Source organism: Sus scrofa, chromosome 12 (assembly GCF_054392235.1).
Source record: "Sus scrofa isolate SSC_HxYL_T2T_F1_AM1 chromosome 12, Sscrofa_HxYL_maternal_Yorkshire_Landrace_v2.0, whole genome shotgun sequence".
Taxonomy (NCBI): domain Eukaryota; kingdom Metazoa; phylum Chordata; class Mammalia; order Artiodactyla; family Suidae; genus Sus; species Sus scrofa.
In genome coordinates this window covers 38478445-38603319 of record NC_139394.1, presented here as the reverse complement: position 1 = coordinate 38603319, position 124875 = coordinate 38478445, and the positions used below count along the sequence as shown (strand labels likewise).

The 124875-nt window shown below is 52.4% G+C and overlaps 2 protein-coding genes across 4 annotated transcripts; both read left to right on the top strand.

Moving 5' to 3' along the window:
• Positions 1–14317: 14317 nt before the first annotated feature.
• On the top strand, positions 14318–103359 carry CUEDC1 (CUE domain containing 1). 2 transcript variants are annotated; one of them, XM_084982669.1, is made up of 11 exons: positions 14318–14410; positions 77051–77608; positions 82893–83020; positions 89287–89413; positions 90372–90564; positions 91721–91804; positions 94615–94686; positions 95813–95906; positions 97624–97682; positions 98772–98842; positions 101778–103346. In XM_084982669.1, exons 2-10 carry the CDS (start codon positions 77279–77281, stop codon positions 98837–98839), a joined length of 1155 nt encoding a protein of 384 aa, XP_084838795.1. In that variant the 5' UTR covers positions 14318–14410; positions 77051–77278; the 3' UTR covers positions 98840–98842; positions 101778–103346.
• A 12173-nt stretch (positions 103360–115532) lies between these two features.
• MRPS23 (mitochondrial ribosomal protein S23) lies at positions 115533–121339 on the top strand. 2 transcript variants are annotated; one of them, XM_005668966.4, is made up of 5 exons: positions 115533–115612; positions 116082–116252; positions 119629–119706; positions 119883–120009; positions 120947–121339. In XM_005668966.4, exons 1-5 carry the CDS (start codon positions 115569–115571, stop codon positions 121097–121099), a joined length of 573 nt encoding a protein of 190 aa, XP_005669023.1. In that variant the 5' UTR covers positions 115533–115568; the 3' UTR covers positions 121100–121339.
• The last annotated feature ends 3536 nt before the right edge of the window (positions 121340–124875 follow it).

The window sequence follows — 124875 nt, the reverse complement described above, 5'->3', positions numbered from 1 at the left end:
CAGATCAGTGTGTTACCCACGGGGTGCATTTGCCTTTTATTTTGTATCCATTTCCTTCCTAAGCTGTGCTCCTAAACGAAGGTTTCTACCCAAGCAGATGATTTTTCCTGTCAATACCAGCACTGTGCTACTAGCATGCAAAAACTGCAGATTTATTTTGACAAAGTTAATTTTAGGGCTGAATACTGACTGAGTTTGCACACTGTTCTGGACTCCAGCTTCTCACTAGCTGCTCACTTTTGAGCAACGGAAGGCCCATTTAGTTCCCAAGAAAGGAACGGAGGGAGGGTCAAGGGCTCCGGTCTGGATCTTTGTGTGATCTAGCCGTCCCCTTAGACCAACCCATCAGGGGCTGGCTAGTTAGTGCTCCCCTTCCCAAGACAGGCACTTGACCCGAGATCTTGGCCTTGACCATGAGGGTCAAGTATACGTCCCTCTACAAAAACTGCCCTATCATGGTAAGGGAATGGATTTGCACGCTTCAGATTCTGTGTCCCTACTAATTTCAGAAATGTTCTTCATCCCTGCTGATCTTTAAGTAAATACCCCACCTTCCTCCCAACCCCTAAATATCTCTGAAGAGTGCATAGAAAAAGAACATCATGGAGTTCCCATCGTGGCGCAGTGGTTAACGAATCCGACTAGGAACCAGGAGGTTGTGGGCTCGATCCCTGGCCTTGCTCAGTGGGTTAAGGATCCGGCGTTGCCATGAGCTGTGGTGTAGGTTGCAGACGAGGCTCGGATCCTGCGTTGCTGTGGCTCTGGCGTAGGCCGGTGGCTACAGCTCCGATTAGACCCCTAGCCTGGGAACCTCCATATGCCACGGGAGTGACCCAAGAAATGGCAAAAAGACAAAAACAAACAAACAAAAAAATGAACTACTAGGTTGAAGATGGCCATTTGGGGACAACGTTCTATTCGGCCAGTGAGCTATTCCACTGGCACAGCAGCAAAAGAGGATGAGGAGACTAAAGGGATTGGAGGGGACGTGCCCTTCCAGTGACTAGGCAGCAGATCTGTCTCGCAGTCAGTGCCCAGGTCCAAGGCTGGGAGCAGATGTGCCAATTTTAGAGGCTGCTCATGGAGAGGGAGAGCCAGCCTCAGAGACTGGGATGGGAAGCTAAGTCTTTGTCAACCTTAGGGGCAACTGGGAGCCACGAAAGCTACAGTTCTTACAGAGTCAGCCTAAATCCCACCCAGAGATCTGGCTTGAAGGAGCCTGGATCTCCAAGGCCCTCATTCATGAGCCAAGAAATTCTAGCTTTGTTAATGGAGGGAAAAGAGCCAGAGAGAAATCAGCTTTGCTTATGAGGGAAGCGAGAGAAGGCAAGGGGGGAACTTGCAGTTTAGAAAGAAGCCCAGGGAAGGAGGGAGTGGGAAAGATTTTGGAGCAGATGTCCTTGTGCTTCCTGTGGCATCATTCCCACCCTAACCCCCCTGCCCCTTCATGCCTGTGTCCTGGCCTGGACATGATTAGTCAGAGGATGCTGAGACAGGCTGCCGGTGCCAGCCAGCTGGGATGATTTCAGCTTCAGTCCATGGGCAGAAAAGAAGACAGGCCCTTCTTAGCCAGAAAAAGGAAAAAAAAAAAAAAGCAGTCGCTGAAGAAACAGGCAAGATTCAAGGGATTCGTAGGGAATCCCTTCTATGGTGGGGACCCATGAGCCACTTCCGCTGAGGAGGTGGGGGGGTCCCCCTTCCCGGAATCCCAGAGCTCCACCCCAAGGGAGTAGGCCTTGACTCTTGACTCCAGGGGGGGCCTGTCTCACAGAAGCGAAGTTCTGCCCCTTCATCCACACCAGAAGCTCTAGCTGGCAAGGATGTCTGAGGGAAAAGAATGGGGCGAGGGTAGAGGTGTGGAAAGAGGAGATAGAACTTCTGTATATTCTGTCCCTGAGCCCTAGAATGGCCTCCCAAAGCAACCCTTGGCTACATTTTATCTGTTGAGAACCCCCAAAATATCCTGCAAAGGCTAATTTAAATGTTGCTCCCTCTAAAGCCTTCTCTGTAACTTTTAGGCAGTGGCTTCACTCCTCCTTGTTATAACAAGAGTTGGGATATATTCAAATAAAGGGGAAGTTGTCCAGGGCCCCCCAGAAGGGAGACTAGTTCCTAAATTTGACTGGAGAGGCCAGAGGGTTTGCACATCTCCTAAACTGCTGGTTCCAAATCAGTGGGACCATGGCACACTGTTGTGCCAGTGAGGCCCAGTGTTCAGGAAGCCTGAAACTCAAGGCACTGAGCACCAAGCACGGGAACAGCAGCAACAGGTAAGCAAGGCCCCAAAAGATCCAGAGAAGGGCAAGGCCCGGCATAAGAGAGGGCCTAGAGGTGCTGTAATACAGGGTTGCAGTTAAGGGAAGGGGCTTGGAATCTGACAGGCGTGGGGTGTAAATCTAGGCTGTGTCACTTGGAACTGTGTGACCCTGAGCAAGCTCCATCACCTCTCTGGCCTCTGTTGCCTCAGCTGTACAATAAGGATGATGAGAGTTCCAACTTAGTAAAGTTTTTGAAAATCTAATTCACATAAAGTGCTTAGTACAGAGCCTGGTACAGAAGAGGGGGCGCCTGGGATTCAGTGTACCCCACCTGCCCATGATCCTCCTATAGCCTATCTGGGGATGAAACATCAGTTCGATCAGAGGCACCAACTACTTTCTCCAAAAGAGCAAAGGAGCTGATTGCCTTCCTGCATGGCTTCCCCATCTCAGATGCTGAGGTTTTGAGGACTAGCCTCCAGTCTGGGAATCAGAGCCTCATCCCAGGAATGAGAAGTTTACATGGGAGACACATCTGAACAGCAGCTAGTTGAAGGCTGTGGAATATGTGGCAGGGAGGGCTCAGGTTACCTCGAGGGACTGACACCAGGCTAAGAGACCTGGAAAATGCCAGGATGTGTGTGCCTCCCTGGAGATGGTACATAGGGCTTCAGAGAAGTCATTTGTCTCCTGCTGAACCCCCCTATGAACTATATCCAGAGAAGGTGCCTGTACAGTTTCCCTCTGCAATCTCCCCATCCTGACAAAGAGTTAGTTCTTGCTGCTAGCCTGGCACAGGCCTGACCTCCTTCCTTCCCTAGAGGAAAGGGAGCGCCACCACCTACGCAGGCAGGATGGGGGAGAGAAGACTGACAGCCTTCTACACCTGCTCTCCCCAAGGGCGTCCTGGACTCAGCGCTCTGAGAGAGGAGCCCCGCAGAGCGCGTGGCAAATGTGGGTTTTGCCAAGGCTGGATCAGTCAACCTACTGTGGTGCCCTAAGTGCCAGGCCTAGCATCCGATGCCCTCCACCATTGGACCTAATCTGCTTTGCAGGCCTCCTCTCCGCGATTTCCCCCTGGGTAGACTTAGAGTTGGAGCTGGGCTGGTGTGCGGACGCTGGGCAAATAAACAACTCTGGGCGTGTCAGCCCCCGCCCGGACAAGAGCATTGCCGAGCCCGGATTGGTTGATCCTCCGGCGTTCTGATTGGTCGGGTGAGGGGGCTCATTCACAGGCGTTGCTCCACTCCAGCTGAAGTTCACGCTAACCCAGCTTCACTCTCTAAACTCTGCACGGTTGTTGTATGCATTCTACGTATATATAGATAAAATTAAGTTTTATGATGTGCCTCCCAGTACAGTGTTGGCCCCCTAAAGAACGGCTGAATCTGTTGGTTTGTTGCATCTCACTTCCAAACCACACATGTGCGGGTGAGCCGCTTTGTGGGAAGTTGTTGCGGAGCTGCCTTTTGCCTCTGCGAGGCCACTGTTTATCCTGGGATGCCCTTTTTCTGGGTTAGGTTTTATTTTTTATTTTTTGTCTTTTTGCCTTTTCTAGGGCCGCACCCGCGGCATATGGAGATTCCCAGGCTAGGGGTCTAATCGGAGCTGTAGCCGCCGGCCTACGCCAGAGCCATAGCAACTCGGGATCCCAGCCACGTCTGCAACCCACACCACAGCTCACGGCAACAATGGATCCTGAACCCACTGAGCGAGGCCGGGGATCAAGCCCGCAACCTCCTGGTTCCTAGTCGGATTCGTTCACCACTGCGCCACGATGGGAACTGCTGGGTTAGCTTTCAAAAAGACCCACTTTTCTGGCACCCGTCCTTTCTATCATCTACACTTATATTTCACGTTTCCTTGCCTTCTGTCACACTCTTCCATATGGTAGAAATGCTTTTCCTTCTCACCATTTTTGTTTTGTTTTGTTTTGAACGTGGTTCAATATGCCTGATCACTAGGCTCCTCTAATGAGAAAAAGCTGATTGTAGGGCTTGGGCAGAGAAAACACAAAGTGTGCTTGGAACGGTTTTGAAAAACTCTATTTGGAAATAATTTCAAACTTACAAAAAGTTGCAAAAACAAAAAGAGTACAAGAAACACCTATATAGTCTTTACTCAGGTTTGCCTATTGCTAACATTTTATCCTTTACTTAATCCAATAAGGTCTCTTTAATTTTTTTTCTCTGAACCTCTTCAGGGTTTTATACATTATAGACCTTACTCCTTAATTCTGTGTGTATTTCCTAAAGATTGAGATAAGCCCTTACACCACAGTCCAGGTATTAATTTTACCCATTTACACTTATATGATACTTTTATTTAATCTACTATCCATATTCCAGTTTTGTCTGCGGATCTGATTGTGTCCTTGACAGCATCTCCCTCTCCAGTTCAAGTTCTAGTCGAGGGTCAGGTGTTGTGTTTGGTTGCCCTGTCTCTTTAGTCTTTATATTTTCTTAAATTATTTAATTTATTTTTTTAGGGCCACACCCGCAGCATATGGAAGCTCCCAGGCTAGGGGTCAAATTGGAGCTGCAACTGCCAGCCTTCACAGCGAGGCCGATCCTTAACCCACTGAGTGGTGCCAGGTATTGAGTCCTCATGGATATTAGATGGGTTCTTAACTCACTGAGCCACAACAGGAACTTCCTCTTTAGTCTTTTAAAATCTGGACCATTTACATAACTGGCTTTTGGAAGTTCCCTTACACAGCAGGTTAAGGGTCTTGCATTGTCACTGCGGTGGCTTAGGTTGCTACTGTGGTGTGGTTAGATCCCTGGCCCCAGAACTTCCACATGCCATGGGCATAGCCAAAACAAAAAACCAAGAATATATAGTTGGCTTAAAAAAAAAAAAATTACAGACCTCTGTCTTAAAAAAGAAAGAAAGAAAGAAACAAAGTTCTTCATTTTGAGTTTGTCTGATGTTTCCCTATTTTGGTGGGGGGCCGGGGGCTGCCTGGTGGCATGTGGCGTTCCCAGGGCCAGGGATCAGACAGGAGCTGCACTTGTGACTTACACTAGACCAGATCCTTAACCCAGTGTGCCAGGCTGAGGATCGAACCTGCCTCCCAGGACTCCAGACATGCCACTGACCCTGTTTCGCTACAGTGGGTACCCCTGCTGTTCCCCTATGATTAAACTGAGATTATACATTTTCAGCTGGAATACTGCTAAGGCAATGTGTCCTCAGGATGTCATATCTAGAGGCACGTGATGACCCTCTGGCCCTCCTAGGTGACATTACTTTAAGTCACCGAGTCAAGGCATTGCCTTGTTTCTCCATCATATATAATCACTGTTTTTCCCCTTGCAACTAATAAGTCTGTGGGGAAACACTTTAAGACCCTTTTTTGTTTGTTTGTTTGTTTTGCTTCTTAGGGCCACACCCTTGGCATTATGGAGGTTCCCAGGTTAGGGGTTGAATTGGAGCTGCAGCTGTTGGCCTACACCACAGCCACAGCAACAGAGGATCTGAGCCGAATCTGGAAACCACACCACAGCTCATGGCAATGCTGGATCCCCCACTCCCTGAGCAAGGCTAGGGATCGAACCTGAGTCCTCATGGATACTAGTCAGATTGGTATCCCTGTGCCACAAGGGGAACTCCCAAATATCCCACTCTTAGTCATAATTTCTCTAGATTAAGCATCCATCGATGGCTGATGCAATCTTGACTGTGATGGTGGAAACATCTCTTTGCACAAGAAAGTCAGGATGGGAATGTATCAAAGAAGCTGGGAATGTATCTAAAGAACACAGGAGCCAGGAAATGGCCAAATCTGGAACAATCTAAGCATCAAAATAAGTAAGGATAACAATAAACTATAAGCAATTGAAGGAAAGGAATAATTGATGACTATATAAGTAAATGAGTTAGTGTATCCTCCTGCTTATTCTTATTTATTTATTTCTTTGCTATTTATTTATTATGGCTGCATCCACAGCATATGGAAGTTCTTGGGCCAGTGAGGGCATCTAAGCCGCAGCTGTGGCAACGCTGGATCCTTTAACCCACCGTGCTGCAGCGGGAATTCCATCCTCCTCCTGTTCCTTTATTTATTTATTTATTTTTTTTGTCTTTTTGCTATTTCTTGGGCCGCTCCTGCGGCATATGGAGATTCCCAGGCTAGGGCTCTAATCGAAGCTGTAGCCACCGGCCTACACCAGAGCCACAGCAACACGGGATCTGAGCCGCGTCTGCAACCTACACCACAGCTCACAGCAACACCGGATCGTTCACCCACTGAGCAAGGGCAGGGACCGAACCCGCAACCTTATGGTTCCTAGTCGGATTCGTTAACCACTGCGCCACGACGGGAACTCCTCCTGTTCCTTTAAATCTCAGTTCAGCCTTCTCTGGAACCAGCCCTCCAGCAGTAGCTGTGCCCTCTACGCTGTTATACCAGCTGCACTGCTCCTCTGACCAACCGCCCTCCTGAGACAGTTCCCTGACTAGGTAAACAGAGCTGAACTGAGCCCTGGGCTCGGCCTCCCCCTGCCCACAGGGAGCAGACCCTGGAGGCTTAAGTGTGGGACTTGGGCAGAGGGTCTGGACCCTAGGAACCCAGTCCTGTCATAGCCTTAGGGTCTTCTTGCCCTGAGGGGCTCAGCCCTGCCTCAGAGAGAGGTTTCTGTTTTCCCTCTTACTTTTTTATTTTTATTTTTATTTTTTGTCTTTTGTCCTTTTAGGGCCACACCAGTGGCATATGGAGGTTTCCAGGCTAGGGATCTCATCGGAGCTGTAGCTGCCAGCCTACGCTACAGCCACAGCAACGCCAGATCCGAGCCGAGTCTGTGACCTACACCACAGCTCACAGCAACGCCAGATTCTTAACCCACTGAGCGAGGCCAGGGATCGAACCCACAACCTCGTGGTTCCTAGTCAGATTCGTTTCTGCTGTGCCACGACAGGAATGCCACGTTTTCCCTCTTACTTCTAGAATTTCTTTTATTTAATTTTTGGCTGCACCTGTGGGATATGGAAGTTCCTGGGCCAGGGATTGAACCTGAGCCACAGCAGTGACCCAAGCCGATGCAGTGACCGTGCTGGATCCATAACATGATGAGCCACAAGAAAACTCCTCCGTATCCCTTTTAAAGAGATACCTGGTAAGTGAAATCTCCCTTCACTCAGCCCCTCAGTGTCCTCCAGTCACCATCCAGGAACTAGGCTTTGTGTAACCCCAGGGAGGGAGGCTCTTCTACCAAAGAATAAGACTTTTTTTTTTTTTTTTTTTTTTTGGTCATTTCCACTGGGGCCCAGAGCCTTGCTCCAGGCCTGCGGAGGTAGGGCCAGCTATCTCTCCTTCCTTTCCTGGTAATTTTACTGGTGCAACAAAAGGCCCCTCCCTACAAGCACGAAGGAGCCCTCCCCAGGACATGGGGACCCAAAGGCTCCTCCACCTGTGGCCTGGCTCCCCAAGTCCTCCTCATATGCATCCTGCCCCACCAGGATCCAGCCTCCTCCATGGATCTTCATCACTGGAGAAAAATCAGATCTGAACATTTAGATGAAATTGATCACAGGCAGGCCTCTTTGGGACTAAAAGAATGACAATAAGTAAAAGAGGCATCATTCCTTAAGTGCATTAGAGTGACATGGAGCAGACTTTGCAACCAGACCACCTGAATTCCTATCCTGGCTCTGTGAAGAAACTTGGGGAGTTCCACTGTGGCTCAGCGGTAATGAACCCAACTAATATCCATGAGGATGTGGGTTCGATCCCTGGCCTCGCTCAGTGGGTTAAGGATCTGATGTTACCGTGAGTGTGGTGTAGGTTGCGAATGCAGCTCGGATCCTGCATTGTAGCTGTGGCTGTGGTGTAGGCCAGCAGCAGCAGCTTCAATTCAACCCCCTAGCCTGGGAACTTCCATATCTCAAAAGCTCAGCCCTAAAAAGACAAAGAAAGAAAGAAACTTGGGCAAGTGACTTACTCTCCCTGTGCCTCAGTTTCCTAATCTATAAACCAAACCTAAAGGCAAGACCCACCACAGGGCCATTTCTAGGAGTAAATGAGTTAACAATGAAATGTTGGAGTTCCCTGGTGGCCTAGTGGGTTAAGGATCTGGTGTGGTCACTGCTGTGGTTCGGGTTTGATCCCTGGCCTGGAAACTTCTGCATGGCCAAAAAAAAACCCAAATACCCGCAAAACAATGTAAGTGTTAATTAGCATATGGTAAGCATTATAGGTTTGATTTATAATAATTTTAATTATTTCTGGGAGTATAGTGAAGTGCCTGGGCTCTGGGGTCACAGGCTGGGTCTGTGTTGGTTCTATCACTTATTTTATTTTATTTTTTTGTCTTTTAGGGCCACACTTATGGTATATGGAGGGTCCCAGGCTAGGGGTCAAATCGGAGCTGTAGCCCCAGGCCTACACCACAGCCACAGCAACTCGGGATCTGAGTTGCATCTGTGATCTACACCACAGCTCCCGGCAACGCCAGACCCCGAACCCACTGAGCGAGGCCAGGGATCGAACCCAAGTCCTCATGGATGCTGGTCGGGTTCGTTAACCTCTGAGCCACAACAGGAACTCCTATCACTTATTGTTGGACGTTAGGAATGCTTTTGATCTCCCTCTGTTTCAGCGTCCACATCAGTCAAATAGAAATGGTAATAACGCCTGTCCCTCGGGGGTTTTCTGAAGACTAAATGAGCTAAAATGTGCCCAAGTGCTTAAAATAAGGCCAGACATGTTGTAAATGTTCCAAAAACTGTATTAGTTACTATTTATAATCCAGTGAGGAGAAAGGTGATATTCTTATCATCATTTTAGAGGAAACAGAGACTCAGAGAGGTTAAGTAATTCACCCAAGGTCACCCAGCTTGTTAAGAGGCACAGCAGGGATTTATTTGCACTCAGGTCTGACTGGCACGAAGGCCTGGGCTTTTAGCCACTACACTCTAATTAGGGGGTTTAGAGGAAGTTTAGGAGGAAGACGAAATCTGCTGCTCCAAGCTGGGATTGAACCTCTAGCCTCTGTGAACTTCTTGTAGAAAATGCTTAACTCCAGGCTAGCTCTCTCTCCAGGTGCGGGTAGGGGGTGGGGGTACCTCACTGCCTCAACTCTTGATATTGTTGGGAAAATAAAAGTAATTGTTAATATTTTATTCTTATCTTTTAGGGTCACACCTGTGGCATATGGAGGTTCCCAGGCTAGGGATCTAATGGGAGCTGTAGCTGCTGGCCTACACCACAGCCACAGCAAAGCATGATCCGAGCCAAGTCTGTGACCTACACCACAGCTCATGGCAAACACCGGATCCTTAACCCCCTGAGCGAGGCCAGGGATCGAACCCGCAACCTCGTGGTTCCTGGTCGGATTCGTTTCTGCTGCTCCACAACGGGACCTCCCATATTCTATTTTAAAATCCAAGCTTGTGCCTGTGACACACTCCTTCTCTGGAGATTCTTTAGTGTGGCGTTCTGGGCCACTCACTGTCACACCCTCCTCCCCTTTCCAGCTTCATCTTGCTCCCACCTTCCACCCACCCTGCACTGTGGCCATGGTGGATACACCCCCACATCCGAAAATGCCTCAACAGTCCCACCTCCCTGCCTTTACTTACTCCGTGCCCCCAGATGGGCATTGCGCTTATCTCCAGCTAAAATCTTTTTTTTTCTTTTTTTTCCCAGCTAAAATCTGGTTCCTCTCTCAAGGCACAGCTCAAAAGGCAATTCTTCAAAGTGCCCTTTCTGACCCCGCCTCCAAGGGAATTAATCACTGCCTTGCCAGGAAGCCCCAGAGCCCTCTGCTCACACCTTGATTTTATTTATTTATTTTTCCATGATAGCTGGTTTACAGTGTTCTGTCAAGTCTCTACGTACAGCAAAGTGACCCAGTCACACATACACACACACCTTCTTTTTCCCACATTATTCTCCATCATCAGGGAGTAGATATACTTTCCAGGGCTGTGCAGCGGGATCTCATCGCTTATGCATTCCAAAGGCAAAAGTTTGCATCTCTTAACCCCGGATGCTCAGTCCCTCCCCCTCTCTCCCCCTCCCCCTTGGCAACCGCAACTGTCTGATCTCCAAATCCATGAGTTTCTGTTCTGTCACACCTTGATTTTAGTGTCACCCTCTGCCTTGTATTATTTATCGAACTGTTCTTCATCCACCTTCCCTTTGGGGGGCAGTGAGGAGGGGCTCCCTATTGTTCATCTTTGGGGTCTCTGTATGGCTACACAGAAGGTCAACAAACATGGTCATGGAACTGGATGGAAATAGCCTAGTTAGGCAAAATTATGGAGGAAAGTCACTTATGTTTAACTTTCCTTCTTCCAATCATGCATAATGACCTTGAAGTCTACATATGGGTGCATGTATACATACATCTATGACGTTATAAAGGAATGTACGTATGTCCTTCAGAATGGATATGCAATGAGGTCCTGCTGTGCAGCACAGGGAACTATGTCCAATCTCTTGGGGTAGAACATGATGGAAGATAGTATGAAAAAAGAATGTAGGAGTTCCCATCATGGTTCAGTGGTTAACGAATCCGACTAGGAGCCGTGAGGCTGCAGGTTCAATCCCCAGCCTCTCTCAGTGGGTTAAGGATCCGGTGGTGCCAGTGCCGGATCCCGCGTTGCTGTGGCTCTGGCGTAGGCCGGCGGCTACAGTTCCGATTAGACCCCTAGCCTGGGAACCTCCATATGCCGGGATGCGGCCCTAGAAAGGCAAAAAGACCAAAAAAAAAGAATGTATATATATGTATGACTGGGTCACTGTAGAAACTGACTCTGTAAATCACTTACACGCTAATTAAAAAATGTCTATTCAATGTAGGAAGTTTGGAAAATCTGGGAATATTAATAACACAGTAAAAGTTATCTACAAAACCCTCATCCAGCAATTGCTCACATACTGGCATATTTTCTTCTATGTTTATAACTAAATAGGCTCACATTTTATATACTGTTTTGTCACCTCGCTTTCCCATAACATGTTTTGAATATTTTTATAGACAATATTCTTTGAAAGTAATTTTAGAGAGTTCTCCTCGTGGCTCAGCAGGTTAAGAACCCAACTAGTATCCATGAAGATGTGGGTTTGATCCCTGGCCTTGCTCATAGGGTTAAAGATCTGGCGTTGTCATGAGCTGTGGTGTAGGTCACAGATGCAGTTCGGATTCCTCGTTTGCTGTGGCTGTGGTATAGGCTGACAGCAGCAGCTCTGCAGCTTTGACTCGACCCCTAGCCTGGGAACTTTCATATGCCACAAGTGTGGCCCTGAAAAAGACAAAAGAAAAAAGAAAAAGGAAATTTTAATGGTTGCATGGAATTCCATTTATCTACACCTTCGCTCCACCCCACTACCTCGCAGAGGACAAGCTGCCAACCTCAGTACAGGAAGGCAGGGCCTCTGGAGCCTTACAAAAGTTACCAATGAAGGGAAGACACATGTTTTTTGTTTGTTTTTGTTTTTTGCTTTTTAGGGCCACACTGTGGCTTATGGAGGCTCCCAGAGCTGCAGCTGCTGGCCTACTACGCCACAGCCATAGTAACGCAGGATCCGAGCCACTTCTGTGACTGCTCATGGCAGCCCTGGATCCCCAACCCACTGAGCAAGACCAGGGATTGAACCCTCATCCTCAGGGATCCTAGTCGGGTTCATTAACCACTGGGCCACAAAGGGAACTCCAGACACATGGTTTTTGTAAGGGCAAAGCAGGCACGTCTCACCACCTGTCAGAAGTCAGTCCTTTCGAAAGTATTTACTCCCTCGTGGGGGCTGCTGGGCCTGGAGCTGGGAGGTGCAGGCGCTGAGTCAGAAGATACCCCCTACCTCCCAGGAGCTCATGCAGAGAGCAATTGCAATACCATGCACTCCCTAGAGGCTGGCAGGATGGACAAAAGGATAACTCGGAAGTATTTTCTCTGGGTTTCGTGGTCCAATCAGTGACGATGGAGAAAGGGAGAGGATTATGCAAATTACCTGGATATTTACACCACTTCGTTTCCCACCTCAGGCCTCATTAAGCTGCCTTTGGTGGCTTGAGGAGGAAGTGAGGGTCTCCTGATGGCTGGGACCGTGTGGTCGGTTCCAAAGCCGCAGCCACACGCTCTTGTCCACAATTCTTGCCTGGCATTCGTCCAGGGCTGTGCAACTCTCTGACGGGAAATGTCCAGGAGGACCCCGTGGAAAAAAAAAAAGAGTATGTTGGGAGTTCCCGTGTGGCTTAGCAGGTTAAGGATCCGGCGTTGTCACTGCTCCAGGGCTCTGGTCACAGCTGCGGTGTGGGTTTGATTCCTGGCTGGGGAAACTTCTGCATGGTGCGGGTGTGGCCAAAAAAAAAAAAAAAAAAAAAAAAAAATTATGTTGCCAGCACCTACAAAGTGTTTTTCAAGGACAAGCATCTCTTCCAGTGACTGGTTTTATTTGATGACTGTATTAATAACACATGAAAAGATTTCGTGAACACTCTGCCTCCCAGTGTAAACAGGGGAATCTCCAAGTTTGCAGACGCATTTTCCTCGCTCCCAAATGCCACGGCAACAGACAGGGGAGGAACTGCAGAGGGATCTTGCAAGTAAGCAGAAAAGTGGCAAATGAACGGCACCGTGGGCAAGTGTCACATAATTGCAAGGAGGGTAAATTCTGAACTCTCGGTTACAACCTTGGCAAAGGAGACAGGAGTCAGGATGCAGGCATGGGTCAGTCCCTCTAGATTAGGCATCTTTAGCTGCCCTATGGACTACCTCCTGGGGTTTCAAGGGACTCCAAAACCCAACGAACCACCAAGTGAAGGGGCCCTGGGAGAGGTGGGTGGGAGAGACCCCTCAGAGGCATCTGGGCACCCAGCCCTGGAGCTCAACTCCTCCCACTAGTTAAGGCTGGGCCTCCCTGAGACAAAGCGGTTGAGGTTTCTCTCTCTCCAAGGTTCCTAACTTGCTTGACATGCAAATGATGGAAACACACGGGTGTGTGGGGCACTCTGGTTTGTGGTTTTTACCTTCAGTCTCTGTGGCTGAGCATGTGGATTTGTCTCAGCAGACCAGGAGACTGCAAGTCCTCAGGGGAGGAGGGGAGAGGTGCCCGTTCCCTGGGGTGTGTGCCCAGATGAGCAGGTGGGTCTCTTCGGCAGGCTTGTCCAGGAGGAGGGTGCAAGGCCCTTTGCAGACTGTCTGGGGGCAGAGCTGGAACTGTATTCTGGCCTTCATCCAGTTCCTGTCCCTTCCTTGTGTAGTCTCTTCAAAGCCGGGTGCTTGGCAGGTCACCACCTGACCCACCCTACTCGCCCCCCAATGGGAGTCTGAAACTAAACCACGTGGGACAAGAAGAGCCAAGGTGAATTTCCCATGCAAGGAACAAGTTTTTCTGTGGGAGGAAGGCTCAGATGCCCCCGAGGTGACCTGGTACGTTAGGGAGATGGGGACATGGCAGGTGGTATCGGTAATAACCTGCCTTTGATTTCCTGACCTCCTCCCCACCACCTTCTCTAACCTCAACATTTTATTTTGTTTCCTTTCCTGAACCCAAACTCCCTGGGGCTGCCCCTCCCGCCGCTTCAGCTGTCCCAGGCCGCAGATGCGCGCCCACATTCTGCACCCTCTCGAGCTGCTGTCTCGGGTGTCCCGCCCCACCCTTTCCACGGTGCGCCCTTTTGGCGCCGCTCCCGGAGCTGGGAGGGATAGGATGCCCCACACCCGCTCTGCCTGGGGATCGAGGCTCCCGTTTCCCGCCCTCCGGGCCCCCTAGCCCGTAGTCCCCGCGGCTGCCGCGGGGGTCCACCTCGTCTTCACCCGGCACCCCGCCCCGATCCCCGCGACTGTGTTGCCGGCAGACCCCGATCCCGCTTCCCTCCTCTCTCCAAGGGGTCGGCATCCAAAAGGGTCTGGGGGCTGCCGCCCGGCCCACACCCCCCTCCCCACCCCGCAGCCCCGCTCCTCCCCGCGCGCGGCCCCACTTGTGGCCCCGCGGCGGCCGCGCAGGGACAGCTGCATTTCGCGCCGCCCGCCGCTAGGAAGCCGGCCGCGCCTCGCTTTCCCCGCCTCCCGCGCCCCAGCAGCGCCGCCGCGCCGGGCCCGCCGCCACCGCCGCCGCCGCCGCCGCCGCCGCCGCGGGATCGCGCCCCTCCCCCAGCCCGCGGCCCCTCCGGTCCGCGGGGAGCGGACGCGCGCGCGGCTGCTCGGTAAGACCTCCCTTCGCTCCCGGCCGGCGCCGCCCGGCCCCACCTTCCCGGGCCCGGTCGCCGAGGCGCGGCCGGGAGGGCCGGGCGAGCGCGAGTTTGATTCCCGGGGAGGCCGCCGCGGCTGCCGGGAGCCCGCGCCGCCCCAGCCTCGTGCGTCGTGTCCAGCCCCGCGTCCTTCCCCAGCCGCCACCTCCTCCCGGGGCACGGGCGCGCGGGGCGTTCGAGCACCTGGGGGCTGCGACCCGGACGCGCGGGAAGGCGGGTGGTCGCGGGCAGGCAGCGCCGGGAAGGCGAGCGAGGCCTCAGCGAGCCGACGACGCCGGGAGCCCCTTCCCCGGACGCTCCCCCTTTTGTGTGCGCGCCCCTCCCCGCTTGGCTCGGGCAGGGAAAGCGAGGTGGCGGGGCGGGGGTGGGGGCGCTGGCTGGTTGGCGACGGCTGGCAGGGGGCGGGGGGCGTCTGCCGGGACCAGAGCTCTTTTTAGGAAAAGGGGAGACTCGCTTCCTGTTGTCCCCGCCGATGTCTCAGGTCGGCTCAGCCTTTTCTGGTCCCACCCGGTCCCCTGGGAGCTGCATCTCCCGCGGCTCGGCCAGGGAAAGTTCACCAGGCGCTGTCCCCGCCCCTCAGGCTCCAAGCGCCCAGGGTTCTCAACTCCTGGGGATTGGCGTTGGCGCTAATTCATTCTTACCCCTTCATTTTCTCGTTGCATTGTTGCCTTACACCTAGCATGGGCGTGCCCATTTCTTTTCTCCTTAAAAGAAGTTTTAGTTCCAAGAAATTTATACTGAAGAGAAATTCCTGCAGAGGCATGCATTTAAGGGGAGGGAGGTTTTAGACTTTTCTTTGTGTGTGTGAGAGTGGAGGGTGCGGGAAATGACTGGGAGTTAGTTTATAAAGTGTTCTAGAAGTGATATAGGAGACAAGACACCTCGCTCTCCACCTGAGCCTCGCTGCTGGGCCTTCCTGTTGGTTATCCTGCAGTGCCCTGAGCCACCTGACCCAGGAGAAGAAAAGGACTCAAGGAAATGCTCTGGGCCTCTCCTTCCTTTTTCTGTGCCACGCATGCTCATCTGTACAGCCAGGGTGGAATGGCTGGGTGTGTCCGAAGGAGGTGAGGGACACCAGGAATTCTGTCCTGGGAGAAGTCATCTCACACCATGCGATTTGGCCCCTGCAGGATCAAGTGTGACAGGGGGCCCTCACTGTTGTTGGGGGGTTGAGGGCTTTGGGACCTCAGTTTGAGTGGAGGATGGCATCTCTCGGATGGAGAGAGAAGCCTGGCTCAGGTCACCAGGAAGCTGGAGGGAGTGTGCAGGTGGGTTGGGTTTGACCCGTCCCCATCCCCCACCCCAGTCCACTTTCTGCAGCTGGAAGGAGCAGGAGACAGGGGATCAGGAGTGGTGCCTCAGGCTTGGCACATCCTACTTAAGGTCAAGAGACTCCTTGGACAGCTAGGGTGGCCTAGGGATGATAATATGACTGGCAGTGGAGGGGGGGAAATAGGGGTGGATAGGGCTTGGGCCCAGAGGTTGGGGTCTTGGGCCCCTTTGAGAATCTGGGAAAAGCTCTGACTCCTCCCTCTTTCCCTCGTAAATATGCATGTGTGCGGGGACACATTTTGAATGCGATATCAGATAACCGTGACCCTTGGAAGACCCTATTAAGACCCCTTATCTAGGGAGTTCCCACTGTGGCCCAGTGGGTTAAGAACCCCACCAGTATCCATGAGGATGTGGGTTTGATCTCTGGCCTCACTTAGTGGGTAAAGGATCTGGCCTTGGTGCAGCATGGGTGGCAGATGCAGCTGGGATCCTGATGCAGCTCCAATTCGACCCTTAGCCTGGCAACCTCCATACGCCGCAGGTGCGGTCCTGAAAAGAAAAAGAAGGAAAGACCCCTGATCTAGAATCTGTGGTCCAGCCTAGGCGGGTTAGAACCGTTCCCTCCTTTGTGTTGGGTCAGGCAATTGTCTCAGGTTCGAAAAGCAGACCTCTCAAGAGGGCTTTTCTCATGACCTCCCGATGCAACTTTGGGCTTGTGGCCTTGGGCACCTGGAAACTCTGAACCACATCCCAGTTCCCTATAGATAGCTGGAGGATGGGGCTGATGGCGGGGCCCTTCTCCTGGGGTTGATTTTGCTGTCTATATGGTGAGAAGACTCTGGACGCTAACTGGGCCCAGGCCGCAGTTAGCTGAATGAGAGGGAAATACAGAGATGAGGACGCGGGTTGGATATTCTGGTATTTCAGCGGAATGGGAGCCAGGTGCTTTCAGAGCCCCAGCTCCTTCTTGGGGCAGCGGCACTGAGGTGGGAGAGGGTGCTTCAGTGGAGAGTGGACGTGTGAAAGACACTCTACTTTTTGAGGAGGTCTTTGGGCAACGTTGTTCAAGGTCAGGACTCAGGGACTGTCAGATCCTTAGATCCCTCTGGACTAGGCAAGTGGGGACCAGAGAGAATGGCCTTCACTATCCCTAGTGCATCCCCGAGAAGGCCTGGCCTACCTTTTCTGTCTTAGCGAGAGCTCCCTGGGCCTTGGATTGTTGCTCAGGTGTTGGTGACATCTACACTTGTTGGGGATCTGGAAGAGCTTTTATTATTTTTATTTATTTATTTATTTATTTTCTGTCTCTTCTCTTTTTAGGGCCGCACCCACAGCATATGGAGGTTCCCAGGCTAGGGGTCCCATCAGAGCTGTAGCCTCCGACCTACACCACAGCCACAGCAACGCCAGATCCAAGGCGTGTCTGCGACCTACACCACAGCTCACGGCAACGCCGGATCCTTAACCCACTGAGTGAGGCCAGGGATTGAACCCGAAACCCCATGGTTCCTAGTCGGATTCCTTTCCGCCGCGCCACGACAGGAACTCCTGGAAGAGCTTTTAGTAGGATCTGCCGTCTGTAACATCTCTGCCTTGGTATTGAGAAGCCCTTGCTTCTTAGGTTCAAGTGCACCCCCCCCCGAGCAATGAGAGTTCGTGGAGGTTTTTCTTTGATGAAGCGACACAGTGGTGGGCATGTAGTAGCCCTCACACTTGCTCCTTCCTTCCGGGTTTCCTACATTTACTCTGCCTCGATGGATTTCCCCGATCCTGGCAACAAGCAGCATTGGCTGCTCTTATGTTCTAGGGTCTCCCAGAAGAAGCTGGGAGTCAGACAGGGATCACCTCTGACCAGACAAGGTGCCCTGGAGGAGGCGATACCTCCACCGGCGTTGGCTCTTACGCTTACAGGAAATGAGAACTATGAAGGGCGTCGGAGATGCTGTGGTCCAGTGGTCCTTGACTTGGGACTTAGAAGTTGTTTTCGTAGGATGTCAGGGTCCTGTGGCAGTGACTAGAGATGCACATTCCTCACTGGCCAGGACTTGGCTGTCAGCCGCTACCCTGGTTGCCACAGGTTCGTGGGTTGAGGATGCTGGTTGTATCGGCTCACTCAGTTCTTCTCTGATGCCCTCTGCCTTCAGCCTCCCCGTAAGTGTCTCTGATGCATCAGAGCAAATGATGGACTCCTCACACGGTAGCTATCGCTCTTATCTTTAAAACAGGTCACAGGACTTCCCTGGTGGCTCAGTGGGTTAATCATCAGCATTGTCACTGCTCTGTGGCTCTCATTACTGCTGTGGCACGGGTTTGATCCCCGGCTGAGGAAGGTCCACATGTCGTGGGTGTGGCCAATAGATAAATAAATAAAACAGGTCAAAAGATAAGTACGATAATAATGCCCATCCATCAACATAAACTCCCCTTTCATAAGACGTGACATGCACCAAGTGTATCTGAGGAATGATTGGTGGAATAAAACATTTCCAGGAGCTTCTGCTGTGGTGTGATGGGATCAGCCGTGTCTCTGGAGCCCTGGGATGCAGGTTCAATCCCTGACCCAGCACAGCGGGTTAAAGATCGGGGGTGTTGGGCTGCAGCTGTGGTGTAAGTCGCAGCTATAGCTCGGATCTGATCCCTCGCCCTGGGAACTCCATATGCTGTGCGACAGCCAAAAAAAAAAAAAAAAAAAAAAAATCCAAATCCCCTAACTTCCACCCCCAGGAAGCAGTCTGGCTACTCTGCCCATTTCCATAATAGCCTAGTGGTTTAGAGTACGATCTGAAGTTATAGACATATCCCCAGTTGGAATCCCACCTCTCCATCTCACTCTTTGACTTTGTAGATCCTTCAGTTTTTCAGTTTTAGAAAGAATGAGAGATCTATACCAGACAAAGATCAAGCCTTCTTTAGAGATACTGTTATTAGCATTATTATTTCTGCATATGGATGCTAATGTTTTGAGGCTTCTCATTGGCCTTTTTAATTTTTATTTTTTGGCCTCTCCTGGGCCAAGGATTGAATCCAGGTCGCAGCTGTGACCTATCCCATAGCTGGATTCTTACTGTGCCAGAATAGAACTATCTTCTCATTGCCTTTTTTTTTTTTTTTGCTTTTTAGGGCCATACTTGTGGCACATGGAAGTTCCTAGGCTAGGGGTCGAATCGGAGCTACAGCTGCCCGCCACAGCCACAGCCACAGCAACTCAGGATCTGAGCTGCCTCTTCAACCTATACCACAGCACATGGCAATGCCAGATCCTGAACCCACTGAGCGAGGCCAGGCATCGAACCTGCATCCTCATGGATACTAGTCAGGTTCGTTACCACTGAGCCACAACAGGAACTCCTTCTTATTGTTTTTTTTTTTTTCAGGAAGATTTTTAGTAAAATGTAGAGGCTGAGGCTGGCTTTTGGAGGAGTGCGTGAGCCTTACATTTTGAGCAGAGGGGACCCTGCCGTGGGGAGATGGGGAGATGGGGAGCCTGAGATGTCAAGGGGGATGACAGAGAAGCATAGCTGGGGGGCAGAATGACTCAGCTTTTGCAGGCCTGCTGTGGAACCAACTCCTCTCCCTTCTCTTTGGCCAATTTGCCCTTCTCAGCTGGTGGGGGTGGCGGGGGGGTGGGGGGAGATTATAACCATAAAGAGGGTGAAACGGCTTCTTATTTACATTAATGCTGATATTGGTCCTGAGGGGCAGTGCAGGGGGCCTGGAGGAAGAGAATCTAGAGAGGGGAGGGCCGGTCCAGTGTTAGTCAAGAGTGGAAACTGGGAGTTCCCGTCGTGGCACAGTGGAAACGGATCCGACTAGGAACCATGAAGTTGCAGGTTCGATGCCTGGCCTCGCTCAGCGGGTTAAGGTTCCAGCGTTGCCATGAGCGGTGGTGTGGGTCTCACATGCGGCTCGAATCCCTTGTGGCTGTGGCTGTGGTGTAGGCTGCCAGCTGTAGCTCCGATTCAACCCCTAGCCCGGGAACCTCCATATGCCACAGATGCAGCCCTAAAAAGGCAAAAAGACAAAAAAAAAAAAAAGGCGGAATCTGCAGAGGGCAGGTGGCGGGCGGGTTCTGTGAAGGAATAGACTTGGGAAGTAGTTCCAGCACTCACTGAAAATTTGCTGTGGCTCAGACGCTGTTCCAAATGCTTCTCATATTTTTATTCATTTTTTAAGATTTTTTTATTTTTTCCGTTATAGTTGATTTACCATGTTCTGTCAATTTCCGCTGCACAGCAGGGACCCCGTCATACATACATGTATATACATGCATTCTTTTTCTCACATTATCCTCCATCTTGTTCCATCACAAGTGACTGGATATAGTTCCTTGTGCCACACAGCAGGAACTCATTGCTTATCTACTCCAGACCAAGGGCTTCAGCTCATTGGATCCTCACAAGATCTTATATCTGTCTTTCAGTGAAGAAAGAGAGACACAAAGAGATTAAATAAATTGCCCAAGTTCACGTAGCTAGAAAGTGGCAGAGCTAGGATTTGAACCCAGGAGGCCTGGCGACAGAACTTGCATCCTTAGAGAAAGTCTCAGGAAGCCGTCTGCTGAGCTGAGGGCTGAGCAACGGGGGGATGCTGGGGTAGGGGGATTGGAGGGGTTCCGTGCTCTGCGTGAAGAGCCGACTGTGCAATGTTCAGACATCGCTGGGACGCGCCTGGACGGTTCAGCCCAGCACGGTCTGCTGAGAACCGCTGGCTTAGTGCCAGACACTCTCCTGGGGCCTGACCCTGAGTCCGGAGGTCACTAAGTCATGACCCCTGCCTGGGAGGCAAACATTCAGCCTACAACTCCAGTTGAGATGCGGTGCCGAAGAAGGAGAGGCTTTGCTAGCCAGAATGGGAGCTGGGCAAGGAAGGCTTCCTGTAGGAGGGGGTGCTTGATTTGAGGGAGGTAACGGTGGCCGCTGTCCCCTGGCTTTTTGATCTGGTCACAGGTGTGCCAGTCTCCTGCACTGTGAACTCCGAGTAGAACCCCAGGGTTGAATTTTCTGGGTCCTGCAGCACCCTTGCCTTAGTTGGCTTCCTCGATGTCTTTGTGGTTTTTCATAGTCACCTCCCGTAAAGGCCTGCAGTGAACATGCTGAAAGAGGAATAAAAATCTTGTAAGAGTGATTGCTCAGAACACAGTGATTCACTTAGAAGCAGAACCAGAGGCGAATGAATGGAAACTGTAGAGGAAGGACTCAACTAAGGAAAACATTCCAGATGGGATGCGAGATGCGAGGACGAGTGACTCACAGGAGCCAAGGGAAACGGCCATCCCCGAAGGTCTTTAGAAATGGGAACAAGTTCCATTTGCCTTGGTGGTTTAAGTGGTTTCATCTGGAGACAGGAAGAAGTAGAGGCCCCTCAAGATCTGTGTCAGCTCAGCGATGGGAGGGGAAAAGGAGCTGGAATTTTTGAGCTGGGACATTGCTCAAATCTGCCTAACCCCTTATTTTACTGTTGAAGTGACTGAAGAATGCCCATCACTGTAAGTTGCTCATCCATTGAATAATGAGCCAAACATTTAGAATGGATGAGCAATGCGGTCCTACTGTATAGCACAGGGAACTATATCCAGTCTCTCGGGGTAGACCGTGATGGAAGATTTTTTTATTTTTATTTTTTGCTTGTTAGGGCTGCACCTGCGGCACATGGAGGTTCCCAGTCTACGGGTCAAATCAGAGCTACAGCTGCTGGCCTACACCACAGCCACAGAAACTTGGATTCCGAGCCGTGTCTGCAACCTACACCACAGCTCACGGCAACGCCAGATCCTGAACCCAGTGATCGAGGCCAGGGATCGAACCCGCAACCTCATGGTTCCTAGTCGGATTCGCCTCTGCTGTGCCACGATGGGAACTCCTGTGGCTGCATTTTTCAAATTTAGGAAAAGCATGTGTCCTAGAAATAGAAGGGAACAAGGCTTGCTTTTCGGAGGAGAATCTGATTAAGAATGAGCTGGAGTTCCTGGTGTGGCCCAGGGGAAACGAATCCTACTAGTAACCATGAGGTTTCAGGTTTGATCTCTGGCCTCGATCAGTGGGTTAAGGATCCGGCATTGCCGTGAGCTGTGGTGTAGGGGGCAGGCGTGGCTCGGATCTGGCATTCCTGTGGCTGTGGTGTAGGCCAGTGGCTACAGCTCCAATTCAACCCCTAAGCTGGGACCCTCCATATGATGTGGTTTTGGACCTAAAAAGACAAAAGGCAAAAAATACTGGGTTAAGGATCTGGCATTGTCACTGCCGTGGCTTGGGTTGCTGCTGTGGCATGGGTTCGGTTCCCAGCCCTGGAACTTCCACATGCCCTGGGTGCAGCCAAAAAAAAAAAAAAAAAAAAAATCCAAATAAATAAAATACTAGTGGTGAACTCTGCTTCCTGGGGTGAATTTAAATTGCCTGGTGCAAATTAAAGAAAAGCAGCAGCAGAAAACACTGTGGAGGATCTCTTGCTTCCTCCTCCCCTGTTCACTAGGGAAGCGTGGGGTTCCAGGAGGGCATCTGCAGAACTCTGTTGCTCTCCGGTGACCAGCCGGCTGGATCCGGAGCTCTCGTGAGGTCCATGAGGTCTCCTGATTGTCTGTGGTCTTGTCAGGTGATCAGGCGGAGGAAATGATTTCACTTTGTTCAGGTCTGAGGTTAGTTTCGGTTTCAGGCTGTACCAGGAGCAGAGAGGCGGGGAGGGAGGGAGAGGGAGAGGGAGAGGGAGCGAGAGCCCGAGAGAGGAGGGGTGAGCTGGGAGAGTCTCACCATTGGCTGCGTCGGCCAGTGGCAAGGTGGATGGGTAGGGAACTCCTGTGCTGAGCGGGAAGAGAAGGAAGATGAGTCAGAGATGGAGTCGGGGAAAGGCAGCCATTGAGCCGCTGAGTGTTTGCAGACTGGGACGCAGGGTAGGAAGGTATCAGCAGGTATTCCTACGGGCAAAACCCCAGCCCGTCACAGGACCACCACCGAGCTATGGGCGGGGAGGTCCCAGGGAAGCTGTCAAACACATTACCTGGATGAGGGGCGTTTCCCATGAGCAGATGCAGAGCCGTGAGGAAAGGCAGGTGTAAGTGTGCCACGAAGCCTACACACATCATACACTGGTGTCCTTAAAACTCATGTCTTCTGGCATTTGCGTTTCCTTAAGGGAAAAAAAAAAAAAAAGACAAATGAAGGTTTGAGAGCTGATAGTTGAAAACTTGCAGACCTTTGCAAGTTGGCGCATCCTCTAAGATGCTGTCTTCAGGCTGTCGTTTTCCCTGAGACAGTTTGGGGCCGGTCTGGTGGTTGCACAGGGCATCATTATCCAGGAAAATCAGCACTTTTCCTCCCCTGCATGGATCTGGGTGCGGCAGACACAGATGTTTCGTCCCACCTCCGCAGTGCTAAAGCATCGTTGCATTTTATTTCTTGAAGGCATACATTCATTTTATTTTGGAAAGAGAATTTCTGAATTTTAAAGCTGAAAAGGGTTTTGAAGATCATCCAGCCTGCTCCTAGAGGAATTTCTGGTCCTGGGTCATTAAGCACCTTGCCAAGACCTGTGGTATGTAGTTAAGATCTCCGAGTAGGATTGCCTGTGTTTGAATCCACCCTTGCTGGTTGCTGCTTTGTTCTTGGGACAGGTTACTCACTCTCTCTGAGTCTTAGTTTCCTGATGGGAAATAATAATATTCCCTCAAGATTGCTAATGAGAGTCAAATACTTATTCAGCCCCAAGCACAGTGCTTGGCAAATTGCGAGTTCTCAATAAATGTTAGCTGCTGCTACTGTTGTTGTCATTGTTGTTATTGTCATCTTTTTATAAAATCATGTGGCTAGTTAGTGGATGATTTCATCACAGTCTTACAGTACACAGAGAGCACTGATGAAAGTTCTTGGGTGGAAATCTTTTTTTTTTTTTTTTTGCTTTTTAGGGCTGCACCTGCGACATATGGAGGTTCCCAGGCGAGGGGTCCCGTCGGAGCTACAGCTGCCAGCCTACACCACAGCCATAGCAACATCAGATCTGAGCCGTGTCTGTGACCTACACCACAGCTCACGGCAATGCCAGATCCTGAACCCACTGAACGAGGCCAGGGATCGAACCCGCAACCTCATGGCTCCTAGTCGGCTTCGTTTCTGCTGCGCCATGAATGGGAACTCCATGGTGTGGAAATCTTTTCATGAATGAATGTTCATAACAGAGCTGGAAGAAATGGGCTCAGTCCATTTATTAGATATAGTTAGACGTTGGGCATGAGGGCATAGGTTTACCAAATAATTTGTATCCGCAAATATCCCTGACTAGTGTTTAGAGGTTTCCTAAGTGCCAGACTGGTTACCTCTGCTGGGAAGGTTGGGGTGTTTTTCGATGTTTTTGTTGAGTTTTCCTCAAATTGGAAACATCCTTTTCAATGAGTTGTGGTGGCAAGCAGGCTTTGGGGTGTAATGGAAATATTTCTGTAGGCTGGCTGCTATTTATCAAGGGTGAAGACAGTGTGTGTTTTTAAAAACTACAGGCTTGGCGGAAGTCCACATGTCTTAGGCCAGGCCTGCACAAATGCCTTCCCAAATGATCTGCACTGACCTTTTTTGCAAATTGCTGACAGCCTAGGAGCCTCCCCAGGGAGCCTGAAACATTGTTGAGGAGGGTACGATCCTTGGCCTCAAGGGGTCTTTTGACCCCCTTGATGAGGTGGGACCCTCTCCCGTAAGGCCACTTCGGTATATTTTCTTGGCACATGAAAACAAATGGAAATTAATTTTGTTTGGCAAATCCTGCAACACACTCTAAAGATACTGCCACTCTTCGGGGCTTACAGAATTGAGATCTGTTTTTGATGCTGCTCCACGCGGGACTTCTCAAATTTCCACGCCCGAGGGAGGGAGCGTGTGAAAGTGTGATACTTGTGAGTGTGCAGTTTGGAGGCCAAGACTAGAGAGCCCAGGCTGAGCTCTGCCACGTGTCGACTGCGTCATTCTGAGCAGATCCCTTCATTTGTTGACATGTGTTTTTCTCGACGTTCATCTATTATTGTACCCACAACAACAAATGGCTTTTGGACACATCTGTTACATAGAGCTGGTAAGGATCCCCAATGCACTGGACAGCTGTATGGTCTAATAATAATAGCCAACATTTATGATATGCTTATGGCATGTCAGGCATCTTTCTGGGCATTTTAAGCGTACGCATGTGTTTACTCAGCTCTGGATGAGTATGGTATCATTTGCCACGTTCCGTATGAGGTGACAGAGGTACAGAGGGTTATGTCAACATGCCCAAGGTCACAGAGTTAGGTCACTGAGGAGCCGGGATCCAGCCTCAGATGACCAGGCTGCCGAGTCTGTAGGTGGTGTTTACACCAGGGCTTTGTAACGCTGTCACGGTGTGCTTCTTACTCTCTGACTGCTCCTCTTATTTGATGGGCCGAGGGAGGGATAAGCCGAGCCTGGAGGCAGATTAAGTGTACAGATCACAGTGTTGGAAAGAATGAGGAGACGGAGCATATGAGAGCTTTTTTTGGAGTTATAGGGAAACAGCTGTTTCTAAGTTTGGGACAGAGCTGCAGAGAGCCGGCAGGGACAGAGAAGGACATTTTCTGGGTGGATTTTTCACTCTCTGCCATGAGGGGCTGTGCTGTCTGTGGATTTTCACAGCCACGTGTCTCTTTGCTCTCACGTTTTGTTTGGAAGCCTGTCTTTACTTCCCAACTCAGCCCTCAGCTCCAACAGCTTCAGAAACTTAGAAAACTACAGATACAGATCTGAATTTTTTTTTGCTTTTTAGGGCTGCACCCACGGCATATGAAAGTTCCCAGGCTAAGGGTTGAATAGGAACTGCAACTGCCTGCCTACACCACAGCCACAGCAACATGAGATCCTTAAGCCTCTGATCGAGGCCAGGGAGCAAACCCACATCCTCATGGATACTAGCTGGGTTACCACTGAGCCACAATGGGAACTTCAGATAGCTGATTCTCGGGACATGAAAGGAAGGGTGGGAGTTCCCTGGTGGCTCAGTGGGTTAAGGACCTGGCATTGTTATTTCTGTGGCTCTGGTTACAGCTGTGGCACAAGTTGGATCCCTGGCCCAGGGAGCTTCTGCATGTTGTGGGTGTGGTCAAAAAAAAAAAAAAAAAGAAAGAAAAGAAAGCAAAGGTGAAGGATGGGCTTTTTAGTGGAATTTCTTCTTTGTTACTGATTTTCTGTGAAGTGCACAGGGGATGTGCCATGGGTGGTTTGTGTTCAAAGGAGAGAGAATTGGGAACTTGGGTGACTTCCTTGTTTCTCATGAGTTGACTTAAGAGGAGAATGATTCATTCTCTTAGCTTTCATCTTGGAAAAGAAGAAAGGCTAGAACAAATGAATGAGATGGCATTTGGCTGAAGCCAGAGGCCCTCTGTGTGGGTCTCCCAGGGCAAAGGCTGGGCCAACACACAGGGCCTTGGTGGCTGGAGCCAAGGGTGGTGTCCCCCCAGGGGCTTTGGGAAGGGCTTCTGTTTTCATGCCACTGTCACCTCCAGCCTGCTCCATCCCTGTGAGGCTTTGGCCTTAAGGGAAAATGAATTGAAGGGTATGTCATTTTAAAATGACAAACCATTGGGAAAATTCGTGCACAGCAGGGATAATTTTGCAGTTACTAATGTCAAAATTCATTACATAAGGAGTTCCCATCATGGCTCAGTGGTTAACGAACCCAACTAGTGTCCATGAGGACACAGGTTCGATCCCTGGCCTCGCTCACTGGGTTAAGGATCCGGCATTGCCATGAGCTGTGGTGTAGGTTGCAGATGTGGCTTGGATCCGGCGTTGCTGTGGCTGTGGTATAGGCCGGCAGCTACAGCTCCGATTGGACCTCTAGCCTGGGAACCTCCGTATGCTGCTAGTGTGGCCCTAAAAAGACCAAAAAAAGAAAAATTCATTACATAAAATTCAACAGTACAAAAACACTTTTTGGCCTTTAGGGATGTAAATGGCCTCTCATATTCTACCCCAGTGAAGGGTCCTTCTCCATGAAGATCCTGGAGGGACCTCCTGTTCTTTTCAAGGACTCAGCGAGGAGGCTTCCAGGTGTGCACACGCCCTGCCTGCCCAGCTGCACCCACAAGCCACCCTTCTTTCTTTTTTTTTTTTTTTTTTTTTTTGGTCTTTTCTAGGGCCACACCTGCGGCATATGGAGGTTCCCAGGCTAGGAGTCAAATTGAAGCTGTAGCCACTGGCCTACACCAGAGCCACAGCAACACAGGATCTGAGCCGTGTCTGCGACCTACACCACAGCTCACGGCAACGCTGGATCCTTAACCCACTGAGCAAGACCAGGGACCCGAACCCGCAACCTCATGGTTCCTAGTCGGATTCGTTAACCACTGCGCCACGATGGAACTCCATAAGCCACCCTTTTCTTCTCTGAATTTTCGAGGAAGCTGGCGGGGTAGGGGAACACATCCTTTTCAGAGCCACTTTTGTGACCTTTCTGTGGGCCTTAATTTGGATGGTGAGCTGGGCCGGGGGTCCCCAGAGGAATTTGAATCTGCTTCGGAGGGAGGGGTTGCAAGAACACTCCCTCAGACCAGCCCCTTTGGAAGCCCGACTTAGGAAAGGGATAGGGTGGTTGTGTTTTCAGACTCCCTATGGCTTCATGGCACACATCTCCCAGAGCCAAGGCTCTTCTCAAGGCCCTGTTGTCTCCATTTTGCCCTGTTTTCCTTCCCACCCCAGCCATCAACAGAAACTACTGTTAATAGCTCTCATTTGTTTTTGCTGTTGTTGTTTGTTTTCTTTTTAGGGCCACATCTTTAGCATATAGAATTTCCCAGGCTAGGAATCCAAGCTGCATCTGCCGGCCACAGCCACAGCCACGGCCACAGCCACGCCAGATCCAAACTGCGACTGCAACCTACACTGCAGCTTGGGGCAATGCCAGATCCTTAACCCCCTGAGTGAGGCCAGGGATCGAACTCGCATCCTCATGGATACTAGTTGGGTTCTTAACCTGGCTGAGCCACAACGGGAACTCCAATAGCTCCCATTTGTAAGAGGACTTCCTTGCGTCAGGCATTTCACTTATGGTGTTTAACTGAGGTCTGTACCAACCCTGTGAGCTAGGGATTATTGTCTTTTCAGATGTGGAGGCTAAGGGCTAAGGGGTAAAGTAACTTGTCCAAGTAATACAGCCACTCACTGAATGGGATGTGTTGTTTTGTTTTAAACTTTAATGTAAAATTTTTCAAATAAATCTTTGTTAAACAAATGAGTGCTAGACAAGGAAATGCAGTATTCTGCAGACCAGAAAAAAGGGCTGCAGAGTCCAGGTTCAATGATTTGAGACTAGATTCTGCTGCAGTAATAACCAAACCCTGACATCCCAGTGGCTTGACTCAATCTGGGTTTCATTTACGCTCACAGAAAGTCCAGCGTGGGTTAGGCAGTCCTCTCCCTTCTCTAGCCATGCTGTGTGGAACATGGGGCCATCACAGATCTCCAGTCCCTGGCTTTTAACTGCCTCAGCAAGGAAGTGACACCTGTTACTTCTACGCACATTTCATTGGCCAGAACCAGTCACATGGCTACAACCACCTGCAAAGGAGGCTGGGAAATGTAGAGGGGCAAAGGGTTGTCGTCATGGTTTCAAAGGAGAGGATTTTGTATTTCTTGTCTCTGGTTTTAATCCATTGGAGTGCCACCAGCCTAATCATTTATCCTCAGTTATTCTTTTTTTACTGACAAGAAGAGAACACCTGTCACTTCCTTTAATCCAGGGAAGGAGGCAAGAAATGGCACTGAAGGAGAGTCACATAGTAGGAATTTTAACCTCTTCTTTATTACATGTTGGTCATGTGACATTCATGTACTCACTCCGTATTTGTGAGCCTCTTTCCTTATCTGCAAAAGGAGGATAATTATTCAACCCATTGCTTAGTTCAGACTCTACTGATTGCAAACGACAGAAGCCAGCTTGAGCTATATGAAGCCACCAGGGAATGGAAGAATCCAGGACAGGAAATACGGCTGGCCTCCCAAATGCCTGGAACGGCAGGATGTCACTGGTTCTGTGGATGTGTGCCAGATGTCACGGGCCCTCAGCCCCCAGATATACCCATCCTCCTTCCAGCACCATCAGTCTGAATTGTATCTCAGAACCCGGATTCAAATTCCTGAGGAAGGAATCTGATTGGACCATTCATGTCAGCTGTATCCTGCTGGTCCAATCAATGATGGCCAGGAGGACATTGTCATATAGGGAAAGTATTTACACATTACCACCTGGCTTTGGAGCCTTCCACTGTGAATGAGGTGGGGGCAGTTCTCAAAAAGATGCCTCCGCCTGGTTCAAGAGGTGTCGAGGGATAATGTCTGAGAGACCTTTGAGAACTATAAAATGCTGCATAAATATCAGCTGGCTGGGTAATGTGGGATTTTTAGTTAGGACTCTTGGACATTGCACTGCCTCGAAGGGGGATAGGAGCGATTATAAATTTGAGAGAGGATTTAAGTCTCGGTGGAGGCAGGGGAGCTGTCTGGTGAAAGGTCTTGGTCATGGAGCAGAGACTGGAGGGAGTGGACAGGACTAGGCTGGGGCATTGCCAGGGGTCAAGCTAGGTGTTTAGGCCATTCGACCATAATATTGTAGAAGAGAGAATACTTTCACCTGCGTAAAGACGGATGCGTCTGTAGTTGAAACTGTGTGATTATGGAAAGGATGTTGGTCCACATTATGGCACTTCAGTCCTTGTCTGACACTGTCCCAGTGGGCTGTGTGATTGTGAGCAAGTCACTCCACTTCTCTGGGCTGAGTTTAGTTCTGCTTTTTGAATATTCTGTATGTGCACATATGCATAATCCAGGTACCATGGGGATGGAGGCGTGGTGTCTAGAAGGACAAGTCTGAAGCCTCATTCTTCTCTTGCTAGCCTTATGACCTGGGGACATTTCCTAACCTCCTTGGGTCTCTGTTTCCTCCTTTGTGAAATAATGATAGTTATAGTTCCTACCTCATAAGGTTGTTGTGAGGATTATATGCCATGAGTGCCCAGTAAAATATCAGCTAAGGTTATTAGCAGAAGCCAAAAGCTAGCCCACTCCAGGGCCCTGTGGCCAGGAGCAATGCTTTGTGCCCAGGCCCCTTGAGTCAGAGTGAACTTGAGGGCCGGTGAGAGGCGGGTAGGGTGCAGGGAGCCAGAATAGGAAGCTGGAGGGGGCGTGGAGACACCGCCCACTGAGAGGCCGTCTAGGGGTCTGGTGCTCAGAACTTTCCAATAATTCAGTTCCCTGGCGCTGCGAGGAGCAGCAGGTACAGGCCGCCCTGCAGGCCTGTGCCCTCCACCCCCGCCGCCGCTTCCCAGCGGAGAGGCTGTACCCGCGGTTGGCTGGATTCAGGAAGTTCAAGGACCTCCCCACTCCCTGCAGCCCTGGGCTGGGGGCCTGGGAGGCCCTGGGTCTCAAAGCGGACCCAGATTTGACATTAAAGTGCTGCCCGTGGTGAAACTGCGGATCCTGGGAATTTAAAAAATAAATGAAGAAACCCTTCTGACCACAGACAGAGCAATTTGAGGGCTGAGTTTTTCAGAGGCCCCGCTCCCTCTGGCTTCTCCAGGGGGAAGGCACCAGGGAGGAAGAGGGGTCCGGCCAGGGCTGGAGCTGCACCGGCCCGCGGCCCCTCTCGTCCCCTCCCCCTCCCCCACCCCCGGCCGGGCTCAGGGCACAGCAAGCATAAATGACAGAATAAGTTGTCCCTGTCTCGGTCCACATCCCCTCCCCTGGAGCTGGAGCGGGAGCGGGGCGCAGGGCGCCGGGGCCGGGCGGCCAGAGCGAGATGCCAGCGGTCAGCTCTGGGGGCGGGGGGAGCCTTCATCCTCGTTCGTCCGCTTCTGGAAGATGTTTTCAGACTTGAAAATCGGCGCTTCCAGCAGCTGCAGGGGGCCGCCGGCGAAGGGTGTCGGTGACCGGCGGGGGTCCTCTGGAAGGGGGTCAAGGACGGGTGGCCGGGCGCTGCTTCCCCCCCCCCCGCCCCCAGTACCGTGGCCATGGCAACCCCGGCTGAGCTGCGGTCAAAACTCGGGCTTTCAAAAGAGGCCTTGTTCCCTGTGGGAGCCCTTCGGTTCCAGCCAGCGGGGCTTTTCAGGCCTGGGGAGGAAGGGGTGGGGGCACTGGGGAGGGGGCGGCCTGTTTGTGAGGAAGTGTCACCCCGGGTCCCCCCTCTCCCGCCCCAGGCTTGTTTCCTGGAGGCCCCAGTTTCCACAGCTCCTGCTCCTGGAGAATGAAAAGAAACGTAAGCCTGAGGAATGTGTTCAGTTTCCAGGCAACAGGGTGTTTGTGTGTGTGTGTGTGTGTGTGTGTGTGTGTGTAATGGAGGGGAGGGAAGGAAGCTTGAAAGGGGAGGAAAAAAATTGCTATCCTGCTGGCCTCCTAGAATGGGAGGCCTCAGTGCCCTAGAAAGATTTCCACAAGCTAGCCAGGGCCACCTGAAGCAGATCTTTAAGACTCACTCATCCTTGGGGCAGTGAATATCAAATGAGAAAATATCAGAGAAAATACTAAATCAGTCATTCAGTGGAATGTAACCACGTGGCAATTGGCCTTCTTATGTATTAGCTAATGAATTTTAGTGAGAAAGCTGATCTCAGGAGCTTGAACAGCCTTTGCTGCCTTTGGAGAAGCTTGGCCCCTGGATTTCCCTTCTTTGATTTTTGTCTTTAAGCTACCCTGGTATAAACCCCAGTATAGGAGTTCCCGTCGTGGCTCAGTGGTTAACGAATCCGACTAGGAACCATGGGGTTGTGGGTTCGATCCCTGGCCTCGCTCAGTGGGTTGAGGATCCGGCATTGCCAAGAGCTGTGGCATAGGTTGCAGATGCGGCTCAGATCCCGTGTTGCTGTGGCCCCGGTGTAGGGCTGCGGCTACAGCTCCGATTGGACCCCTAGCCTGGGAACCTCCATATGCCGCGGGAGTGGCCCTAGAAATGGCAAAAAGACAAACATAAAATAAAATAAAATAATAATAAAAAAATAAACCCCAGTACAAAAATGGGGAAGGATGACCTGTCTGCTCTCTGAGCACCTACATCACTTGGAAGGTATTCTCTATATGTTTGTTACTGCGAATAATGTGAATGATGAATTCCACTTAGGGCAGATAGGGGTTAATATAGCCAGATCTTTCCCCTTGATACTTCATCCCTCTTGTCCTTGTCTGAAGAGGTGGCCAGCAGGGCAGCTGCAGGTGTGGGGGAGTTGAGAGGTTCATCTGTTAACTATGAACACTTGGCCAGGCCTCTCTCCATCGGCTCCCCAGATCCTTCTGGGGGTCCTTGAGGAAGGTGTGGGGGAAGATCCTAGCCTTTCAGTCTCAGAAAGGAGTTGATTCTGGGCCTGCATTTAGTTTCAAGTTACCTGAGGTCTGCCTGAGGAAAATAGCATTCAGCCTGGGGAGTTCCCATTGTGGCTCAGCAGAAACGAATCTGACTAGCATCCACGAGGATGCAGGTTCAATTCCTGGCCTTGCTCAGTGGGTTAAGGATCCGGCATTGCCATGAGCTGTGGTGTAGGTTGCAGACACGGCTCAGATCTGATGTGGCTGTGGCTGTGGCATTGGCTGGCAGCGGCAGCTCGGATTCAACCCCTGGCCTGGGAACCTCCATGTGTTGCAGGTGTGGCCCTCTAAAAAAAAAGATTAAAAAAAAAAAATTTAGTGTTCAGGCTGGTAGACTGGAGTTTGCTGCTTCTTTGGAACCCCACACCTTCCATTCGTCAAGAAAGGTGGGGATCAGTAAACTTGAGGGTACATAGGTGGGCAACCTGGCCATTCAGCAAAGGTTCCTCACACCCCTGTGGAGAGCATGAGAGGGGAGACTCATCCAGAAGTTGGACACGGAGACCAAAATCAGGTGGCTGGGTTCTCACGGGCCCCATCTCTCCTGTCCCCTCCTCCTTTTGAGGTTGGGAATTCGCCTTGTCTTATACTGTTGAGTTTGGGGGAGATGGTGCTGTTTGAAGTGGCTTCTTCATCTGAAGTGGGGGTGGAGAGGGCTCAGGAACTTTCCAAACTCTTCTGATTAGCGTGAAATAGGAGGCATGGCATGGAGCATCGTCTGGAGCTTTGTGAGAGGGAAGAAAAGATAGAGTTCATGGTCCTGGAGACATTCCGTCTAATGGATGAACCAACCAGCACATTAAAGGAACATCAAGCCTTGGAAAGTGATGGACGTTCTTTGTTTCCTTGTAGAATCTTAGGCCAGCGTCGGAATGTATGTGGGCTGGGACCCCTGCGTGGGTGATTTTAGAAGCTCCCCGGGTGTTTTTTAAGCACAACCAGGATTGAAGGCTAGCTCTCCAGTGCAGTGTTCACCAATGGGGACATTTTTGTCCCCCAGGAGCCTTTGGCAGCGTCTGGTGACATTTTGGGTTATCACAGCTCGGGGTGGTGGTACTACTGCCATTTGTGAGAGCATCCTGTAGGAAAAATAGCACATGGCAGAATGGGGAGGTAGGAGACTGGGGTTTGGTTTTTGCCAAGAAGCAAGAGGTTCATGGTTTCATGAGAGTCAGCTGAGATCCAGAGTTGGATCTGTGTCTTGTCCAGACACTTTTGGTTCCAACATCAAGCCGCTCTGGCTGTGTTTGCTGCGCGTGTCAGTAACCGCCAGGCTTTCTGCGTCCCACCCCCACCCCCACCCTTGTGAGTCAAGGGAAGGAAGGAGCCCCTGTCAGGCAACATCAGCCTCAAGTGCCCAGCCCCACCCACCCTCGGAATGACACTCCCGAAGCCCTTCAGTGTATGAAAGTTACTGCCCCAGAGCTCGCTTTCCCTCTGGCTCCAGGAACGAGCAGCACCCTTTGCCTTAGTTAATGGCTTTGTGGCCGCTTCAGTCATTTATTCCCTACTTCTCAGAGAAGAGTGAGTCAGCGGCCCTGTCTGTTGAGTCTCTTATGGTACCTGGCACGTGGCAGTTGCTCCATAAATGTTTTTGAATGAAAAAGTGAGTCGTAGCGTTCCCGTTGTGGCTCAGTGGTTAACGAACCCAACTAGTATCCTTGAGGATGCAGGTTCGATCCCTGGCCTCGCTCAGTGGGTTAAGGATCCGGCGTTACCGTGAGCTGTGGTGTAGGTTGCAGACAAGGCTCAGATCCTGCGTTGCTATGGCTATGGCTTAGGTGGGCAGCTACAGCTCCGATTAGATCCCCTAGCCTGGGAATCTCCATATGCCTCAGGTGCTGCCCTGAAAAGACAAGAAACAATAAACAAACAAACAAATTAATTAATTAAATAAAAGTGAGTCCCTGAATGAATGGGATATCAGAGCTTTTTACTGTGAATTGCCTCTTTGATAAAAACATAGTCCTGGAGTTCCCATTGTGGCGCAGCAGAAACTGGCGCAGCAGAAAGTCTGACTGTTTCAATTCCTGGCCTCACTCAGTGGGTTAAGGATCCTGTGTTGCCGTGAGCTATGGTGTAGGTCTCACACTTGGCTCAGATCTGGTGTTTCTGTGGCTGTGGCATAGGCCAGCAGCTGTAGCTCCAATTTGACCCCTAGCCTGGGAATCTCCATATGCCTCGGGTGCGGCCCTAAAAAGACACACACACACACACACACACACACACACACACACACACACACACACACACACACACACACACACACAGAATTTCCAGGGGGTGATCCATGTTACATTCCTTCCTCCAAGGCTTCTGGCTCTTAATTAGATTTCTTAGCTCTCACAATGATGCGAATATCCTTTTTTTTCCTTCTTCTCCTTTTTTAATTTGGCGGCACCTGCAGCATGCAGAAGTTCCTCGGCTAGGGATCGAACTCTCACCACAGCTGTGACCCAAGCCATTGCAGTAACAATGCTGGATCCTTAAGCTGCTACATCACAAGAGAACTCTAATGAATATCGTTTTTTAAGAAGTAAAAAGTATTGGGAGTTCCCTTGTGGCGTAGCAGGTTAAGGATCTGACATTGTCACTGCAGGGGCCTGAGTCGCTGCTGTAGTGCAGGTTCTATCCCTGGAACTTCCACATGCCATGGGCGAGGCCAAAAAAAAAAAAGCTGTTCAAGATCGCATGTGTGGTCACCCTCCCAGGGCATCACTGTCTGAGATCCAGCTGCAGGGGGCATGAGCAGAGCTGAGGCAGGAAGCACAGTTTTATCAGAATCCCTCCTCTTCTCCGTATGGTTATAGGAAGAGAAGGGCTGCTCTTCTCTGCCTTTAAGGCCTTGTTTCTGCAACTTAGGAAGAAAGGGCCTTTGGTGTCCCTGGCTCAGGCTGGGGTGGGAAGGTATGCTGCCTGGGCTGCCTGTGAGCGGAGCCCTGTTCCATGCAGGGCCTTCTGCCCTGTCCCCACCCGTCCTAGGTGGTGACTGCTCTTGGGCCCTTTGCTGAGCTCTGGCTGGTTTTGTCAGGTGGAGTTTCTGGCATCAAACTTACCTGCCCCTGTGTGATGTGCAGTTAGAAACTTGCTCCTCGGAGTGCCTGTCGTGGCCCATTGGTTAACAAAACCGACTGGCATTCACGAGGTCTCGGATTTGATTCCCTGGCCTCGCTCAGCGGGTTAAGGATCCGGCATTGCCTGGAGCTGTGGTGTAGGTCACAGATACGGCTCGGATCCAGCGTTGCTATTGCTATGGCTGTGGGTAGGCCGGCAGCAACAGCTCCAATTGGACCTCTAGTCTGGGAACCTCCACGTGCCATGAGTGCAGTCCTAAAAAAAAAAAAAAAGACAGAAACTTGCTCCCCAGACCTGTAGCACCCACATCGCCTGATTAGAAATGGAGCCTCTCAGACCCCACTGTGAGCTGCCCAAGTCAGTCTTCATTTTAACAAGATGCCTGGAGGGTGGTGGTTGTAGGCACATCAAAGGCTGAGGAGCACCTTGCTGGAAGACTGCTCACGGAGGGGGCAACTGAGGGCATGCCCTCGTTTGAGCTGCTTAGATGCCTATCTTTGAAGAATGCTTTAGGACAGGGCTTCTCAAACTCTGAAGTGAAGGGCAGGTTGATTATTTCATTTGTTTGGGGACGGTTATGTGGTCCCTGGAGTTTCCTGGTGGTCTTGTGGTTAGGACTTGGCGCTTTCACCACTGCAGCCTGGGTTCAGTCCCTGGTCTGGGAACTGAGATCCCACATCAAGCCACTGCAGGCTGCAGCCCAAAATAAATAAATATGTAATAACAGATATGTAGTTCCAATGAGCATGGCCGGCTGCACAAGCCTGACAATGTCTCAACTGGTCTCTATGCTTTCTATGCAGAGGCACGTCTGCTCTCATGCTTGGACGCGGTAGCAATATCAAATTGCTAGAAACGTCTCTCAGTCCTTGCCTACTTTCTCTTCATGTATTTATCTTGCCAAGAACCCATGACTAACAGTTTTTTGAATAGTCTACACACCTGCTTTTAGTGGTGCTGGTCTAGGGCCCCATCTTTAGGGTCAGAGAGACTCGGGTTTGCATCCTGTTTCTGGCACTTATCTGCTGTGTGTTCTTTGGCAACTGTTTAACCTCTCTGTGCCTTGATTTTGTCACCTGTAAGGATTGGGGTGAGGATGAAATGAGGCAAGTGTGGGTGAAGCACAGAATGTGTGCTCAACAATGTTGTCTGTCACACGTGGGCAGTAGCCCCATTGTTACTGTTTGCTCTTTTGGAGTATCTGAAAGTGAGGACAATGGCTCCAGTTAAGGGATATCATTGTTTTTAGGTAGACAGTGGTCTTTCGAAGTGAAGCAGATTAGTCTGAAACAGAAACTTTTTTCCCCTTGCAAATTTCTGATCGTCTGGAGCTGCTTGTAATGAATTTTCCTCTATGTGAATCCAAGCAAAACCAAGGATCAGAATTGGGACAGTGTTGGAACTTGTTTTTCAGCGATGGAAAGAAGTAATAAACACTAGGTAGGAAATCCCTTTCGTCCGCAGGCCGGGCTGTTAACCTTTCCTTCTCCTCCCCTCCTGTGTATCTCTTGGATCCTTTCTCCCAAGCAGGCTGGGTGGATTTGCAATACCAGGTTGCCCAAGTCTAAGCTGCATCCTCTTTGTTTGGGGGGAGGAATTCAGGCTTCCCTCTTGGCTGTTTCATCAGAACTAGGAGGCGAAGTGAAAAAGTCGAGGACTCAAGTCAGAAGATCTGTGTTCTAGAGTCAGCTTAACAAAGGCATCGATTGGGGTGTCACCTTATTGGCCCCTGTTTGTTCCCCTCTTTTTGATTCCAGACCCCTTTGATAACCTAAAGAGAACTTTGACACCCCCCCCTTCACCCTGAACAGTCAGGCACGCACAAGCACATTCAATTGTGCATTTGATGCCACGGCATGGGGTGGGGAGGGGGAGGCAGTGGTGGTTCATGGACCTCATTAAAACCTCAGGGGCCTTTGGCTCAGAAGCTCCACGAGGCTTGTTTTTGGTGTACTAGGATATTCGAGTGGCCTTGAGCATGGAATAGGGGTTAAACGCACAGGGTTTGGAGTCAGAGTGCAGGGGTCTGAATCATTCCTGTGCTGCTTGCTGGCTTGTTGAATTTGGGTAAGTTAATTGTCTCCTCTAAGCCTCAGTTTCCCCATCTATAAAGTGGGGACAAGAATACCTACTTCCTAGGGTAGTTGTGAGATTAGAGGAGGCAAATTTTCGTTTTTTTTTTTTTTTTTTTGGCCACTCCATGGCCTATGGAGTTCCCAGGCCAGGGATCAGATCCAAGCCGCGTTTGCAACCTTTGCTGCAGCAACGCTGGATCCTTTAACCCACTGGACCAGTCCGAGGATCCAGCCCGAGTCCTGGTGCTGCAGCGGGAGCTCCTCGCTGAGGTGATGTTTGTCCAATGCCTGTGTTGCATTAATACTGTTTAGCCTACAGAGTGCCCCATTGGCCTTTGGAGAAATCCCATGCTGGTAGCAAGAATTTTGTGCTGCCCTTACTTGAGAGCCGACAGTATCTGGACTGAGAACATGTGGTTTTCCTTTGAATGGGTGGAGAGTGGCCCCCTCAACTACCTCGGGGAAATTTGGAGAGTTGGATAGCTTTGGAGCAAGGCTCCTAGAAGCCCTCTAGACTCGGCCGCTCCTGTTCAATAATTTCCGCGCGCTGTTGTTGGTTTTGGCTCCCGGCTGTAGGTCCTTGCCTCAGGAGCGTCTCTGAAACTAGACGCCCAACCCAGAGGAGCAGGGAGGAGGGGAAGGAAGACGGGAGAAGACCTTTTTTTTCTCTCTCCTTAATTAACTCTGGCTCTTTTGCTCCCTGGGCTTGCGGGCTCTCTGCAGCCCCAGCAATTAGTGGGAGTGTTAACTGGGGTCAGGGCAGAGGCCAGGCTTCAGGGAGTTCCTGGGGATAGTGCCGGGGGAGGAAGAAGTGCCTCTCTGCCTGGATGAGGGCCTGGCCTCCTGCCGCCCTGCCTGCTGCCCCCTTTTAGCCGAGCCGCCCCCAGTCCCAGCCCCAGGCTCAGCTGCCCTGGGAGAGGAGTTAAAGGATTCCAAACCTCGGCCCCCACCCAGCCTTAATTACATTAAGGCACAAAGCAGTGGTGGCTGCTCGGCGGCCGAGCCGGCCTGTCTCAGCAAACAATCGCTTTCTGTTCTCACGGCCTGTTTTCCCCCAGCTGTGCCTCCCTTTCATCTCGGCCTCTTTCCCAGGGACAAGGGGCTCATTCCCAGGAGGCTGGAATCTGGGTTTTCACCTTCATCCTTCTTCCCTGGTTTTGTTGGCTTTTGTTTGTTTGTTTACTTCTTCCTCTTTTTCCTTTCCTCTCTGGTTCAGGAGGCTCTGAGCCCATCCAACCCTGTTCTAGAGCATGTGTGTGCAAGGTCTGAAAAAAAAAAGTGTGCTCGTCTGGTTTCTGCTTCTACTTTGCATGTTGTCATGAGAGGGAAGCAAAATGCTCCCTCTTTATAGTGACACCCCACTAGTCATAAATTGAAAGTTTTAGAAGTACCATCGCTTATGCTTGGATATCACATATTGCATGGATCCATAAATGTTTTTATGCAGTAGCGAGGATGGATGCTGCTTACACCTAATTTAGGGGAGTGAAGGGGCTTGGCATCAGCCCATGGCTAGGAAGCTACAGAATAGGGACAAAGCCTGAGTCTGACTCTCAGGTCCTTCCTACCTCCTTGGCTTCATTAGTGTGAGTCTTTTTCAGTCCACCTCCCTCCCCAAGTCTCAGCAGAAAGGCCAGCAGCAGGAGGATGTCTAGGAGGAGCTCTGGCATTGATGGCGAACTTGAGCTCCAGGCCATGAGCTGCCAGTGAGGGGCCCCAGAAAACTGGCATTTCTTTTCCCTTTTTTTTTTTTTTTTTTTTTTTTTGCTTTTTAGGGCTGCGCCTGCGCAGCACATGGAAATCCCCAGGCTAGGGGTCAAATTAGAGCTATAGCGGCTGGCCTACACCACAGCCACAGCAACACCAGATACAAGCTGCGTCTGTGACCTACAACACAGCACACAGCCACTTGGGATCCCCGACCCACTAAAGCGGAGGCCAGGGATCAAACCCGAATCCTCATGGATACTAGCTGGGTTTGTTTCCACTGAGCCACGACAGGAACTCTCAGAACTGGCATTTCTAATCTCTTCACTTGACTCTGCCCCAGCCTCCAGGGACAAGGACGTCACTTTTTTCCTATTTTGGTGTTGGGCTGTTCCAGATGCTTAGGTCTTTAAAATCTCCAGAAGAGCCTCTCATTCTGTCTCCACATTCCAGTGTCTCCCAGGCCCGGCCTGCAGCTCAGGCACCTAAGTTCTCCTAAGCAGGACCCTTGGAGGCTGCTTTCTGGCCCTGGGCCTCCCTGCCCAGCTGGGTGACAGGCCTGCAGCCCCAGCCACAAGACAGCAAGGCACAGGCAGCTGGGTGATGGCTGGGCACCTGGGAGGATCTTTGCCTGCAGAGCCAGGTCTGGTGTGGCGGCACGGCCCCTGTAATTAGTGCTGTTTTGGAGCCAGCTGGAGCGTTCCTTCCCTCTGAACACCCTTTCTCCTTTACATTTGCACAGGGCTTCGGGACCCGCCATTCTCCCTCCCACCCACATTCCCAGGAGGCTCCTGAGCCCCATATGGTGAAGCTTGTCTCTTTTATTTTTATTTATGTATTTATTTTGGGTCTCTCTTATATCCTTATGTTGGTGGGTGTTTGTGGCACAGGCAGAAATCCTGTCTGCTGCCAGGGAGGGGTCTCTGAGGGGCGCTGGACCCCCAGTGGCAGCTGTCTGCTGCCTCCCTGCCTGGGGCAGAACACCTGCCTGGACAATTTCATGCAGGCGTCTTTCACCAGAATCCTTTAGCACACTTTAAGGGCTAATGGACTTTTTGTCATGTTCCCTGGAGAATTTTTCAGCCCCTGGGGAAGGGTGCTTCATTGGCTGGGTTGCCCAGGTGTGGCCACCGCAGTCCTGTAGCCCTGGATTTCAAGGGTGCCTGTTAGCCTCCTAACTATGGGCTTCCTGGGCTGGGGTGGGCAGGAGTAGGGTTATCCCCTCCCAGCAAGTCCTCATCCTGACTCCTCAGACACGCAGACTTTAGTCAGAATGTGGTTTACATTCTCATTAAACTGGGAGCTGCTTACTTTCCAATGAAGTAAGCATCCTGATCATTTCCATATTACCACCCTTAACATTTGATTATATTTCCCTCTGATCTTTTTTCTTTTAATGTGCATAGGTTCTTAAAAAAAATAGTTGTAATCTGACCGATTACATACTTCTGTATGCAGCTTTTTCATGTAACACTGCAGAATGAGCATTTTTAATGACATGGTGTGGTTTTAAGACATTTTCAAGGGCCCTACTGTTGCTTCCTTGTGCAGTCCCTATTGTTGACACACACCTCCCCCCCTTGCCCCCTCCCCAGCTGGTCTTTATTTTAAGCCTTAGAACTTTATGGAGCGTGACAGTCAGGAGCCATTGTTGGGGTTGTATTGGTGTAATATTAATCCAGAGTTGCCAGGGTGCTGGGAGGAGGGGCCTGGCTGTGGTTCAGGTCAGCGGCCAATGGGACAGCGGCTCCCAGCATGGCCTCATCAGGCCTTAGCACCATAGTCCTTGAAGTGGGGCATTCATTCGAGAGGCCCTTGGCTGTTTCAAGAAGCTTCTGTGGCTTATGCAGGGGTGAGGGAATGGGGCACAGGTTCACCTTGGCTCTCAAGGCCCATCGGCGTACCAGCTGAGTTTCATTTCCAGCCTTGGGCCTGGCATGATGGCCCAGGTGCCAGGAGCGTGCACCTGTGACCCAGCTCCGTCTCCTCCCTTGAGCTGTTGGGTTTTTGGACTCTTGCTCTATCCCACAGACAGGGCCTTCGCCCAAAGGCCCCTGGTACACACCTGGAGTCCTCAGGGGTAGTTCACCCTTCCCCAGAGGGCCAGGGGACTGCAGGGGCCTTGGCTTAGCCACCCTAAATGTCAGGACAGACACCAGCCTTTTCTCCCACACTCTCTCTCTCTTTTTTTTTTTTTTTTTTTTTTTTTTTGCTGCGCCCATGGCCTGGGGAAGTTCCCTGGCCAGGGACTGAACCTGCACTATAGCAGGGACAACACTGGATCCTTAACCACTAGGTCACGAGAGAACCCCCTCCCAGTATTTCTTAATTACACTTCTGGTGATGATAACGATTAATAATAATTAATAATAATTATAACGCTAATAAGCATTATCCCTTGTTCTTGGAGACCCAATGCCACTTTCAGTTCTGTTGATTTACACCCTTTCCTCTTTCTTGTGGAAGGTAAGTTGAGGCAGCAAGAGATTTAAGAGGAGTTCCCGTTGTGGCGCGGTGGCTAACAAATCCGACTAGGATCCATGAGGATGTGGGTTCGATCCCTGGCCGCGTTCAATGGGTTAAGGATCCGGCGTTGCCATGAGCTGTGGTGTAGGTCGCAGATGCAGCTCAGATCCCGAGTTGCTGGGGCTGTGGTGTAGGCCGGCGGCTACAGCTCCTATTTGAACCCCTAGCCTGGGAACCTCCATATGCTGCGGGTGCTGCCCTAGGGGAAAAAAAAAAAAAAAGAGAAAAAAAAAAGATTTAGGAGTTTTGAGCAGCAATGTGAGGAAGGAGAAAGGATTAGCCAGGCTTGGGTTCCAGTCCTGGCTCTGTGCTCTGTAAATTCCATTATCACTTATCCCCTGAGCCTCCGTTTCCTCGTCTATACAAGGAAAGCAGTGAGGCCTGACTTGCAAAGTTGATGGGTGGAGCAAATCAGTGTTTCTGTAAAATTCTCTGGCACATAGTAGGTGCCCAGTCAGTATTGTCTGGCTGATGTTGTTCCGGGTCACCAAATGCACCGACCTTCAAAGCCAGAGGGACTTGCCTGCCCAGCCCCTTCCCTGCTCACATGTCCCTTCCACTAAGCGCTCACCTAGCCAGCTCCGGGCAGGAAGCTTCCCTGCTTGGCTGATCAGAGGCGTCTGGCTGATCAGAGCTGCAGTTGGTTGCAGCTCATTCTGGATGGGACATCCTGCCAAGTCAGGCCATGTTCTCCTACACTTTGCTAATCCGAGTGAAAGTAACTAGGGCCCTTTCCTTCTGGCCTTTCCCCTGGACATCGTCGAGAGGGCCACTGCACGGGAACGCAGGGTGCGGTGTCATGAGTCATTTGCTGGTGTGTCTTTGTGGCCACACTTGTCTGCAGGCTTTTGCTAGAACAGCCCCCACCCCCACCCCTGGGCCCCGTCGCCAAAATAACCCAACAACATCAAGCCAAAGAGAGAGTCATCTGGGGACAGGCTCTTGTTCTGAGTCCTTGGGCCCCAGTCTGAGGTCACAGAGTAGGCTGTCTGCTTCCAGGAGGCAGTGGGCTCTAGCCTGGCGAAACAGAGCTGGCCTTTGAGACTTCCCGAGAAGAATCTTAGAAACTTTCCAGCCATCTGCCCAATACCTTGAGTTTTGGGTACCATTCCTCTTGAGGCCATGAACCAATAGCGTTGGTGTCAGCTGGGGGCTGGTTGAAAATGTAGACTCTGAGACCTCATAACAAAACTACTGAGTCAGAACTTACATTTTAGGAGTTCCTGTTGTGGCTCAGAGGGTTAAGAACCCGACTAGTATCCTGAGGATGTGGGTTCTATCCCTGGCCTCCCTCACTCAGTGGGTTAAGATCTGGTGGCACCGAAAGCTTCAGCATAGATTGCAGATGCGGCTCAAGATCCTACATTGCTGTGGCTGTGCTGGAGGCCGGCAGCTGCTGCTCCAATTTGACTCCTGGCCTCGGAACCTCCCTATGCTGCAAGTGCAACCCTAAAAAAAAAGAACTTACATTTCAGCAAGACGGCTAAGAGTTTTGGGTGCTCGTTAAAGGTTGAGAAGCACAGATTGGGGTTTAGATCACGGTTCTCAACCACAGACACACATTAGAATCACCTTGAAAAACTGTAAAAACTGTGCTGGTTCCCTAGGTCCTAATCCAGACCACTGAGTCAGAATCACTGGGGATAAGATATGATCATATGGAAGTTCCCAGGCTAGGGGTTGACTCAGAGCTGCTGCTGCTGGCCTGTGCCACAGCCACCACCATGTAGGATCTAAGCTATGTCTGCAACCTTCATAGCAGCTCACAGCAACGCCAGATCCTTAACCCACTGAACGGGGCCAGGGATGGAACCTGTATCCTCTTGGATGCTAGTTGGGTTTGTTACGGCTGAGGCATAATGGGAACTCCCAGACCCTTGGCTTTGGGCTGGATGGCCCTGAATGAGATGATCAGATGGTAATAGTTGCTGTGTATTGAGCTCCTACTTACATGAAAGGCTTTTATCTAGAATCTTCTTTCCAAACCTGAAAGGTGCCAGGCCTCTCACTGTCTTACATGAGAAAACTGAGGCTCGGAGAGGTGAAGCTAGGCGCCTAAGGCTGTATACGTATTGGAACTGGAACTGTCTGCCTGGAAGCTTCTTTTGCCATTACCTCATAGTGACTGGAGCTTGTAATGGTTTGGAAGGTCCTGGTTCTCGTTGGAAAATCTGGCAGGGGATTCTTTTCTGGCTCGGTGTCCATGGTACCTTCAGACTGTGTGGTTTTAGGACCGTTCAGTTGGAGGAGAAGGACAGCAGCTTTCCATCTTCAGCTTCATGTATCTCTTAGACTGAGGGGCTGGGGTGTGTGTATGGGGGTGAGGTCAGTGACAGACAAGTGGCACATGAATAATGGAAAAGTCTTCAGGAGAAGGAGGAATTTCCAAAGGTCACAGAGACTCCGACTCAGCTGTATTCATTTCAAGCTGGCTTTGCCCGAGTCGCTTTATCCCTGTGGCCCCAGGCTCCCTTCTTCCCCTGGAAGAACTCGGGGGTGGGGGTGGGGGGAGCACTCTTGCTGCTCTTTCTGGTTCTGCAAATCTGGGTTCTAAGATCAAAGTGGGGAAACTAAGGCATCAGCCAGAATGAGCCAAACATAGACCCCTGGAGCAGCTGGGCGGCAGCGTGGGGCCAGGTGGTGGGTGAGTGGGAGGCACAAAAAGCCTGGCAGAGCGGAGCATCTGTGCCCGAACAGAAAGCACACAGAGCCCTGAGACCCAGAAAAACCCGGCCAGGAGCACAGCGAATGGGAGAGACACCGAGAAACAGCCCTTTCTTTGCGTGTCTTGAACCACGTCCAAACCTAACTTTTAAGTTCGAATAAGGATTTGAAAATCAGCCCGGGGCTCCCACAGACTCTAAATCCAGGTTGCTGTGTGTGTGTCTTCCTTATAAAGTCATGGGCTGTCTGTGTTTGCAGAATGGAATGAGTGAGGGGGAATGTTTGGCTGCTCTCTTTCCTCACTTTTCCTTTCAAGACTCATAGCACCCCACCCTTCACATGGGGCCTCTGGTGCATTTCGGTTGGCCTCTGAGCCCCTGCAGTGTGGCTGGAAGGGTGTGCGGGGCAACCCCCATTTATAGTGGGGGAAACACAGGCTCACAGGTGCCAAGCGAGAGCGCTGGAGGCCCAAAGCCAGTTAGGGGCAGAACCTGGCCTTGAATCTGGGTCTTTTCTTTTCGGCTGTGCCTGAGGCATACAAAAATTCGTGGGCCAGGGCTCAAACCTGTGCCACAACCATGACAATGCCGGGTCCTTAACCTGCTGGGCCACCAGGGAACTCTCCCCCCTGCTTTTATTTTGTTCTTTTTGGGAATCCAGGTCTTTTGATTCTAAGCCCAGCCCTTCTTTCCTCCAATGGGACTTCCCCAGGGATCCCCTTTCTGGCCTTCTGGGGAACTGTCAGTAGCCTCTGATAGATGTAGCTCATGAAGTACCATCCATTTCCAGTGATCTGGATTGTGTTCTAAAATATGCTTTTCGGACTTCCCGTCATGGCGCAGTGGTTAACGAACCCGACTAGGAACCATGAGGTCGCGGGTTCGATCCTTGGCCTTGCTCAGTGGGTTGAGGATCTGGCGTTGCCGTGAGCTGTGGTGTAGGTTGCAGACGCGGCTCGGATCCTGTGTTGCTGTAGGCCGGTGGCTACAGCTCCGATTAGACCCCTAGCCTGGGAACCTCTCTCTGTATGCCACAGAAGCGGCCCTAGAAAAGACAAAAAAAAAAAAAAAAAAAAAAAAAAAAAAGCTTTTCTTTTAACTTATATCACTGATACACAATTTTAATATTTGTATTAAAATCATACCAGTGGCCCTCTTTCAACCACCCGTTTTCTCCCCGTCCCATCTCACTCCTCGGAGGTAACCACCGAGGACAGCTTGTAGTGCGTCCTCCGAGCCCTGTTTAAAACAGGCATTTTGCATGTGTTGCTGATGGATTTTGATAATCCCTAACCATCTTGCTCGCTTTGACTGCCAGCTGCATGTGCGTGCGGAGAAAGCAAACATTCTGCCATTACCTTCAGCAAGCTAAAACCAGGATGGCAAATCAGCCGGGACTGATGGTTTAGAGCAGCGATTCTCCAACCTGGATGTGCCATAGGAATCAGCCCTAGATTTTTCTGGAAGGCAGATCCTGATTCAGTGGGTATGGCATGGGGCCTGGGAGCCTGCATTTCTTTTTTTCTTTCTTTCATTTTTTTTTTTGGCCTCTCGGGACCACATTCGTGGCATATGGAGGTTCCCAGGCTAGGGGTCTAATCAGAGCTGTAGCTGCTGACCTATACCAGTGCCACAGCAATACCAGACCCAAGCCTCGCGTGTGTGACCTACACCACAGCTCACAGCAATGCCAGATCCTTAACCCACTGAGCAAGGCCAGGGGTCGAACCCGCAAGCTCATGGTGCCTAGTCGGATTCGTTTCCGCTGCGCCACGGCGGGAACTCCTGCATTTCTAATAAGGTCGCAGTTGGTGCAGATGTTAGCCTGTTGGAAGCCTCACTTTTTGAGAGTAGGGAGGGTTTAAGAGTACAGGCTCTGGAACTGAACAGACCCACTGGGCCTTTCATTGCTAGTTGACTGGGCTGGGCCAGTGTGTAAGCTTTCTGGGCTTATAAATCAGGGATGAGAGTGATTCTTTACCCATAGGATTGATGTGAAAACAGAAGGAGCTGGGAAAAATAGATAAGCAACAAGGACCAAGTGGATAGCACAGGGAACTGTACTCAATATTCTGTAATAACCTATAGAGGAGAGAAACTGAAAAAGAACGGATGTATATGTATAACTGATTTACTTTGCTATACGCCTGAAACTACCACAACATTGAATATCAAGTATACACCAATAAAATAAAGCAAAAAAAAAAAATCGATAAAACCCCAAGAAGAACCGGGGCCTGGGAACCACCTAGTCCAGTGCCTAGCACATAGGGTGTGCTCAGTAAAATCAGTTATTAGTGGAGTTCCCTGGTGGCTCATCCAGTTAGGGATCCAGTGCTGTCCCTGCAGTGGCTTGGGTTGCTGTTGTGGTGCAAGTTCACTCCCTGGCCTGGGAACATCTGCATAGTGTGATGCAGCCAAAAAAAAAAAAAAAAAGAAAAAAATTGGTTACCAGTGTCATCTGGAGAAAGACTATAAAATTGTCCAAGCCAAACCAGAAAATACTTGCTGGTTGGCTGCTCTTTGGGGTGGTTCGTACTGTGCACATCTCCATTCATTTTTTAATGTTGTCATCACACCATTGTCAGGATTTGAGGAATGTCTCATGTAGTATTGTTCCCATTTGCTTCGAAGGAAACTGGGGCTCAGGGAGTTTGGGTGACTCAGGCAGATCCACATAGCTACCAAGTAGCAGAAATAAACTTACACCTGGGTTCCAGGTCTCCTGTATACGCTGCAGCTGTCTTCTCTTGAGAACCTACCACTCGTATGGCCCAGAGGGTCTGCTTTCTGCTTTGTGGTATGGTTCCTCTCTGTGTGGTTCCTAGGAAATAAAGACGCAGGTTTCAAACATTTTTGCTCCCAGTCCTATCAAAAGAATTTTGGAAAACTGTATCCCCTTAATATTTCTTTCTTTCTTTTTTTTTTTCCCGGCCGCCCCGCAGTATATGGAATCCCCAGGCCAGGGATCAAATCTGAGCCGCATTTGCATCCTATACCACAGCTGTGGCAACGCTAAATCCATAACCCACTCTGCTGGGCTGGGGATCGAACCTGTGTCCTGGCACTGCAGAGACACTGCTCATCTCGTTTCACCACAGCGGGTACTCCCCCTTGCACATTTAAAAATTCACACATAATGGAGTTCCCTGGTGGCCTAGTGGTTAAGGATCCAGTGTTGTCACTGCTGTGGCTCGGGTTCAATCCCTGGCCTGGGAATTTCCACATGCTGCGGGCTTGGCCAAAAAAAAAAATTTTTTTTTTCACATATAACATTTTTTAATCATAATTTTAAGTAAGGTGCATTTCCAGACTTACTGGATGTCAGAGATATTTTTGTTAAAGCCTTGGGACAGCAAGCACTGCCCACAAGTTATGGAAACTGTCTGCCGTAATTCCTAACTGGCAAAGCTGGACCTCGTTGTTAGACCCGCCAGCCACATCACACTTGATGTTAGAAAAAGTCCAGCTCTGTTGTTTGGTTCAAATGAGCGTGGTAAACAGGCATCCCTCTGTCGGCTTCCTTGTTTCCTAACTCTAATCCTGAAAGAAACAGATGGGAGCATAAGAGGCAAGCTTGGCAAAATAAGGCCAGCTCCCTTCTCGGTGTCCCTCCTCGGGGCTCCCCTCCCAGGAGTCAGCATTCCTGAGTTGTCCCTTTGACTGGTGGCTTTTACCAGGGCAAAGTCGGGAGGGTGGCCCTTTCCTTGGGGAGGTGTTAGGAGGACCACCAGGAGGAGAACTGGTCGGCTCAGAGGGTTCCCAGTGGCAGGAAAGACTTCGCGTGGAAGGGGAGGTTTTGGAACTCGATTCCCTGAAAGCCGACCAGGCCAGGACATCCCTGAGTTTCCCAAATGGATCTTGGTGGGAAGACCGTGGAACCAGATGCCTGCTGGAGATGCTGCCCAGAGTTTTGCGCTGAGAACATTACATTGCTCGCCCTCAAGCCTGCGGATCTTTGGGAATATTTGGTGGAGCTGGGACAGAGCCTCTTCTTCCTGTGGGTTTCCTGGTGACAACCCTGGACCTTGTCCTGTGTTTCTTCCCGGTCCCTCACTCTCGGTGAGATGGCAGGGGGCTCGCCCTGCGGCGAAGCCTCTCAGGGGCAGAGAGGAAAACTGAGGCCCGGATCCAGCCCATGTCCCCACCAAGAAAACTGGCTGGCTTTCCACTGGGGAGATATCCCAAGGCAAAAAAGCCTTGGGGACTCATGAGAGTTGGTCTTCAGAGGCCATCTCCTGTCTCAATGCAACTCGCTCATCCTCAGCATCTCTGTCTGTGAAATGGGTTGATGTGGCAGGCATCTAGCGCCAGGGTTCACAGGCTTTGAGGTTGGGCAGACCTGGGTTTGAATCCTGGCGCTGCCGCTCAAGAGCTACATGACCTTGAGCGAGGGCCTTTCTTCTCTATACCTGTCTCCACGTCGGTGAGTGGGAACCTCACAGGTGCTTGAGGGGATACAGGAGACAATGGCTGTGTAGTGTCGGACCCAACGCAGCATGAGCAGGAAATACTCTTGCTCTTGTTACACTTGTTTCTTTCTTTTTTTTGGTCTTTTTGCCATTTCTTGGGCCGCTCCCGCGGCATACGGAGGTTTCCAGGCTAGAGGTCCAATCGGAGCTGTAGCCACTAGCCTACACCAGAGCCACAGCAACATGGGATCCGAGCCGCATCTGCAACCTACACCACAGCTCACGGCAATGCCGGATCCTCAACCCACTGAGCAAGGCCAGGGATGGAACCTGCAACCTCATGGTTCCTAGTCGGATTCGTTAACCACCGAGCTACAATGGGAACTCCCGTTACACTTGTTTCTTATTTCCCAGAGAAATGATGGAAAAGACCAAGTGAAGTGAAGGCCTAGCTGAGACCCTCCAAGGGCAGGGCTCTGCTGGCTCACGGCCTTGCCCCTTCCCAGGATGACAACACATGCAAAGAGGCACTTTCTTAGGTGTCAAGTGATGAAGAGCAGAGCAGGCCAGGAGGCTCTCACCACTGTCCCCCGAGCCCCTGCCACCCTCTGGGCCCACTGTTGGCCTCTTGCCTTCTTGCTGCCCCCTCCTGCTTCCCACATTCCCTTGCAGCCTGGTGGCTGGGGTCCGTCTCGTGGGGACCTGTTGGGACCCTTGCCGCCCAGCCTCCTCTCTTGGAAAGCTGCTCTGGCTCAGTTTGTCCAGGGCCTCTCCCAGCAGGTGTTTTAGAAACAGAGTCTATGCCTTCCCCTTACGAATTCTGCCATCTTCTCTTACAAACTTTCAACTGGAAGTTACTCCCTCCTACTCCCTCTCCTCTGCCTCTGAGAAGTAACTACTGAAACAAAGCAACCTCCAGTCTACCTTGGGATGCAGCCGTTTCAAGGAAGCCCTTTGTCGAGCAACGAATCCTTTTGTCAAGGGAATAATGACTTCCTCTGGATTTCCATGTGGGGTTTTGGGGGTTGTTGGCTCAGGGTCTTTCTCAAGAGTGGGGCCCAGGCTAATTTGTAGGCTCAGGGGGGTGGTGAGGCTGCCGCCTCCCTCTCTACCAACTGAAAGGGCTCCTGGTTTGGCTGCAAGATCTTCTGATTACCTTTAATCCTGCCAATGTCTTCCTGTCAGGGCGCTGGCCCGCCAGCATCCATCACGCTGGCCCGGAAGGTGGTGATGGTTTGTGTTTCTTGCTCTGTTTTGTTCCTTTGCTTCGCCGATCGCATCTCCATGGAAACAGCCTCAGCCTTTGTGTTGCCTTTGCTTTGGGCAAATCGATGCCGACTGGGGATTTTTCTTTTCTCTCCATCTCTTTGGGATCAAAGGGGAAGGTGGGGACAGTGCAGGAGGACTTGCAGTGGCCTGGAGCTCCTGGGGTGGGGGAGCCACGGTCCGTCCTCCAGCTGCGGACCCACCTGCCTGGCTTGGCCTGCGTGGTGGCCCCTCCTGAGTCACGAGGCCCCAGAGTAGGGTAGAATGGGGTGAGCCTGCAGTGGAGTGGCCCCCTCCACCCACTGTTCCTGCAAAGGCAGCCGCTCGCCGCTTGGGGCGGGAGGCGGGTTGGGAAAGCTGGCACCTGCTAATTCTCTGGAGGGACTTTGGGCGAGGTCTTTAAGCTTTCCAGGCCTGGGTTTTCCTGGGTTTTGAACCTCTGTGACCCCTTTGACTTAAGGAAGCCCCACATCTGGGTAAACTGCAACGTTATTGTGATATGATTGTTCTGCGGTGAATAGTAAATCCTGCGTTTGACTCATTGCCTGGTTTGAAATGCAACTTAAGAATGAGGAGCTTGGAATTCCCTCTGTGGCTCAGTGGAAAGGAATCCGACTAGTATCCATGTGATGTGGGTTCAATCCCTGGCCTCGCTCAGTGGGTTAAGGATCTGGCTTTGCTGTGAGCCCTGGTATAGGTCACAGATGCAGCTCGGATCTGGCATGGCTGTGGCTGTGGTGTAGGCCAGCAGCTGCAGCTCCAATCTGACCCCTACCCTGGGAACCTCCATATGCTGCGGGTGTAGCCCTAAAAAAAAAAAAAAAAAAAATAGTAATAATAAGAAAAGAACTGGGAGCTTTACTTTAGACCAGACTGAGCATCTTGTGTATGATCTGGGACCCCAGGCACCCCCTTCTCCTGACAGGGTGGCCTGCATTCCCTGGCTGATCATAGCCCTGTTCGTGGAGTCTTCTGTTCTAGGACCAGACACATGCGTTGGCCCAGGCAGCTCAGGGCAACAGCAGATCATCTGTGTCTTTCCAGACCTCCAAGAGCGAGGAGGCGAGGGTGGCCCACGCAGGACGGGGCTTCCTGAGTAGTTTTCTGCCCAAGTGGGTTGCCTGCCACACTTCCCATAGCCATCTCGGTCCCTGCTGGTTTGACGAACCACGTCATCCAACAGGTGAAATAGTTGGCGTTTATCAATCAGTACCACGCTTGGGCTAAATTTGCTCATTGACTAAATCCGCAAAGCCCACACTTCATCTTCGTATCAGGACTCTCCACCCATCTGCTGGTCACATTTAGCAAAGGATGGGTTTAACCTCAGATTTGCCTTGTCCAAAAGCCTCCCTCAAGACTGGAGCTGGAGCCAGGTAGTCTGAGTGAGTTAGGTGATGCTCTCGTGGTGACAGAGGTCAGATGGTCCAGCCTCCTGCCTGGAAACCAGGCACGTGATGGAGTGATGCAGTGTTCAGGGATCTATCCCAGCAAGTGTACTCTCTAACCTCTCTTTACCGTTGGGAAGGTTTCTTCTGGAGTCTAACCTGCATCCCATTTTATTTGGCCTGTCTTTAAGAAAAAGAACAAAAAACAGTATCCCTAATGCTTTGCTCAAAGACCGTTACAGCTCTGCTCAGCCCTGGCCAAACACACCCAGTTTGGGAGGGTTGCCTCCTGGCCCTCTCTTGTTCCAGCAGAACAATACCCGAGTTTCCTGTTGATAAGACAAGGAGAATAGTAGCCGCCTTGTTGGGTTGGTGTGAAAATTAAATCCTGTGCGGACGCACCTCATCAAGTGCCTGGCATGTGGTTCATTTTCAGTTACTCCAGTGGACTCTGAATGTATTTAATGTATTTTCTTTCCTGCCTACCTTTTAAAAAATTTATTTATTTTTATTATTATTTTTTTAAAGTTTTTAGGGCTGCACCTGTGGCATATGGAAGTTCCCAGGCCAGGGGTTGAACTGGAGCTACAGCTGCCGGCCAAGCCGCAGCCACAGCAACGTACTATCAGAGCTGTGTCTTCGACCTACACCACATCTCACAGCAACACCAGATCCTTAACCCACTGAGCAAGGCCAGGGATCGAACCCTCATCCTCTTGGATCCTAGTTGGGTTTGTTACCACTGAGCCACAGTGGGAACTCTTTTCCTGCCTGCCTTGATGCCGCCCAGATTTCGTGCTTTTCTTCACAGCCACTCCTGAATGCAGCCCCTTCGGCTGGTGGGGCATCTTCCTCACTGGCCTGCTCCTGGATCCCAAGAGGCCAGGCGGGGCTGCTTCCAAGCCAGTGGGCCAGGGAACTGGGGCGTCCCGGAGAGAAAAGCCTTTTCACAGTAAACCCTGGGGGGCACTGTCCTCATACCTGTTTACAACTGAACTCTGGGAGCTCCCATTTGGCACCCTGACCTCCCCGCTCTCCCCAGTGACGGCAGCAGGGTCCCTGGTACCTGGTACCTGGTCCAGAGAGGCCTTCAGCACACATCACCCCTGCTCCCGTGGACAGCAGCCTGGGTCCATGCTTTGTCCAAAGGGTGACATGTGGCGTTGCTCTGACCCCCAAGCCACAGGAACAGAGGTAGCTATTTTTTGCAGGGTTTACCCTTTTTTTTCCCTTCGAACCACAAATGGCAGAGAGGTTGAGAGCAGGGACGCTGAGGCCAAACCGCCTGGGTTCTCACGCAGCTCTGCCACTGTGGGCACCCTCCCGTCCCCGGGTTTCGGTCTGTCTGTGGTGCAGAGGCTGTGCTAAAGAAAGTGTTTGCTAGGAGTTCCCGTCGTGGCACAGTGGTTAACGAATCTGACTAGGAACCATGAGGTTGCGGGTTCAATCCCCGGCCTTGCTCAGTGGGTTAAGGATCCAGCGTTGCTGTGGCTGTGGTGTAGGCTGGCGGCTACAGCTCCGATTAGACCCCTAGCCTAGGAACCTGCATATGCCGCAGGTGCAGCCCTAGAAATGGCAAAAAGACAAAAAAAAAAAAAAGGAAAAAGAAAACGTTTGCTAGAATTTCCCTAGAGTTTTGAAAATTGTACCCGGTGGCGTTGTTTGATAGGACGTTTCCTCCCCTCCCTTTCTTCTGGTCATCATGACTATACCAGCAGACCTCAGAGACAGTGCAGGTTCAGTCCCGGTCCACTACAATGCAGTGAGTATAGCAGTAAAGCAAGTCATAGACTTTTTTTTTTTGGTTTCCCAGTGCATATTCAAATTGATTCCAGGAGTCGTGGCTTAGCGGAAATGAATCTGACTAGCATCCATGAGGACAGAGCTCTATCCCTGGCCTCGCTCAGTGGGTTAAGGATTCGGCTTTGCTATGAGCTGTGGTGTAGCTCGCAGATGTGGCTCAGATCTGGCGTGGCTGTGGCTGTGGCGTAGGCTGGTAGCTACAGCTCCAATTCGACCCCTAGCCTGGGTACCTCCATATGCCATGGGTGTGGCCCCAGAAAGACAAAAAAATAAGAAAAAAAATTGTTTCCAGAGTTCCCCCTGATGGCCTAGCAGGTTCAGGATCCAGTGCTGTCACTGCTGTGGTTCGGGTCACTGCCATGGCACAGGTTTGATCCCAACTTCCACATGCCACAGGTAAGGCCAAAAAATAAAGAATAACAATAAAGGATGAGCTTATATATTTAAAAAAAAAAATGTTTTCACTATACTGCCGTCTATTAAGTGTGTAATTATAGCATTATGTCTTAAAACATGTACAGGATGCATTAATTAAAACTATATTATTGCTGGAGTTCCCATTGTGGCACAGCAGAAATGAATCTGACTAGGAACCGTGAGGTTTCGGGTTCGATCCCTGGCCTCGCTCAGTGGGTTAAGGATCTGGTGTTGCGGAGAGCTGTGGTATAGACTGCAGAAGCGGCTTGGCTCCAGTTGGACCCCTAGCCTGGGAACCGATTACTACACAAGCAGCTTATGGCACATGGAGAAAGTTTTGGAGTGGCTGGCAGAGAATTGTTTTTTGACATGAATGAGTTCAAGGTGTTTGCCTTATGATAATTCATTACCTGTATTTTATGCAGTTTTCCATAGCTGTTTTATTTAAAACAAACAAACAAACGACAAAAGGCTTAAAGGAGAAAGGAACTTGCTTAAGGATCCATGTGACAGAGCCAGGACCAGAACCCCTGCTCACAGGCTCTCCCTTGGGCTTCATTTCCTGCTGTTCTCCCCACCCTTTGCGGGTTGTCTGCTCCTCGACCCCCAGCCCCCAGTCTGCGGCTTGCAGGAAAAACTGCAAATTTATAGTTCATGTTGGTCGGCTTTCAAAGCCAAGCTGAGACAGCCTAGGGGGAGACAGTGATACCCCTTTGACTCAAATGGGGCAATTCTTACAGAGATTGATTAAGTCAGGAGTGAAGGTGTCTTAGTCATTTTCTGACTTCCTGGGAGGTATGTGCGTTGCAGGGACAGAAGGTGCCTTGACCAGTTTCTCTCTTCCTCTGGTTAGTTCGGAGATACAGCCTCAAGTTTGCAGGCTTCTTTGTGTTTTCAAAACCCATTTCAGTTAATTTCCTTAGCTTGACCCATTGGTTCCTTGAAATGATGTCTTTTTTTTTTTTTTTTTTTGTCTTTTTTGGGCCACCCCCTCGGCACATGGAAGTTCCCAGGCTAGGGGTCCAATTGGAGCTGCAGTGGCTGGCCCATGCCAGAGCCACAGCAACATGCGATCCCAGCCGTGTCTGTGATCTACACCACTGTTCGTGGCAATGCCGGATCCTTAACCTGGTGAGCGAGATCAGGGATTGAACCCCATGCCCTCATGGATGCTAGTCAGGTTCATTAACTGCTAAGCCATGACAGGAACTCCCGAAATGATGTCTTTTCTTTAATAAGTACTGTCCCTCTCACCCCCATTATGGGGGGTGCACTCACAGCCTCCCCTGCCCTTTTCCTCTGACTCCCATTGCTCTGGGGCAGCGCAAGTGGGCACTGCCAGGGCCACCACGGGGCACACCCAGGAGAGGGGACAGTAGATGAGCCCTGCCAATACTGAGCACCCCCTTCGTCCTGGCAGGGCAAATGGGAAGGCCTTTTCCTTTTTTCTTTTCCTTTTTATGGCCACACCTGCAGCTTATGGAAGTTTCCTGACTAGGGATCGAATCGAAGCTGCAGCTGAGGCCTACACCATAGCCACAGCAGACAGCAGATCCCAGCATCCTCGGCGACACTATGCAGGGTTGTTAACCTGCTGAGCCACAATGGGAACTCCCTGGAGGCCCTTTTCTGAATCTGGTCCTTGAGACCAGGGCCCTGCAGATGTGGAAACCAGACTTGGGCTCCTAGTTGATTTCTGCTTCTCCCGGCCTGAAGTGTTGCGTTTCACCTTGGGAACCAGGACAAAGCTTTGGTCGTGGCTGAGGCCGAGGACACCAGTGGGGAGAAGGCCTTCAGCTTACCCTGGCTCTGCCTGCCCAGGAGAAGAGGGTCTTTGCACTTACCTGTCCTGCCCAGAAGTATGTGGAAGGACTTTTCTGTTGGAGGTCAGGTCCCCCCAAGTAACCGTAACAAAGCTCTCCGTCACCAGGGCTTCATGATGCTGAGGAGGAGGGCTCCCCTTAGCTTCTAGAACAATGCCGTCTGGAGTTCCCTTCGTGGTGCAGTGGTTAACGAATCCGACTAGGAACCATGAGGTTGTGGGTTCGATCCCTGGCCTCACTCAGTGGGCTAAGGATCTGGTGTTGCCATGAGCTGTGGTGTAGGTTGCACACGCGGCTCAGATCCTGCGTTGCTGTAGCTCTGGCGTAGGCCGGTGGCTACGGCTCCGATTCGACCCCTAACCTAGGAAAACTCCATATGCCGCGGGAGCGGCCCAAGAAATGGCAAAAAAGACCAAAAAAAAAAAAAAAGAAATAAAAAAATAGAACAACACCATCTGATAGAACGTCCTGCGATGTTGGAAATATTCTAACATATGTGCTGTTCACCATGATGGCCATTGGCCTAGAGGGCGACTGAACCCTTGAAATGTGGTGGTGCGACCAAGGAACTGAATTGTAGATTTAATTTCATTTTTTAATTTATTTTTTTATGAACAAGAATTTTTTATTTTTTAATTATAGGTGATTTACAGTGTTCAGTCGATTTCTGCTGTACCACAAAGGGACCCAGTTTATATATATATATACACATTCTTTTTCTCATATTATCCTCCATCATGTTCCATCACAAGCGGATCTAGGTTCCTGTGCTCTAGGGCAGGATCTCATTGCCTATCCCCTCCAAATGCAAGAGTTTGCAGCTACTAACTCCAGACTCTCCGTCCATCCCACTCCCTCCCCCTCCCCCATTATTTATTTATTTATTTGTTTGTTTCTTGGCTGTGCCTGTGGCATGCAGAAGTTCCCAGGCCAGGGATCAAACCCAAGGCACTGCAGTGCCAATGCCAGATCCTTAACCCACTGTGCCACAAGGGAACTCCCAAATTTTATTTAATTTTAAATAATTAAAATTTAGATTGGCATTCCCGTCGTGGCTCAGTGGTTAATGAATCCGGCTAGGAACCATGAGGTTATGGGTTCAGTTCCTGGCCTTGCTCGGTGGGTTCAGGATCTGGCGTTGCCATGAGCTGTGGTGTGGGTTGCAGATGAGGCTCAGATTCCGCGTTGCTGTAGCTCTGGTGTAGGCCGGCGGCTACAGCTCCAATTGGACCCCTGGCCTGGGAACCTCCATATACCGCCGGTGTGGCCCTAGAAAAGGCAAAAAGACAAAAAAAAAAAAAAAGAAAGAAAAGAAAAATAAAAAATTTAGATTGATCTTACCACCCGTGACTAGTGGCTACCCTCTGGACGGAGTGGGTCTCTGAGAAGCTGCACGTGGCCAGGCTGAGATGTTTCAGAACTGCCCGCTCCGCTTTCGTACACACACATGTACGCACATTTCCCGTTTCCGGGAGGCCCTGTGTACAGTGTCCTCTTACCACAAAGTCTGCTGTTTAAATATTCTTATCACAAGTGAGGCAGAGCTGCCACTGACCGTGACTGTGCCCCATGCCTGGCTTGTCTGTGTCCTTGCACACCTGGAGACGAGTGGGCTGAGCCCCCGGGAAGCTCTGCGCCTGAGTCCGGATTCCGAGGTCACAGACCGCCAGCCCTGGGGTCCCACCCCAGGGTTCCCATGCTCCTCTCTGCTCCTCCCCCTTTAGGCAGAAGGCATCTGCTCTCCGTCCATGCCTGGTGACTGTTGCACGGGCACACTCATGTGCCTAAGCCCCAGCCACCAGGGTCGCCAGCCCACACTGGCAGCTGTGATCTTATTTCCCGTTCCGGATGGAATAGCTCAAGTTAGAAGGCTCTTTGCCTCCTGCGAGAAGGTGGGGACAAGGAACAGCTTCATATTTTTTTGAGCAAGCTGGGCGGCGGGGTATTTCCCACTTAAGGTATTTACCACCTAAGCGGGTCCTCTTATTCCCTCTCTCTCTCCTTTCCCAGCACCTAGCACCTGGGGGTGCGCTGTGAGGTTTGCTGAATGAATGAATGAAGGAGCGGTCTCTGCCTGCCAGAGCACCATCTGGGACAGACCTCGGCTCATCCTCTCTCCTCCTCTTCCTCTCCCCTGTGGTATAGACAGACCCTCACTCCCCTCCATGGCCCTTCTTTCTATGGCTCTCAGGTGTACACTGCATTTCCTGGCTCTCTCCTGCTCTATTCCAAATGCCCCAGAAAGTTTTCCTGCACGGCCATCTCCCCCCAGCCCTATGGCATGTGTGACTCTCAGAGCATGTGAGCAGTCCTCATCAACAGGGCTGTCATTGTCTCCTGGCCCACTCCGTGCAGATGGGGACAGAGCCCCTCTGTGCAGGCAGGATTTCCTGTGTGCTGGTGGCCCTCGCTCTGAATAGCCCAAGCAGTGCCCCTTTCTGCCCGGTGATTCGCTGTCTCTTTTACAACCCGCGGCCTCATCCTGCCTGATTTGTGCTTTTATTTATTTATTTTCATTGTGGCAAAATATACATAACATAAAAGTTACCATTGTAGGAGCTCCCGTTGTGGCTCAGAGAGTTAAGAGCCTGACATGATATCTGTGAGGATGTGGGTTCAATCCCTGGCCTTGATCAGTGGGTTAAGGATCCAGCGTTGTCACAGACTGTGTTGTAGGCCACAGCTGTGTCTGTAGTTTCGACCCCTAGCCTGGGAACTTCCATATGCTGCAGATACAGCCATAGCAGTAAATTAAAAAAAATTTTTTTTAACCATTTTATTTTATTTTATTATTTTTTGTCTTTTTTTCTTTTCTAGGGCCACACCTGCGGCATATGGAGGTTCCCAGGCTAGGGGTTTAATCGGAGCTGTAGCCACCGGCCTACACCACAGCCACAGCAACGCAGGATCCGGGCCACCTCGGTGGGATCCGGGCCACCTCAGTGATCTACACCACAGCTCACGGCAACACCGGATCCTTAACCCACTGAGCAAGGCCAGGGATCGAACCTGCAACCTCCTGGTTCCTAGTCAGATTCGTTAACCCCTGAGCCATGATGGGAACTCCTTTTAACCACTTTAACTATTTTTAAGTGGCAATTCAGTGGCATTAAGTTTGCTACAATCATCACCACTATCCATTTTCAGAACTTATTCATCATCCAAACAGAAACTCTCTGCTCGTTACATAGTGACTCTCCACTCCCCAATCCCCTCAGCCCCTGGGGAAACTCTGTGCTAATTCAAACTCTAGGAATTTGCCTCTTCTAGGTGCCTTATCAAAGTGGAATCATAGAGTCTTTGCCTGTTTGTATCTGGCTTATATCACTGAGCATGTTTTCAGGGTTCATCCATGTGGTAGCATGGATTAGAATTTCATTCCTTTTTTGGAGTTCCTGTCATGGCTCAGTGGTTAACGAATCCAGCTAGGAACCATGAGGTTGCAGGTTCGATCCCTGGCTCTGCCCAGTGGGTTAAGGATCCGGTGTTGCCGTGAGCTGTGGTGTAGGTCGCAGACGCGGCCGGGATCCCTCGTGGCTGTGGCTGTGGTGTAGGCCGGCAGCTATAGCTCCGATTCGACCCCTAGCCTGGGAACCTCCATATGCTGCGGGAGCGGCCCAAGAAATGGCAAAAAGACAAAAAAAAAAAAAAAAAAAAGAATTTCATTCCTTTTTATGGCTGAGTAATATTCTGTGGTTCCATAGGTATAGACTACATTTTGTTCATCCATTCATTTGGTGATGGACCCCTTCAGGCTATCATGAATAATGTTCTATGAACATTGATGTGCAGATATCTGAAGTTCTGCTGTCAACCTCATGGTTCCTAGTGGGATTCCTTAACCCCTGAGCCACACCGGGAACTCCTCTGTGCATGTTCAAATACACGACCATGCACGCCGATACTTTAAGATACTTTGTAGGAGCCACCTGGCCCCGCCGCTTGGTTTTTTTCATGTCATTCCATGTTGTACCTGAAAGTCTCTGCTGTGTGCCTCGCTTCTCCATCCCCTGGACACACCTTGGGTTGGGTGTCAGTCCCAAACCCTCTGCACGGACAGCTTTGCAAACGGGGGCCACCGGCTCACCAGAGCGGAGCCATGGTGGGGGACATGCAAACTGGCCTTGGCACTGGGCAGGCCATGCTGCCCAGAACCATCTTCTCCATTAGTCTGGGCTTTTCCCAAGTTGCTCTGCACACTGGGGCAGCTGAGCCGTGAGCTGCTCTGGGAAGGAGGGCCACCCACCTGGCCTTATCCAGCTGCAGCCTGGCCGGGCACACCCTCCCCTCCGGGAATTCCTGGGAGTCAGCTTCCTCTGAAGTGGAGAAGTCACTGAGAGCTGGGCAGAGCCATGAGCAGCATGCGTGTGCGTGTGTGTGTGTGTGTGTGTGTGTGTGTGTGTGTGTGTGTCCCGGGCTCTAGCAGCACAGGGCAGGCGGGTTTCTCTTTGGGGCTCTGAGAAGAAGCCTGGGGGGGCATCAAGGCGTGCCGAACCCTCACACACTTGGAAAGACCCAGCTTAGCCCTGGCAAAAGGCCACCTTTCAAGCCAAGGACCAGCCTGCCTTTTGCCAGCACCTTTTTCTGCAGAGCCCCAGGCAGCTGGTGGGAGAGTACAAAGAGGCCTGGAAAATCCATAAACTGCATAATCGGCCCCTGCATCTTGGCCGCTTGACTCTGTTTATTGCTTCCTGTCCCCGCAAGCCCTTTGCAAACAGAGAGGCTTTGAGGGGGGTGAGCTGGACGGGGTGGGTGGCCCATCCCTGCCCCACGGGTGGCAGCGCACAGCTCAGGGAGCAGGCAGCTCCCCAAAACAGGTCCCTTCCTTCCCTTCTTTTCCACTGCTCACTGCCACCCCCAGAAGGCACAGGGGCTTGCCCGAGAGTGTGACAGGGGCCCTGGAGGAGGGCCGTCTCCCCAGAGGGCTGTTCACTTTCTAATTGACAAAGGACAAGGGTCTCCTTTCTATCAACTTCCTTAAAGGCCTGGAGGTTAAGCTCTAACGAGGGGCAGGAGGGGAGCCAGGTGAGACCTTAGCCTCTGACTACCCCTGCGAGGTGGGGAGGGGAGCTGGGGGTCCGGTCCCTGGGGTCTAGACTGTTCCAAGGACTCTGGGTCTCGCACGGAGCCGACTTATTCTTGTTTGTGTTCCATGTTTAAGAACAGATTTCTTCTGTCGACCGACTTGTCTTCCTTCGTGTCCTCTCGCCTCGGCAGCCTTCCTCCTCTAGGTTCCAGAATGAACAAATTCACTTCGCACTGCTGGGAAAGGGACAGGGAGGCAGGGACTCTTTCAGGGAAGAGCTGCAGCCCCAGAGTTTACCTAGACCCTCACTGCTGGAGGGGGGCCTCAGTGGGGCGGGGTGGGGGTGGGGCTTTGCTGTGCTTTCCTGGCACCTGGGAGACTCGTGACACCTGCCTGGTTGGAGGAGGGATGCTGTTTGGAGGGGCGGGCAAGGGAGGCGGTCTCTGGGGGCTGGGGCAGCCCCTCCCATCCAGATTAAGGGGGGGAACTGTCCCTCTGCTCACCCTTCCATCTGCAGCCTCTCTGTCGCCTCCCTTTGCCTGGCTTCCCTGTGGGCCACAGAGCCCCCGATTTACCCCCCGCTGGAAGGCCTTGCTGATTTAAAAAGCAGAGGGCATGAGTTGGCCTGTGCTCTCTATGTGGACCTGGCCGTGGGTCTGCTCATCCTTTTCTGCAGGGGGCCGTCCAAGCTGACTTCCACGTGGGCCCTCTGTGTGTCTGAGCCTGTGCTTGGGGTTGTGCAAGGCTGAGCCTGCCCCACCCTCCCAGCTCCTTCCTGAAAGTGAAATGCTACAGTCCTTGCTCAAGAACAAAGGCCCTGCATGTTAATGATTTTCAAGTGTGGCCACTTCCTCTTGCCTGGCCTAACTCACTCAGCTGCTGCCCTGTGGGCGGCGGCGGCTGCAGCGGTGTGGTTGGGATGCAAACACCACCTGAAGAGCCCAGACGGTGGACTTGGAGGCCCTGCTGGGGGCCTGCAGCCCGCTGGCCCTGGGACCCTGGTGGCAGAGAAGGCAGGTGGCTCAGCTGTCACCTGGGGCATGCCCCCTTCTTTTCTCTCTCCCTGCTCCACGAAGCCACTTCTGCTCCAGGGTGGCCCCACGTTCCCAACCCTTCTGGAGCCTCAGCTTCCCACTTTGCCCAAGGCAAAGGTCAGAGGCTCCCCATTGTAAGTGGGGTGACAGTGCGGTGAGTGGTTGGGAGTGTGGGCTTTGGGGTACGATCCTGACTCCACCACTTCCTGGCTGAGACACCGCAGGTGGGTTATTTAACTCCTCTGTGCCTCAGTTGCCTCACCTGCAAGGTAACCCCTCCTGCCTCTTGCCAGGATTCCACGGAGGTAAAATGCCCAGCACGGGGCCAGGTGAGCCCCTGCTTTCGGGCACCTGCCCATCCTAGAGCCTGGCTGAATGGAAGGGGCTTGTGGGACTTGCCCCCAGCCCTGGAAACAGTCAAGTGCCGGCACATGTAAAACACAGTCATTTGGGGCAGTCAGCATGTTCCGAGTGAGAGAATGATCTATTTTGGGGTTTTTAAATGACTGGGATCAGCAGACCTTGGCTACAATTCACAGATGTTTCCCACTGTGGAAGCTGGGTTTTCACTCCTGCCTTTCCTGTCCCTCTTGCCTCTGTTTATTTTACACACGCACACCTCTGGATATTTTGCACATGCACGCAGGTTCCCTCGCCCAAAGGTTGCAGGAATCCAGATTCGCTCCGTGTCTCTGGGCGGTGGGTCTGATCACCCCCACGGCGCCTCTGTCAAGGGTTCATAAGCCTTGAAGGATCAGTCAGTCACAGGTTTGCCACCTCAAGCATTGCTTGAGCACTAGCTGAATGCTCGTGTGGCCTTCGAGGAGTCGTGGGACAGAGGAATGTCTAGCTGCTTTTGAAAGGTCCCAGTGATTGCCACATCGTCTCCATCGTCACCTTACACCCCCTTAAGCCTGGGGGACTTGCAACCCACGTGTAGGCTGCGGCCATTCCGGCTACAAGCGGGCTCCCACGCAGCCCTCGTGCCCATCCCTCCTGTGCTGGGAGGGCGTGCAGGGTCCACACATACACGGCCAGAGGCTTCCCTGGGAGGGACAGAGCAGCTGCAAGTTTGGGCTTGTGGGGTGATTTGACACCGCCTTTGTTTGATGACTGTTGATGAAGCCCAGGTGGGCAGACCCAGTGTGTAGAGACTCCTGGTTGGCTCCGGCTGGAATGAGGAAAACGGATACTCAGGGGAGCAGGGAGTGGCGTGGCTAATCCAAAAGCCATTTGTTTAGGGCTTGAAGCCAGAGATAAGTTTTGTTTTTTGGTTTTTTTTTTTTTTTTTTTTTTTTTGCTTTTTAGGGCGGAACCCACAGTATATGGAGGTTCCCAGGCTAGGGTGGAATTGGAGCTGTAACCACTGGCCATAGCAACCTCAGATCCGAGTCTCGTCTGCTACCTATGTCATAGCTCATGGCAACGCTGGATCATTAAACCCACTGAGCGAGGCCGGGGATCAAACCTGCATCCTCGTGGATGCTAGACAGATTCATGTCCACTGAGCCACAAAGCAAACTCCCAAAGAGAAGGTATTTTTGCAGCGCTCTCTCAATCAGCCAGACAAGAATTCTTTTTACCATGTTCCTGCAGTGAACCTTGGCTGCTATAAGGAGTGAACAGCCCATGGAACTCAGCTCAAATAGCGGTGAACCCTCTGGGGACTCAGGGCAGACACAGAGGAGGTCGAGAGTGAAAGGGATCTTGGAGATCATTTTGTCTTTCTGCCCATTTTTCAGATGGGAACCTGAAGGCCCAGGCGGCACAGTGACTTTTGCCCAGGGTCCCTAGGCTGGTTAGCGATGGAGCTAAAACCAGCGTCCAGGGCTCCAGACTGCACCATCCTGTAACGTAGTGGTCCTTACACTTTCCTGGGCATTGGAATGATCTGGGGAGCTTCTGAACATGCTGATTCCCAGGCTGCATCCCCGAGATTCCGATTTTATAGTGGGGTGAAGAATGGGGGTTTTAAAAAAATTACGATTTATTTGTATGGCTGTACCTGCAACATCTGGACGATCCTGAGCCAGGGATTGAATCCGAGCCACAGCTGTGACCTGTGCCACAGCCGTGGCAACGATGGATCCCTTAACCCACTGTGCTGGGCCAGGGATCGAACTTGAGCCTCTGCAGTGACCCAAGCTGCTGCAGTCAGATCCTTTAACCCACTGTGCCACGGTGTAGGACTCTGAATATGCGTCCTTAGCAACCTGCTCAGAGGAGTCTAGGGAAAGGGGTCTCCACTATCTTCTGAGATGCGTCGCTATAATGCAAAGAGCATTTGCTTCTTAGACTGATACAGAAAAGGACATGGGCGCTTCCCGAAGCCATGCGAGCAGATCAAGTCGGTAGCAGGGTGGGGGACAGGCAGTGATGCAAACAGCTCTGGAAATGAGAGCGTGAGGGCTGCAACCTGGGCTTTAAAACAAGTTGCAAGTAAGGACATGTCAGAAGCCTGGACAGGCCAGCACACTGGGCTCTCTCCTGTAAGGCCATGCAAGTTGGATGCGGCACGGCCCCGGACACCCTCTAGGTCACACCCGACTCTGTGTCCCTATCTGCCAAATGTCTCTGACAATGGCAGAAGGTTATAATCTGCAGCATTAGATTATCGTGAGGATTAACACAAGGCCCAGGGAAACACAGCCCAGCCCTCAGTAAGTGGCAGGTTCTCTGATTACACATAATTGCCGGGGGAGGGAGGGGAGGGCAGGCCTCTGCCGAATGTCTTTAGAGAATGGACTTCTGCTGAGGACGTCATTTGAGGAAAGGGGCTCTGGTTCTATAGCTAAAGAAAGGGCAGCCCTGGGGGACTGGGATGCAGCCCCCTTCTGCCGAGGGGTCCTCGTGCTTTGCACCTAGCACGGTGGTGCCTTTCCCGGGCCCTGACCCATCCTTGCATCTCTGAGAGATTTCAGCCATGGAAAAGCTCTGACTCAATAGGGGGCTGTTTCTCTCCATTTTCTAGGGATGGAGATTGGGGCCCTTGGAGGCAAACTAGGCTGGTTACGGTGCCCTTAGGAACTCCTGTCCCCTTCCCCTGACTGTCAGAGGGCCAGGGCTACCAGCCCTTGTAGGAGTTGGTCCTGCAGGGAACCAGGAGGCCAGTGCCTTGGCCGGGATGTGCCACTTCCCGGTTCTGATTCTGGCCAGACTTGCGGCAAGTCAGGTCAGCCCGACCTCACCCCTCACCATCCGTGCACCTGACACTGCGGAAACCATTCTGGGCATGTTTGGGGAAGAGAGAGAAGGCTCAGGGCCTCGCCCCGCCCTGCAGCCAGCCTAGTGAAGGGAGGGGCTTGCAGGGGGCGCCCTGGGAGGTGGAGGGTGCTGCTAGTGCACTTAGAGGTTGTCTAGGCCAGCATGGTTGGAATTGTATTTTATTTTATTTTATTTTTGACTTTCTAGGGCCGCACCTGCAGTATATGGAGAGTCCCAGGCTAGTGGTCAAATCGGAGCTAAACCAGGACCACAGCAACACGGGATCCAAGCTGCATCTGCGACCTACACCACAGCTCACGGCAGTGCCAGATCCTTCACCCACTGAGCAAGGCCAGAGATCGAACCCGCAACCTCATGGTTCCTAGTCGGATTCGTTAACCACTGCGCCACGACGGGAACTCCGTGGCTGTAATTTTAAAAAGACAACTTCCCATTTCGGTGACGAGAGGAGTGAGTCCAGCGCCCGGGCTGGGTGGGAGGGTTCAGGAAAATCTAAAGAGGTGAGTGTGGCCCGTGGCCACTGTGGCACCGTGGGAGTGGATGGTTTGAGGGAGCTGGTGCACGTGGCACCGCAAGCACAGGGGCCGTGGGCTGGAGCCCTCCGTGCGGGGTGGGGTGGGGGTGCACCCACCCAGAGAGAGCACGGTGGCCCAAGAGGCCATGATCTGGGTTCAAATCCCAGCTCTTTAGCCACTGGGCTCTGTGACCTCTGGCAACACCCACCATCTGGCACTGAGCACAGGAGGTTCCTTCCGCCCTTGTACCCGTGGCCTCTCCAGGGGGCGTGCGTGGGCACGTGGGTATGTGGAGTTGAGCAGTGTGGGTGAGGAAGGGCCTCAGGTGGGGATGCCCTGCAGCTGGCTTCTGGGCAGTCGGGGCCTCAGTGGTGGGAGGGGAACTTTTTTTGGGGGGGAGCGAGGGGGAGGGAGCAGCCTGTGGTTGGGGAGAGTAGCTAGCCTGGTAAGTGGCTCTAAACCATCCTATCTGCTCTCTGGGCCCCAGGTGGAATTTCTAATGGTGTCCCGGCTGCCCTAGGGGTGTGCGAGGAGGTGATTGCTCTCCCAATGACAGCTCCTGAGATGCCATGGGTACAAGGGCAGAAGGAAGAAAAGCCAGGGTTGGCCCAGGGCTCAAGCCCACCCTTACCTACTGTGCTCGTACCCCAGGCTGGGCACCCGAGAAAAACCAGATTGTGGCTTCCCCTCCACGAGGAGCTTCCTTGGAACTGGCCTTGGGCTGCCCCGGGGGGTCCTCCTCGCTGAGGTCTGACCTCTGAAACAGCTGTGGCTTAGCCATCGCCTGGCCCACTGAGCCTCGGTGCCCCGGGCAACCCTACAGGAGTGGGTGCCATGTCCCTGAGTCTGAGGCTGGAGGAAGCTTATGGTTCAGGGGAGGCAGGAACACGTCCCTCGAAGGCAGGACTAGGGAGGACTTGCCAAAATAGTCAAGGCTGGAAGGATTGAGTTGGGATTTGAAGAATTACAAAAGTTTGAAACCCCTAGAGACTGTGTGGTTTGCTTTTTTCTTAAGATTTTGTGTCTGTCATCATTTGAATTTTGCTTGGCTTAATAAAGTCAGAGAACAGTAAAAGGCAGGGGTTAAGAGGGGCAAGGACTCTGGGGCCAGATTGTTTGGATTCAAATATTGGCTCTGTCATTAACTGTGTGACCCTATGGAAGTGAAACTCTGTGAGTCTGTTTTCTCATCTGTAAAGCGGGTATTACGATTGCTCTTTTGTGGGGCTTTGGTGAAATAATGCTTGCCAGGTGCTTAGAAAGTCAGTGGCACATAGTAAGTACTCATAGATATCTGCTCTCTTATTAAAAAATAATTCAGGAGTTCCTGTTGTGGTGCAGCAGAAACAAATCCGACTAGGAACCATGAGGTTGCGGGTTAGATCCCTGGCCTCGCTCAGTGGGTGAAGGATCTGGCATTGCCGTGAGCTGTGGTGTAGGTTGCAGACGCAGCTCAGATCTGACATTACTGTGGCTGTGATGTAGGCCAGCAGCTGTAGCTCCGATCCGACCCCTAGCCTGGGAACCTCCATATGCCACGGGAGCAGCCCTAGAAAAGGCAAAAAGACAAAACAACAACAACAAAACAGTGTTATCACTTTGGTAGTCTCTATAGGTTGTTTACCTTATTTTAAAAGTAATGCACATGAATCCAAAAATTTTTTTTCTGTCTTTTTGCCATTTCTTGGGCCACACCCGTGGCATATGGAGGTTCCCAGGCTAGGGGTCGAATCGGAGCTGAGCTGCCAGCCTACGCCAGAGCCACAGCAACGTGGGATCCGAGCCAAGTCTGCAACCCACACTACAGCTCATGGCAATGCCGGATTGTTAACCCACTGAGCAAGGCCAGGGATCGAACCCGCAACCTCATGGTTCCTAGTCGGATTCATTAACCACTGAGCCACGACGGGAACTCCATGAATCCAAATTTAAAAGATGCATGAGGATTTACAGAGAAAACTTCCCCTGATCTGTCTCTTATGACCTAAATCTCCCCCTAGTAGATGATCAGTTTCTTAGGGATCCTTTCAGAGTTCCCTGCCTCGCCCTCTCTCTACACACAGACATACACTATAGTTTAGAGACCACGTTTGCTGTTCTGTGCCTTGTCTTGTTCCCCTTAGCAAGAGGTCTCAGACATAGACACACACAGAGATGCCTCCTTTGTGTTTACCATTGCAGAGTGTTCCACTGGATATGTTATATGAATTCCATAAACGTGGAATTCATGGATCAGTGGGTAGATGCAGAGTGGGGAGGCAGCAGGAGTTGGGCCTTCTATTCCTGGGACCCCGCCGCCCCCTCCACTCGCCCTGAGACCCCTCCCCAGTCTTGGTTTCCTGGCCTGGACTCCCTGGGCAGGCTCAGACTCTGGATTGTGGGTGTCATTCACTGCCCACCTGTCCCAGGGACCCAGACTTCAGGGCTCAGCCTCAGACCATGCAGGACCAACCTATGCGGGGGGGTATGGGGGGCCTTCTGACTAACTGCCTGAAGGAGAGGGCTGGGACGGCAACCCTCTTTCCCAAAGAGCTGGACCTGGGCCAGCATGAGCTCATGCTTGGAGCCAGTCCAGCATCACTGCCTCGTACCTGAGTGGCCAGTGTCCCCTTCTCCCAGCGGGGCCACTGCACTTGGTCCCAGGGACAAAGACATTCCTGCCAGCCCAGAGGGGTTCCCCAAGGCTGCAGCCCCTGGACCAGGCAGTGAGGCACAGCCTCCCCCCTGTCCACGGAGACCGGATCTTCTCCCAGGCACCCGCGATTGAGTGTCTTGGCTGAGCTGGTGGCGTTTGTTGATGGTGAGAGGGATTGTTGTGGAAATAAACCCAACCAGTTCAGGTAGAGACGGAAAACAGTTGGTTGCCCAGGCAACTGACAGCCGTGGTGGGGTACAGAAAAGATTTCTGTAAGGAAACTGCCATGGTTCTGTCTTTGCTTCCAGGAGGCTTTGCCCAAACACTCCTTCCCGCCTTCTCCCTGTTCCCCCTGCCGTGAGCACCCGGCACCCCCAGCTTCTCCAGGGGCAACTCCGCCTGATTAGGACTCAATTCAATTCACAGTGACTGAGTTCTTGCCACGCCTGGCTCTGTGCTCAGCCTCAGGGATGCAGAGGAGTGGTCAGGGCGGATGGACTTAGCATCAAATCTAGAAGCAGATCTCCTGGGCTCAAATGTCAGTTTGGCCCTTTAGCTGTTTGACCTTGAGCAAGGTATTTGACTCTTCCGTGCCTCATTTTTCTGTCTAGAAAGTGGGAATAGCATTGAGGCTGTGGAGAGAATGAAAAGTTATTCATGTGCATAACTTGGAATGGCTGTTGATACGTAAAGAAGCAGGAGTAAGTGTTCTGTGTTCTGATATTCTTACTATTCTTACCACCTCTCTACCGAGGTGAACCAAACAAATGACACGTTACTCATGCCTGAGAAGCTTCATCTTGAGTCTTTTGTTTCTTTCTTTTTAAATATATATAATTTATTTTGCTTTTTAGGGCTGCATCCCACGGCATATGGAAGATCCCAGGCTAGGGGTTGAATCAGAGCTACAGCTGCCCGCCTACACTACAGGCACAGCAACAAGGAATCCGAGCCCGTGTCTGTGATCTACATCACCGCTCACGGCAACACGGGGTCCTTAACCCACTGAGTGAGGCCAGGGATCAAACCCACATCCTCATGGATACTAGTCGTGTTTCTTACTGCTGAGCCACGACGGGAACTCCCATCCTGGGTCTTTTCATCTGGAAGGCAGAGTTGATCTCAGCCCTTTTACAGCAGCCAAGCCCGATATTTGGGCCTCAGGAAAGAAATTAAGAAAGAAAATGTCTTTTTCTCTTCTTTTTTTGTCTACATATTTTTAAAAGATATTTTAGGGGAGAAGTGGATTTTTTTTTTTCTGCCCCAGCCTTATTTTATTTTTTTGGTCTTTTTGCCTTTTCTTGAGCCACTCCCATGGCATATGGAGGTTCCCAGGCTAGGGGTCCAATCGGAGCTGTAGCTGCTGGCCTACACCAGAGCCACAGCAACGCAGGATCCAAGCCGTGTCTGTGACCTACACCACAGCTCACGGCAATGCCAGATCCTTAAGCCACTGAGCAAGGCCAGGGATCAAACCCTCAACCTCATGGTTCCTAGTCGGATTCGTTAACCACTGCGCCACGGCAGGAACTCCTCTGCCGCAGCCTTAGATTGGTCTAAATGATAGGGGATGGCCCAGAGAGGTAAGCAGCTCATCCAAGATCACACAGCCTGGCCTGGCAGAGCTGAGTCTGTCTCTCCCTCTCTTCCTCCTCTTCTTCCTCTCAGGTCCAGCCAAGCCACCTTTTCCCAATGGCTGTGCCTAATGGTCCTCTCTGCCCTTCCCGACCCCCACCCCCACCCCTGCCCCACGCCACCTCCCGGGAGGGGGCACAGGTGTGGCTGCCCAGCAGCTCAGGGCGCCTCGGGAATGAGGCTGGCTTTGTTGCAGCCCCAGCAGCTGTGGCCGTTTGAGTTTCCATTAAGCCGTTTCCGCGCCTTGAGCTGGAGCAGGAGGCTCGGCATTTAAAGGTCACCCGGCTTTTGAAGCTGCAGTGACATTAATAGCTTGGGAAGAAAGCAAGCCTGTGCGGGGCAGGAGGACAAGGCGTCTCTGTCAGCGCTGCCCCCCTCCCCTCCGCTGGGCGCTCACTCGCGTACACACACACACACTTACACACTCGGACACTCCCCCGCAGCCCCCCCAGACCCTGACAGCCTCTCTCTGTCTCTTGTCCCCCACCCCCCTGCTCCCCTTGTGGGGCCTCTGCAGCTCAGAAGCCAAGAAGCTCGGCAGACTTCCCTGCGCCCTGCCCCCATCGCCTCTGAGGTGACAATTGGACAAGGATGCAGCTGCCCCGGGCCCCACAGCCTCTCCATTAACGCTGCCATTACCCACTTGAGGTTTCCCCAGGACTTTAAACCATGGTTACACAAGCATCCCCCGGGGGTCACATGACCTCCTTCTGGCCCTGCTGGCTTTTGCAGCCCGGATTCCTAATGAGACAAAGTAAGCCTGGGCCTGGTCTCAGACGGGAAATGTGAGGGCTGGCAGGCAGGGTGTATCATGCTTGCCAGTTCTAAGCTCTTGGTAGGAGCTTGCCCGGAGCGCTGGGTTGAGTTCCTAGGCTGTGCAGGTTCCACAGGACAATAGCTGGATGGATTAGTGATGTCTGTCAAGGACGTGGGATAGACATTAGTGGCCTGTGTGTCTTGTATGTCCCACCTTGGGAATAAATGATTTCGAAACTCTTCCAGACTTGGGTTGTAAGACTGCTGGGGCAGCTGGGTGGCTCCTCTCCCTTCTAATCCGCCCCAGAGTCGGGGTGGGGCTGATTCCAGTTCTTGGAGAGAAGCAGCTCTGCGGTCCCTTTCCTGGGAGCAGCCACAGCCTGAGCCCTGGGACACCACCTAGTGGCCTGGCATGGCCATGCCATTGGTGCCATTGGGCTGGGCCCAGATCTTAGGCCACAAGGGACAGCCAGTTCCTCTGCAGGCTGTGATCACAGCAATTACAGATGGATCACAAGATCCGGTCTGTCCCTCCTCCCTGGGGGATTTTCAGAGGAGGGAGCCTGGGATGGGGAGGGACAGAGCTGGCCTTGGGCAGTCACACCCCCTTCCAGAAGAGTGGGGGGCGGGACAGGAGAGGGCTGGCACCTGGGACCTCTGACCTCTCAGCCCAGCACCTCCTCCTGTAACCCTCTCCCTTTGGGGTTGAGTCCTGGCGCTCCCAGGAGACAGTAGAATCTCTATTCAGATCTTGCAGGGGGTTAACCTCCTGCTCCCCTGGAGCTGTCACTGGCTTAGAAGGACCAGCCTGCCATCAGCCTTGTGTGCCAGGGATGAGGCCCTCACACCGGGTGGCAGAGGGCCGCAGCAACTTAGCCAAGTCACTGGGCTGCCTTGGGCTTGGTCGGTTCACCTGTGAACTGGGGTCACAATACACCGTGCCCTGTATACGTGATAGATTTGTTGTGAGAACTAAACGAGGACCTAGTGGAGACAGGGCTTTGGAAATGAAGAAAGCACCCCCATCCCCACCCCATAGCCCAAGGGGGTGGGGAGGGGAAGAGAACCTACAGTTACCACCTCCACGTCTTTCCTTCCTTCTTATCCACCTGACCAGTATTTGTTGACCGTGCCTGGCACTGTTTTGGGGCACTGGGGATCGCAGAGCGAATAAAACCCTCGTGGAGCTACATTCTAGTCGGGAAGGTGGTCATTGATAACTAAACATATACTCTCTCTGGTGGTCGAGAGGAAAACAAAGCAGGGCAAAGGCGAGGGACCACCTTTAAAGGTGGCAGATGGGCTGGGTGCTGTTGGCTCGCTGATACAGTGATGCTTGCGTAGGGACCACAGGGAGGGAGGGAGCCACAGAGATATTTGGGAGAAGAACACGGCAGACGGTGGAAAGACTAAATGCTGAGGCTTCTGGATGGAAGCGTGTGCGACTTGTGGGTGGAATAGCAAAGAGCCAGGGCGGCAGAGCGGGGAGAGCTAGGGCAAGGGAGAGGGGGGTGTCTGTGTGTGTGTCCGCATGGACGTGGTGTGTGGGCAGTGTCAGAGAGGGGCCACAGTGACTGAGTTCTTGCCACGTGCCTGACCCGTGGGGTCTGATGGCCCACAGCAGGGCTCCGGGTTGTGTCCTGAGGACATGGAGAGCCACTGGGAGGGCTGGAGCCGAGGAATGTCGTGACTGCCATGATATGGTCTGTGGGGACGTGATGGGGTGAGGCCAGGACACCGAGAAAGGGCTGGCAGCAGTGCAGGTGAGGAGGGATGGCTGGATTCTGGAATCCTTTTGAAGACAGAGAAGACGGGATTTGCTGCGATTGGAGGGGAGCACTCAAGGAGGGTTCCCAAGATTTTGGCTTGAGCCAAAGAGAGGCAAGGTTGGCTGGAAAGGAAACCTTGGGTGGAAAGGAATCCCAAAGTCAGATCACCTGTTACGTTGGAGCTGCTATTGAACAGCCAAGTGGAAGCAGTCGGTCTGCTGTGCAAGTGTGGAGTTGAAGGGCGTGTTCCCGGTGGGACCTCAGGGCAAGAGAAATTGAGGAGCCAGTATTTTCAGGGTGTGGATGGTATGGAGAGTCATGGGGCTGGATAAGCTTGCTCAAGGTGGAGTTCCCATTGCAGCTCAGTGGGCTGAGGACCTGACGTTGTCTCTATGAAGATGATTCAATCCCTGGCCTTGCTCAGTGGGTTAAGGATCTGGCATTGCTGTGAGCTGTGGTGGAGGTTGCAGACGTGGCCCAGATCTGGTGGGACTGTGGCTGGGGTGTAGGCTGGCAGCTGCAGCTCTGATGAGACCCCTAGCCTGGGAACTTCATGTACCACAGCGATGGTGGTAAAAAGAAAAGAAAAAAAGATTGCTTAAGGTGTGAGTACAGGAAAAGGGCCAAGATCTGGGCCAGATCCCATGCCCACCTGTCTCGTTGGGTGCTTCCTCTGCTCAGACGCCCATATAAGTGCTATTACAACCCCCTTCTAGGTAGGTGTTATCCCAGTTTTGATAAACGAGGAAGCTGCAGCTCAGAGAAATAAAATAATCTCTCCAAGTCACACGGCCTTAACAAGGCCCAGGCAGAATGGGAAGCTGAGGTTCTCGCTGCTGGGCTCTCACATCTGCCACGTGGGGCCAACCTGGCCCTGCAGGAGACGGGTTGGTATAACCTTGGGCAAGGTCAGGAGACCAGCCCTCCAGCAACAGGCCCACCTCCCTGGGCCAGGCGGGGAGTGACTCAGGCCTTGGCTGTCTACTCAGGCTTGGAGGGAAGCTTGGCTGCCAGGCCCAGATTCCTTTCCAGGGAGGAGGAAGGCCTGGCTCCCTGGGGCCTGGGGGAGGAAAGGTGCGGGGCTTCTTCTGCTTCCCACTCCCCAGGTTGATCACAACCTGCAAGTTCAGGAGAGCCTTTGAGTCGGCCTCCCAGACATCTAAGGGGCTCAGCAGGTTTGATTCACCTCCTTTTTCAGAAGTCAGGGGTTCTCTCCCTCTGTTTCCCTGCCAGCGCCCAGCCACTGGGGTTCAGAGAGGTGGAGGAGTGAGCACCCCAAGGTCACAGAGCCAGGTCTGGGGCAGAGCCAACAGAGCCACGCCTTGCCCTCCCTCCCCCAGTGCTGGCCGGGTCACATTTCCTCTGCTGGAATGTCAGCCGGGATGTGCCCAGTCCCCAGCCTTTCCGAGGTTCCTCGGCTCTTAGCCTTGCAAGCCTGACTTGGCATTTTTGGCGCTTAGGAGGTGGGTTCCTAATTCTGGCCTCTTTACATGCTGGCTGTGTGATGTTGTGCCGGTTACCTAACTTCTCTGAGCCGGCTTCCACAGCTATGAAAGAGAGACTATAACATCTATCTCTGGAATTGTAATACGGATTAAATGTGAAAGCACCTGGCATAAGCTTGTAAACCTAAGTCGCCTGCCTTCATTTTTTTCATGTGTTTTAAATGGCTTTTTCATCTGAGCTGTGCTGGTTGCAGAAGGCAGCGTGGCACGGATGACTCTGACCCTGAAGACTGCCCTTCTCTCTCTGCTCCCAGCCACGCTGGCCAAACCTCAGCCCTGGCCTCAGCCTCTGCACTGGAGCTTAGTGAGGGGTGAGGCGGATGGTCCTCAGAGAAATGGGGGCCTTCACAGCCCCGCCTGGTGTTAATTATAGGCAGCCTGGCTTCCGGAGTCTGTGGGTCCTTGCAGAGTCCTGTGAAAATGGCATTTTGTTGAATCCAGGTTCCCTGCATTCCAATGACCACGCTCTCCTCGTCCACAGAACTGCCTTTTGATGGGAAAGTCTAGGCTTTGCTGCTCCTGGCTCCTGTGTCTTGTATGTCTCCTCCGGCCTTGAGTTTCATCTCTTCATCCATAATGTGGAGCAGGCTGTGGGGCAGTCTTAGAGGTGTCAGCTGTTGATGTGTCGCTGCAAACACACACAATGCTATTTTTCAAGGCTTTGCACCTGCAGAAAATGGAAGAGGCTGCTGGGGTGGTGGTGTCTCCAGCTGCCCAGGCGGCCTACCCCCCCTCCCCCGCCACCCCCCTCAGGCTGCAAGGATCAGTATCTTCCCCCCCCCCCAGGGAATTCCAGGGCTTGATACCCAGATGCTGGGGAACGATCGCCCAGAATCCCCTGCGGCGTCCGCTCTGGGAGTGGTTGGGCCAGCGTACCAACTGCCCCTGGCTCTGCGCCAGCCTTCTGGGGCAGTGGGGACAACAGTCACGCAGCCAACCATGTTCCAGGCACTGCGCCGGGAGCTGTCTTGTTTAATTCTTATCGAAGCGCCATTCGTATAGGTGAGGGATTGGGCACAGAGAGGAGAGAGGACTCGTACCAGGTCCCCAGCTGAGAGGTCCCAGAGCTGAGACCCACAGAGCAGGAGTTGCAGCCTGGGGCTGAACTAGGGCACTTGCTTAAATGGTGGGAGTGCAAGAATGCCTCTTGCGGGCTTCCTGACCCTCGAAGAGGCCCAGAGCCCAAGGGATCTGGAAAGAGGGCTGTTAATGGGAAAAATGTGGACCCCATCATCTTCCTTCTTCCTGGCAGAAGTGCGTCGGGTCCTGGATTCTCCCTCCAAGGGACTGCCCTTGGCAAAGTGAGAGTTGGGCCCCTTCATCTCTTGTCCTAAATAACTCGAGGGTTGAGGTGAAGGTGGCTTTGCTCCAGAGGCCTCAGTGCAAGGCACTGACCCCTCTGTACGATGACAGCGGCTCAGCAGATTATAGCCCAGGGCACTGGCTTCTGGGACCTCCTGGCCCTGAGGTTCTCGTTAGAAGCCTCAGGGCAAGTTTCCAGAACTCAGGACAAAGGCAGCCACGGGGTGGAGCCCCACGTGGGAGGGTGTTTTGGCAGCACCCTCTAACCTTCCAGCGTGTCGGGGGTGGTGGGAGGTGTGGGTGTGGGGAGTTGGGGTGTCTGAAGCTGACCGGAGGAGGCCGTGTCATGCTTGGCTACCTTCCCGTGTTCATTCTCATACCACTTTTCTTGGACTGATCATCTGAGGTCATTCCTCTGTGCTTCCTTCTGAAATGCCTTTGGCCTCTCTGAGCTGTGACTGGCTCAGCTGGGATGGAGGAGGTTGGAGGAGAAATCACACTTCACCCAGGCAACAGAATACCACTCAGGCATTAAAGACCATGAAGGAAAGCTCTATGTGCTTTTTATTTCTTTTTAATTTTTTAATTTTTTTGTCTTTTTAGGGCCTCACCAGTGGCATATGGAGGTTCCCAGGCTAGGGGTCCAATCGGAGCTACAGCTGCTGGCCTACGCCACAACCACAGCAACGCCAGATCCCAGCCACGTCTTCGACCTACATACACCACAGCTCATGGCAACGCTGGATCCTCAACCCACTGAATGAGGCCAGGGGTCGAACCCGCAACCTCATGGTTCCTAGTCGTATTCATTTCCATTGCACCATGACGTGAGAAGATGATGAAGTGGAAAAAACAAGTTGCAGAGTAGAATTTGTGGTTTGATCACGTTCCAGTAAAAATAAATTCATCATAGGGTAGTAATATGTGCATAGAAAAAAGTATGTAGATGTAGCTACACCAGTGTTAACAGGTTTTCTCTGGAGGTGGGAGGGGATTATAATTCTGTAATGTCAGTGTCTGGAGGCTGCCCAGGGCCCTTGTGCTTCTAGTTTCCAGTTCTTGAATACACTGCCTCCCTGGGACTAGGCAGGCACCCACCCTGCAAGCCCCACAGCAGGAGCCCCGGACAACTTCCACCATGTCCCTTGAAGAAGGTAGGTTTGAAGGAGATAAGAATCTCAGCATGGTGGCACTGGAAGGTGCTGGGGGACAGTATGAAGTCCCATTTTACTTGTGAGGGGACTGACCTAAAGGGACAGAAGGAATCAGTGGCAGTGTTGGGGCTTCTGGCCTTGGGGTTGGGGGCGCTTCCACTGCACCTTCTGCATCCTCTGGTCTGGCCTTCCTTCCTCATCCGTCAACTGTCGCGAGATGCTGGCAAGAAAGATCAGCATGCTGATTGGCTCACACCAGCCTTTCTCTCTCAGCCGTTGAGATGAAGATCCCAGGTACTAGAAAAGGACTTAAGGATTCCCTCTGATGGAACGGTCCCTTGAATAAAGCTGTCATTTTTCCTCCAGTGGCAACATTGCTGTACATCTTGGGATAAGCATGAGAAAGTCAGGACTTGATGTTTTTAGACAACCGCAACTCTCAGCTGATTGCGCCAACAGAAATGCGACCTTGATAGTGATTTACCTGCGTCGTTCTGAGTGGGCTGCAAGTGTTCTGTTGCAGATTTCATGGAGCTAAAAGCACACAGGAGTTCCGGTTGTGGCTCAGTGGAAATGAATCTGACTAGTATCCATGAGGACACAGGTTCGCTCCCTGGCCTCGATCCGTGGGTTAAAGATCCGGCGTTGCCCTGAACTGATGTGTAGGTCGCAGACGCGGCTGGATCCCGAGTTGCTGTGTCTGTGGTGCAGCTGCAGCTCCGATTTGACGCCTAGCCTGGGAACTTCCATATGCTGCAGGTGCCGCCCTAAAAAGAACCACCGCCCCCCCGCCCCCGCAAAAAAAAAGCTCACACAGTGGATACCAGGATGGTGGGGTCCTGAAGGGAGGAGCTGAATAAAGCAGATACTGGATGGGGCTGGAGACCACAGCGGGGGGCATTGCCTATATATACAGAGGCCCTCCCACCCCAGTCAAGTCCTTAGGGGTGGTTGACAGTATGTATAGTGGTTGAGACCAGGGACTCAGAGGCCAGGGTCCTGGGTTCAAATCCTGCCTCCCCCACTTCCTCTGGCCTGTGCCTCAGCTTTCCCGTCTGCATAAGGAGGAGACTCGCACCTGCCTCATATGGTGTCATGAATTAACCTGCACGGAATACATAGGATGTAAACGCTGGTTAACTGGTAAAGAGCTGTGGCTGTTTAATTAGCGCAGCTGGAGGGAAAGCAGACGGAAGCTGTTCTCCTAATTTCCTGGGCCACCGCCCTGAGCTCCAGGGTGTTGCATTCCGCCCCTGACTCTGTCTCCCTCGCTTTCAGGTGGGACGGTCCGTGGAGCCGGCCGCAGGATGCTCCCCGGGTGTGGATGACCAGCCGCCCAGGCACGGCCGAAGCCCGGATGCCGCGCCCTAGTCTCCTGACCGGGGGACCCCGCCCGTCGTGGGACTGAGCTTCCCGGAGCCCGCCGAGCGAGCAGCGACGGCGCAGGGACCCGGGGGAAGGGGCTCGGCGCCGGCGGGAAACATTTTCCCCCAGCGGCTCGGCAAGATGACCAGCCTGTTCCGCCGGAGCGGCGGCGGCGGCGGCGGGGGCGGCTCGGCCGGGGCGCGCGGGGCCGGGGGCAGCGCGGCCGCCTCGCAGGAGCTCAACAACAGCCGGCCCGCCCGCCAGGTGCGCCGCCTCGAGTTCAACCAGGCCATGGACGACTTCAAGACCATGTTCCCTAACATGGATTACGACATCATCGAGTGCGTGCTGCGGGCCAACAGCGGCGCCGTGGACGCCACCATCGACCAGCTGCTGCAGATGAACCTGGAGGCGGGTGGCGGCAGCGTCTACGAGGACAGCTCGGATTCGGAGGACAGCATCCCTCCGGAGGTAGGGGCGCGGCCCCAATAATTCAGCAGGAGCTCCAACAACTATCTGATCCTCCTAGAGGATCTGGGTTATACTCCTGCCTGGGTTCTACCTAGCAAGCAGCCTTATTTCTCCTAGGGAAACAGTATCAAGTCAGCCTGTGGCTTTATGTTATGGGCAAAAATCATGCAGTCACTCAACAAACACCGGGCACCTACTCAGGGCTGTACCAGGCACGGTACTAGACTCTGGGTCAGGGGTCATCAGAATCAAGGAGCTTGTTTAAAATGTAGACACCTGACCCCCACCCCAATACACTGAAACCTGAAACCCACTTCTAGGCTGAAGCCCTATAGTCTGTTTTGCTTTTTTTTTTTTTTTTTTTTTTGGTCTTTTTTCTCTTTTTTAGGGCCTCACCCACGGCATATGGAGGTTCCCAGGCTAGGGGTCCAATCGGAGCTGTTGCTGCCAGGCCTACACCAGAGCCACAGCAATGCCAAATCCAAGCCGTGTCTGTGACTTACCCCACAGTTCATGGCAACGCCAGACCCCCAACCCACTGAGCGAGGCCAGGGATCGAACCCACAACCTCATGGTTCCTAGTCGGATTTGTTTCCGCTGTGCTATGATGGGAACTCCTGTAGTCTGTATTTTTCCAGACTCCTCCTAAACTTCTGGGTATCCATGTTGACCAAGTCAGAGTTTCTGCCCCCACAGAGTTCACAGTCCAGTGGGGACGAAAAGCAGATGTCAGGTTATGACAGCCTGGAGGGGTAAGTGCTAGGACCGGAGATATGGCAGCAGCAGAGAAGAAGCAATAGCTTCCCCGAGGAAGTGTGAAGAGTGAGGGCAAGTTGTGTGGGCAGAGGAACAGCTTGTGCAAAGGCCCAGAGGTGAATTAGAGCAAGAGGCTTTAGGGGACTGGCAGCAGGACCTCCTGCCAGGGTCCTGGAGTGAGCAGAGACCAGGAGGCCAACCCACTGAGAAAGACGGGGGTGGAGTGCAGGGAGCCACGGAAGAGGGGTGACGCATCAGACTTGTGAGTTCAATTCCTGTGATCCAGGCATGAGCGATACTCAAGCAGTTCTCTCCTCTCTCCAAGGAGGTGGCTGGGGGAGATGGGACCACCCCACTGCATCAAGGCCCAGCTGCTGGGTGTGGCCAGGTCTCCTGGGCCCATCTGAGAGTTCAGTACACATCTGGCCCCCCAGTCTCTGCAGAACCCGTGGTGCCGGGCGCAGAAGGGGCCCACAGTCTTTCAGCAAGAGGGTCCCTGCCTATAGGGGCAGCTGGGACATGCAGCCATGAGCAAGATGGAAGCGATTCAACTGTGCCCTTCACTGAGTCCCAGCCTGGGCCAGGCACCATCCTACCTGCTTTAGATGTATCATCTCTTCATATCTTTTTTTTTTTTTCTTTTTTTTCATCTTTTTAGGGCCGCACCTGCAGCATATGGAGATTCCCAGGTTAGAGGTTGAATTGGAGCTGCAGCTGCCAGCCTACAGCACAGCCAGAGCAATGCCAGATCGAGCCACGTCTGGGACTTACACCACAGCTCATGGCAACACCGGATCCTTAACCCACCGAGGGAGGCCAGGGATCGAACCCGTGTCCTCATGGATGCTAGTTGGGTTCATTAACCGCTGAGCCACGACGGGAACGCCATCTCTTCAAATCGTCATAAGCTTTGTGAAGGTTTATTATTATTATGACCCTCGTATACAGTGAGAAACCTAGACCCCAATGTGGCCTCGGAGTCCCTTCTCCACACAGCCCTGCAAATGGCCATTCTCCATTAATCAGAGTCATCCTGTGGGGGAAAAGAAGCTCTGTGGGCAACGACATCTGGCTTATCTGGGTGTCACCTGCAGCACCCAGGACAGTCATTGCACATATCAGGCACTCAGGGAGTGTCAGTTGAATGAATAAATGTTGTTGCTGTCTTTGCACAGCTTTCTTTAGTCTCTTTCCCTGGGAGAGCCCTCCTTTGCTCTGCCTGGATTAGCCAGTGGAGGGAGTTTTGGAAAAACCAGATGCTCTTGGAGTTGCCTGGTGGCTGAGCAGGTTAAAGATCTGGTGGTGTCACTGCTGGGACTCAGGTTCAATCCCTGGCCTGGAAACTTTTGCATGCTAGAGGTGCGGCAAAACCAAAAACCAAAAAACAAACCCCAAAGGCAGATTGTGGAGTTCCCGCTGTGGCGCAGTGGATTGATGATCCTGCTTATCTCTGTGGAGGCACCAGTTCAATCCCCAACCCTACCCAGTGGGTTAAGGATCCAGTGTTCCTGCACCTGTGGTGTAGTTTGCAGCTCCGGCTTGGATGCAGTCCCTGGCTTGGGAACTTCCATATGCCATGAGTGGGGCTGAAAAAGAAAGAGAGGAAAAAAAAAGATGCTCTCTGTGAAAAGGAGGGATGTGTGTGTGTGTGTGGGGGGGGGGTGTTTGCAGATACATCCTTTAAGTGTGAGCTGGCAGGAAAGTTCTCTGCACACACTGACCCCTTCCACAGTCTCATTTGTTCCGACAGTCTGGTGGGTTGGATAGTTCCTCCTACAGCCCTCTGACCCTCTACAAAACCTCCCTGAGCCCCATCTCAGCACCCCTCCTTGATTGTTTCCCCAATGCCCCCCCCCCCCCATCTTTGGAGCTCTGCTTGGGCCTATTGGCAGGCAGTTCCTGAGCCAGCGGGAAAGTGCTTCGGAAAATTTATGAGCAGCAGCTGGAATGACAATAACTGCTGACTGGGGGCTGATGGATGGTGGACTGGCCCGAGGGGTATCCTTGCCCGTGGGAGAGAACTATCGCCTGTGAGATAAATGGCCCAGACCTTGGCCCCAGAGCACCTGGCAGGCATCCATCACCCACACGGAGTTAAGCCGGGAGGCCCCAGAACCAAAAACTTCAGCGCCTTCAGAGCCAGAAGAACCACCTCCCTGTGGCTGGTGGGACCGGGGCGGGGGATAGGAGAGGGGCTGGGGGAAACCAGAAACAACGGCTGGGGTTTACCCTCCCTAGAGATCCGGGATCAGCCTTTCCGGAGTGTGCCTGGCCTGCTGTCTGCCTCCTTGGCATTCCTTCATTCTGCTCCAGGAACCTCTGATGCGTGTCTGGGTCTTGCAGCCCCGGGAGGCTGCACGGAGGAGCAGGAGCAGCTGAGAGGGGCAGAGACCTCCCGGTGAGGCCGTGGAGGCCTGATCTCCCTGAGCATGAGGGCCCGACGGCTCCAGGCCACAGTCAAGAGAAACCCCAAGGGCCTGCCTTCTGTGCACAATTCCTACCAAACGCTCCCTCCTCGCCCATTGCTCCCAGACCAGCTTCCATGGAGGCAGGTCCCGCCAGCCGCTGAGGAAGCCCCAGCTTGGAACCTCATCCCTTAGAGCCGTTATGCGCTGGAGGCTCGCCAGGGCACAGGACTGGAGTTTCTGGTGTTTCCCGCCACCTCCCCTCTTGTTTTCTTGTGGAAATTTGGGGTAAGGAGAGCAGTGGCCGGCCAAGCAGCTACGTTCTTTTTCTGCAAAAGCATCTGTTTAAATACTTTCCGCCTCAAAGGAAAGAACGTTAGTGCATTCCAGGCAGGAGGCCTCCTTGGGTCAGGTTGGCTGTGGGGGTGCAAAGTGTGGCAGTGTGTGGATGTGTGTGTGTGTGTGTGTGTGCACCCACTCACTCCCCTGCCCAACTGCCATGATGTCGCTTGGAGAGTCCGGGTGCCAGTGTATGACCGGGCTGGGGCAGAGCTGTACAGAGGCAAAGGCAGAGGCATCTTAGCAGTGATTTCTGCAAACTCACTTGGGGTTCAAGTTTGGGGCCAACCGACAGCCTCTAAGCCCTTCCCAAGTTCTTTGGTCTTGGAGGCCATGGGCACAGAGCTGGGGGGGTGGGGGCGGAGGAAGAGGCTGGAGCAGGAGGCTGGTAAGGTGTAGGTCAGGTGGGAATTGTGTGACGTAGGCTTTTCAGATTGATGGCTTTTTCCTGCTCCAGACTTTTCTGCACAAGGGTTCAGGTCAGTCCATCTGTCAGGAAGCCTGACCTTTGCCCAGCCCTCGGCCTCTCCTGCCCCTTTTGCTGACTCCTGGATGAGGAGAGATGTCGAGGAGGAAGAGCCTGGGCGCTCCCTTTGCTGCTCTGTGCCCTGAGAATCTAACCGGGGTGTGCAGGTGTGATGCCTGAAGAAGGAACTCTTACTTTAGTGACCGTGTCCAAGTTAAAGCCTCTGTTCTAGAAACAAGAGTGTGGCTTTTGTCGTGCTAATCCATCAGTTTCCTCATCTGTAAAATGGGGTTAAGGATCCGTCACCTACTTTACCAAGTTCTTTGAGCTGAAGGTGAGATAATCAGCATGGAAATACTTTGAGAGGGTGGAAGGATGTTAGTTATTGATCAAAAGTAACCCATGGACAGTAGTCCCCCGTGTGGCTTAGTGGGTTGAGGACCCAACCTTGTCTCTGTGAGGATGTGCGTTTGATCCCTGGCCTCACTCAGTGGGTTAGGGAACAGGTGTTGCCGCAAGCTGCAGTGCAGGTGGCAGACACGGCTCAGATCGGCGTTGCTGTAGCTGTGGCTGTGATGTAGGCTGGCAGCTGCAGCTCAGGAACCTCCATATGCCACAGGTACGGCCCTAAAAAGAAAAAAAAAAAAATAAAGGTAACCCATGTACAGAAGAGTCCATGCGTCACAAGCGTGCAGCTCAGTGACGTTTCATCAGCACCAGGATCAAGAAATACCAGCAGAGGCTGGAATCCCCCTCGCTCCCCTTCCCAACCTTCCCCACCCCCAGAGGTCACACTGCTGCAGGGGCAATCCCTGAATCGGTTTTGCCGGTTTTGCACCAGACCTGGATGGCTCCAAGCACTCCTCCGGGCGTTGTGCTTTCGCGTCTGCTGTGTGTGTTGGAATCATGTGTGTAGCCAGTGAGCTGAGCGTGAGTATAGGCAGCCAGCCAGTCGTGCGGAGTGGCTTCACATCACTTCACACTCCCACCACCAGCAGCAGAGTTCCCGTACTACATATCCTCGCCCACACTGGATTTTGTCTAAAAGGGTATTTAAATTCAAGGAAGAGTGGGAATTCCCATTGTGGCTCAGCGGTAACAAACCCAACTAGTATCCATGAGGATGCCCGTTCAATCCCTGGCCCTGGTCAGTGGGTTAAGGATCCCTCGTGGCCGTGGCTGAGGCGGAGGCTGGCGGCCGAAGCTCAGATTCAACCCCTAGCCTGGGAACTTCCATATGCTGTGGGCGTGGCCCTAGAAAGAAAAAAATTTCAAGGAAGGGTTGTTATTATTTCTGTCTTTATTGTGTCTGGTACAGATTTTGGAAAGAACCTTGGAACCCGACAGCTCCGATGAGGAGCCCCCGCCTGTCTACTCCCCGCCAGCCTATCACATGCACATGTTCGACCGGCCTTACCCTCTGGCTCCGCCCACTCCCCCTCCCCGGTAAGAATCCCCCTCCTCTCAGTCGCAAAGGGGGCGGGGCGGGGCGGGGCGGAGGAGGGGGGGGAGGGGTTGGGATTGAGTCCAAACTCAGTGGGAAGCTCGCCTGGGGCCCTCAGTATCCTCTCCCTCCAAGAACAGGCTTCTGCTGCCGTCCGAGGTATTTTAGCTAGCTACCTGAGGAGAACGTGCCAACTGTAAGGTTTGTAAACATTTACTGAATGCGGAGTTCCCATCGTGGCTCAGCAGAAACGAATCTGACTAGCATCCCTGAGGATGCAAGTTCGATCCCTGGCCTCACTCAGTGGGTTAAGGATCCAGCGTAGCCATGAGCTGTGGTGTAGGTCAAAGATGCAGCTCAGTTCTGGCATTGCTGTGGGTGTGGTGTAGGCCAGTGGCTACAGCTCTGATTCGACCCCTAGCCTGGGAACCTCCATATCTGAGGGTTCGGCCCTAAAAAGACAAAAAAAAAAAAATTTACTAAATGCCTACTCCCGAGGCTGGGTGCTGTGCTGAACACCGGACAGGAACCGGAGCGAAACAAGGCTCAGCCTTTGCTTTCTGGGGATTTATGGTCAAGAGAGATGTAGAGCAGGGATGACAAACACATGGACTGAGTCCTGACTTTCCCCTCCTGAGCCAGTGGCAAACATCGCTTAATTGATCAGTGTGCTCTTTCCTGCTAAGCCGAGACAGAACCTCGGAATCCTTCTCAACACAGCACTCCCAGATAGTCATCCGTAGTGGAGTGGATATCTGCCATCCCCATTCTAGGGGTGCTGTACCCATTCGTAAGCAATGGGAGCAAGTAAGTCTTTTTCTGGGGTAATTTGATACGTGGAGGCAGACAAATAGACTACTAGGTCCCTGGAGACTTCTTCCAGGTCAGGGACTCTGTAATTGAGAAGTTGAAAATGAAGCTGGTTGGGGAGTTCCTGTCGTGGCTCAGTGGTTAAGGAATCCGACTAGGAACCATGAGGTTTCGGGTTCGATCCCTGGCCTTGCTCAGTGGGTGAAGGATCCAGTGTTGCCGTGAGCTGTGGTGTACGTCGAAGACGCAGCTTGGATCCTGCATTGCTGTGGCTGTGGCTGTGGCCGGCAGCTATAGCTCCGATTGGACCCCTAGCCTGGGAACCTCCCTATGCCGCAGGAGCAGCCCTAGAAAAGGCAAAAAGACAAATAAATAAATAAATAAATAAATAAAAATGAAGCTGGTTGCCAGCCGGGTCCCCTGGGCCTTTGAGGTGCTTGCTTTCCTGGGCTCCATGTTTGTGGTGGGCTGTTGAAGCCCAGCTGCCTCTTTGTCCCAGAGCTGCCGGTCCTTAAAATGACTCAGGCCTGGGGTGGGGAGGAGGAGGGGGACAGGAGGGCCCAGGGGACTTGTTCCAGGGATTCTTCCCTTGTGGGGATCTTGGGAGCCACAGAGAGCCGTCGTGGGGAACTCTGCTGTCATACAGGGAGAGTCGATAGTAACAGCTACCATTTACTTAGTCCTTTGGTGCCAGACACTGACCAGGTTCTTTGGCTACACTGTCGCATTCCCGCCATCTAACAGTGTGTGAGGTCGGCCCTGTTGTCATGTCCATTTTACGGATGAGGCAACTGAGCCTCAGAAACATTTCATAACTTCCCTAAGATGGCAGAGCTGGGAGTTGAACCTAGGTCATTCTAACTCCAAGGCCAACGAATGTTCTTCGCTGTCGTGCCCTGTCATCCTCCTAATGAGAGAAACCTCTGTGATCGCCGCTCAGGATGCTGAGAGAGGCCTAGAGAGTCATGGTGGGGGTCAGGGGGGCAGGGTACTGTTTCAAATCAGGGACCGGAGCAGAGCTGAAGGCCTTCCTGTATCCCAGGTGATACCCGGAGGCTGTAATGGGATGGCAGGGGAGGCAGGAAGGAAGTGCTTAGGTCTGGGGGAGACCTTGGCAGGACTCATAGCCCAGGATGGGTCGTGGTGCCGAGGGCTAAATGGCTTTGGCTTTTTTATTTTTATTTTTTGGCTGAACTCCCAGCGTGTGGAAGTTCCTGGGCCGGGAGTGGAACCCGTGCCACAGCATCGACCCAGGCCGTTGCAGTGACAATGCTGGATCTTTAACCCACTGCTCCACAAAAGAACTCCTCCTTTGACTTTTTTTTTTTAATGGAACAATATCAGATAGAATTCTATTTTTTAATTTTTTAATCTTTATTATTATTTTTTTTCCCTCCTTTGACTTAAAAAATCTCAAGATGCTTTTGCAAAGAGTTCAGTTCCTGTTAGGTGGAATAGTCCTATCTATTTTTCAGACGAGAAAAGCAAGGCGTTCCTGTTGTGGCTCAGCAGGTCAACGCAACATAGTGTCCATGAGGATGTGGGTTCGATCCCTGACCTTGCTCAGTGGGCTCAGGATCCAGTGTTGTCATGAGCTATAATGTAGGTCACAGACAAGGCTCAGATCTGGCATTGCTGTGGCTGTGGTGTAGGCCAGCAGCTGCAGCTCCTATTTGACCCCTATTTGGGAACCTCCATATGCTGCAGGTGCAGCCCTAAAACAGAAAAAAAAAAAAAAAAAAAAAAGGAAGAAGAGAAAATCAAACCCATAAGAGACAGAATCTCGTTGCAAACCTGCCGTGGATATCCTGGCCACAACCTCTCTCCCTCCTCTGGGCACTGTTGGGTGGGGTCGAGCAGGGGTTGTGCAGCCCTGTGACCTCAGCATAAACCAAGACTCAGGAGGCCTTGCTCACACCCTGTGACTTTGGACAAGTCACTGCCCTTGACTGAGGTTTGGAAGTGAAGGCTTTGCTGGGCTGGGGGTGGATACAGGGGTGAGCACTTGAGCCGAAGGGTCAGACAGAAGCAGCGTGTCCTCCCCACCCCCCCTCCTGTAGCTGCCTAACTTCTGGATCTTTAGGTCCGCTTGACTCCCTTCTCAACCTCCCTGAGCTTTGTCTGCCTCACCTTGAAATGGGAATACTGAGCCCCGCTCAGTGCTCTTGTGGCGGTGGCATGAGATGCTGTGTGGGCGGCACTTAGCAGTGCCAGCTATGGACCAGCCCCATCACCAGTGGTTTATGCTCCTTCCCGCTCCTGGCTGCACAGCTGACCTCTGAGATCAGCTCTGACAGTGAACACTGGGACCAGTGGTAAAGCTGTCCCTCACAGGCCAGTGTTCAGCTGAGGCAGGGCCAGCCTCTGAGCACGTGCCCCTTTGCCCCGGGATGGCCCCTCAAGGCTCAGATCCGCACCTGGCCCGTTTCTAGGGCCTCATTCAGTCTCTCCGCCCAGGACACCCATTTCCAGCATTGAGTCAATTGGGCACCAGGTGCCGAACCATGTGCAATGCAGAGAGGAATCCAGCGCAGCCAAGGAGATCAGAGTGTCGGGGAGGCACCCACACGGGGTGGGGGTGGGGGGTTGGAGGGAAGGGAAGGCAGCCTAGAGGCAGTGAGAGCCAAGCTTGACCTGATGAAGCAGAGGATAGGAGGGCAAAGGGCACAGCATGTGCAAAGGCCCGGTGGCAGGAAAGAGGGGGCCATTTGGGGGAACTCCAGGAAAGGTGGAATGGCTGAGTGAGGCTGGAGAGTCCAGCAGATCGGGGAGGGCCTTGTGGGTCCTCCAGGGAGCTTGGATCTTATCCTGCAGCCAACAGGGACAAGCTGGACAGTGATGTGTCAGGTTCTAGGAATCTCACCCTGGCTGCTGGGGGCATTCAGATTTGAGTGGGAGGTTGGGGCAGGAATGGCCTGGCTCCCTGCTGCCATCTCCAATCCCTGGGGTGCCTTTGAGACGGCAAATGGAGCAGGGTTTGGGAGCTGGCCGTGCTGGGGCACAGAGAGGCAGGGCCATCCCAGGGGAGCCTGCCTGGGATGCCAGGATCCCTGGGCACAAGTTTTACCAGGATGATCTGTGTCCCGGGACAGGCCTGACCCCATCTGAGCTTCAATGTCCAGTCTTTACCAAAAATCCTGCCTGGAAGGCTTGTGGCCGAAATCCTTCTGGGCTCTGATATTCTTTGGGTCCACGTGGGGGTCTGATGGGGCATGAAGTTCAAGTTCTGGGGTCCAGAGGCAGAAGCTCTGGGCCAGGAGAGCCTCCCCAGCTTTCTCTCTCCTTCCCCTCCCCCAGCCCGTCCTTTCCTCTGTCCTGAGCCATAGACCAACCCTGAAGCCCAGAGGCACCCCTCCTCACAGGCCACCTGCTGTTCTTCCGCTGAAATTACAGCCTTGGAAGTTTTTTATTTGCCTCTCAGCTCATTTCTGACATTCCTTTCCGACCACAATGGAGTTGCCTGGCCGCCTGCGCTCAGGGGCCCCCTGGCTCTCGCAGCTGTGTGCAGATCCGCTCTCATCTGCCGATGCCCCGGGCAGGGGGACTGGGAGGGGGCTGAGCCCCGCAGCCGGGACACTCAGCCTCCTGGTCTTTGGCCCCTTCTCACTCGAGTTCTCAGTAACAGATGGCTAGAGGGGTCCAGCTGCAACTCTGAGGCTCCCCTCCCCACAGCTTTCCAGGGTGGCTCTGGCTGGGCTTGAGTTGGGGGACCCATGTCCTGGGTGAAGTCCCTGAGGAAGGGTGGCGACCCTGGAGAGGATTTCCCCAGGGTGCCAGGTCGACCAGAAGGGGTCCTCAAGTCCCTGAGAGGCAACAGGCCAGCTGCTTCTCTGACTCTTTGGTCTTTAGAGAAAAATGAAGCCGCCAATAGTGGCGGGAGGCGAGAAGGAAGCGTGCCTGGGCTACATACGATGCAGGCTCTTCTCCAGACCCGTCCTGCATCTGCACAGTGAGATGGGCTGGGGTTCCCTGGCTCCCGTCTGTGGGCCGGGCTCCCACCACGCACTTAGCAGCTAGTTATCCTGTCTGCTGCCACCCCCGCCCTGCCCCCTCAGCCTGCCAGGCCACCCGCCCAAAATAGAAAAGGAAAGGAAGTTATTTCCATAGTCAGTGGCAGCCCGGAAAAGCTCCCCTCCAGTGAGGGGGCGGGCGGGATTCCTGGAGCTGGAGACCAAATCAAAGCCAGACCCGAGGGAGAGTGGCCCCCACCTCCCCGCCGGCCCTCCTCGGCTGCCTTCTCTGTGTGTCATTTCCCTGATTCAGCAGAACACGTGTCCTGCGGTTGCCACGCTGCAGGCTGCCGAGGAGCCGTGGGGAGCTCCTGGCTGGGGCCCCAGGCTGCCCTCAGGCCAAGGATGGGAGGGCGGGAGGTTGGGGATCAGGCAGGGCGCGCGCCGGCCGCGGCCTCCTTCCTCTCCCACCCACCTCGCTGCTGGCCTCGCCTGGCCCAGGAGAGCGGCGCCCCCGGGCCCCTTGGAACAAGACCCCTTCCAAGCCCGCACCTCCATGTACCTCAACAGCCTCCAGAGGGGCTCCTCTATGCCTGGGCAGGGTGGGGGAAGCAGTTTGTAGATGAGGAAGCTGAGCCCCAGAGGGGACAGGGTCTCACCGGGGACGACCGGGACTACCGTGCTGGCTTGTGGCTACACCAGATCTGGAGCCTGCCCTCCCCTGCCCTGTGGGGATCTTGGTATCCCCACATCCCCCAGCCCCAGCAAACCAACACTGGGGCGGGCTGGGCTGTTGGCCGCTGTCTGTTCCCCTTGGAGTATACCTATTCGCAGCCGTAAGCTCATGTCGTGCTGGGTGCTGGGGACAGAGCATGAAAGCATATGATCCCTGCAGCCATGGCTAAAACCACAATAGCCAGCATGGACATGACCCCTGTAACCATGTCTGAGACCACAACACCTGGAGTTCCCGTTTTGGCACGACAGGATTGGTGGCATCTCTTGCTGGGCGCGGGTTCGATCCCCGGTCGGCACAATGGGGTAAAGGCTTCAGGGTTGCCGCGTTCAGTGTAGGTTGCAACTGCAGCTCAGATCTGATCCCTGGCCCAGGAATTCCATAAGCCATGGGGTGGCCAAAAAAGGGGAAAAAAAAAAAAAAAATCCCTAACACCCAACATGGAGATGACCCTCAAGTCCATGTCTAAATCCACAACCAACGTGAGCGTCGTGAATACGGAGCTCTCTAGGCCCAGGGACCTTGAAGGCGCTGGGTGCTGGGAGCAGCGAAGGTCTGGTGCAGCAGGAGCCCGGGCCCAGAGGCTGGGGGTGAGCCGAGGCCCGGTTGAGACGGTGAGCTAGAGCGCCGGGCCTTTGTGCCAGACGCCGTGGAGACCCAGGGAAGCCTTGGCGCGGGAGTGCCGTTCAGAGCATCGTCCTGGTGTGATGGGCCAGGACAGCTGTGTGTGGGCCTGACTGTGTCTTCCTCATTGTCATCTCTCCTCTTTCAGCATCGATGTGCTGGGCTCCGTGCCCCCTTCCAGCCAGAGGCGCTATCGGAACTGGAACCCCCCACTGCTAGGCAACCTCCCTGAAGACTTTCTCCGCATCCTGCCCCAGCAACTGGACAGCATACAGGTAGTGGGGCGTCCCCTCCAGCCCTGGCCTGGGCGGCATTTCTGCTCACCCATACCATTCCTGCCAGGCCGGGTGTTTAAGCCCAGGCAGAGCTATTTTTGATGCTTTGTGATTGTAGGGGGACAAAAATGCTGAAGCAAAAGCCTCATCTCCTGTCTGGATCTGGAGGTTTCCTCTTCCCCCCGGGGAAGGTGACAGCCCCGAGGACCCTCTTTGGCTGCGGCCTTCACCCCAGGCTGGAGGCAGTGGGTCGGGGGCGGTCAATGGCAGAGGACCAGAGCACCTTCCTTCCCTCCCCTGGGAAAGGGCCAGGGAGGCTTCTCCGCAGAGGTTGGCCCTTGCAGCGTGTCTCCCCTGTGACAGCTGGTCCAGGGAGAGCTTTGAGTTTGCAGATCACTCTCCAGGACTGCTCAGGCTTTGATAAAGGAATGGGGTGGTCCGTGGTAGGGGCAGAGAGTAGTTTGGGGTTTTTGTTTGTTTGTTTGTTTGTTTGTTTTTTGTCTTTTTAGAGTCACACCAGCAGCATATGGAGGTTCCCAGTATAAGGGTTGAATTGGATCTATAGCTGCCAGCCTATATCACAGCCACAGCAACGCGGGATCTGAGCCGTCTCTGTGACCTACAGCACAGCTCACGGCAACGCCGGATCCTTAACCCACTGAGCGAGGCCAGGGATCGAACCCCAGTCCTTGTGGATTCTAGTCAGGTTTGTTACTGCTAAGCCACGACAGGAACGCCCAGGGAGTAGTTTTTAAGCCCTTGCTGCTTCCTCTGCAGAGAGGTCGCTGGCCTGTTAAGTTGGATTTTGGTGGATGACTAGATCCACATAGGAGGTGCTGGCCGCAGGGTGCGGCTGGAGCATCCTGGGAAGGACCCGGGTACCCCCAGGTGTGCGTGGATATTTGTGCAACGTGTGTCCTTGGCAGCAGGTGGTTCACAAGCTCGCTCTCCTCCTCAGGCTAACTCCGGGGGCTCCAAGCCCACCAGCGCAGAGGGAGGCCTGACCCCTGCAGCTGGGCCCGGGCCCCGGGACCAGGACAGTCGCTGGAAGCAGTACTTGGAGGACGAGAGGATTGCCCTCTTCCTGCAGAACGAGGAGTTCATGAAGGAGCTGCAGCGCAACCGTGACTTCCTCCTCGCCCTGGAGAGAGGTGGTACCCCCGTTGGGGTGCGGCGGCCGTGGCTCCAGGGCTGAAGGAGGGGGTGATGTTGGCTTTAGCCTGGAGCTCAGGAGAGGCACTGAGCTGGAGGGCCAGTTATCCTTGTGGGAACCCCGGAATCCCGCCAAGAGGCGCCTGAGTCATCAGCCACCCCCGCACACCACCCCCCCAGGGACTCAGAAGGAGAGAGGGGTGCCCTCTTAGGCGTGTCCTCTCCCAGTCCCCCTGCATTCTGCTCTGTGTGGGCACTGGCTTTAGCACCATGTGTCTGGAGCTCCAGGAACTGGTGGGTCCATGGGTGCCAGAAGGGGGCATGTTAGTGCCGGGCGCTTGAGTTTTTTGGGGTATTTGAGTTGTCCTTGGGTTAAAGACCCTACTCCCCGGCCTGGTTGCCTTTTCCCTTCAGGGTGGGAGTATTTGGGGCAGGGTACAGGGAGGGGGCTGTGGGAGAGGAGTGTGTGTGTGTGTGTGTGAGACATCATATTGTGTGTGACTGAGCACGGGGTGCAGGGTAAAGGCTGATCTGAAACAGAAGAGGCCCAAGGGTGGCCCCAGCTCTACAGCAGAGGCACTGGGAATCTCAATGCCTTTCCTTTTAAATGAAGGGCTGGACAATCCGATTTCTCAAGGTCCCTCTAATAGTGACATTCTAAAGTTCCAGGTGAAAAAAAGAAAGGGCGTTCCTGTCATGGTGCAGCAGAAACAAATCCAGCTAGTATCCGTGAGGATGCGGGTTCGATCCCTGGCCTTGCTCAGTGGGTTGGGGATCGGGCGTTGCTGTGGCTGTGGTGTAGGTCGCAGACGCGGCTCGGAGCCAGCGTTGCTGTGGCTGCGGCTTAGACTGGCAGCTGTAGGTCCGATTCGACCCCTAGCCTGGGAACTTCTGCATGCTGCGGGTGCGGCCCTAAAAAGCAAAATAAATAAATAAATAAATAAAGTTCCAGGTGGGCATCAGGGCAGTAGTTCCTGTATCTGAGAATTCTGGTTCTTTGAGAGCCCATAGGCATTGTATGGGCATCTATTTCATGAACGCCTGTGTGCACACATGTGATTCTGGGAGTGGCCCCCAGCCGCCTCCTGCATCTCAGTGCAGGGTGCGTCTGGGTGGAAGCTAACTTCCTTGACCACAGTGTGGTCCTTTTTCCAGATCGACTGAAATACGAGTCCCAGAAATCTACATCCAGCAGTGTGGCTGTGGGAAACGACTTTGACTTTCCCTCTCCTGCCCCAGGTAACCTTGGCTTCCTGAGAGGGAGGCCTGGAGGGCGTGGGGGGCACACAGCCCAGTTTGTGGTTTGCATGTTTAGAGTTTGGGGTAGGGTGAGGACACAGGCTGGAGCGGGGGCTCCACTGCCCCCACTGCTACACTCACCAAGGAGTGAGATGGCCCTTCCAGCGAGCAGCCCTGGGGTTTTTGTTTTTGTTTTGTCTTTTTAGGGCCGCGCTCGAGGCAAATGGAAGTTCCCAGGCTAGGGGTCGAATCTGAGCAATAGTTGTTGGCCTACGCCACAGCCACAGCACCTCAGGATCTGAGCTGCATCTGCAATCTATACCACAGCTCTCGTGGCAACGCCAGATCCTTAACCCACTGAGCAAGGCCAGGGATCGAACCTGCATCCTCATGGATACTAGTCAGATTGGCTTCCACTGCGCCACGATGGGAAATCCAGCCCTAGGTTCTTACAACCCAGCAGCTGCTGGAGCCCACTCTTGGGATTGGTCAATAGGCTGGCTGAACTCCTTAGAAGTGCCTGGAGCAAGAAGGGGACACACCACACCACATAATGTCCCCTGGGGGGACGGGGGGGCAGAGGGACCTGGAGACCTGGTCACTGACCTGGGACAGGTTATGGTCTTGTGGGAAACACAGGAGACGCGCCCAAGAAATGAATCAGCGGGAGTTCCCGTCGTGGCGCAGTGGTTAACGAATCCGACTAGGAACCATGAGGTTGCGGGTTCGGTCCCTGGCCTTGCTCAGTGGGTTAACGATCCGGTGTTGCCGTGAGCTGTGGTGTAGGTTGCAGACGCGGCTCGGATCCCGCGTTGCTGTGGTTCTGGTGTAGGCCGGTGGCTACAGCTCCGATTCAACCCCCAGCCTGGGAACCTCCATATGCCGCGGGAGCGGCCCAAGAAATAGCAACAATAACAACAACGACAACGACAACAAAGACAAAAAAAAAAAAAAAGAAATGAATCAGCGAAGCTGAGGACACACTTGTTAACTATACAAATGCGTATCAAGGGGAAGGGCACCATCAGTCCGGGAAGAGTTCATTCATTCATTCATTCGTCCATCCAGTAGCTGGAGCATATCTACCGTGGGCCAGGCCCTGCCCTAGTGTTGGAGAAGGGAATGATGAACTTCATGTTCAAGGTGGTGAGAAGCGGAGTTCCCATGTGGCGCATCAGAAACGAATTTGACTACTATCCATGAGGATACGGGTTCGATCCCTGGCCTCACTCAGTGGGTCGGGGATCCAGTGTTGCCATGAGCTGTGGTGTAGGTCACAGACGTGGCTCAGATCCTGCGTTGTGTAGGCTGGCAGCTGGAGCTCCCATTTGACCCCTGGCCTGGGCTTCCAAATCCTGCAAGTGTGGTCCTAAAAAGCAAACAAAGAAAAAAAAAAAAGGCAAGAAGCAAGAATTGCCTCAGGAGAGGGCCAGGTCCTTCCAGGAACCCTAAGCAGCTGAAGGAGAGCCAGGGTGGACAGCAGGCTGCCGGGATGCAGGGAGCTGGAGCTGGAGACACCCAGAAGGCCCTGGTTGCACACTGGACATCTGGACTCTGCCTGTGTGTATGCAGAGTGGGCCCTTCTCTGCCGGTGCCCTCCCCGCCACACACACACACAGGCTGCCTGCCTCAAAGAAAGAATTGGCAGCTTTTGCCTGAAACAGATCTTACGTGGCGTGGGGGAGTGGGGGAGGGGAGCAGAAGGATGGGCAGCTCAGCTGATCCCAGCTTGAAGAGAGAAAATCCCGTGGAACTGATTCATAAGCAACAGGCGGGGAGCTTAGGCCCTGCCAGATGTGCATCTGGGGGTTTTAACGGCGGCCTCTTGTCCTTGATCCTGAATTAACTATAGATACCCAGACCCACTGAGATGGATCAGAATGACTCACGGGGACTTAGCAGGCAAGGTGACTCGGGATTAGCGCAGGGGCTTTAGAAGGGCCATGGGAGACCTGAGTGGGTGCTGAGTGAACGAGAAGCCTCTGGGGGGCTGCCTGGGTCCTGACTTTGGGACTAGGTCTGTTCGCACTCTTACTCATTGTCTAACCAGTCAGAACTTCTGTGTTTGGGGGGGAGTCATGGAGAGGCTGACTCTAGGAGGGAATCCCCAAGGGGGTGCCTGCTGTGTGCCCCGAGTCTCCTTCTCTTTTTGCTTTTTTAGGGCCGCACCTGCAGCCTATGGAGGTTCCCAGGCTAGTGGTTGAATTGGAGCTGTAGCTGCTGGCCTGCGCCACAGCCACAGCAACACCAGATCCTTAACCCACTGAGTGAGGCCTGGGATCGAACTAGTGTCTTCATTACCATCAAGCTACAACGGGAACTCCTCGAGCCTCCTTCTTTACCGCATCAACTCACACACCATGGCAGGAAGCAGGCAGGTCGGACACGTGTCAGTGAATGTTTAATAACCTTTTGGGGTGCAGGGGAAGCCCCAGTGCCTAGCATCTGGTAGTTTCCATGGTGTAGACACTCTGACCACCACGGCAAATGGACTTCACAGAACACGGAGTCAGAGGGGCGGAGCCTGCGGGAGCCAGCCCTCTGTAACGCTGTCCCTTTTTACAGAAAAGGGGACAGTGAGGCTTGAGTGGGGAAAGAAACGCCCCCCAAGCCCCAGTGTCCTTCGTGCATGAAGCTCCCCACCTCCCTGTTAGGGGAGAAGCCTGCCGTTTGCTCCCTTCCTGGAGTGGAGGGTTGAGCTGAACCCCTGTCCTGGGGGACAGCCCTGACCCATTCCTCCCCCCGCCCCTGGGGTCTGTGTGCCACTCTCGCTCTCCAGCTGACCCTCAGCGGTGTCTTCCCCCTTCCAGGAACCAGCGATGCCAACCCTGCTGTGTCCGAAGATGCCTTATTCAGGGACAAATTGAAACACATGGGAAAATGTGAGTCCAGCCCTCCCCTCCATATCCCCCTGGAGGGAACCATCCAGAATTTTCTTTCTTTTTCTTTCTCCTTTTTTTTTTTTTTTTTTTTTTTGTCTTTTTGCCTTTTCTAGGGCCGCTCCCGTGGCATATGGAGGTTCCCAGGCTAGGGGTCCAATCAGAGCTGTAGCCGCCGGCCTACCACAGCCACGGCCACTTAGGATCTGAGCTGCGTCTGCAACCTACACCACGGCTCATGGCAACGCCAGATCCTTAACCCACTGAGTAAGGCCAGGGATCCAACCTGCAACCTCATGGTTCCTAGTCGGATTCGTTAACCCCTGAGTCACGACGGGAACTCCCCACCCAGAATTTTCAATGCAGCTGATTCTTGGTGAACCAAAGTAACATTTTAATCACAGCAGGCTCCCTCAGGCTCTCCTGCCTCACTCCCCTGTGCAGCTGAGTCTGGACACAAATTAAGATTTAAATCCTCTTGAGCCAGCTGTCTGTAGAAAAATAATAATGTCCTGACTGCCCCCCCCCAATTTTAGACTTTACATTATTGGTGGCTGTGAGGGCTCGGCTTTTGGGCCCCGACTGAGTGAGGAGGTCCGAGCTAAGTCCACTTTCTGTGGGTGGGAGGCCCTCAGGGTCAGTGACCTCTTCTCACAAAGTTGTGCTAGCCGGGGCTCGCCTTTGCATCCCCCCCCTACACCCCCCCCCCCCGCAGCCAGACGCACAACCTGTGTGTGAGAGAAGCTGCCATCCCTTCAGGCTCCATTTCAGAGAAAATCTCGGATTAGTCATGGAAATCCCAGAACCAACTCTGGAGGTGGAGCGGGGACAAGGGAGGTGGCAGGAAAGAAAGCCAAGATGCGTCGCCGTCTGTCACAGCTGGGGAAGGAGGAGTACCCGGATCTCCGGCTGCTGGCTGCTGGCCCTGGCCAGGCTCTTGGTGGCCTGTGCTGCCCCTGTCGGCTGACCTGGGATGGCAGCCTCACTCCTGCCAGGGGCAGCCAGCCTGCCTTGGTCTGCGATTGCTGCCCCCTCCCCGCCTCCCCCACCAGCCTGCCCCCCTGCCCTCCATCCTGAGGGCAGCTCCCTGCCACCCTGGCTGCATGCTCACAGATCTCTCTGCCCACAGCCACCCAGAGGAAGCTCTTTGAACTGGCCAGGGCTTTCTCAGAGAAGACCAAGATGAGGAAGTCGAAGAGGAAACACTTGCTGAAGCATCAGTCGTATCCTTTCCAGCCTGGCCCGGGGTGGGGGCAGAGGATGCCAAGGGTGCTAGAACCCTGAGCTGGACTCTGAGGCTGCCCCTTCCCCAAGACGGGGACGGAGCCCTGTGCCCTCCCCTCTCCACTGCCAGCCCTGCTGCCAGTCTGCCACCTGGTCTCTTGGTGCCAATCTTGATCCCCACCAGAAGGCATGGGGGGCAGGCCAGGGTAGGCTCAGAAGTGCTCCCACAGCTTTTCAACTTTTTTTCTGGGGTAATCTGCATCTTGGGAGAAAACTTGGTTCTTCCATCGAAATCACCAAACCTTTCCCTAATTTATTTCTTCCTTCCTTTCCTTTCCTTTCCTTTCCTTTCCTTCACTCTCTTTCTTTCTTTTTTCCATTTTGGGCCGTACCTGTAGCATGCGGAAGTTCCCAGGGAATTGAATCCAAGCCGGATTGGCAACACTGGATCCTTAACCTGCTATGCTGGGCTAGGGATCAAACTGGCACCGTCACAGAGACAAGTCAGGTCATTAACCCAATATACCACAGCGGGAACTCCCCTGTCCCTCATTTCTTTTTTTCTTTTTATAGCTGCACCTGCGGCATATGGAAGTTCCTAGGCTAGGGGTCAAATCAGAGCTGCAGCTGCCAGCCTACACCGCAGCCACAGCAACTTGGGATCTGAGCCACATCCACAACCTAAAGTTTGCAGCAACGCCAGACCCTTAACCCACTGAGTGAGGCCGGGATTGAATCCACTTCCTCATGGATACTAGTCCGGTTCTTAACCCACTGAGTCACAACGGGAATTCCTCCTTATTATCTGAATTCCTCCTTATTATCTTAAGTTGAATTAAGAATTCCACCTTCTCAGAGTTCCCTTTGTGGCTCAGTGGTTAACGAACCCAACTAGGAACCATGAGGATGTGGGTTTGATCCTGGCCTCGCTCAGTGGGTTAAAGATGTGGCGTTGCCATGAGCTGTGGTGCAGGTCACAGACGTAGTTTGTATCCTGTGTTGCTGTGGCTGTGGTGTAGGCCGGCAGCTACAGCTCTGATTTGCCTCCTAGCCTGGGAACCTCCATATGCCACAGGCGCAGCCCTAAAAAAAGAAAAAAAGAATTCCGCCTTTTCATTTCAAGCCCCTCGGCCCTGCCTTCTCACTTTTGGTTCCTCTAGTTCATAATAAGATTCTCTACCATTTTACCCAAACTCTTAGCCATGCTTGTCAAACAGGACCCAGGCTCTTAGAGGCTGAGCAGCCAAAGGAGAACAGGGAGAAAGTTGCTTCTCTGTCCCCAGAGGTGGGAGTTGGGTGAGTCAGGGCCTGGCTGCTCACCTGACCCCAAGAAAAGGAGCTTATGGAGTTCCCATCGTGGCGCAGCAGAAAGAAATCTGATTAGGAACCATGAGGTTGTGGGTTCAATCCCTGGCCTCGCTCAGTGGGTTAAGGATCCAGCGTTACTGTGAGCTGTGGTGTAGGTTGCAGGCGCAGCTTGGATCCTGCATTGTGGTGGCTGTGGCATAGGCTGGCAGCTGTAGCTCTGATTAGACCCCTAGCCTGGGAACCTCCTAAAAAGACAAAAAAGTAAGGCAAAGAAAAGGAGCTTATAGGAGGTGACGGGGAGCTTGGGGGGATAAGGCTGGTGTAGTGCAGGCCTCCTGAGCTTGCAACTGGGAACACCATGGCTGGGTCCACCTATTCCCAGGACAGTTTTCCTGAATGGCCTGGCAGGCTGGGGGCTGCGGCATCAACAGCCAATCTCTTGGACGACGTGGAGGGCCACACCTGTGGTGAGGCGGGGCAGGGAGAGCATGGTTCGGGGAGAAGTGGGAGCTCTGAGCTGCCTGTGACAGCTCTGAGCTGTCTTTCACAGGTGGACCCAACCTGTCCGGGAGGGGACACCCGACCTGGGAGACCCATCAGGGTGGGTGGGCAGGTGACCCAAAGAAACGGGTCCCCCCAACTTGGTCCATATTGCCTCTCCCTTCCTTCTACTCCTGAAAGGGGGCCTGGCCACATCTCCACCTAGATCTCCTGAGCACACTCTGCCAGGTGCTGTTTCTGGGGAATATCCTCAGGGGTGTGAAGGGACAGACAGGCCTTTTTTTTTTTTTTTTTTTTTTTTGGTCTTTTTGCCTTTTTGCCTTTTCTTGAGCCGCTCCCAGGCTAGGGGTCTAATTGGAGTTATAGCCACTGGTCTATGTCACAGCCACAGCAACGTGGGATCCAAGCCACATCTGTGACCTACACCACAGCTCACGGCAACGCTGGATCCTTAACCCACTGAGCAAGGCCAGGGATCGAACCCAAAACCTCATGGTTCCTAGTCGGATTCGTTAACCACTGCGCCATGACAGAAACTCCCAGACAGGCCTCTTGAGAGCCAAGCACAGGGCAGTTTCAGTCTTGGGGCCCAGAGGCCTTACCACGTTCATTCAATCCCTCCCCGAGGCTCGGGGGGCAGAAGACACCGCCTCAGACATTCCTAGGCCCGCAGCCAAACCCTGCGGCTCCTGCCCAGAGCACAGGGGCCCTTTGGTGGTCAGGAGACTTCCAGAAACGAGGACCAGAAGGGCTCAGAGGTCCTCTGGATGGTCCAACCTCCTCGTCTCATTTTACAGATGAGGAAACTGAGGAAAGAGCTTGTGCAAGGTCTCAGAGCTCCGGGATGGAGCCAGAGCAGCAGCCGGGGGTGGTCCTAACCCCACTCCGGGCCCTGCTGCCTCTCACCAGACCCCCACATCACCCCTGGGGATCAGCGTGTGCCCCCAGCAACAGCGGGGTGGAGAGGGTTGTGTCTCTGTCTTGCCCCACCTGGGGGACATGCCTGAGTGCGACCCTGCAGGGTGCAAGATGAGGTTGTTCCCTCTGCTTTGCAGATGATGACTTCCGGGGAAGGCGACAGGAGGCGGCCAAGGTGGAGGAAGTGCTAAGGGAAGGACAGTAAGAGGTAAGGCCCTGCCCACACCCAGGTGTCTTCCCAGGGGTCCAGAGGCATCAGGCTCAGGTGACCGGATGACACAGGTCTGGGGTTCCTTCCCTTGTTGTTGTGGCAGGGGCTTCTCCATGGGAACTAGTCTTTTGCATTTTTTTCCTCTTATTTGACCAAAGATAATCACACCTGCCTATGCCAGATGCTAGGAACAGGAAAAGAAAAATCAACTTTGACTTTGATGAGCAGCCAGGACACACAGCACACTAAGAACCATTTAAGAAAAACTGGAGTTCCCCTTGTGGCGCAGCAGAAACGAATCCGACTAGGATCCATGAGGATGCTGGTTCGATCCCTGGCCTCGCTCAGTGAGTTAGGGATCTAGCATTGCCGGAAGCTGTGCTGTAGGTCGCAGACGTGGCTCGGACCCTGCATTGCTGTGGCTGTGGCGTAGGCAGGCAGCTGCAGCTCCGATTCAACCCCTAGCCTGGGAACTTCCACATGCTGCCGGTGTGGCCCTAAAAAGAAAAAAATATGTATGTATAAGAAAACCTGAGATGGCCTCACCCTGGCCATGTCCGTTCTTGCCCGTGCGGGTTGGTGGAGGAGATGAGGAAACGGCCCTCTCTCCAGGCAGCTCCGATTCTGGCTGGAGCCCTGGGCTCTCTCTAGGCTGCTTTTCCGCCTCTTCCTGTGCATCCCTGGAGACGAAACAGGGCATGTCAACACCTCCTCCAGGGCTCAGGGGAACCTGGCCCTCTTCCAGCCCCTTCCTCATCAGGAACCTGCCCACCTCCCCCTCCCCGCCCCCCGTAGCTGTCCTGGTCCCAGGCGTCAGCCATCTACAGGGCTTTCCTGAGCTCTCGGTGTGGCGAGTATGGCCCTGTTTCAGGCTCTGGAGCAATCCTGGCTCCCTTTGGGGTAGGTACAGTGAAGGGAGAGACCAGGTGTGCAGGACACAGCCAGGAACGGCACAGGTGCCCTCTCCCCTCTGCCTGGGATGCTTCGCATCACATCTGGTTGACTCACCGCCACACCCTGTACCAGGCACTTCCAGACCCTTTCTGTTCTCTCAGGTTCTCCTCACCCACATGGCTTCCCCCGTGCTTCCTGCTGGTCTGGAATGCGGAAACAAAGCCAGCCAAGGGGAGCCCCCCCCCCCCAGTCCCTCGCAGTGCCGCTGCCACCTCCTTCTCACTGGTCCCCAGGGGCGATGTGCCAGCTCAAAGCCACCCCCATCAGGACTTTGCTCATCATTTGTCTTCCAGCGTTCCCCTTCGAGCTCCTTCTTCAGGTCGACATCCTCCTCTTGAAACCCAAAAGTCGGAGTTCTGGGTGTGGCTCAGCAGTCAATGAACCCAAATGGCATCCATGAGGTTGCGGGTTCGATCCCTGGCTTCCCTCAGTGGGTTAAGGATCTGGCGTTGCCGTGAGCGATGGTGTTAAGTCACAGATGTGGCTTGGATCTCGTGTGGCCGTGGCTGTGGTGTAGGCTGTCAGCTGTAGCTCCAATTGGACCCCTAGCCTGGAAATTTCCATATGCCGCAGGTGCAGCCCTTAAAAAAAAAAAAAAATCCTCCATATTTTCCTTCATCACCCACCTTGCAGAAAAGTGGCATCCTCCTTCACCCATTGCAGGCTGGCCACTCCTCTCCCCTCCCCTAGAGAGACTCAAGGTCACCTGCCAGATCTGGGGCCTTTTCCTGTGTCTCGTGCTCTAGCGCTCTCTTCTGCACAGCCTCTCCCCCGAACCTGTCCTCCCTTGACTCCTGCGGCTCCGGGAGTCCTGGGCCCCTTCCTCTCTGCTGTGGATTCTCTGGCGCTTTAGGGCTCCCGTTGCTCCTCCCACTCCCTCAATCCCAGCTCTTCAGGGAGCGCTGCCCTTGATGCTCTTTGAAGCCTCCCTACTCCCGACTCTTCCGAGCGGGGCCACCAGCCTCTTTGACCGCATCAGCAGCACTTCTGTGCACTTGGCCCCCACATCTGAGTCTCCGTCTTAGTCAGGTCTCCAGATCTGCTCCAAAGCCCCAGCTGCGCCCGTGATGGTCTTTCTGGTCCTGGCTGTCAACTCACTGAAAGCCAGATGTCCCCTCTCCCGACTTGCTCATTTCCTTTCTCTTCCTTAGTCCTCCCATCATTGCCCTGGTGCCTCTTATCAGCTGCTAGTGTCTTCACTGCCTCTGCTCTGTTCACGCATCACCAGAACACCACCACTTGAGTTCCCCCTTTCCCCTGGCTCTTTTTTTTTTTTTTTTCCTTTTTTGGTCTTTTTAGGGCCACGCCGGAAGCACATGGAAGTTCCCAGGATAGGAGTCGAATCGGAGCTGTAGCCACCAGCCTATACCACAGCCACAGCAATGGGGGATCCAAGCTGCCTCTGTGACCTACACCATAGCTCACGGCAACGCCGGATCCTTAACCCACTGAGCGGAGGCCAGGGATCCAACCTGCATCCTCATGGTTCCTAGTCAGATTCATTTCTGCTGCGCCACGACGGGAACTCCTCTCCCTTGCTCTTTGAATGCCTCTTCTCAGTAAAGGCTCCAGGCCTCTTCAGCCTGGCATGAGGGTCCCACCAAATTCCAACCCCATTTTACCTTTCTGCCCCTGCAGGTAGCTTAGCTGAGCTATCCCTGTATCACTGAGCAGGCCAGGCACTCCCCTACCTCTCTCAGCCCAGCTGCTTCCACCCCCATTCCAGCATTCCCCCCCCCCCCCCAATTCCAGCTGCCAGAGTCCCTGCTGATCTGCAAGCTGGAATGTTTCTAGGAGCTGGGATTGACGGGTGTGACCCCAGGCAGAGTCCCAAGGCTGACATAGAGTCTCAGGGGGAAGGAGAGGGCTCTTGTCTTTGGAAGCTTCTTGCCCCAAACCATCTCTCCAGGAACCAGTGATGAGGAAACAACCACTGGATTCCATTGAAAAAGCCTCCTCCTGTCCCTTTTCCTACCAGGTGCCAGCAGTTCCTCCTCACCGGCCACAATCTGAGCCAGGGGAGGCAGCCAGACAGCAAACTGGCCCCCAGCTGAAGAGCCCAGCTGCAGCCGGACAGATGGTGCTTGAGTTCTGAGGCCCAGTGATTCTCCGGCCACAGTCCAGCCCAGCCACTGCCACTGCCACTGCCACTGTCCAAGGGACTCAGAACTTTGGAGTTGCATGCTGTGATTGGAGGAAGGACCTGGGGTGGGGTGGGGTGGGGCCACAGCCAACCAGGCCCTTTTGTAGCCAGGCTGTTCTATGGAGGATGAGTGGAAATGCGGGATCTACCCTTTTCTTGGAAAAAAAAAAAAAAAAAAAAAAAATTTCCCCCAGAAAACAGGCAAAGATGGGAGGACCCCAAAAGGCAGGATGACCCCATCGGTGGCTCACTGGCCTGAAGGTAGAGCCCCTGCCTTCCCCCTGTCCTGGTCTGTGTTGCAGGACCATAGACACTGCCTGATCCCCTCCCCACCCCCCAGCTCCCTTCCAGGCACCTTGGGCCCTTTATTCGCATCTCAGCCTTTCCCCTGGGAGTGCTGGTCCTCAGTCCCCCCTGCACAGAGCACTGGGTGAGAGAGCCCTGGGCAGTTGCTCAGGCCCCGTCTGCAGAGTGATGGGCCACTCCAGAGAGGTATCTGCTGACTGCCCTGCCCCGGTCCCCTCACCCTACCTCTGTTAGGGGCAGAAACAGAGTCCCCAGCAGGGATGGGGAGGCCGGCCACCCCGGAGCTGGAGGATTCTGGCCAGGCAGGGATAGTCTTTATTCTGGCAGAAGACAAAAGCCAGTTCTGGAGGGGGGGGACACTGCAGTCCCATGACAGTGGGGGCTTAAGGGCTCTGACCCCCTAGCTGGACTAGAAGTTCTGCTGTTGCTAAGGGTGGGCAGTGGCCAGTTCTTTAGTAACCCAGAGAGGGTGCAGGACGAGGGGCAGGCCAGCCCCCGTGGGAGCCGCTGGGATGGAAGGGCTTGCTGGGTGCCCCTTGCGGAGAGTGAGAAGGCGAAGGGTCCAAAAGGAGGAGAACAATAGCCCTACTACGAACCCGACCCAACACCAAGCACTGCCAATGGGAGGGAGGCAGCCCCGCCTCTGCGGCCCCGCCCGCGGAGATGGGCAGGCGCTGACCTCGGGAGACCCCGCAAGCCTGGGCAGGCACGAGGCTCCCGCCCGAGCGCGGGGAGCCAGCCCAGCTGCGCGGCAGTGGGTGTTGGAAGTGGGCGCCAAGCCTTGGAGGGGCTTGGTGGCCGTAAGTCACCCCGAGATAATGAGAGCGTGGCAGGTGGTCGCCACTAGCCCCGCGGTGCCGCGGGTAGGGGGGACCCCGGCCCGGCTCAGCATCCCCCATCCAGTGCGGAAGCGCGGGCACCCTCCCGATCCCCACCGCCCCCTATGGCCCCCGGACGATCCGGGCGCAGAAGAGGGGGAGTCCCAGTCCTGGTCCGTGTATGTGGCTTTGTTAGTTTTGTTTTTGTTTTTCTCCTACGTGTGGGTTTTTTCTTGGAGCTGTTTCCTAGGAATTCATGTAATAAAGACGTGGTGTTCTCTTTGGTGCTCTGACGTGGCGGCGCGTGGGCTGACCCTCCCCCGCGTGCCCCGTGCCCTGGGGCCACCAGCCTGGCGTGCCCGCAGCGCACGCAGCGCCCTCTCAAGCGACACCTGCCACCACCGCCCGCACCGCAGCCTCGCCCACCTGCTGGCGGGGCCGCCTTCCTGTTTGCCCTGGGAAAGTAAACCGCTTGCTGACAGGCAGAGGAAACACTGGTCTCTTGCGAAAGCTCCAGCCGGTCACCTCCCTAAATAAACAGAAAGCTGCTAGAGTAACGGCTGCCTGGAGGCTGTAGGGATGTGTCATCTCCGACTTCAAAGGGCCCGCAGAGATCTCCCGGTTCAAATCTCTCTCGTTCCCCCGCCCCCCTCGACGGCTCCGCTGGACTCCTTCCCACGCCAGGGAGCTCACTGCCAAGAGAGGAAACTGGTGCCCTTTCCAGAAAGGGCAGGTCTCAAGGTCAAAAAGTTCTTTCTGGTGTTGGGCTTTGAGCCTCATTGTGGCTTCAACCTGCACATCTTGTTTCTGGGCTCTGGGTCGCCCAGGCTAAAGTCACTGCTCTTCCCCCGATTCCATGTTTGAGTTCATTGGCCGTTCTTCCGGACAGACAAGGGCAGATTCCTCCTGCTTCCCCTACAGAAAGGTTCTGCCCTGCCCCCTGCCCAGGTAGACCCAGGTGGGCTTGTAAATTGATATACCTGGACAGCCCTGGACAGCTGATGATGCTTCAGACCTAGTGTTTGGACCGGACCAATCAAGATTATCCTCTAACCCTGGCTCTGTGCATTCTTTTTTTTTCTTTTTTATGTCTTTTTAGGGCCGCACCCACAGCATATGGAGGTTCCCAGGCTAGGGGTCCAGTTGGAGCTGTAGCCGCAGGCCTACACTCTAGCCATGGCAATGTGGGATCCGAGCCGCGTCTGAGACCTGCCCCACAGCTCATGGCAATGCCGGATCCTTAACCCACTGAGCGAGGTCAAGGGATCAAACCCCCAACCTCATGGTTACCAGTTGGGTTTGTTAACCGCTGCGCCACGACAGGAACTCCCATGCTCTTTGCATTCTTTACTGATAGCTAGTGGATCAGTGTAACACCCCCCACCCACCTCCCGCCCCAGCATAGCCCCAGCACCTGGGACCTTTTTAGAAATGCCAGTTCTCAGCCCCAGTTACTGAGTCAGAAACTCTGGGGTACAGCCCAGCAATCTGTGCTTCTGATATGCACTAAAGTGAGGGTCTGGCGCCAGGCCAGTACCTAGTGCTGGCTGTAGAGTAGAATTACCAGAGTAATTAAAAAAGATCCTGATGCTAGAGTTCCTACTGTGGTTCAGTGGGTTAAGAACTTGACTAGTATCCACGAGAGTATGGGTTCAATCTCTGGCCTCCCTCAGTGGGCTAAGGATCCAGCATTGCTATGAGCTGTGGTGTAGGCTGCAGACATGGTTTGGATCCCACATTGCTGTGGCTGTGGTGTAGGCCGGCAGCTACCACCCTGGTTAGACCCCTTGCCTGGGAACCTCCAAATGCCACAGGTGCAGCCCTAAATAGACAAGGAAAAAAAAAAAATCTTGCCCAGTAATGGGCACTTTACAGATGATGAAATGACAATTCAGAAAGGTTAGGTAACTTATTCAAGAGCTAGCAAGGTGTGAAGTCAGAAAATAGGGCCCAGGCCTGCTTCGCTTCAAAACCTGTGCTCCTGGAGTTCCCATTGTGGTGCAGTGGAAAAAAATCTGACTAGTATCCATGAGGATGTGGGTTCGATCCCCAGCGTTACTCAATGGGTCGGGGATCCAGTTGCCATGAGCTGTGGTGTGGGTTGCAGGCGTGGCTCAGATCCTGTGTTGCTGTGCCTGTGGTGTAGGCTTCGATTCAACCCCTAGCCTGGGAACTTCCATATGCCACTGGTGTGGCCCTAAAACACACAAAAAAACCAAACCAAACAAAAAAACCCTGTGCTCCATTGTCTACACCCTGCTACCCAAACTGTACTCTATGCATCAGAATCAGCCTCACTTGTGAGCTTATTAGAAATGCATGATATTGGGTCCTACTCCAGATTTCCTGAATCCAAACCTGGGGTGTATTTTATTTTAAATATTTTATTATATCTATTCTATATCTATATATCTGTATCTATCTTGCTTTTTAGGGCCACAGGTACAGCACAGGGAGGTTCCTAGGCTAGGGGTCAAATCGGAGCTGCAGTTGCCAGCCTAGGCCTACAGACACGGTGGATCTGAGCCTCATCTGAAACCTACACCACAGCTCATTCGGATCCTTAACCCACTGAGCAAGGCCAAGGATTGAACCCACATCCTCATGGATACTAGTCGGGTTCCTTTCCGCTGAGCCAAGATAGAAACTCCCTGTTCTATTCTATTCTGTTCTGTTCTGTTCTGTTCTATTTTTGGCCACACCACGGCATATGGAAGTTCCAGGCCAGGAATGGAATCCCAGCCGCAGCTGTGGCAATACTGGCACTTTAACCCACTGTGCCACAGCGGAAACTCCATGAGGTGTATTTTTAAAACCCCTCCAGATGATTCTGATACATGCTTACATTTGAGAACCACAGTTTTACAACCTTGCTACTCAAAGTTTGGTCTGCAGACCAGCAGTATCTAGATCATCCAGGAGCTTGTCAGAAACAGAATCGCAGACTCTGCTCCAGACCAACTGAACCGGAAAGTACATTTTAATAAACTCACAGTTGTATGCACTGTCAGGCTTGAGAAACACCACTCTACAACACTGGTTCTCAAACTTATCCTCCACTGGAATCATCTCCGTTGCTTCGGTCCTGTTCCCAGAGATTCCGGTTTAATTGATTTGGGATTTAGCCTGGGAATCAGACTGTAGCAGCTCCTCAGGTGATTCTACCACATGGCAAAGTCTGAGAACCACTCTCCATCATGCTTATTAATGTACATGAGACGGAGGGCGTTTGTAACCAGAGAAGGAGGACGCAGGGAAAAAAGGCAAAGAGAGCTGCCCAGCTCCAACAGGTGGGTGGAAGAAGAAGCCCCTGCTCCATGATGAGGCCCGGAGTCCCACAGGGCCTGGTGATGGTGCCAGCCTTCTACTCGCACATCATCCCCATCTGCCAGGCTTGGGCTCTTGGAATCTGCAAGGGGACACTCAGATTTATCTTCTGCAAAAATGCTGAGCCAAGGAGTTCCCGTCGTGGCGCAGTGGTTAACAAATCCGACTAGGAACCATGAGGTTGCGGGTTCGGTCCCTGGCCTTGCTCAGTGGGTTAACGATCCGGCGTTGCCGTGAGCTGTGGTGTAGGTTGCAGATGCGGCTCGGATCCTGCGTTGCTGTGGCTCTGGCGTAGGCTGGACACTACAGCTCCGATTAGACCCCTAGCCTGGGAACCTCCATATGCCGCGGGAGCGGCCCAAGAAAGAGCAAAAAGACAAAAAAAGAAAAAAAAAAAAATGCTGAGCCAAGCTATCTGGAGTCGGGTCCAGCCAGTCACCTGCCCCCTTTGTGTCCTCAGGGCTCAGGCCCAGCTTGAGAGGAAGGTCTGGGGAATGCTGTGCCCAGAAGAACTGGCCTAGCTCTAACCATACTGGGGACCCTCCCTCTGTTCTCCTGATGCACCTGATAGGGGCTTGAGGTTTGAAGAAACACAGGAGGAGAACTTGGTTTGAAGCAGGCAGACAAGATGTGGGATGACAATGACAAGAGCTGCTTATCTCCTGTATGCCAGTCACTTTTCTGGGGGGATTTACATACATTACTTTCGCCCATAGCTATTATTTGAAATTGGTATGAATACTCCCATTTCCCAGATTGGGAAACTGAGGCATAGGGCTGTAAAAGTCCTTACTCAGCATCACTGTCAGTAAGTTTATACCTGAATTTGAACCCAGGCATCTGGACCCCAGAACTGGTGCCTAAACTCTGAGCTATAGAGTGGGGTCTCGGGAACAGGTGATAAGACTTAGAACCCCTACACAAGTGTAATTTGTAGAGGACGGGAAGATGCTGAATCTTTCTGCATAAAAACATCTCCACAGTGATACGTGATCCAACAGTGTGCCCGGAAGTCATCTATTAGCCTTCTTTATCTGGTTTTCGAAACAATCTCTTAGCATTTCCATTAAATGGCAAATATGCTATTGAGAGAGAAGCACATGTACCTCTTTTGCCCATTATCACAGCAAAGATTAATATCCATTGGATTAGCTGGCTGGGCCAGCTGGAGGAAGATTTGGAAATTTCTGGAGTTGATGGTGCGGTTGGGGGGAGGGCATCGAAGGGGGCTGTGTAGATCTGCTGCCACCTGGTGGTTTTCTCTAGAAGTGGCCGTCACTGGCCTTCGAGAGGCCAAACCATGGTGCCAGAAAGACCCCAGCACCTGTTTGCCCTGAAGCCAAACAGACAGAGGAAATTTACCCTGTTCCAATGGTCTCATGTTTCATAATCACTGCAAATCAAATATATTTTTGGATCTTCTTTTCTTAAAAAAACACAAAAATTGTATAAGCGTCAGGCCCCACAAGTGACAGGAATCTACCCTGTCATTTCTCTAAGAGTTGCAATTCTTTTTTTTTTTTAATTTAAAAAATTTTAATGTTTTTATTTTATTATTATTATTTTTTGTCTTTTTGCCATTTTTCTTGGGCCTCTCCCACGGCATATAGAGGTTCCCAGGCCAGGGGTTGAATCGGAGCTGTAGCTGCCAGCCTACGCCAGAGCCGCAGCAACGCGGGATCCGAGCCGCATCTGTGACCTACACCACAGCTCACAGCAATGCTGGATCCTTAACCCACTGAGCAAGGCCAGGGATCGAACCCGCCACCTCACGGTTCCTAGTCGGATTCGTTAACCACTGAGCCACCACGGGATCTCCTATTTTATTTTATTTTATTAGCTATGCCAGAGGCATGTAGAAGTTGCTGTAGCTGCGGTGTAGGCTGGCAGGCATATGGAGCTTCCCAGGCTAGGGGTCCAATCAGAACTGCAGCTTCTGGCCTACACCACAGCCACAGGAACACCAGATCCAAGCCACATCTGCGACCTCCACCACAGCTCACGGCAACACCAGATCCTTAACCCACCAAGCGAGGCCAGGGATCAAACCCTCATCCTCATGGATGCTAGTCGGGTTCATTATCATTGAGCCATGATGGGAACTCCTTAACTTGGTCTTATTTGTCCGTGCTGTTCTCTAGGGAACTCTTTCTAAGAAGCAGCTCTGGGCTAAGCAGCAGGCTGGGTGTGGGGAGGCAGAGATAAGAGTCCTTTTCCTGCCTCAAACAGGCCCAGCTCAACAGACACAGACAAGTAAACAGAGTTACAACACCAAGAGCGCAGAGTGAGAGAGATAAGCTCAGGGAATGAGCAGGTCCTGAGGGCACATCCATGCAGTCCAGCCAAGTGCCTGCTGGGGCGGCGGAAGAGCTGTCCCAACTGATCCTTGAAAGGAAGTGGAGGTGGGGGCCTTGAAGGAGGGATGACGGTCTGGGCCAGAGAGGGGCTCTGAGCAGCACCAGCATGGCTCTCTGCCTGCTCCCTGAACACCCCCCTCTTTTCTTTCTTAAATTTAATTTTTTGGAGTTTCCATCGTGGCTCAGTGGAAACGAGTCTGATGAGGATCCATGAGGATGCAGGTTCGATCCCTGGTCTTACTCAGTGGGTTAAGGATCTGGCGTTGCTGTGGCTGTGGTGTAGGCTGGTGGCCACAGCTCCGATTCAGCCCCTAGCCTGGGAACCTCCATATGCTACGGGGGCGGCCCTAAAAAGACAAAAGACACAAAACATCAAAAAATAAATAAATTTAATTTAATTTTTATTTTATTTTACTTATTAAAAAAATTTTTTTTGGCTGCACCCACAGCTTATGGAATTTTCCCAGGCCAGGGGTGGAACCTGTGCTACAGCAGTAACCCAAGCTGCTGCCGTGACAAGGCTGGATCCTTAACCCTCTGCACCACAAAGGAACAGAGGGTTCCTTTGTATATTGGAATATACTTGATTTATAATGTGTTAGTCTCAGGTGTACAGCAGAGTGATTCAGTTATGCATATACAGATATCCATCATTTTTCAGATTCTTTTCCCATACAGGGTATCACAGACACATATTTTCTTCTTTTTCTTTTCCTTTGTGTGGCCGCACCTGCGGCATATGGAAGTTCCTGGGCTAGGAGTCGAATCAGAGCTGCAAATCAGGCCTCCTATGCCACAGCCACAGCAATGCCAGATCTATGCCGCAGCTTGTGGCAATGCCAGATCCTCAACCCACAGAGCAAGGCCAGGGATCGAACCTGCATCCTCACAGAGATGACTTCAGGTCCTTAACGTGCTGAGCCACAACGGGAACTCCTATTACCGAATAGTGAATAGAGTTCCCTGTGCTATATAGTAGGTCCTTGCTGATTGCCTATTTTGTATAGGTAGAGTGTCAAACACCCCCCTCTGTGCCCTTCATCCTCCTGGGCCTCGTCCTGTGGATTGAATATATTATTATTGTTTCCCTCTTAAGCAACAGCAAATTGCTCCTGGATCCTGGCTCTCTGCCAAAGGGAAATAGCGGTATTTACGATTTCATCAACCGGATGGGTTTTTCATCTACCAAGGCTACTCCGCTGCTGGGGAGGCTCTTGTTCTTTTGGTCAAACTCCTGGGCATGATTTACAAAGATGTAGGCAGAGGGTAGGGAAGTCACAAAGCATGACGCAGACCTGGAGTTCCCGTTGTGACACAGCAGAAATGACTCTGATGAGGATCCAGGAAGATGCAGGTTCCATCCCTGGTCTTGTTTAGTGGGTCAGGGATCCAGTGCTGCTGTGAGCTCTGGTGGAGCTTGCAGATGGGGCTCAGATTCCTTGTTGCTGTGGCTGGGGTGCAGGTGGGCAGCTGCAGCTCTGATTTGACCCCTAGCTTAAGAACATCCATATGCTGTGGACGCGGCCCCTAAAAAGCAAAAAAAAAAAAAAAAAAAAAAAAAAAAAAAAAAGGATGACCTAGACGCTATGGCTGGTATAGAGGGGCACAGGTGGCTGTGCCCAGGTCTGAAGGGAAGGGAGCAGAGAGTGACTGGAGCCTGGGTGACCGGGTTACCTTGCAGAGCTGGGACTTTATGTTCCTGGATGGTAGAGGGAGGGAGCCGGGGAAAGAAAGTGACTTCCTTCTCCTCCATCCTTCCAATCCCCGGTCAATGCTTCCCATGGGTGGTACCCGCTGGAACCCAAGTAGAAACAGAGGGCAAGGGGCGAGAGGATGCCATCCTAGCAGGCAGCCTCTGGGGACACAGAGCAGGGTAAAGAGGGCACGAGTGAGTGTGGCTCCGGGTGGGGAAAAGGGAAGCTATTCAGTCCCAGTTCTTCTGGATCAGTGTCGTGGGCTGAATGGTGTCCTAGAATTCATCGTTTAGGTCCCATCCCCAGTATCTCCGGATGTGACTGTCTTTGGAGAGAGCGTCTTCCAGGAGGTTGTTAAGTTTTTTTTTTTTTTTTTTTTTTTTTTTTTTAGGTCTGCACCCTCGGATACAGAAGTTCCCAGGTGAGGAGTCTAATCGGAGCTACAGCTGCTGGCCTCTGCCACAGCCACAGCAACGCTGGATCCTTAGCCCACTGAACAAGGCCAGGGATCAAACCCATATCCTCATGGATCCTAGTCGGGTTCGTTAACCACTGAGCCACAAAGGGAACTCCCCCGAGAGGTCCTTAAGTTAAAATGAGGTCATTAGTTTGGACCCGAATCCAAAATGACTGGTGTCATACGAAGAGGACATGGACACACACAGAGGAGAGACCATGTGAAGATACAGGACAAGACAGTCGTCTATGAGCCGGGGAGAAAGGCCTCCGAAGAAATGAACCTTGCCAATATGTTGGTCTCCAGTTTCCAGCCTCCTGAACTGTGAGGCCATCGATTTCCATTGTTTAAGACATCCAGGAGTTCCCGTCATGGCAAATCCGACTAGGAACCATGAGGTTGTGTGTTCGATCCCTGACCTCGCTCAATGTCTTAAGGATCCGGCGTCGCCGAGAGCTGTGGTGTAGATCACAGACGCAGCTCAGATCCTGCGATGCTGTGACTGTGGTATAGGCCGGCAGCTACAGCTCTGATTAGACCCCTAGCCTGGTGCCATGCGCCGCGGGTGTGGCCCTAGAAAAGGTTAAAAAAAAAAAAAAATATATATATATATATATATAATATATATATATATATATATATATAAAAAAGACTGTGGTACTTTGTTACGGCAGCTCTAGCCCACCAATACAGTCAATAAGCTATTCAGCACATAACTTATTTATGTATTTATTTGCTTTTTAGGTCCACACCTGCAGCGTATGGAGTTTCCCACACTAGGTGTCAAATTGGGGCTGCAGCTGCCAGCCTACACCACAGCCACAGCAATGCCAGATCTGAACCTCATCTGTGATCTACACCACAGCTCATGGCAACACCGGATCCTTAACCCACTGAGTGAGGCCAGGGATTGAAACCGAGTCTTCGTGGATACTAGTCAGGTTCCTTACCACTGAGCCACAATGGGAACTCCACAGTACATAGCTTATCAATTATGAATTTGCTTCCTTGTCTCCCCCACCAGACACCCAGCTTCTCTGGAGCTCTGCACAGGGGGATGTAGGTGCTGAAATGTCTGTGGGGTGAGTGGATCATTTAACAAGAAAATGAAACATTAAGGCGATATGAACTATCGTCAAAATGGTGCATTTCCGGAAGTTCAAGTTGTGGCTCATTGGGTTAAGAATCTGACTAGTGGAGTTCCTCTTGTGGCACAGCGGTAACGAACCTGACTAGTATCCACGAGGATGTGTGTTTAATCCCTGGCCCTGCTCAGTGGGTTAAAGATCTGGCATGGCTGTGAGCATGGGGGTACGTTGAAGACAGGGCTCAGATCTGGCAATGCTGTGGCTGTGCTGTATGTGGGCAGCTGCAGCTCCGATTCGACCCCTAGCCTGAGAACTTCCACATGCTTGGAGTGCAGACCTAAAAAGACAAGGGAAAAAAAAAAAAAAAAAAAAGAATCAGAATAGTATCCATGAGGATTCGGGTTTGATCCCTGGCCTTACTCAGTGGGTTAAGGATCCGGTATTGCCATGAGCTGCGGTACAGGCTGCAGACATGGCTCCGTTCCCACATTGCTGTGACTGTGGCATAGACTGGCAGTTGCAGCTCCGATTTGACCCCTAGCCTGGGAACGTCCATATGCCACAGGTATGGCCCTAAAAGAGACACACACACACAAATGCTGCAGTCCCAGCTGGCAATCAGTGGATTATACGACATAGACATGACACAACAGTGAAAGTGAGGCTGTAACAGCCACCAGATGTGTCTTGTTACTCCTAAGCACTCACAATGTGCCAGATACTGTGATTCACACTTTATGTGAATTATCGCTTTTCCTCTCGCAACAGGCCACTCAGGTAGTCAGCACTGCCACATCTTAGATGGGGAAACAGAGGCTCGAAGAGTTATGTAAGGTGCCCAAGATGACAGAATTAAGGAGTTCCCTGGTGGCTCAGCAGGTTGCGGAGCTGGCATTTTCACTGCTGTGGCTCTGGTTATAGCTGTGGCGTGGGCTCCTCGGCCTGGGAACTTGAGAGTACAGCAAAAAAAAAATTAGTGGGCACATCTATAGTGTGATGAGACAGGACAAAAGGAGGCAGAGTGGTTAGAGGAAGGAATATGGCCTTTTGGAGTTTACAAGCTCTATTTCCTTATCTATAAGATTGTCAGGACATGACCTATGGCCTCAGGTACTTGGACAATTGAAGGAGACGATGCAGGTCTCTGGCGCGGTGCATGGCACAAGTGCATCAACCTTAAAAGCCTACTGTCCATTCTACCTGCCTGGGGGCTGGCCTCCTACCTGGGGAATGAATGCTCCCTGGGATGAGTACTTCCTACGCAGCTTCAGAAGCTTCCCGAAGCATCTTGCTCCCACCCTTCCATGGTTCCTTACTTTATCCACCAGCATTCTATTCTCAGTCACAGAAGCAGGACATAGGATGTGGGAGGGGACACTATAAAGGCTCAGAAGAGGAAGGGACTTCCCCAAGAAGATCTAGAGAGGAAATTGCTACCTTGCAATCCCTTCACCATTGAGGGTTTGGGTCTTTGGCTTCCCTCTCTGAACTTGGAACAAGCCCTTCTAATTCTTTAGCAGCGGTAACCGGCTAACTGCAGTGGCCAACGGGAGCAGGCCCGAGTGGGAGAAGGGAAGTGCGTCTGTGGTCTGGGTTGGCAGCTGGCTCTGGCTCGGACAGAATTAGTAACTTGCTATGAAGCCTGGGAAGACTATATTTAGCTGGGAGCATGTTTGCTCTCCCCAGAGCAAAGACTTCCAGACCTTCCTAGGACTGGGAAACTGGAGCCTGCCCGCTTGACCCAGGGGTCAGTGCGGTGCTCTCGTCGCCCTGTTTCCAGAAGGCTCTCCAGAGGCAGCAGTGAAACCCACCTCTCAGCAGAGCCTCTTTTGCTCCTGGGGCAAGTTTTGCTGGACTTCCTGAGCCCATCAGGCAGAGCTAAGGAGGCACCCTGGGGTCCTGGAAAGGGCTCAGGTGGGGCTGGGGACCTGGCTCTGTCAGTTACCTATCAGAGAAGTCACTTAACCCCCTGAGGCCTCCCATCTCATCTATAATGAAGATAATAATAGCCACTTGTCAGTAGGTATGTGGATTCAGTGAGATAAGGCCAAGGAGCAGTGACTGCTTGCCAGACATTCCTCTCCTCCGCCTCCCCCTTCTTCTGCAGCTGGGAGGACTCTGGATGACTTGATGCTCTTTCTTGCTCACAAAGGCTCCCAGGAGATATTTTATGTGCATGTGACTCAAAACCTTGCACTGGATTAAAAAGTTCAAATAGAAATACAAACTCTTTACAGGTTAAATCTGAGGGTTACATTAAAAAAAAAAAAAAAAAGTCCCCCTTCCTCGCTTACAATCTCACTGGAGATAACCAATGTTTACAGCCCTGGGTGCATTTCCACAAGGTTTCTATCCTCAAACACACACAGACACGTGTAAAAGTTTTCTTGCTTTCTTTTTGTGGCCGCAACTGCAAATGGAAGTTTCCAGGCTAGGAGTCTTAAGGAGACCTGGAGCTAACGGCCTATGCCACAGCCACGCGGTATCCAAGCCACATCTCCGACCTACGGCCACAGCTGGTGGCAACGCTAGATAAAGTTTTAATAGGTTAGGATTCCATTGAAGACGCTTCTCTGCAACTTGCCTTTTCACTTGTCATGGGCATTCGTTTACGTAAACACATACAGATCTAGCTCGGTCATTTTAAAAGCTGCATGGCATTCCATAGACTCTATGAGCTGTTATTTTCCAGCCCTTTCCCATTAGACCGATTGTGGCAGGCACGCGGGGGTGGGGTGGGGGAGTGGACTGCAAACAACACTGCGATGACGCTTCCTGCACATATATCCGCGTGAAATTGTGCTTCAATGTCTACGGAGTCCTTTACCCGAAGAATGATTATTTGAGGTTACTTTCCCCAGATTTTTGAGTCCTTCCCGTCAGGTGTTTGTCCCGGACACTTTCACTTTTCAAGCTCCAAGGAGGAGCTAGCCAGCGACACCTTCCGGGGAGAAAACACTCGTGCCGGCAGCATCCCTATTAGCGCGGATGCAGGTGGAGCTCCAGGGCCAAAGGGTTTAGTCCGGAGCGCTAAACAGCAGGCGGCGAAAGACGGAGGCTCGGACTCTAGGGTGACCCAGGGCAAGTGAGGTCCCTCCCTGGGCCTCGATTACTTTCGTGGTCTTTGATTCCAACCAAAATTAGGCGTAGTCTAGGCCTAGTGCTGGTGACCTCTAATGAATTCCTGGCCTAGGTGTCTTCTCCTGGACCTATCCTCCCTCCCCATCATCCTCCCTCTGCACAGCCCCATCTTCTCCAGCGGAGTCGGCTGAGCATGGCTAGAAAGGCTAAAGCAACCACGGCAATTAACCCCTATCGGTCATTTATTGCTTCTGCCCGGCTTTGGCTCGCTTCCTCCCTGGCGGCTCGGCTATCGAGTGCTCCGGTCTGAACCTGGCGTGCAGCCGAGGGCGGGTCGGTTCGGACATCTTTTACTTCTGCCTGGCTCCGCCCTCCCGTTGGGGGCCTCGCTGGTAGCACTGCGATCCGTGGCTCGGCCCGCAACTTACGCCCACTTTGCCTGCTGCGGGCGCTTCCGGTTCCGGTATCGGAAGCTGCTCGGGATCCGAGTGGTAGGGCATGGCGGGGAGCCGGCTGGAAACTGTTGGTAGCATTTTCTCACGGTGCGTGGACAAAGAGCGCCTCCCGCTTTCACGCTTTCTTGAGTGGGTCTGAGCTCTCCTTCTTCTGAGGGGTTGTGTTCAACGACGTTACCTCTTGAATCTCTTAGCTCTCTTGTTCAAGATCGCACCTCTCGCCTCCCCAAGTGGAGGTCTCCACGAACAGGGAGGGAGGAAGGGGCTGAGAGACCTGGCCGGACTGTCTGCGCATTTTCCTTGACGGGGCGTGGTTGGGCGAGGGGGTGGGACGCACATAAGAAGATGAAAGGGTTAATTCCCGAGCACTGGTAGGTTGGTTTGGAATGTGGAACTATCCTACCCGTAGTTGGGGGACCCCCAGCTCTGCCCTCCTTCTGGTTATCTTCCGGGTTCCATAGGCGCTCGCCAGCGTCCCAGGCTGGGGCTACACTGATTCAGGGGCTCAGACAGGCTGTGGTCATTGACTGACCCTAGCTCTTTACTCTTCCTTAAGGACCCGGGACCTGATTCGGGCTGGAGTGTTGAAAGAGAAGCCCCTCTGGCTTGACATATATAATGCCTTCCCCCCATTAAGAGAGCCGGTTTTCCGAAGGCCTCGCTTGCGATACGGCAAAGCCAAAGCCGCTGTCCAGGACATCTTTTACCACGAGGATCGGATTAGAGCGTGAGTGCGGAAGCCCATCTGGTGGACGGGAGGCAGCAGAACTTCAGCAGGAAAGGTTTAGCCCGAAGTCTGGCAACTTAAGTAGGAATTGAGTCAGGGCTAGTTAGCCCTGTGGAGACGGTCTTGTCCATCTGGCCAGATTAGGGAATCAGTACCCTTCCCCCATGGGAGAGCAGTAGAAGTTCTGAGAAGCAGAACTTGGAGCCCAGCAATTGACTGATCATTGCAGTGGTAGCTATTTGTTTCTGCATATCTGTTTGTGACAGGCACTGTGCTAAGCCCTTAATAAATGTTATCTCATTTAGGCCTCTACGCCTGCAAGGTAGGTATCCTGTATCCTTACCCACTTTGGTCATGAGAACTATGAGGTTGACTTACTGGGCATTCACTGACAAAGCCTTTTTCTTCCAATACTGACGTTAGTTTTTAGTATATAGAATTTGTAGTTTCTTTTTCTCTAACTGTTCGCATCAGAGATTGTGCCTAATTGAAGTTAATATGTATCCCCTAGTCTCACCCCTATTCCTGGAAGTAAGAAACCAGTTTGTAAAGTTATTATATTCTCTGTTGAGGTCCAGGCACCTTTCATTTGAGGAGTTACCCCCCCCACCAGTTACCCCCTACCACCCACAGCAGAACAAGTATGTTTTGGCTCTGCTTGGAGATTGTCAGCGATATCGGGGCATTAAATACTTTTTCAGTACTTTTCTGCTTAGGTCCATTGCATGCACTTGGGATGCTTTCAAAGTCATTTATATTGTGTTTCTACTGTGTACAGCAGTGGAATTGGGTGATGGTCATTGGAGAATGTGGACTATTTTACTGCTTCCTCTTTTATTACTGTTAATATAATAAAAACAGCTTGTACTTAAATAGTTTTTTGAACCTTTATCTTTTTTGTTTTTTTGGGGGGGGTGTTTTTGACATTTTTAAGAACTTAAAATACATCCCAGGTATGTCAAAACCTGAATATATCGGGAGTTCCCGTTGTTGCTCAGTGGTTAGCGAATCTGACTGGGAACCGTGAGGTTGAGGGTTCGATCCCTGGCCTTGCTCAGAGGGTTGTGGATCCGGCATTGCCGTGAGCTGTGGTGTAGGTTGCAGACGCGGCTCGGATCTCGCGTTGCTGTGGCTCTGGCGTAGGCTGATAGCTGCAACTCTGATTAGACCCCTAGCTTGGGAAACTCCATATGGCGTGGGAGTGGCCCAAGAAATGGCAAAAAGACCAAAAAAAAAAAAAAACAAACCCTGAATATAAAAAGTGAAATCATAAAAGTACTAGAAAACATGGGAGAATTTAAAACATAACCTGGGTGATAAAAGCTTTTCTAAGGAGTTCCCGTCGTGGCCCAGTGGTTAACCAATCTGACTAGGAACCATGAGGTTGCGGGTTCGGTCCCTGGCCTTGCTCAGTGGGTTAAGGATCCGGCGTTGCCGTGAGCAGTGGTGTAGGTTGCAGACGCGGCTTGGATCCCGCGTTGCTGTGGCTCTGGCGTAGGCTGGTGGCTACAGCTCCGATTCAACCCCTAGCCTGGGAACCTCCATATGCCGCGGGAGCGGCCCAAGAAATAGCAACAACAACAACAACAAAAGACAAAAGACAAAAAAAAAAAAAAAAAAAAAAAAAAAAAGCTTTTCTAAGCATGACATAAAACCCAGAAACCACACGTGAAAATACTAAAATTTTTTGCCCTCAAAACTACTTTAAGCAAAATCAAAAGGGAAACAATTTTGAAACATGTATGACAGAGGGCTAATTTCCTATTTATGCTGCTATAAAGTTTGCTTATAAGTCAATGAGAAAAAGACCAAAAGGAAAAATGGGCAAAGAACATGGACAGGTCACAGAAAAGGAAATTCATTTGCTTTTAAACACAGGAAAGCAAAACTGTAGTGAGCTATAATACTGCACCTGTGAAATTGTCAAAGATCAAAAACTTGGGGAGTTCTCGTCGTGGCTCAGTGGTTAACGAATTCGACTAGCAACCATGAGGTTGCAGGTTGGATCCCTGGTCCGACTCAGTGGGTTAAGGATCCAGTGTTGCCGTGAGCTGTGGTGCAGGCCTGTGGCTACAGCTCCAAATAGACCCCTAGCCTGGGAACCTCCATATGCCGTGCGTTTGGCCCTAGAAAAGACAAAACAAAACAAAACAAACAAACCAAAAAAACCTTGGAAAATATAATTTGGCCTGGATATGGGGAAATAGGCAGTCTCCTGCCTTACTGGTATGAGCATAAATTGGTACAACCCCTTTGGAAAGCATCTTGGCAATTTGGAAGGCCAGATTACAAATGCACATTCTTTGACCCAGTAATACTATTTTGAGGAATTTATTCCACAGGCTTATTTGCATAGTACACTAAAAAATACAAAGGTAATCATCGTAACACTATCTAAAGTAGCAAAAGACTAGAAACAATCTAGATGCATTGATTTGAAACGATCTCTGAGAAATATTAAATAAAAAGGCAAGATATATTTACTGTCCCCAGGGTTAAACACTGTGGCTGGGAACAGGGAATGATAGATGCATATTTGTATGTATATTTTAAAAATTTTTTTATTTTTGTCTTTTTAGGGCCGCACCCGCAGCATATGGAGGTTTCCAGGCTCGGGGTTGAATCGGAGCTACAGCTGCCGGGCTGCGCCACAGCCATAGCAACAGCAGATCTGAGATGTGTCAGCGACCTACACCACAGCCACAGCAACATGGGATCTGAGCCATGTCTTCGACCTACACCACAGCTCACAGCAACACCGGATCCTTAACTCACTGAGCGGGGCCAGGGATCGAACTCGAATCCTCTTGGACATGGATGTGTATTGATTGAACATTCCTGGTTAGTGTTGTTTCCTGGGAGGAGAACTGGGGGGTTGGAAGGCAGAGGTGAGGAGTGTTACTTTTCACTGGGTAGCTTTCTGGAGCATTTGATGTGTTTACCGTGTCCATGCATTGCTTATTTATTTATTTTTTGTCTTTTTGCCATTTCTTGGGCCGCTCCTGTGGCATATGGAGGTTCCCAGGCTAGGGGTCTAATTGGAGCTGTAGCTTCTAGCCTACGCCAGAGCCACAGCAACTCGGGATCCGAGCTGTGTCTGCGACCTACACCACAGCTCACGGCAACACCGGATCGTTAACCCGCTGAGCAAGGGCAGGGATCGAACCCGCAACCTCATGGTTCCTAGTCGGATTCGTTAACCACTGCGCCACGGTGGGAACGCCCCTGCATTGCTTATTTAAAACAAAAGCTGTGGGGCTTAGGGTGTGTCGGTCACGTTATACTCGACCCCTCAGTGCCCAGCAGTTATTCTTTGTTCTGTTCTTGGCCACCATCTGTAATGGGAGATTGATATTTTGCTGTTTTGTATTTTTAGGAAATTTTATTCGGCCTATGGATCCGGTCCAAAAGCTTTTGATCTGTTCAATCCGAACTTCAAGTCCACCTGTCAACGGTAAGCCATTTTGCAGGTCCTGGGTTATGGTTTTTTTTTTTTAAGGCGCTTTGTGGATTCCTCCTTGAGGAAAAAGATGTTCCTGGAGGAAAACCTGTCGGGGACACGTGTGGCGCTGCTTCACAGGCATGTCTTGACAGATCACAGACCTAAGATGTCACTGCTTGGAATTCTAGGTTTGTGGAGAAATACATTGAGCTACAGCGACTTGGAGAAACAGATGAAGAGAAGTTATTTGTGGAAGCAGGGAAGGCTCTATTGGCCGAAGGTGTCACTTTAAGACGAGTAGGAGAAGCAAGGACTGTGAGTATTTTCTTATCAAAACTATTACTAGGATCGGTTGTCCATTTGTCAGAGGTTAAAGGAAGGCTTGATTGTGGCTCCAGGTCAAATACTATTTTTTTTTTTTTTTGCTTTTGTCTTTTTAGGGCTGCACTCGCGACATGTGGAGGTTCCCAGGCTAGGGGTCGAATCGGAGCTGTAGCCGCCAGTCTACGCCACAGCCACAGCCATGCCGGATCCGAGCCGCATCTGCAACCTTCCCCACGGCTTACAGCAACGCTGGATCCTTCATCCACTGAGCACAGCCAGGGATCTAACCTGCAACCTCATGGTTCCTAGTTGGATTTGTTTCCGCTGCGCCACGACGGGAACTCCTCAAATACTATTTATTGGATTGACTAGACTAGAATTTTGTGGTAAAGACTGCTACCTGGAATGAATAAGCTGACATGAGGGCTTTTGAAGTCTTGGTTCTATAGAGATTTTTATCACGTTTATTGTTTGTTGTCAGTGAACTGGACCTGAGATGTTACCACTAAAATTTTTTTTTTTTTTTTTTTGCCATTTCTTGGGCCGCTCTTGTGGCATATGGAGGTTCCCAGGCCAGGGGTCGAATCGGAGCTGTAGCCACTGGCCTACACCAGAGCCACAGCAACACGGGATCCGAGCCAGGTCTGCAACTGCCAGCCCACGTCACAGCCACAGCAGCGCCAGATCCAAGCGGCACCTGTGACCTACACCACAGCTTGTGGCAACACTGGATCCTTAACCCACTGAGCAAGGCCAGGGATCGAACCCACAACCTCATGGTTCCTAGTCAGATTCTTTAACCACCGTGCCATGACGGGAACTCCATCACTAAATTTTTAACTCAGCGCTCAGATGTGCTTAGTTCTACACCTTCAGCCGAGTGAAAATGAGAATGTCCATGTGACGGACTTATGTCTGGTCTTTTAAGCAGCAGGAAGGTAGTCCCATTTCCCGGAAATCTGAGCCCACGGGTATCAAGCCCCAGACTGCGGTGGAAGAGAACCAGCCTTGGAAAGAAGTCCCGCAGGACCAGCCTTTGGAGGCTCCTGAGAAAGAGTCGAAAGGCCTCCCTCCTCCCTGAGAAACTTGCACACCGCGTGTGCCAACGTCCAGACCGGACTCTCTGCATGAATGTGGAACTATTTTAACAGTTGAACTGTGCAAATGTTTCTCGATCTCTAAGGCATCACGTTTGCCGTCTTTCGGGTCCCATTTCTAGGTTGTCATAAAGCTCTGTCTCAGGGTTTGAAAGAAGCAGTTACGTGAACTTTCCTGTTCGGATGGTATTAAATAAAGAATTCCCTGGTGCTTATAAAGTAAATTTACTTGAAAATGGTAAATAGCATGAAGAAACCTTTATCTATATTGTTTGGGACTCATTCTGAGTAGGTTTGCTTGGAGTTGTGTGGTCACATTTGATTTCCTGGGATGCTTCCCTTCTCTGGAGCCAGCACACTTTCCCTTCCTTGCCCACGAGGTGTGCCAGCGGTTGCTGTCTGCAGATAATCTCTGTGCTTTTCGCTCGGGAGGCCAGGCTGACTCGTGCTGTCCCCCTTGTTGAGGGACAAAGGCCAAAACTATAATCTCATGGGTTGAGTGCTGGAGATGGTTAGCGTGGACCTGGACCCGGTAGGCTGCTCGGTAAAGATCTGTTGCATGAATGAATGGTGCCATCCAGCTGAAGACTGAATCCCGACGACGCCTGCAGGTAACCGGGATGCTGGGAGGGATGATGCTTCCCTCCCCACTCCGCCTGCCTTCCCGGTGTCAGTCAGGTTGTGCTTGGCAGTTTTGTACCAACAGTCCTCCTGTGTTCACTTCCTTATCTTTTACTAAATAAATGCAATACCCCTCAGCTACGAGTTCTCAGCTATCAGTAAGAAGCTGCTCCAGAAATTTTTTTTTTTGTCATTTTAGGGCCGCACCCACAGTATATGGAATTTCCCAGGCTAGGGGTGGAATCGGAGCTGTAGCCACCGGCCTACACCACAGCCACAGCAACAGCAGATCTAAGCCGCGTCTGTGACCTATAGCACAGCTCACGGCAACACTGGATCCTTAACCCACTGAGTGAGGCCAGGGCTTGAACCTGCGTCCTCCTGGATACTAGTCAGATTTGTTTCCTCCTGAGCCAAGGCGGGAACTGCCAGGACTTTCTTACTTGAAAACTCATGTAGCTATTCTCCCCTGATCTTTGGGTACCGTCTCTTCTGTCTCCCAGCAGGTTAAGGGCGGGGTCCACACTCCCCAGCCTGGACACTTCCTTGCACGTGGTGCTTAGTTCATGGAAAGTCCGTGAGTACACGAGGCAAAAGCCCTTGTCAGCCACGTGGCTTCTCCCCCTCCTTTGTCACTGTTTTGCGATTCCTATCATGTCGAGGACGCTTGACTTTTAGAGGAAGAAGTAAATGACATCCCTTCAGCATCAGGCAACCACTGGGTGCTAGATACCTGGCTGGGCCTTGGCAGGAGGACTTAAGCTGGTGGAGGAGCTGGTTCTGTTCTCAGAGAAACGTTCGGGAATCACTCATTACCTCTCTAAACCTCATGTTGCTGGAATTTAAAAGACTGTGTCGGGAGCTCCCATCATGGTGTGGCAGAAAAAAATCTGACTAGGAACCATGAGGTTGCGGATTTGATCCCTGTCTTCGCTTAGTGGGTTGGGGATCTGGCGTTGCTGTGGCTCTGGTGTAGGCCGGCAGCTGTAGCTCCAATTAGACCCCTAGCCTGGGAACCTCCATATGCCGCAGGTGCAACCTTAAACAAAACAAAACAAAACAAAAAAAAAAGAAAAGAAAAGGCAATGTCTTTGTGATAGCGATGAAGACATTTTTAAAGTTATTTGGGTTCCTGTCGTGGTGCAGCGGAAATGAATCTGAGTAGGAACCATGAGGTTGTGGGTTCAATCCCTGGCCTTGCTCAGTAGGTTAAGGATCAGGTGTGGCCTTAAAAAAGCAAACAAACAAAAAAAAAATAAAGTTATTTGTTGCGTAATTTAAAAAGTTATACCTGCCCTTGTATAATTTAAGTTGAAAAGCCTCTCTCCTTTCCACCTCTGTCCCCTGGCCATCCATCTTCCCTTCCCTGAGGCCAACACTGTCACCTTTTCCCTTCCAGAAGTAATTTTGAGTGTGTTCAGGGGGACACACACAGTACATACTGTTCTATACCTTTTTTTTTTTTTTTTTTGGTCTTTTGCCTTTTCTTTCTTTCTTTTTTTTTTTTTTTTGTCTTTTTGCTATTTCTTTGGGCCGCTTCCGCGGCATATGGAGGTTCCCAGGCTAGGGGTCTAATCGGAGCTGTAGCCGCTGGCCTACGCCAGAGCCACAGCAATGCGGGATCCGAGCCGCATCTGCAACCTACACCACAGCTCATGGCAATGCCGGATCCTTAACCTACTGAGCAAGGCCAGGGATCGAACCTGCAACCTCATGGTTCCTAGTCAGATTTGTTAACCACTGCGCCACGACAGGAACTCCCCCTTTTTTTCTTTTTTGACTGTGGCTGTGGCATGACAGCAGAAGTTCCTGGGGTCAGGGATTGAACCTGTGCCCCAGCAGTGACCCCAGCACAGCTAGGTCCTTAACCTGCTGTGCCACCAGGGGAACTCCATGTACCTTGTTTTCTACTTAATGTCTCAGAGATCCTTTGTGTGGACACATAGCAAACCTTCTTCAGGCTGAATCTCAGTAATCAAAACATGGGCAAAGGTGTGAAACTTCCTTGGGGAATTTAGAACTCTTCCCACGGCCCGTGTGGGCAAAAGCCATCACAAGTCCCTGTAGTGTTTGGAGAGAACGGACGTGTGATCTCATTCTTGGTGTTAAGGAGCTTTAAGTCCAGTTGAGGATAAGAGTGACTTTTTTTTTTTCTTTTTCTTTTTTTTTGTCTTTTTGCCATTTCTTGGGCTGCATATGGAGGTTCCCAGGCTAGGGGTCTAATCGGAGCTGAGCTGCCAGCCTACGCCAGAGCCACAGCAACGTGGGGTCCGAGCCGCGTCTGCGACCCACACCACAGCTCACGGCAACACTGGATCCTTCACCCACTGAGCGAGGCCAGGGATCGAACCCGCAACCTCATGGTTCCTAATTGGATTCATTAACCACTGCGCCACGACGGGAACTCCTTGTCTTTTGTCTTTTTTCAGGGCCGCACCCGCAGCATATGGAGGTTCCCAGACTAGGGGTCTAATTGGAGCTACAGCTGCTGGTCCACACCACAGCCACAGCAATGTGGGATCCAAGCCATATCTGTGACCTACATCACAACTCACGGCAACACCAGATCCTTAACCCACTGAGTGAGGCCAGGGATTGAACCCGAGACCTCATGGTTACCAGTCGGGTTCATTAACCCCTGAGCCACGACGAGAGCTCCCAAGAGTGACTTTCGAAACAGTAAAATGAAGGAGCATCCTTTAAGATTCTGAAAGTGTAGAGAGTGAGGGAGAAGGACGGGCTCTGGACCAGTCCTGGATTGCTGCCTGGAGAGCCTTGAGGGGCGGGCGGGAAGTGCAGTGAGCTTCCTTCCTCTAGGAGCGTCCTCCCTGCCCTCACGCTCTTTAAAAACCATACCTTCACTGCCCTTTACAAATGGCATCTCCTCAGAAGCTTTATCAACGCTCAAGTCTCAAGCCCCCGTTGAGCCCCTCCCAGGCTTCGATCACTGCTGTCAGCACCCTAAGGACACTGTACTCCCGCCTGCCTGACCCCAGGCTTCCCTGCCAGAGCTCACTGTGGGTCCTCTCTCCCTGGTCAGAGTGTGAACAGAAGCAGACATTCTTACTTGTAAGCACCGTAGCATTGAGTCAGGTGCCACCCCTCCATGTGGGTTTGCTGAGCTGAAGCCAAGGGAGGC

What these genes read in the sequence shown, in the direction of transcription:
- MRPS23 (XM_005668966.4), top strand. Translation starts at nt 115,569, where the DNA reads ATGGCGGGGAGCCGGCTGGAAACTGTTGGTAGCATTTTCTCACG. An exon ending in CACGAGGATCGGATTAGAGC is followed by an intron (nt 116,253 to 119,628) that starts GTGAGTGCGGAA and finishes TTGTATTTTTAG; the next exon opens with GAAATTTTATTCGGCCTATG. An exon ending in TTCAAGTCCACCTGTCAACG is followed by an intron (nt 119,707 to 119,882) that starts GTAAGCCATTTT and finishes TTGGAATTCTAG; the next exon opens with GTTTGTGGAGAAATACATTG.
- CUEDC1 (XM_084982669.1), top strand. Translation starts at nt 77,279, where the DNA reads ATGACCAGCCTGTTCCGCCGGAGCGGCGGCGGCGGCGGCGGGGGCGGC. An exon ending in AGCAACTGGACAGCATACAG is followed by an intron (nt 89,414 to 90,371) that starts GTAGTGGGGCGT and finishes TCTCCTCCTCAG; the next exon opens with GCTAACTCCGGGGGCTCCAA. An exon ending in CACTTGCTGAAGCATCAGTC is followed by an intron (nt 95,907 to 97,623) that starts GTATCCTTTCCA and finishes ATGGCCTGGCAG; the next exon opens with GCTGGGGGCTGCGGCATCAA.